At 31.4% G+C, this 144,179-nt stretch overlaps 5 protein-coding genes across 5 annotated transcripts; 2 read left to right on the top strand and 3 right to left on the bottom strand.

Moving 5' to 3' along the window:
* Window positions 1–47,068: 47,068 nt before the first annotated feature.
* Window positions 47,069–60,713, top strand: LOC134697620 (uncharacterized). Its single transcript, XM_063559904.1, has 5 exons — window positions 47,069–47,099; window positions 49,535–49,721; window positions 56,229–56,326; window positions 57,372–57,479; window positions 60,019–60,713. Exons 1-5 carry the CDS (start codon window positions 47,069–47,071, stop codon window positions 60,711–60,713), a joined length of 1,119 nt encoding a protein of 372 aa, XP_063415974.1.
* Window positions 60,714–71,734: 11,021 nt separating this feature from the next.
* On the bottom strand, window positions 71,735–72,691 carry LOC134697619 (alpha-(1,3)-fucosyltransferase fut-3-like). The gene has a single exon (XM_063559902.1). It carries the CDS (start codon window positions 72,689–72,691, stop codon window positions 71,735–71,737), a length of 957 nt encoding a protein of 318 aa, XP_063415972.1.
* A 16,895-nt stretch (window positions 72,692–89,586) lies between these two features.
* On the top strand, window positions 89,587–90,766 carry LOC134697116 (carboxypeptidase B-like). Its single transcript, XM_063559159.1, has one exon. The coding sequence runs from the start codon at window positions 89,869–89,871 to the stop codon at window positions 90,670–90,672; it is 804 nt and encodes a 267-aa protein (XP_063415229.1). The 5' UTR covers window positions 89,587–89,868; the 3' UTR covers window positions 90,673–90,766.
* A 23,652-nt stretch (window positions 90,767–114,418) lies between these two features.
* LOC134697618 (uncharacterized) lies at window positions 114,419–131,228 on the bottom strand. Its single transcript, XM_063559901.1, has 6 exons — window positions 131,189–131,228; window positions 129,588–129,747; window positions 126,472–126,710; window positions 119,671–119,937; window positions 118,839–119,114; window positions 114,419–114,717 (listed from the first exon to the last, which is right to left on the bottom strand). The coding sequence occupies exons 1-6, from the start codon at window positions 131,226–131,228 to the stop codon at window positions 114,419–114,421; spliced, it is 1,281 nt and encodes a 426-aa protein (XP_063415971.1).
* A 9,916-nt stretch (window positions 131,229–141,144) lies between these two features.
* Window positions 141,145–143,891, bottom strand: LOC134695701 (uncharacterized). The gene is made up of 4 exons (XM_063557067.1): window positions 143,686–143,891; window positions 143,063–143,329; window positions 141,813–142,142; window positions 141,145–141,437 (listed from the first exon to the last, which is right to left on the bottom strand). Exons 1-4 carry the CDS (start codon window positions 143,747–143,749, stop codon window positions 141,151–141,153), a joined length of 948 nt encoding a protein of 315 aa, XP_063413137.1. The 5' UTR covers window positions 143,750–143,891; the 3' UTR covers window positions 141,145–141,150.
* Window positions 143,892–144,179: the final 288 nt, after the last annotated feature.

Raw genomic sequence — 144,179 nt, 5'->3', positions numbered from 1 at the left:
CCTAGCTAGAAATGAATAACGCATGAAATGTCCGTGTGAATTTTTTTTAAAGGAAAATAATGTCAACATTGTTAGTAAAACAAATGTATATCATTTGATTGATTGATTCGATCCTCCAAAAATCATTCTCAAACAGGTGAATACGATGATAAACAAATAAATTGAAATTAAACAGGCCATGAAAAATTTAATTGCACAAGTTGCTTAATCTATTTATATCTATATACATGATTATATCGCTTATGTGGTCGGCAGAAGTTGTCGGGTGTTAATCATATAGTGTCTATACTAAAAAAGGGACGAAAGATACCAGAGGGACAGTCAAACTCATAGATAGAAAATAAACTGACAACGCCATGGCTAAAAATAAAAAAGAGAAACAGAAAAATAACAGTACAGAGGACACAGCATAGAAAACTAAACACTATGCAACACGAACCCCACAAAAAACTGAACGTGTTCTAAGGTGTTCTGGAAGGGTATGCAGATCAACTATACATGTGTCACCAGTCGTGTTGCCTATTTTATTACAAATCCGGTAAATAGTCTAATTCGGTAGGTCACATTCGTGAAAAGGGTAGGGAATTGAAGTTACGACATAATGAACATATCCAATATCATCTGTGAAACGGTTATTCCATAACGGTCAACCAACTCGTGTGATGGCGTCCGTAAAATTAACGAAGGGATGATTTCAACTTCACCATTTGAAACTCTTTATTTAATAGCTTCCTTGCGAGTAGCAATCCTCTATCAAGGAAATCGTGATAAGAAAAACATGCCCGTGGATATCGTACCAATTGGGACATATTTACTCCGTATGCAGGCACTTTTAAAATACACACAAAACAAAACTACCTTTTAGGGAGCCTATGACCTGTAAACTATTTATTCAAGACCTTCAATAGTTAAGATAAATATTATACATTGCTTTAAATCAAAAAGAGAATTTGAATCCAATCGATGAACATAAGCATGACAGCTAGTGTCCCTTTAGAGATCAATGCATTAGAAATATTATTATATAAAAATGTTCGTATATATAGCAATGTTGTACCGTTGATGAAAAATTGTTATACACTGGAATAGCCTCAAAAGTTAAGTGACAAAAATGCTTTATTTGCATCCAATACTTTGATAAAATACAGGATTGTGTGAATCAGGGTGGACAATGTATAGAACGCATTGCTACAAACGACTGCGACATGTCAATGATGGTGTAACTTTTCGTGAAGCAAGGACACTCTGTAGTAATGAAACTGCCGACGTCATGATGCCACAATCACAAAGTGACGCCGAGTATATTGTTAATCTTTTGGACTGTGGATCGTAAGTTCTTATCATGTTTGAAGCAGGAATAGAAAGTGAAGGAATTAAGTTATAAATTGTTATAAACCTTTATAAGTCAGGGGCATTACCTTTTCTTACTGTATTTTGTTTGTGACTTATAAAGGTAATTTTTGTTTTTAAAAATCATAAAATTACTCGAATGTAGTTTTTCTTGAATTTTGACTACATTTTATGTAATCAAATATAGAATTAATTATATTTTAGAGGAGTGCAGAGTTTAAAATGATGACAAAATTACAATTAATTAAATTATATTACTTCAATAAATTTTTGTTATACGTATTTGAAATAATTAGTAATACCATTTATACAAGGTACATTATATAAGCATTTTGGGTTACAAATTTTAAATAGCATCAAGTCAAAATTAATTCACAAGTTTCTATCTATGATCATATGTCTGTCTTCATTTTTTAGGAAAAGGACATTTTAATAGTCGTGACCAATCTTAGAGTCAAAAACATCGATATGAAAGATAAGTGCGTCAGAAAGGAAATTAGTGTTTCAGGAAGATAAGATTTTATATTTCATTTGGAAAATAACTAAATGACAATTTTTGTTTAAAGCTAATGAAATCTATATAACTGGACAATTATAAAAAAAAATATTCAGAAAAGTTACTTAAATAAGTAATATTAAGAATAGCCTCGCTTTCAATACTACTTGTAAAGGTAATTTCACATATTACTTGTTTAAGTAATGCCCCCGACTATTTATGGTAAACGTTTAGCTTATATTCTAAGTCTCATCACCTCGATGGAACATGTTGATTTAAGATAATAGAATCGGTATTATTTAGAGATTTGAATCTTAGTGACTTTTTGCGACAATAATCTTAACAGTTATCGTGTGACTGTTTCTTTGGTATCTTTCGTCCCTTTTTTTTTTTTTTTATCTTTGATGTTTATTAAATACTTTCAATTGTTTTACCATTATTCTATGTATTTAAGGATGTATTCGTCTGACATTTCAGTCTCGTTCATTCTCATTGAAATCTCGTTCTGGAATTATTTCCAAAACATGTGATATAAGTGAAAAATAGCAACGAATTTGATAATTATCATCATCAAACTTAACTCTGTGAAAGAATTGTGCATTTCCAATAAGTAGTTTTTGAGTAATGAAATTTTCAAATTTTATTACTAATCAAGTCAGTCTTTTTTAGTGAAATTTTGAGCATAATGGGTGAGGGTTACAAAAAATGATTTTTCCAGAAATATAAACATTCTATATAACTTTTTCTTATCAAATGTCATAGATATGTATTTTTTTCAATCATTTTTAACAAAGAAGTTATAATATGCATTTTGTTCTTTCAACAGAGAAAAATCACAAATTGACAAAATTGACAATATGGTAAATTTGACACGAAAAAGCATCAAAATATGATAAAACTTTCTTATATTAACACCTACCTATATTTTTTTATTTTTTTTTATTCAGATTGGTCCCTTTCATCTTTATTGAGAGAAAGAAAAAAGTTTAATTAAACTTTTTTTCTTAACCTGATTTTTGGGTTTATTTGACTGTAAAAATATAATTGGTGAAGAAATAGATAAAAAAAATGTGATTTTTTTCACTGTAACAGCCCAAAAATGGGTAAAAATTGATGAAAATTGAAAAAATCATCAAAATTGGGTACTTTCAGACGGCTGTAGCAAAAAAAGAAGCGCACCACCATATGAATTTTTCTTTACCAATTATTTTTTACAGACAAATAAACCCAAAAATCAGGTTAAGAAAAAAAGTTTAATTCTAGAAATTTTGAGCTCCTCAGAGGTGTACATCCTTAATTAAAGAAAAACATGTTACTCAAAGGAAACAGACCTTTTCCCCCAATTAAGAAAATATTTGTTTACTTTTTAAGTATTTGATTTACCTGTTTTCCTTTAGAATAGTCTTACTGTAGTAATTGTGGTTGACTGATACTTTATTCAAAAGATGTTTAACTATTGTCTGCACACTAAAATACGTCAATGGTCTAAATTATCTATTGCAAAAGCCTTTTTTTATTTTAATATATCAATCTTTTGAATTCTTTTTTATCAAGCAAGTGCTGGATAGGAGTAACTGATTTTGATGCTGATCATATATACACGTGGGAAGATGGCATTGACGAAAGTCAATCAAATCTGTATTTTTCCGGTAAGCCTTTTTTTAATCAAATAATTGAATTCTTTATTCATCATAAAAAAAATATTGAAAAAATCATATTTATAATTATAAGTATTATTATTATTATAATGAATCATGATTATTATTATTATTATTATAATTATTATTATTATTATTATTATTATTATTATTATTATTATTATTATTATTATTATTATTATTATTATTATTATTATTATTATTGTATTGTTTGTAAATTTTGTCGATTAAGTCGTATTTTATTGTTTGTTTGGTCATTATCAATCTCCAACCATTTTTGAAATCTTATGTATAGTAAACAAACTCATCATAGATACCAGGACTAAATTTAGTATATACGCCAGACGCGCGTTTCGTCTACGAAAGACTCATCAGTGACGCTCGAAACCAAAAAAAGTTGAAAAGGCCAAATAAAGTAAAAAGTTGTAGAGCATTTGGGACCAAAATTCCTAAAAGTTTTGCCAAATATTGCTAAGGTATTCTATGCCTGAAGTAAAGGATCCAATTAGTTGTTGCCTGGAGGGTTTGATAACACGACATTTTATTCATCCTTTTTACGGATTTCAAAAGAACATTTGTAAAATTTATACGAAGTTTAGAAAACTTCAACACATCAATTGGAACCATGGATTCTAAAAAACTCTGAAGAACTTTTAGATAATTTAAAATCTGGATCTATTTTTCAAATTAGTTCTTTAAATTTTTTTGAATTTTCAACCCTGTAGAACACAATTACCTATATGAAACTGAAAAATCGCGATAAGATATAATACCCAATGTTTTTCAACAGAAAATAGTAATATACCCTATCATTTTTTTACTTTGGGATACCATACGGGATATTTTTTCATTAGTGAACATAAAAGGCAAAACAAGCTACATAGAGGAACAAGTGATATGCATATACTCTAATTTCTAATTGACAATATATTTGGTTAACCTTTTTTTTTACAAATTGTCGGTATTCCTATTAGAACGAACGATTCGCCTCTCCTTGTCGACCTCTTCTTTTTTTATGAATCGGAGTTTGTGCAGACTCCTGTCAAAAACAATCAAAACAATTTATGATGCGTGTTCATTTCAATTCACATTCAGTAATTAGAATGATGCGCTTTCCATTAACAATCCTAACTTTTCTGATTGAGCTCCATTAATATATCCCCTGCACTATAAATTAAAGAAACAACGGACACGGCTTCTACTTCCTTATTTTCGACTATTACCGTGATTGTGGAAATCAGGGTCATATTAGTACAATAATCTATGACAAACGAGAGGGTTTTAATTTTGAAATTATAAATTTACCCTACCTTAGGGCCAATATACCAACTTCATTTGCATAAGGGATATATATATATCCAAATTTATTTTGCATTCAAGAACATGCAGCAACTACTCCGACTTTGTAAAACATCCCCAGTGTCTGAGCAGAAAGCTGTTTAGTCTGTAAATAATTTTGGCATTATTAATAATTATACTGTTTAGTTTGTTTTTGCTGGTATTCATTTGACGTGGCTCTGTACTTATACATCCCGTTATTGTGTTATAGTTCTATAATATTTTTTGCATTCTTGTATTTCATTTCTGCTAATATAATCTGTTTATATGCCTTGTTGTGTTTCTTTTTTTTCATATGACTTGGCTCTTGACTACTTATATATCCCTTTATTGAGTTATTAATCGATGATGGTTTTTGTATTCCTGTCTTTCATTTTTGCTAATAGGCTTTGTCGATATGCATTATATTTTTTTGGGGTTACATATGGAATGGCACTGTACTTATACATCACGTCATTGCTATTATACCATGGTGAATGTTTGTTTACATACTTAAAATTGAGAATGGAAATGGGGAATGTGTCAAAGAGACAACAACCCGACCAAAATAAAAAAACACAACAGCAGAAGGTCACCAACAGGTCTTCAATGTAGCGAGAAATTCCCGCACCCGGAGGCGTCCTTCAGCTGGCCCCTAAACAAATATATACTAGTTCAGTGATAATGAACGCCATACTAATTTCCAAATTGTACACAAGAAACTAAAATTTAAAAAATACAAGACTAACAAAGGCTAGAGGCTCCTGACTTGGGACAGGCGCAAAAATGCGGCGGGGTTAAACATGTTTGTGAGATCTCAACCCTCCCCCTATACCTCTAACCAGTGTAGAAAAGTAAAAGTTGTTTGTTCTTACAGTGATAGGAATAATAACACAAAGCTGACTAATGCACCCCTATTTTTGACATTTTGTACCATTATGACTGTTTGTTTTGTTCACACATCGTTGTCAATATAATGGAATTGTATGCGACTGTCATACAAGTGTCAAACCAGGTGTAATCAACTAATTTTCACATAAAAAATGCCTGTTCAAAGTCAGGAATATGACAGTAGTTATCCGTTAGTTTGATGTACTTGAGGTTTTGATTTTGCCATTTGATTAATAGGGACTTTCCTTTTCGAATTTTCTTTGTGATTCACTTTTTGCAACGGTTGTCTAAAATCATTATCGAGTATACACAATATGGTTTGCTATTAATGCGAAAAATATCCACGTGAAATTAAAATCAAAACATCGCTTAGCATCCGCCACAAGCTTTTATTTATGATTCCTGAAACATACTTTCACATTAAGCGTAAACATCAGATATGTTTTTAATTTTAAGTTCAATGACGGCACCTGGTTCGTACTTCGGTTGGTACGGTAGGTAACAAGGAAACCCCTTATAGATTACGCTTACCACGTACACGATCTCGCTACTTTTGAATATCATTAGACGGACTACCTTAACTTTTGTTAGTTATATTGATTTGTTACTTTGAAATCTATTTTTGTTATTTAAATAACAGTCGACTATATAATTCCTGCGGTCTAAATTTACATAAACAATGAAATGAAATCGCAAACAAGTCGACCCGTGAAATCCTCGATATACACGGACTAGACATGATCTGGTGAATCCTAAGTAGATCATTAACATTTCTGTTTGTTCATGTTCTGTTTTAATTTAATTCTTAGCTGATGAACCAAACCATCGGGATCGGGATTACATGTGTGCATATATCCTAGATAGTCTTCTTTATGACGGAGCATGTACAGCAACAGAAAGGGTTATTTGTGAGAAAAGCGGTAAGTAGTTTCCAATTTCGTTAATCATTAATCATTAAGGTATTTGTATAGACATGTATGTCCTAAATGTATCAATGTTACATCTTTGTGATAAATAACAATAACAGTCAGCATGTATGATTTTCCATTGACAATTTACAATCCATTGGCAGCTAAACTGGCAAAAACGACTGTGTGAGCGGTTGCCATTTATCCTACCTCCTATACATTTCTAGGAACATGATAGGTAAAAAACAATCGCGTGGAGACCGTGAATATTCTATATTGAGTAAGTAGGCGTGTTACGTCCCTTTACAAAAACAACACGGTGTTGAGGAAAATTTTACAGGTTTCAACTAATGAAGAAATTGATTGCTTTACGATTGATTAAAATAAATAAAAAAATAAACTATTTAAAGCTAAAAAACTGTTAATGATGGAATTTGTTTTATATAGACCAATGATCGTAGGTTTTTAATACTAACGGTATTGAAAACTATATCACTTTTATAGGTCACTAGTATAAATACCACATGTTGAGATAGTCGGTAAGATAAATTGATATATGATTCCATATGGGGTGAGAGCGAAACATGTCGTAAAACGTTTGTAATCGTGAACTTTGTAAGAAAAATTCTTCTCTGAAACTGCTGATCCAAAAGTTACCAGACTACGATGCATGTTACCTAAAGAATAAAGTTGAAAACTTGCATTCTGTTATTTGACTCATTGATTCATGACCAACAAGGCACATGTAGCTTAATATAGAAGATAGAAATAAACTGCAGTTTGTGTGTTCATGTGTTTCCCCAGGTTTTAGTTTATCATTGATTGGTTGTCTCTTAATCGATTTATGAATTTTAAACAGCTATATACTACAGTTGCCTTTATTTGCAGCAAAAGTTACACTGACACAATTTATCAGTAGGTCATACTTTATCTGTCCAAACATTTTCATGATAATCATCAACACCTTTTCGAGTTAAAAATGCTGAAAAGGTTCGTCTTAGAATTATCTTAAAAAACAATCATCGAGAGAAAAATACGATTTTTAAATAGTTTTATTAAAAATGGATCGGAACAAGAAAATCTACAATTTGTTTATTACTTAAAGGACTTGTTATTCTTAAATCCTTATAATTACTTACAGGACTAGTTATTATTAAATCCTTATAAGACTTATTACGTTCGAAAGACGCTTTTTACATATTTTTGTATACCTTTGTTAAATATCATGGTAAATACGGCCAAACTACAACAAACCTAAATAAATCGCCAAAACCAAACTTGACAGTCATTTGGTCTCTTGTGGTTAGTTGGCAATCATAACGTCTTGATTATATTGACATAGGTTATCTTTATTTCCCTATTTTTAAATTTGAAAAGCAATTTTATAATGCAATTTGGGAGTTGTCAGTGATTGACAACTCAGTGGTCTGTAAATAATCATGTCGCATGCGCAATATAGAAAAATAGCATGTATCATTCAATCATCGTTCGACCTTTTATGTTGTATTGTCGATAGAACTAATGAGACTTACGAAATGGCATAAGTTATACTCATTTACTTAAATACACATATTAATGTAAATATAAAAGGTTATTAATAGTAAATGACTAAGAATTATCCAGTTACAAGTTAACACCGTGGATCAACTTATCTGAGACGGTGTGGATAAGAATTGGGTTTGAAAAAACTCGTGCAGTTGCAAGCAAAATGAACAGAAGTAACCAAGCATAATTGATAAACGACGTGAAGTTAGCATTTTGAAGACCCGATTCATCATCATGCTGTTTCAAATTTGCTTTTATTCTTTTAGAATAACTAGTTGTATACATTTGATTTATGACAGATGAAACTTTTCATACACAATTTTTATGCGACAGATGCCCATATTTCTACACAGCTGTCACCCCTTTGCATTGTATATGTATATAAATGTCTAACTTTCATGTTAAGAAAGCGTCATCTCTTAATTTTACAGTTGTATACAACTCGCATTAGTACATTTTAGTAGTATGTGCAAGTTATGGAATTTGTTGGCAATTATGACCCTTATGACTCCTTATACCTGAATAAATATTGGTGAGGAAAAGTCTACGAAATGCACGAAAAAACATCGTTGTTTAGTAATTGTGATTTACTTCAAATTGCAGGAACACCAAATTTCCCTTCCAAAATCATGATGGAAACAACGACAAACATGTTGGAAACGTCAAAGATATATTCAGTTGAGACTTCTAATCAAAAGGACACTTCAACGAAACAAAAAACACCTACAACTGTTGCAACAAACTTGGACAAACAGAATTGTACAAGTACGTCTAGATCTAATGCTTGCCAATGTCAGAGAAGGATGTCGAATACAACAGAAAGCTTGAAAATAACTGATTATATTTGGCTCAGGAAATGCGAAGTGCAACCATTGATTGACTCTGGAGTGTTGAATGAAATAGATTGTCCGTATACTTGTAGGTGCTCACCGACAGATAACTCTGACACTAATTCAGCTGTATACGACATGTTCGCATGTTTAAGAAGACTCTAAAAGAAACTGAGATGACTACTGTCCATTGGCAAAAATAATGATTTCTTACTAAAATTAAACAGTTGTCAAGACTAATTTTAATGAATCTGATTATTTTTTGTCGTTTTTTTTCACTCATGTGGGTTCTAATTCACTAATCTGTTTCTGAATTTCACCCATTTGGCGTAGTGATATTTGTACTAGTCCAATATTTTGAGATAATGACTAGAGATCTGTTTATGATATATATGTATAACATGAATATTCGCATATCAAGTCGGTATTTTATTCTAGAATACCATTTTGTTTGGCATTGGATTTACTTTAAATCTTTACTTTTGAAATGAGATTCGATGAAACTTTTGCAAGACAGCACTCTAACATATAAACAAAATCCAATCTAGTGATATTTATTAGTAAATGCCAAGCTTAAAATATTTTTCCAAAGGAATTCAACTGTAAATTTGATATTCCCATTAGAAAATTTTAGTTTATTCTTGCAATTACATTTTTTAAAAGATATTTATAAACTTGACATATTGAATATTGTCTAATGTTAATCTTGAATGTTAAACGAATATTTGTTTTCGGCAAATGTATTTCGAATCTAGTTCTTATATATAATTAAAATCCTGGAAAAATCATTATCTATCTGAGAATAATTTAATGTTGGATGTTACGCGTCTTCTGATTGACTGTGTTGTTTTGTGTATCAGCTCATAGAGATAATTTTGTCATGTGACCGTGACTCCGGTTTGAAATGAAATTTAGAATTAAATTATAAGAAATGACTGTAAATTTTTTTTCTGTCTATTCGAAAAAAAACATCAAAAATGTGGTGCACACTTTGAAATACAAATGGGTTATTCAGTGTGCACTTCATTTTTGATGGTATTTGTCCATACCCATAAGATATATTACAGTCATTCCTTAATTAAAAAAAAAACACAGAAAAAATTATAATACATTATACTATGTAAAGCATTATCAGTTCTTACTTTCTGTATGATTAATGTTGTTTTTAAAGTGATGTAAATGAATATTGTTATCATTTGTTGGCATCTTAATGAACTTAAATATAGATTTGTTTTATCTTCAAGCCATTGTCCACTGCTATATTGTCTTGTTTACTTACTAGTACACTTGGTACAATAAAAAACCTGATAATAAATTGTTCAAATCAGGCCTTTGAAAATAGTAGAATTAGTTACTTTTGTTATTAAAATTTGCAGTTACAAAATGTTAGAAATTATTAGAAATTAAGGAATGTATCTCCCTCATGCAAAGCTCTGATTCCCTTAACGAATTTGGCTGTACTTTTTGAACCCTTTGGATTATAGCTCTTCATCTTTTTTTATATAAGCTTTGTATTTTCAAATATTTTGGCCACAAGCATCACTGAAGAGACATGTATTGTCGAAATGCGCATCTGGTGCAATAAAATTGCTACCGTTCATTTTATTTAGAGTGTCAAAAACACGTTGGAAGTATTTGATAAATTGCATGCATATATCGGTGATTTTGAATCTGTTCAAAGTTTTGATTTGTTTACCCTATATACCACTTTGCCATAAATTTTTATTCAGAAAAAAATCACATCCCTACGTAACTGGGCAAAACATTTACTAAATGTTATCACCGGTATAAGCAAATAAATCGTAAATATAACTCAACATGCAGACATCTTATATGTTCAGGTATTTCACATCCAATTTTTTATGGTATTATTCTTAAAAAAGCACAAATATTTCAGTATTCACATCAAAAGCTTACAAAATCTTTAAACAGACTTATTAAGAAGGGGTATAGTAACGATACTGTTGCCAGGTCATTAAAGGTTGCATATTTTGGCTTCAATATGGATTCACTTATAGGTTCTTTGCATCGGAACTAAACACATTTATTTAAAAAAAAAACAGTTGTTGGCATGACATGGGTTATGTTCTTTTCATATATTGTATGATAGTATGATACTAAACCCTTAACCGGAGGGATTGTGTCAGATATTCATATGATGAAGACATAATCTTTCAATCAGTTTAATTGATTTCTGGAGCTAACATGTCAGTTAACTGCTAGTAGTCTGTTGTAATTTATGTATTATTGTCATTTTATTATTTTTCTTTTGTAACATCTTTTGGCATCGGGCTCGGACTTCTCTTGAACCGATTTTAATGTGCATATTGTTATGCGTTTACTTTTCTACATTGGCTAGAGGTATAGGGGGAGGGTTGAGATATCATGAACATGTTTAACCCCGCCGCAAATTTGCGCCTGTCTCAAGTCAGGAGCCTCTGGCCTTTGTTCGTCTTGTATGATTTTTTATTTTAGTTTCTTGTGTATAATCCGGAGTTTAGCTGAAGGACACCTACGAGTGCGGGAATTCTCGCTACATTGAAGACCCTTTGATGGCCTTCGGCTGTTGTCTGCTCTATAATCGGGTTGTTGTCGCTTTGACACATTCCTCATTTTCTTTCTCAATTTTATTATCATAATAAGTCCCAAACACAGTTATTGAATAGTGTTATCTACATAATGTACGTCTAAAATGTTCCACGAGAAAATGATTGGTGGATTTAAAAAAAAATTAAATAAGCAATCAACTTTTTTCATACGATTAATAATCAATGCTGTTATTTGCAAATTGACTATACCACTTCCTTCTGCACTAAAACCATACACATAGCGGAGGCATCTACCAATACATATTCATCAAAGATACAAAGCTCATACTTAGGTATAACTGACCATCAAAAAGAAACAAACTAACAAATGTGTAGAATGTATATCATGTTGTGTTTTTGGTGATGTTGTACCCTTTTAGACTTGTTATACATTATATTTTGTAGTGTACTGACTCATTTTTATATTATCCATTGCCCCGTAAGATTTATCGTTGACTATTTTTTCAATCAGTTAATATCATAGAAAGTGTCTATATTAAAAAGTAATGATCATAATGCAAAATTTGTTTAGAGTTTATGACCATCAAAACACACAAACTTAACTCAAAATTGCGTTTACTTGAATATAAAGTCCACGTTTGAAATTTTTCATTTTTCATGTTTTTTTTGCAGTGTATTTCTATTTTTTTATTTTAAAATATAATCCTATATTAATAGATGTATTGTGTACTTTTTGTATTGTCTGTCTATTGATGTATGTTGAAATTGAAAGTATTAACGAACACCTCTCGGTGTGATGTTTCGTGTGATATCAATAAAAAAGAAATAAAAAAAAGGATTCATTTGCATTTCTTTTAAGTCCTTTTGTAATCCAAGATTGAACAAACAAAACGAAGATGTGGGATATGAGACAACACAAATCTATATACATGAAACACTACATCGTTTGTAAAACAAAACATTTTCGGAATTGGGTTAATTGTGTAGAATTTTTAAAGCAACCGCCAGGAGCTGAAATATGCTACATTTTATCACTCAACATTCCGTTTCCTTAATCAAACAGTATAAACAAAATACAAACCAAAACAAAAGTTTCATAATGATACCTTTTCAAAAGATGGTTGCAGTTACCAATATAAATGTTAACAGCTCAATTAATAGCCACTGTACTTTCAAGTGGTTCATATATAATTTTGCATCGCGTGGATCAATTGTCATGTTAGAACGTGTTAACACTGTCAATTGCAGAAAATACAAATAAAAAAGTTAAATCACAGAAAATCCAAAGAAAATTCAAAAGAAATCAAAGAGCAAAACAAAAGCTGAAACACATCAAACGAATGAATAATAGATTTTATATATCTGACTTAATACATGTATGTTTTTATATAGACAACGATGGATTAAACCTGATTTTATAGCTATCTAAACCTCTCACTTGTATGACAGTCGCATCACATTCCATTATATTGACAAAGATAAGTGAACAAAAAAGAACAGAAAAAATATGTAGCAATGTAAAAAATTAAGGGTAAAGCAGTCAACAAATATATATATAACAAAGAGGCAGAACAAGGTAATAGACAAAAACAGGTGGAAATATAAAGGGGTAATCGCAGTAACAATGACCATGAGCTAACATACAGACGCAAGGACAAAGAACAATAACAAAAACGAAACATAGAAAACACACATCAGAGGGTGATAACATAAAAGAGTGGCGAAAGATACTAGAGGGACAGTGATAATCATAGATCGAAAAAATCTGTCAACGCCATAACTAAAAAAGAAAAAGAAAAAGAAAATGAAAAAAATCTTTGGATGATTTCAGGTTCTCCTGAAAGGAAATATCCTGATTCGAATGTGGCACCCGTCGTGTTGCTCATATTTTAACAAACCTGATATACAGTCTTATTCGATAGGTCATATTAGTGAATAGGGAAGGGAAATATAGTTTCGACAAAAGGAACATATCAAATATCATCTTTGAAACGGCTATTTCATAACGGTCAACCAACTTGTGATGGCGTCCGTAAAATTTACAAAGGGATGATTTCATATTCACCTTTTGGAACTCTTGGTTTAATAGCTTTCTTGTGAGCAGTAACCCACTTTCCAGGAAAGCATGATTGAACATACAAGTTTAGTCTTTACCCGACCCTCATTGTCAATTTCTCGGTTTTTGGTAGTGGCCGATTTAACTGTAACGGTTGTGACATTGTATGCTTTATCTCTAGTTCTATGGAATAGATGCGTTTACTATTAAATTTTGAATTATTAAATGATAGATTATCATCTATATAGCGGAAAGTAAAGTTGGTATTCATTCACGTTTGTAGGGAAAGATTCTTTCAACATGGTCATCAAACATTGACTTGGGAAAGGGGACAAACATCTTTTGCATAGTGGAACGGAAAATTACAGGATAATGATATATATATAGCATCTATTCATCTATCAGAAGATTCCTTTGCAGATAGTCTGCCTCACGTGACTACAGAAATAGGACGCAAAGAATTATGTGTTGTCAATCATGAGATCAAGCATCTAGATGATTTCGGTAAAAGAAATAAAATTGTTGAATGAGGATTTAATTTTGTTTTCCATATTAACATCGTTTTTAGCACGCTTGCCAATATCTTCGGGAGAGATTTGTCTTGCAAGGAAAACAATAGTAACCGCGTAGAAAGCATCAACATGAAAGCGGGAGAAAATTAACTGTTATCAATATTCTTCTGGTATATACTATCGTTTAGTTTTGAAATATACGTTTTTGCGCTCAGTTTTTATAGTAATATATTATACCCGATATTGACACTATGGATGTATTTTGTTGTTCAGTTTGCATGAATTCGCAAATACGTCTGGTCAAATGAGATACGATAAGTCATATTTGCTCTGACGGAAAAACGCAACGGGTAGTGTACGTTAAAGATGTAAGGTATGCGTAAGTGATCTAATGTCATTTTTGATATTTTATATATTTACCAAACATATCCCTTTATCGCGGTTGTTCCATCTTAAAGAATGTTCTGATTGGAGTTGTGCGTTAATTTAATTTCACACTGAACATATGGTAGTTCTACATGTTCTGGTGTTGGTTTATGAAATATTTGTTTCAATTTCTAACATTCATGTTTCAATTGTTTTATCAGAACTACAAATTTAACATTATTTTGGTGTTTGAGAATATAATTGTGGACCAAAAATTAAGTCAAGAATCATATACCCAACTGAGATTGTTAGCCAAAGATATCAAGTATTTAACTGGACTTTCATGGCTTGAGTTGCACATGAGTATTTGAGGCCGAGTGCATATAAACAAATTTCTGATGCAATTATTTTGTAACAATTGTTCTGATTGGATAACAGCAAGCGTAAAATTCTCTATCTCCTTGTCTGTAACTAAGGAAGCCGACATTTTGAATTTCGGAATGTATTGACATGTTATTTCTACAATAATAAACAAAAAACTCACTTGTTGCGCCTAAAAATCTTCTTTTTTACCCAATTTTATTACATTCTGAAGCGGCACCGAAACCAGAAAACGCCCGGTGTTTATGTTTGACGCCGGCAGCATACCTATGACGTCACCTAGTATAGGGATCAAAGAACATAACATCTTTTCGCGGAATTTTCTTTAATGAACATTTTATACTGAAATAATGATTGAAATTTAATTATAAACTTGTTTTGCATTAGAATAGAGATAACTGTATTGTATTTGAAGCTTTGCGGACGTCCATCGGTAGTTTTACTGTCGCAAATACCTGTTTACCTGTCTCCGCTCCGAGTCGCCAGGTAAACTATATTTGCGACAGTAAAACTACCAATGGACGTCCTTAAAGCTTCAAATACAATACAGTTATCTCTTAAGTCTACTTTGTCATTTTATTATACTGGCAGAGTATTTCACGTCTGTAAGATAAAAAATCTGAATATATTAAAAGCTATAAACTTTGACTTAAGTGTATTTTATTGATTAATATATAACGGGAATAAATGTTGGTATACCAGTTTTTTAAAAAAAAATTGAGAGAGAAAAAGGGGTATTATCAAAGCGACAACAACCCGACCACACAGCAGACAACATCCGAAGGCCACCAATTGGTCCTCAATGTAGCGATAAACTCCCGCGGTCTTCAGCTGACCACTAAAAATATATGTATACTAGTACAGTGATAAAAGACGTCATACTAAACTCCGAATTAAGTCAGTTTTACTGTTATAATTTCTTCAACATTGATAAAATATCTTGCTACCGAATATTTTTTCAAATATCCCGTAAAACTTTATCGTCAGTTTAGTCTATAACACAATCTTTACTTCTAGAAAAACCTACCGCCGGAGTTCATTAATTAAGTTCCACATGCAAGATTTGAAAACTAATATATTAGCTAACAACAATGAATCAACCAACCAATTCACATATAGACGATTGTAAGCTATATGTGTAAAGAAAACAACACAATGATAAATTTCAGGAGTCCGTTTGCCTTTCTAAGATCAACCTTCATTAAAAAGTAACTCCCCATAAAGAATGAAACAACAGTTTTTGATTCTTATATATATATTCAGAGATTTAAAAAAAATCTAACTAAATGTGTTCACATCTTTAAACTAGTAGTAACACTTTTAAAATAAAGCATATAACACATCATAGAGCTGTTATTGGCATGAACTATTTATTAAATTTCTAATACAATTGTACACGTGCATCATAATAATTATAATAATTCTTAACGTGATATATTGTAAAAACAATAAAAGCACGAAATACGGAACTCCAATGACTATTCAAAATAACTAGCTAAACCTCTTAATTGTAAGACAGTCGCGTCAAATTCCATCAATTCCTTTCTTTTCAAATGAAAACAAATTTATAAAAGTACGATCGTTTGCACAAAATTCATGACCCAAATATAAATATGTATCAATAAGTAAAGGGTGATTAGTAGTGCTTTAATTCTGAGTTGCTTTTATACGGCTTGGTATCATATAAAATTTAGAATGAAAATGGAGAATGTGTCAAAGAGACAACAACCCGACCATAGAAAAAACAACAGCAGAAGGTCACCAACAGGTCTTCAACGTAGCGAGAAATTCCCGCACCCGGATGCGTCCTTCAGCTGGCCCCTACACAAAAATATACTAGTTCAGTGATTTTGAAAGCCGTACTAATTTCAAAATTGTACACAAGAAACTAACATTAAAATAATACAAGACTAACAAAGGCCAGAGGCTCTTGACTATGTATACGAATTATAAGAATATGACGGAATCATATGCTAGATGATGTATTGTGTTTGATTTAGGATACCACATATATTTAAAAACGGCTATAACCTGCCGTCATAGAAATAAAATTTAGACACACACTTATGAATTTCTTATTTGATATAAAGACAAGAATTCAAATATTTCTTACAAACAGACGGGATAATCTATATTGCGTTGTAAAACATGCATGTATTACAATAACGATTGACATTGTAATTTCATTCAAATTATATGTATTTTACAAGTAATTATAGCTTTGTATACACAACATAGATGACGTTTTTGGCTGTAAATCAACAACTGTAAGAACTAATAACCATCTTTATATTAATGACGGTATGATAACTCAGAGTAATTTGTTTTAAAAAATCGAATATAATCATAGTAAAAATTATTATTTTTAAAGTTAAATTGAATACATTCTATAAAAGGTTCAATCGATTCAATTACAAAAATGTGCATTCCAGTCTCAAGCCATGTTGTATATAACGCATCTTAGCATGTCAACTCAAGTTTCATATCAGAACAATATTCCATTGATTTTGACAGTTTTTTGGAAAGAAACCACTGATTCTAATTTAAAAAAAATATTTCTGAATCATTTGCGTATATATTAAGCATTTCAAAACACTATTCTTCTCTTCTCGATATTTGGAAAGCACATTTGCAAATTTAATGAGATCTAAATACTTACGCGTCTTTGCAAGAAATAAAAACGATTGAAAAAAATATAAACAGAGTATTGTCAAAGCTTGTTCAAATCATTTATTTTGTTTTAAAAATAGCTTAAATTTAAATGTATCAAAAGGACTTCTCAATTTCTAACCCACCAATAGACGCTTTTTGTTTTATAAAATATTTCAATTCGAACTCATATCAAAATTTAACATAAAAGTAAGAATATATACATGCGAAGTCTTGAAATACTGTCTATATTCGTGTAACTCAGTCATTAGTTTCTATGTAGTGTTTTGCATACTATTGTTTGGATTGTTATCTTTTTTGTCTTTTTTAGGCATGGCATTGTCCCTTTATACTCGGCGTATGAGTTTGAATGCCCCTTTATGTAGTTAACGTTGATAGTTTGTTTTATTGCTCGGTTATTTTATATGGAAAAAGGAAATACAGACATATAAGTGCAACAAAATAAGATAGGTAAAAGTAATTAAAACACTATGTTTTGAACCCTGTTATCCCTTCTTGTTATTTTGAAGTCTTTATTTTACAATAAAACAATATCATCCTACTTGTAGGAAACAATAATATCAATTAATTCGATTGAAAACAAAATGTTAATCTCTGAACCGTTGTTTATTCTCTCACAATTACAAAACCATGTAAAATGTCTAATATTTCAATAGAAAATGATAAACTATAATAATCTATTTAGTTACACAAGACGCGACAGCGGTATGTTCTGGTATGTAAACAAACAGAGTGCTTTACTAGTCAAATAGGAATTATATAAAGCATTCAAAGAAAGACATCGTAGTATTATGTCATATAGATAATAATTTAATAATTATATACCTGCCATAAAATTGACAAGTAACCACAATTGCAAGTATTGTTAAACTTGTGTTACTTTAGTATACATAGTCGCAAGGTGATTATCTTTTAATAATACACTACTTCTTATCAAGTATCGACTCTTGTTTAACCCATCGCTAGTAAAATGACTGTCTGTTTTATGTTTTGACAATAATATTATAAATATAATTTCGAATTTTGTCTTTTTTATTCTTTAATGATTATATTCACACGGTTTACATCTATAATTAGACATTTAAGAAGATATACAAAGCTTACATGAATCTTATATAACTTTAATTAAGTGTTATCTCCCATTTTGGTCCCCAAACTTCATATTGGTCATTAAACAAATACACTTTATTCAGATTTGTATAGCAAAGATGAACACGCATAATAAAATTGAGAATGGAAATGGGGAATGTGTCAAAGAGACAACAACCCAACCAATGAGAAAAACAACAGCAGAAGGTCACCAACAGGTCTTCAATGTAGCAAGAAATTCCCGCACCCGCAGGCGTCCTTCAGCTGGCCCCTAAACAAATGTATACTAGTTCAGTGATAATGAACGCCATACTAATTTCCGAATTGTACACAAGAAACCAAAATTAAGATAATACAAGACTAACAAAGGCCAGACGCTCCTGACTTGGGACAGGCGCAAAAATGCGGCGGGGTTAAACATGTTTGTGTGATCTCAACCCTCCCCCTATACCTCTAGCCAATGTAGAAAAGTAAACGCATAAAAATACACACGTTAAAATTCAGTTCAAGAGAAGTCTGAGTCTGATGTCAGAAGATGTAGTCAAAGAAAATAAACAAAATGACTATAATACATAAATAAAAACAGACTACTAGCAGTTTACTGACATGCCAGCTGCCCCAGACTTCAATAAAACTGACTGAAAGATTAGGATTTCATCATATGAACATCAGGCACAATAATTCCCGTTAGGGGTTTAGTATCATACCATCATAACATATATGAGTAGAACATAATCCGTGTCATGCGAACAACTGTTTTTTGAATAAATGTGTTTAGTTCCGATGCAAAGTCCCTATAAGTGAATCAATATTAACGCCAAAATATGCAATCTTTAATGACCTGACAACGGTATTGTAACTATATCCCTTCTAATTAAGTCTATTTAAAGGTTTGTTTGGTTTCTGAGGTGAATACTGACACCTTTGTGCTTTATAAAGTACATTTTCATAAACAATTGGATGTGAAATACCTGAACGTATAAGAAGTCTGCACGTTGAGCTATATTTACGGATGATGTCCTTATACCGATGATAAAATTTAGTAAATGTTTTGACAAGTTTGTGATATCTAGAACCTTAGTGTAATAATGTTTTAGTAATACATAAATTTCTCTCGTTAAAATCTAAAACCTATAAGATGTACATAGCATTTGAAAATAACAATTTAGATGAAACTTCTATACAATAAGCCTGTAAAAAATCACACATAAATTAAGTTACATATAACATTTTTTAAACATACAGGTAGACTCTGTAACATATTGTGTCCCCTTCATGAAATAAAAAGGTTGATACTTGACTAATCACTGCGAAGTCAAATAAGTTCATAATCAGCAAATGTATCATTTTGTCGTTTTAAAGAACTTTTAAAACTTGACGGTACCGCAAAATACTACTAAACAATAATCTTCTAAACGATGGTCAAAATGGTTTAAAAGCATCAAGTCTTTCAAATTAGCAAACCTAGATACATGTAGCATTTTTTTCTTTTTCCAATCCACGTATTCCTCCTTTAAACACCTTTGATGTACAAAAAACTAATTGCAGACTAGGAACATACAGAGTGTGTAAAACGAGTTTGAAGGCACAAATCCTTCACCAAACCTGAAACGGTACAACATAAGAACAAATTATACAAATCAGTAGAATATGCATAACTCTTCTGACGGATAAAAATAAAGAAATACATCTAACAAATCCCAAAGTGGTACTTATACTTTCCGTTAAAAAAAACCCACTAGGCACGGATCTGAAAGTGCTCACAGTTACTGACTGTTAGTTCAAAGCCAATAATAATTAATATAGAAAATCATGCATCTAAGATTATCCTATTGTTCAGTTGTTTAAAAGGTTCTCAAAAAATGTATGAATTGTTTTTCATAGAAGATGAAGAATAAAACGTTAAAATGTTTCCTTGTTTATTTGTAAATTATAATGTAAAAGCTGTATTTGTATTTAACAATGGTCAGTAGCATGTATACGTACACAGTGTGGTTATAAGAACCTCCTGGTCGGTGTTTAAGAAATGTTGTTAGGTCATCTCATTTAAATATTTTACAGTTATTTTTAGAAAATACGATAAAGCCGTGGATTACGTGATTATGGTCTTAATACACATGACTATGGAACAACTGTCTAAAGTTTTTATAATTTTTCAAACACTTTAAAACTACTTACTTACAGTTCAAACATAAATGTCCACCAATTCATGTCAAGATCAAACATCACATTATCAAATGTAAGAAATGTTTTACTCAACAGACAATTAGACTAAATAGACCAATCTCAAATTACATTCCGAGAAAGGCTTTTTCTTAACTAAAAAGTATATTAAAATAAAATCAAACTATTTATCTAAGTAGCAACATTCCAGCAGCACCTGTATACGGGGTATATATGGTCCGTGTAACACTTATCAATTCAAAGTTTTAAAAAGTTTTGAAATTTTAGATAGTTTAGATATTTGATCAAACTTTTAAAATACTAAACCTAACGTGCAATTTTGATTATTTCACTTTTTGAAAGTTTGATTTTTTAAATGTTTGCTTAAAATATCAAAATAGAAAAGGGGCAATAAGAGGGATACCTGTAAAAAGCGAAACGAAATAAAAGCGGAACGAAACGAAACAATATGAATTAAAAACATACTGATACTTAAAAGTTTATGTATGAAATAAAACGGACATTTGTAAGCGGTGAAAAATTGGATGACAAAATTAATATTTCTTAAAAGAAGATAATCTATTTAAAAACAGACGTACGGCTCTGATATTGACCATTTTACCTGCTGGTTTTATGATACTGAATGATGGTGTCCTAAATGTGGGAGGTTTTTAATATAATCTTATTTACGCTGAAATTAAGACGGTACTAAGATCCAATATCAGCAAATTGGAACCAAAATACTGTTACAAGGTATCTACAGAAACTCATCATAGATGGATACCAGAATATAAATTTTGCCGGGTTTTGCGCCAGACGCACGTTTCGTCTACAAAAGACTTATCATTGACACTCGAACCAAATGAAGTTAAAAAGGCAAATAAAGTCAAATAAAATTGAAAAGGCCATATAACATGTATAAAGTAAACTTTTAAATCCAAAGTATAGCTCTGGTTTTGTAAAAGTTGAAACCTTTCATATCATATATAAACGTATACCATAAACATTTTTTTCACGAGCATTCATATTTATGTAATAGATACCGCTGTACTACATTAAGCACCCAACTTGCATTCATGCTTATGTAATAGTTGCCGCTGTACTACATTAAGCACCCAGTTGTAGGTGCCGGCATTTTGAAAGTTGAAAATTGTGTTCAAAAGTTTCTATCAGCGATAAATGGTAATCTTCTGGGGAACCAATATTTAGATAGTCCCTGTTTTTTTACTTGATATTACCACTAGGGGTTACGATAATGGTACATTAAAATAGATTTTTTTGTATTAAAGGATATTATTGTCCCGTATTTGCATTTTGTTATTTTGGTATTTTTAAGTTATCGTACGACAATCGACTTTGAGCAAACTAAAAGTACACATGTACATCTAGTCAGAATGGGGCGTGCAAAGAGAAGCCACACTGTCAGCTGCATGATGGATTTTTTTCCATTTTTGGCCGTACACTTATGTTGCTCTCGAAAAACCAGTACAATGTAAAACGCTGAATTTTAAGTAAAGAATTCACCTACGGAACGCTGAAACTGAAATTTGAAATTCAAGAAAAATAAGAACGAAACAATTAAAGAGGTGTTTGACCAATGTGAAGTTAATACATATTTAAATCCATCTATAAGGGAAACTTTGTCCTCGGAAGTTGAATCTTACGTTTCTTCGTAATTTGTATGTAAACAACCTATTTTAAATTATCGATTTTTTTTGTTCCGGAACAAATTAGCAATAAATGCAACAGGGAGAGAGTGTGCATGATGAAGACATATAAAACCTTTCAATTAGTTTATAAGTTGAGGTTTGAAGCTGGCGTATGATAGTAACTGCTAGCCTTATATATATAGTAGTCCTTTGTTATTTTATTATCATTGTCATGTTGATTAGTTTCTTAGTTTGTTTCCTATTTTGACATAGGACTTGTATTTCCTATTAAAGTGTGTTTTACTGTTCGTATTACTGTGTGTTTTTCATTCTTTATTGGCTAGAGGTATAGAGGGGGGGTTGTGATCTCACGAAGCATGTTAAACCCCGCCGCATTTGTGCGCCTGTCCCAATCCAGGAGCCTCTGTCTGTCCTTCTAAGTCTTGTATGATTTTGATTTTAGTTCATTGTTATATTTCGGAGTTTAGTATTACGTCTATAATCACTGAACCAGTACATTTTTTTGTCTAGGGGCCAGCTGAAACACACCTAGCACAACTTTCATTGCAACGCTATATATTAAGTATTTCTTCCGTATCATTTCTTGGAACTGAAATAAATCATAAAAGGCAATAAATTATCATCATGGCTTTTGCAATCGACAAACAAGAAGGGAAAACGTTTTAAGTTGTATGCGACCGAAGCGCTTTTTCTGGATCTACCTTCATCAGGAACGTCAAAAGGCGAATAATACTACATGTATATGGTTTACTTCGAGTTGGTAATTTTTCACTGATACTTCTAAATGTTGGGCACTGGGAAAACAAAATAGCTTTGAATTATGTATCTCAAACGCTAAACCTTATATAAGAGATTTAAATCAACGTAGTTGATTCTGGTTTAAATAGGTTTAATTATATTTTTTTTTGAAAGATGCACAACCTTAAAATTTCAGGATACTGTTATCCCATGTGATGTCTAATATGTTTCATAAACCCGACTTCTTCTTTTCATTATTTATTTTGTTATTAAGAATGATTTGATATATTTCATGCTATTTATTTATAACTAAGAATAGTTCTTATCAGAGCCGTGTTTACATCAGTAATTACAGGTTCCCCTCTTGTCGCCCCTTTATATTTTTGATATTTTAAGCAAACATTTAAAATATTAAACTTTCAAAAAGTGAAATATTCAAAATTGCACGTTAGGTTTAGTATTTTAAAAGTTTGATCAAGTTTCTAAAATATCAAATTTATAAACGATATTTAGAGTTTTGATATTTTAATAATTTGGTTAAAATTTCAAAATTTCAAAACTTTAACACAATTTGAAATTTTGATATTTTAAAACTTTGATCAAAATTCCAAAAATCTAAAATTTCAAAACTTTTAAAAACTTTGAATTGATAAGTGTTACACGGACCATATATCTCCCAATTGATACGATATTCCGGTGCTTGCATTTCCTATCATGATTTTCTTGATAGAGTGTTGCTGCTTACAAGGAAGCTATTAAACCAAGAGTTCCAAATGGTGAAGTTGGAATCATCCCTTTGTAAATTTTACGGACGCCATCACGAGTTGGTTGACCGTTATGGAATAACCGTTTCACAAATGATATCGGATATGTCCCTTAGGTCGTAACTACAATCCATTTCCCTTTCATGAATGTGACCAGAATCTGCTTACCCTTTCCGGAGCACCTGAGATCACCCCTAGTTTTTCGTGGGGTTCATGTTGTTTATTCTTTAGTTTTCTATGTTGTGTCATGTGTACTATTGTTTTTCTGTTTGTCTTTTTTATTTTTAGCCATGGCGTTGTCAGTTTGTTTTAGATTTATGAGTTTGACTGTCCCTTTGATATACCGTATAGCGGGTTATTTTCGCGGGTGTAAAATTTCGCGATTTTCATTGAATAAGGTATATGAAAAATTTTGGCGGTTATTATTTTGGCGGATTCAACATTTTTAACATTACCTTTGCATGTACACTTTTAAATTGGCGGAATTTATTTTGGCGATTTTGTTCTATCCGCGAAAATAAGCGAAAATTAACACTCCGCGAAAATAACCCGCTATACGGTATTTTGTTCCTTCTTTTATCCAGTATTATTTTTTCTTCCTTAAAATGATACTATGATCGTATTGAATAATCGTGAAAAACCTATCAATGATTAAAAAGATTTTAATTTGAAATAGGTTTATACATGATGCACATAAATACACTTCTTTATTGCTATGATTTTATCATTCAAAAAGGGTTGTCGCAAATCATCGTTGAAAGCATTTCAAAATGATTACCTTCAGCTTTGGGCAAAAGGTGTTTTTTGTCTTTTGGCATAATCACAATCCGCTCAAACTGTGCACTAACTATTCAAAGTTTATTGACGTTGTTTACAACATTTAACCCATCGAACTTGAAATAAAGATACTCAATAAATATTAAATTAGGTCTGCACCGTAACTTGACTTTAACGTAAAAGTTCGTAATGAGGGTCACATATTATATACGATTGTTTAAATATAACAATTTTAAAGGCGATATGACGATAACGTCAATTTTGGGAACTACTGCCGAAGACAAAAAAAAGTGATTTCATTGTAACCATTGTTGCTTGTCATGCGAGTGTACAAAAAAATGCAAACAACAGCATAGATAGCATATAGAGAATATATGTCTTCACGTTGATACGATATTTTGGAGTTTTGAGTGTCCTATTATTATTTCCTTGTGAGGGGAACGAGAACGTATTACATAGAGGTTTCAAAGTGGTAAATAAAATTGGGAAAGGAAATTTGGAATGTGCAAAAAGAATAGTTTGTGTAGTTTTATTTACATCCTTCGATCATTTTCCAGAAAAGAATTTGGTTTGTTGATCGTAATCGTTATGTGTCAGACAGAACAACGAATATGATTTATCTGTCTTAATCATATTCCTATCATCTTGTCGTCGATTGTGACAAAATATGCCTTCACAGAAATCCACTAAAGGGGTTCAGGTTTCTTAGTCTTTAGTTTTCTCTGTTGGGATCTGTGGACTTGATAGTATATTTGTTGTCATTACGTTTTGACGTTTTGACATAGCGATTTTCATTTCAGTCTATACTTTTTTATTGTCGCCTCGGTTTCATCCACTAATCTTATCTCAGGCAGGACAAAACACAGTTTAAAAAATTGATATTCTCTGTTTGCTCCATTTGCAAGCATTTAATTTAAAAAAGTAGTAAAATGATTACATGTTTTGAATAAGACTCATCAACTGGCTATTTGACAAAAAGGTACATTGTTATCAATAATGATTTATTATGATTGGCAAGCTTACTCCGCCTTAACATAACGTTATATTCAAATGCACAGCTCATTTGACCGTAGAATAGCAAAGTGTAGTGAGTATGTTGCATCAATTTTTGCTTTGGAGTATCTTTGGACCCGGGCTGGTGAAAGGTATGGTATGCACTTATATATTTTACGTCTGAGAATATTCAAATGGTGCACCAAATACAATTTCTGACAAACTGTTTTATATTAAAAGATGAAGAAAATGTTATTTTTAGAGTATGTTTAGTATAATACCTACCCAGCAAGCTAAATTGAACGTTGGTATATAAGGAAATAAATAATAAAAAAACATTATAGCTGAACTGATAAATATATAAACAATAGATGAACTACATAAAATAGCTAGCAAAGTATTTTTTTTTTTATGTAAAACAGATATGTTAATGAGTTGAAAATCAAATCTAATTCTGTTTTTAATTACAAATAACGTGAAAATAATTGTTATCGTTGGGTTATGTATGATTTTAAAAATACTAAAATGAAAATGAATTAACTGCATAGAAAAATGATGGAGTTTTAAGGTTTTTATTATACCACGATCAAATAATACAACTGCTCAAAGAATTAAATTGTTAGTTTTATTCAGTTTCTTAATAGTATGCAACACAAACTTAAATTTAGAACTATAGCACTTAGTCAATTTCAAAACTATTGTTTTACATTCAACTGTTTCTCTAGCGTCCTTGCTAAGTTCGAAATTTCTAGCGATGATTGCATTTCTACATTTTTTTTGGTTATATTGAAGACATATATCATGTACATCATTTAGAAATGTTTATCATTTTCATCATGAGTTACCAAATCTAACTAACTTAAGCACCCAGATAAGTCAACGTTTGCATTTATGTTTACTTAAAGATGTATACATTACATATATGCGCATATGCCCTGTTATTATCTTAGATTCAAAGAATTTCGTAAAACTTGTTTAATATATAAACATTTATACCTTGATTAATTAACATATTCAAATCTTAGCAAGCTAGAAGAAAGAAAAAAAACCAACAACCGTTCTAATGTGTGGTTGATTTCATTGCAATCTACGGTATATAGCGTATAATAAGAATGACAAACTCACGTCGCATGATTTAAAGAACCCGTGTTAGTCAAATCTGTTAATATTCTTTCAAATCATCTTCACAACCAACAGAAAATCAATCAATCGTTTTCATAAAAGAAAATGTTTTGTGAACTATGATCTTTTATTAGAAAAACTTCATTATATATAAAATGCCCTTTCAGTCAATTTGTGGGTTGAGTATCAATATTTGAACATTGAATAAAATTAAAGTAATGAGGTAGGATATCATTTTGTACTTGCAAATATAGGGAATAATATCCCAGTTACAGGATCCAAGTCTAGTACCCACGAATGAAGTCCGATAATACATCTATCATCTTATAAATTGGCGAAAGTACCGAGATGAAAATTATGTGATTTTTTTTTTTTATTTTTCAAATATGTACAGACTGTTTTATTACACTATCAGTTTATCTAAATTTTAAGTGACTCTGAAATGTATAGGGTAGATGAATGTTAGAGTTAATGATCTACTATTTAATTTCGATTTAAAATAATCCTATTGATACTCAAACCAACATTTCTCTCTAAAATACAAGTCGTGCCCGCATCAAGAATTCCCTCAGAAACCATGAAGGAGGATACTAATATGAGAATGCAATTGCAATGTTGCAGTCTTAAATTAAGGGGGGGGGGGTAAAAAATGTGCCCCTCGTTTTAGATCAAATTGCATGGAAGATCATTAAAGTAATGGAGGAAATAAGTAGGCCAAGTTCCTTTCAAGGGTAAGTTATACCAATAGAGTGGATGATTGTCTGAGTAAAAGGTAAAATCTTTTGTTTTCGATTTTAAACAGGAAAAAAATAAAATTACGGTCTGGATAAACAAATTAGTTTTGTTTTCTATAATGTCGGTCTCGAACATCCAAGAATTCTCCAAGAAACAATGAAGATGGCTCATATTATGAAAACGCAATTGAATTTTTTTAGACTAATATTGGCGAAAATCTGCCTCTCAAATTTAGAAATAATTTGGTCCCCGTTCCATATGTTATATTAATCAAGTTTTGATCAATATGTTTTATGTATTCATGTGATTTACAAATGCATTGCAGTTATCTCGGAATAAATATTTTTTCGCAAATAAATTTACTTTTGGTTTAATTCTGATTAAAATAAAAAAAACCACTGCTGACGGTTATGCCCCTACTTTTGATATTTTAACCTATTATATTTCTCACGTTGTAATCAATATTTTGAAATTGTGTGCGACTGTCATACACATAACACGCTTAGCTAGCTATAACACCAAGTTTACTTATTATTTTCTACATACATAACATTTCTGTACCAAGTCAGGAATACACAGTTGTTCCCATTCGTTTGATGTGTTTAGCTTTTGATGAGCTATTTGATAAGAGACGTTACGTTTTGAATTTTCCTAGGAGTTTTATCTTTTTGTTATTTTACTTTTTTACGCTCTACTTTTTTGGGTATCAAAAAGTTTGGATGACAAATGCTTCTTTCGTTGGCTTATCTTCGATTGGTACAATAAGATGAGTGTAAAAAAAATGATTTGGGATTGTTATGTTAGACATACCAACTAAGTTAAATGAATCATAGTGATAACAAATCACATGCTTTTATTATCTTCTGTTGTCACTTTAATAGTAAGCGGAAGGTTTTCAACGTCGACCATATGTGTTCAGAGCTATATGTAAAACTCAAGGAACCATTGAGTTTAAATAGAGTAGCTGTATTATACGTTACTAATATCACTATAATAAATGTTATCTTTACTTAGTAATTACTTTCATAACGTTTCATGACATATTTGTATAGGTTCCTTGTTTATAAAATTATCGGACACATATTGGTTTTATCTGATTGGTACAGGTTTTTAAACATATAAAAATAGCGGTTCCTTGTGAGCAAAGGCTAGCATAATTTTGACTCGGGAGTCGACATTTGTTTGCAATACTTGTTATGTGTACTAAACGAAAAAACAGCCGATACAAAGTTTTGAATCTCGGGTCTAAGTAATACTTCGATTTTACACACAGCAGTTAGCGCTTACGGTTGAAATAAAATAGGGAAATTTGTTTGAGATACATCCAACACTTTGTATTGTCGTACTAGCGAATCCGCGTTATTTAAAATATGATTTACAAGGAATATCAAACTTGTATGGTTTTAACTGTTTTTAACAGCTGTAGCCAAAATAGTTTTGGAGATTTCTACCCTTGATCTGTTATAGAACGGTTTGATACATTTCTTTGGCAGACAATTAGGAGTAAAAACTTTATCCCAACTGCATAGTATATGCTCTGAGGAAATTTATACCATAATTGACATATATTATTGTCAAATTTATTATTAGAACTACTACTGTCAACTAAATATTTTAATACACAAAACGTATCAGGCTAGTACATATAGGGTCAATGAATCTGTTACAACATGTACAAGTTTCATGAACACTTTACATTACAAGCGTACTTTGACTTAAACTACCCATAGTTGTTTTCACGAAAATTTATATTACATAAATCTTCTTTTTGTAATATTCAGGTATCCTCCTCTGTCCAGGTGATGACTGGAAGTTAAATGGATCAAAATGTTATAAAGTCACTGATGAGGATGTTAGTTATGGAGAAGGACAAACAATATGCACGAATGAGACACTCAATTCAACATTGGTAATGCCCAAAACAAGACAAGAGGTAGAATTCATCAATTCAACGTAGTAAGTACAAACCTAAATCAGAATGAATATATATGACAATGATATATTTTATTTTATTTATCTATCAATGTAAACTTATTTTACCCGGACTAAGATCCAAGTTTCCGTAGCCAAAAGCAAAAGAAATATAGACCAAACACCGGCAATGTCACATATACCATCCCATAAATCTGAATAACACCTACGTTTCGTCAACTTCCATCTGCCTGCCAATTGTTTTGCCAAAAGGTAAAAAGTAGTAAGGATTGAAAGATATGTTTTGACGATTGTAGTATACACCTCTTCTATGTTTGCAATAAATCTCAATTCGCTAATTCTTAGTCGGAGACATAACTAAAATGTTTAAAATGGTTTTTGTTTTGTTTCATGTATTAGTACTGCATATTGATCAGACACTTTGTCTTTTATTGACGACTATATGGTGCTCTCTATGTCATTTGACTATTTATTTCTCTATGATGCTGTCTCGTCGACGGATATCCCAAGCTTAAGGGCATACATTTTTACGATACAGTTACAGGGGAATTAATTACGTTGCTAACGTAAAATATCATTTACGCGACCTCAAACTGTGACATATCGGGAAAAGATGCATTTTTCAAATGATTTTTATCATTCAAACTGATTTAATTTGAAAACGAGTTCATGGACCCATATTTTTTAAAACAGCAATTTGTTTCATTTTGCAGGGAGATTATGTGACCCAAATTTTATAGAACTGTAAATAGAGGATTTTTTTAAATTTTGAAAAACATGCAGCAAAAAATTACGTATTTTCCTCAATTCATGAACATTTGATAAATATGAGTTATTTCTGATTAGAAAATGCATAATTTTTATAGGATACATATAAAAAACAGAAATTACCGATTATCTAACAATAAACAATTTGTGTTTATCTTTCATAACAAAAAAGTTGTGCCTTTCTTTCGAAAAAGAAATTACGGCCACAAATCTGAATTTTGAGCAAATATACAAATTTTTTACCTCATTTTACTCAAAAAGTAGCACATGCAGGTATATTTTTTATTACATATTTGATTTAATCAGGTAAAAAATAGCCTATATGCAAATTTTCTCGAACTTGTATAAATGATTTTTGTTTTCTAATATAGGATTTCGCTATATTTTTTCATAAATGAACTTTATCATATACTTAAAAGAAAAATGAAATAAAAAAATGGGGTCACCGTTCATTTAAGCTAAAACCTGCATCTGGAAGAAGCATACATTTTTGTTTATGTCCTTTTTTTCTGTTGAACTAATAGGAGAAAAAGAGGAAATATCGAAATAAAAAAATAACCTAATATAAGAAATCGCTTTAATTTTACAATTATTTTAGTTTATGTACAGCTTATTTGAAAACAATAATAAAAAATATAGGTCACCGATGAATTAAAAAAGATATTTCAAATTTAAGGCCAAAAAATGGCATTTTTGCACCAAAGGGAGATAATTTGGAGCCTTTTTTAATTTTTAAAGTCATCTGGGGCCAGACCAAATCATTTTTTTGGGTTGTTTTTTGTACCATATCATAAAGTAACAACTAATAGTGTAACAAATAAAATTTGTAATAAAAAAAAAGGTTTAATTTTTTTGCTAAAATTTTTGTATCCACGAGCCACCTTAAGTCGCTTTTAATTTTTATTTCCTCGTGGCATATTAAAGCTTTGTAAATTTAAAGCCTTTATCAAGTTTATGTATACTTTTAATCCATCATAATCCTGTTCATGTTAACCATTAGAGGGTGCATACACTACAAATTTGTCAGATTCGTTATACTTTGTTCTTGACCTTATTGATAAAACCTGCAATAATAATAAATCAAACAACAAAAAAAACGTTATATTATGTAAGAGCAATATGGATATATACCTGAGATATCCATATAATTTTATAAAATTCCAAGTTTATTTGGAATAGTTGTAAAATAATTTAAAGGTAACTATCTTAATTTAGACCGAACTGAAAATTCTGATTTTGTATACATATAAATTAAGTTTTACAGCAATATATAAACAACCTTGCATTCTGAGAGATCAATATATAATTGAGATAGCTATAAAGTTTGAGAAAAACACAAGTTGGTTTGAAAAAGTGTTCAAAGTGACAACCTGACATCATTCCAAATAAAAAATTCAGGCCTTTTTAAATCTATTAACTAAATCCTTTAATTGATAGCTATTCTATTAACCAAACTACCAAACAATTTGACATATTGTAAGATCAATATATGATTGAGTTATATGAGCCGATTCAGACCAAAACATACAAAATTAAAGGTAAAGGCTGGTCGAGACAGTGCAATACTGCGTCACGACTGATCGATATAGGTCGCGAATGGGCAAGACTCAGACGGGACTAGTCGAGACAGGTCAAAACCAATCAGGCATTTGTCTAGATTATTTCCGACTATTCCAAGATTATCAACTTGTAAGTACAGAATCAGACTTATAAAAAAAAGTCTACTACAGATAAATACTAGTACAAACTATCCACATTATGTTAAATATTATCAAGTAACATATATGCTCGACCTTGCTGGTCGATCACACAATATGGTCTTTTCAGACTCTGAGCAATTTGTAGTTTATACAAAATAAAAATTAGATTGAATTAAAATTCTACCTGTAATCTTTCAAGGCAATGGGAGTGAATTCATCAGTAGCTATATATAGGACGTCACAGTCTTAGAGACCTCTTTGTTGAAGCTATGAACATTAATTGAAGTCAGATAGGTTATACATAGTACTTAAGTAAGCTAAAATTCTAAGTAACAACATATTTGTTGAATTTGTAAGTAGACTTGTTAAACAAATTGTCGGCACTACTATGGGAACAGTTTGTGTGCCCCTTCTTGTCAACTTCCTCTTATTCAAAAGAATCAGAGTTCTTTTGGTTACTTATCATACACAAGAAGATCAAAGAAATTAGATCAGTTAAATATATTGACAATGTTCTTTTGATTAACAATCAGAACTTATTTGACTTGATTCAATTAATATGTCATCAAAAACGTGAAATTAAAGATACAACAGAAACGGCTTCTTCTGCTTCAATTTGAGACTCGAAATTGATATAGCGGCAACCAAGTATCAGAATCTATGACAAATGAAACGGTTTTAATTTTGAAACTATCAATTTTCCCAACCATTGTAGCAATATATAAATTTCATCTTTATATAAAATAAACATTTCCCGACTCATTCGGTATTTTTCAGCTTGCAGCTGCTTCTCATATGAGGTTAAACTTAACACGTGTCTGAGCGAAAATTTTATGAACCTTTTTACGATAAAAGTTCATCGTTTTTTTTAAATTAAAACTATGTTGATAAATATTCCGTATTAATTTAACAAACAACATACAATGGTCTTAAAGTATGAATTATTGGTACTGACATTGGTTATTATCTTAATAATGTTGTAGCAATCTTTAATTTATCTTTGTATTACTTTAGAGTATGCTGTTTATAGATATAAGGAGATGTGTTCTGAGTGCCAATGAGACAACTCTCAAGTAACAATTTGTAAAAGTGAACCATTTAAGGTCAATGAACAATCTTCAACACGAAAATGTGGTCAAATAGAGCATAGAGCATGACATGAAGGAATTATTTCGATTCTAATAGGACAAATGCAGTATTTTTATAGGTCGAAACGTAAGAATATACCGTAAAAACGTTTGGCTTTTCCCGTTTCCTCCCCGAGGAGTCTGTGCATTACCATTCATATTTGATAAGTTTAAAGTCCACGTGCAGGGTAAGTATATTTTGTTTTATAAAATTATATAATAAAAGATTATGCTAGCTGCTTAAATGTATTCATTTTTAAGGATAACGATGGAAACAACGTTTATATACACAGTTAGTTCGTGCGCATGTGCCAAACATATTTTTTATGCTCATTAGAACACGGCTTTGTTTACAAAGCGTAATAAGGACGTCATATTAGAATTCATATTATTAATTTGTCGTGTACCGGTTTTTATACATATGGTTCTTTTTGTTATTGTGCTACTGTAAATTTGAGTATTCTTGTCTTTCTTTTTTGCGTTTTGTTCTTTTTTGTTGACCGATTTGTTTGTTTTACAGTGATTCAAATTATAACACGATACTGACAGCTGTACTCATATTTTTTTGACATTTTTACCTATTATGTCTGTGTGTTGCTTTCACACATTATTTTTAATATTATATAATTCTCTGTGACAGTAATAGAAATGAGAAGTTTATCTAGCTATAAAACCAGGTTTAATTTACACCTTTTTTATCAGAAAAAAACAAATCAGGAATATGACAGTGGTTTTTCGTTTGTTTGATGTGAGCTTTTGATTTTGCCATTTGCATAGGAACTGTCCTTTACTATTTTCCCTTAGTCCGGTAATTTAGTTACATTTGTATTTTACCTTTTTATTTTCGTATTCATAGAAAAAAAACCTACGGTAAATGTATCCCTCGGTTGGTGGCAGGTTTTCCATCATAATCATTATTTTCCTAAAAACAACGAAGAAATAAATGACCAAATTTTACCAGTGAATTTTTAGTTTTTCGCTACATACTTTATACATCCTAAATATAATAAAATTATATTTTTAGTTCAAATTTTAATATATGGCTAGGATTTCGGTTTCGTTTGGGTTCATTATGGATGTGGAATGACAACACTGAATACAACGCTTCCACGGAGGTATTATGGTCAGGTGAGTGATCGCTATATTTTATATTTAGTTTGGACAGTTTTTATTAATAAAACAATTACATGAATAAAATAATACAATACATTTCATGAAGTTCAAATATGGGATTCGGAAACAAGTTTGGAAAAACTTATATAAAACAGTCTCCCGAATGGACAGTCTTGTGAAAAATGTGTGTTATTCCAGACCTTCATCGTTTTAAGATGGTACATTTTGCGGAATTAAAAAGATACTGAAGAGATTCTGAAGAGAAACGAAATCGTAAAAACCTTCAGAATCTGCACAGTATGATATATAGGACATTGTTGCTATCCATGAGTCCTTATTCAAATAAAGAGGGAAGACACATGGTTTATTTTAACTCTGAAAATGTATGTTCATGTTTATATAATTCTATTTGCATTGATTTACAATTTCTCCTATTGTATAGCTATCATATGCATGTTTGAAAATTTGTTAAAACACATATTTCTTTTCACTGCATTCTCTCAAATCTGTTTAATCGAGTGTACAAAATGAAATAGGGGGTTGTATGAATACCAGTGAGACAACTGGCTCAAGACCATAATAAATGATCCCGCTTTTCGAATATAGTTCCTTTTAATTAAAGTGTATTTTTTCTTTATTTGTTTTCTTTTCTTTTCTCAATAATATCTTAGTTTTAAAGATTGTATGAAAGGTGAAATAAATTATTGAATGTTGTATTTTGATTAATATGATATTGAAAGAGTCCAAATTCCTAGGTGCAAATAGGTAATATTGACAGTTTTCGGAACATATATTGGCTTGATCGTAGGAGTTTGACTCTTTCAATATATCGACTGTGTATTTGCTAAATTGCAAGATACTGTAGAGCAATCTCTCTGAATGTTGGATATACCGGTATTGGGTGTATTTTTTTATGAGACAAAACGATATAAAGAACTAACAGAGGAATTGAATTTTGGTCCGTAGCCAACCGTTAGTTAAGACCCTGTGAGAATTATGTGAAAATTATAAGAGGTCAAAGTACAAACATCAACAAAAAGAAATAAAAATCAATACTGTAAGGTTTAAGTTCAGGCATTTGGTATTTGGTTATAAAATTTCTGACGAAAAATATTTTGACTTAAACCATTTCTTAATAAATGTTGGTTATTCAATGTCCAAAACCTATTACATATTGGATAACATAAAAACTGTAATTTTTTTCTCAATAGAAGAGTATGTTTGACAATTAAGAGCTATGTTTAAGCAAGCATAAGTAAACATACAAATAGTCATTATAAGTGAAAATAGGTATACTATAACAGTGCTTTGAACAAATTCCTTAACTTCTATTAAAGAACTTATCATAAACTTTAGGAGTAAAATATATGAACATAGTGGAATTAACGATTTTTGGAGTGTAAAGAATTGTTTTGATGTTTTAGATACATAACGTGCCTTGAATGGTCCTTTTGATTATGTTGAAAGTTTTGATTGTTCTTCTCTTTACAGTACAGTTCCACACTTTCTAAAATATTTTTTCACAAATATTTGCTGCAACTCATTTAAAGCCTTCTTCTCTAATGAGAAAGATATATACCTATAATTGTTAATGTTTGTGTCACTTTGGTCTTTAGTAGATAATTGTCTCATTGGCAATCATACCACATCTTCTTTTTTTATAGATAAACTCACTTGAGGTGTGATGAGATGATTGAAGCTGTTAGTTTTCTCCTTGATTATATTTATGTTCGTTTCGGCAACTTTGTCGACAGGTTGTATGTATCCATATGGTCACAAATTGCGCCCTTTTAATAGCAGTCTTGTTTTTGTACGGTAATGAATCACAATTTATGACTAAACTCCGATATGTTAATGATATTTTTTCGTTAAACAATATAGAATTTTCTCAATATACTGCTGCAATTAACTCCAATGAACTTACTTTAAATAATTCATATTTTAAATAATTGTCCTTTCCTAGATTAAGTTATTTGGTTCAAAACAGGAAACTCCACACTAAGATTTACGACAAAAAGGACGATTTTTCATTCCCTATTTTTAATTTTCATTTTTTAGATGATGATGTTCCTTTTGCACCTACTTATACAGTTAGGTCGGCCTGATATCTTGACTTACAACTAGAAATTGACAATGAGGGTCGATTGAAAACAAAACTTTACGACAAAAGAGATGATTTCAGCTTTTCTATTGAGAACTTTCAATTTCTAAGTAGCAACATTCCAGCAGAACCTGCATACGGTGTACATATCCCCCCATTGATGCGATATTCCCGTGCCTTCATTTCCTATCATTATGTAATGGAGGGTTGTTGCTAACACAGAAGCTATTAAATCAAGAGTTCCAAATGGTGAAGTTGAAATCGTCTCTTCGTAAATGTTACGAACGCCATCACGAATTTGTTGACCGTTATGGAATAACCGTTTCACAAATGAAATCAGATATGTTTTTTACGTCGTAACTACAATCTTCTTCTCTTTCATAAATGAGACCTATCGAATTAGACTATTTACCGGATTTGTTATCTCATAAGCAACACAACGGGTGCCTCATGTGAAGCAGGATATTCTCATATGTAATACTAGTAAATTATTCAGCCAGGGATTGTGTTACCATAAATTACTTAAAAACTTCACTAAATTTTTCCATAGATATAAATATTTGGTTTTGATATTTGGTTGTACCTGTAGAAACTTGTTTTCAAACGGGATAGCACATCATCATGTTTACGGAAATGTTGTTAATCGTGCCCGGAAATATATAGCTCTAAATAAACTTATTCTGAAATGTTGCCTATTCAACACTAATAAGATCAATCAATATTGCTTTTATTGGTATAAATATTGATTTTGTAACCAGTAAATTTAAAGCAAACTAAATATTACTAGTATGTTTTATATATACGGTTTTGGTCTTTTGGAAAATGTTGTTTGAGCTGTATTTAGACCCTTCTACAACAAAATTTGTAGTGATGGTGATACATCATGTACATGACTGTGTACATTATGTATATACAACTCATCTTAACATCAACCGAACAATGTTAGATCTGTAAATTTGCTTTCGCAAATTCTTTGTTCTTCCCTCGCCGGGATTCGAACCCATACTACTTAGATATCGTGACACCAAATCGCCTGCACTGTAGCCGTCCCGCTAGACCACACGACAACCTAGGCTTCATAAATATGAAGCTTTCGGTGGCCATGTGTTACCTTTCCACGTCAGTTTTAATCTAGCGTCGTACTACAGTACATGATATATAAGGCATGGAGATGTTATTTTTACAGATTAGCAAAATAATTTATAGTATAGGATCCTACACATAAATGTAAGATACAGTCACAGAAAATAGTTATATTTATAAGTACGTCTGAGCCACTGACAACTCTACAACAGATTTATCCATCGGATCACTAGCAGTGATGTTGGTACATGGCTCTGTACATTATGTTTATACAACTAGCCTTAAACACCAACCCAACAATGTTACATCTGTAAATTTGCTTTTGCAAATATTTTGTTCTTCCCTCGCCGGGATTGGAACCCATGCTACTGAGATATCTTGACACCACATCGCCTGCATTATAGCCGTCCAGCTAGACCACACGATATATGTGTATACACATTCATGGATCTACAATCTTTCGATACCTTATATTGGCATTGCACAAAGTCATGTTTTTCTCTGACTGTTTACGACGTTTTTACACGAAATCCATTGGATGTTTAATGTGTACAGATTGATAATTTAGTCTTAGATGCATCATTTTGTATTAATTGTTAGTGACGTTGATCTAGTTGTCAGTTATCAGAGAGTACTTTCAGATCTGTACCTAGTGCCTTTTTGTTGTTTGGATGTACTAGTTCCCGATCACGTCCATTTGTTTTTGTCCATCAGATGAGTTAAGCCTTTTTCAACTGATTTGTATAGTGCTTTCTTGTGTTGTTCTGTTATTCCACTGTGCAATGTTAGGGTGTTGAGATCCCGCTAACATGTTTAACCCCACCATATTATATATGTATGTGTCTATCCCAAGTCAGTAGCATGTAATTCATTGGTTGTCGTTTGTTGATGTGTTACATATTTGTTTTTCGTTAATTTTTGTACATACATAAGGTTGTTAGTTTTCTCGTTTGAATTGCTTTACATTGTCATTTTAAATTTGGCTTTGCTCACTGTTGAAGGCCTAATGGTGACCTATAATTGTTAGTTTCTGTGTCATTTTTGTCTTTTGTGGAGAGTTTTCTTATTTGCAATCATACCACATCTTATTTTTTATGCAATATATATTTGATGTAATGTCTAGTTACTTCCCTGATTTATTAATGGAATGTAACAGGAAACATTAAGAGGAGCTTGGACCCCTGAAAGAATTTGTTACAAGCTATAAATTGAAATAAATGGTTACTTAATATGTCGCTAACAAAACCAATAATAATTTTAAAAAAATTAAATAAATAATAGTAAAGATATAAATAAAACATTACAAAAAGAAACAGAGAATATTGAAAATAAGTTAGATACTCAGTAAAGATAAGACTAAAGGGCAAAAAAATAAGGTCAAGGGTAAAATGGGTTGAAGAATGTGAAAAAAGTGCATATTTCTTGGGGCTAGAAAAGAGTCGTCAAACTAAAAAAGTTGTTACTGAATTATATGATGAAAATGGTTTGGCTACTAAAATCAAAATAAAATTTTAGAGCTAGAAGTAAAATACTATACAAAAAACTTACAGAAAATTCAGAAATCAATTAATCCTAGTGATAATGAGGTTAAGATGTATATAACAAAAACATAAATATCAAAATAGCAAGATGAATCAGAAAGACACCAATGTGAAGGGGAAGTTACTGAGAAAGAATGTACAGAAGCAATCTTTAAAATGAAGTTAAACAAATCCCATGGCCTGGATGGTCTGACAGTTGCATTTTATTGGCCATATTGGAATAATTTAAAATATTAGGGTTAAAGAATTCAATAATAATTATGAGAAAAAAGAACTTAGTAATTCGCTAAAAAGGTGCAATTTCCCTAATCTGTAAAAAAGATGACCCGCTTCAATTAATCATTACCGTCCAATTACATTACTTAACATTTGTACAAAACTACTAGCTTATGTGTAAGAACAAAGACTAAAAACAGTTTTACCATCTATTTTGAGTCTAAACCAAACTGGATATGTAAAACATAGATATATTGGCTTTAATATAAGGCATATTCAAGACATAATTGATTATTCAGAGAAGTTTGATATAGAAGAAACAGGACTATTTCTAGATTTTAGCAAGGCTTTTGATTCTTTAGAAAGAATCTGTATGACAGAAACTCTTAAAAATTGAATTTATCAGATGGGTTGAAACTATGTATAATGATATTAAAGGGTGTATTTTGAATAATGGGTGGGTCTCAGGTCCATTGAAAATATACCGCGGTATACGACAAGGCTGTCCGATTTCTACTTTACTGTTTGTAGTAACTGTTGAATTAATGGCCATAAGATTAAGAAAAAATAAAGAACTTATAGGAATAACAATAAAATTTGACGGACAATCTTGTAATTGAAAAAATCTGTCAATTAACAGATGACAAAACATTATTTCGTCAGTCCGGTAAAGATATAAGTCTGGCTCTCAGTATAATAGAGACATTTGGAAGTCTTTCACGGCTAAAACTTTTAAATAGGAATACAACAGAAGGAATATGGTAAGGAAGATTAAAAAGCAGTAAAGATAAATATGAAAATATAAACTGGACACAGAAACCAGTCAAAAGTCTAGGTATTTTTTTGGGGGTATGATAATTAGGAATGTCAAGCATTGAACATAGAAAAAAAATTACAAAACTTGTATACAGGTGGTCGAAGAGAACATTTAACTATGCTTGGAAAAAAATAATTGTAAAAGCTCTTTTGCTACCTAATTTTACCTATTTTGCTACTTAAGGTATTATAACTCATTTACAATATAATTTATAGGTAAGCTTTGGAATGGACGAAAAGATAAAATAAAGAAGTCAATATTAACAAAAAAGTATGCTGAAGGGGGCTATGTAAGATTAATAAGGATAATTGTAAGGTTTACAATATAAAGGTCACAGACAGGTCACAGACTGTTAACAGGTAATAAAATTGGGGTCTAAATTGTAAATCAAAAGCTTATAAGAAAAAAACAAAAATCATATTTTACTTACCATTATTTAGTATTAATAAACACTTCCAAAGAATTGTATAAATCCAAAGGTTTGAATTATCAAAGATTAACAGAAACAGTAACCACGTTGTATCTCATCCAGATAAAATAAAGAGGTCAATATTAACAAAAAAGTATGCTGAAGGGGGCCATGTATGTATGTATAGTATAGTTTTTAGACAATGTTCAACATGTATCCTATCATATCTGTACAACAAAGATTCTGTACATTTTTTAAAATATGTTTAATGATGTTTTTCTTTTTTTATGTGAAACTATCAGAACATATTATATATAAGAATAATCAGGATAATTGTAATGTTTACAATATAAAGGTCACAGAAAGGTCACAGACTGTTAACAGGTAATAGAATTGGGGTCTAAATTGTAAATCAAAAGTCTTGAAAAAAGCTTATAAGAAAAAAAAACAAAAATCATATTTTACTTACCATTATTTAGTATTAATAAATACTTCCAAAGAATTGTATAAATCCAAAGGTTTGAATTATCAAAGATCAACAGAAACAGTAACCACGTTGTATCTCATTCATATTTTCGCATGTTTCAAAATTCCATTAAAAGAATCGATAACGGATTTTTCTCCGTACATTTCACGACATAGTGTATGTTACAAGTACTTCGATAAGATTTTATACGATCTTATGTTATTTACTAAGTAACTATAGAAAATAGAAATGTATTAAATGGCTATGTATAAAATAAGATAAGTTAGATCTCATAAACATGTTTAACCCCGCCGCCTTTTTGGGCCTGTCCCAAGTCAGGAGCCTCTGGCCTTAGTTAGTCTTGTATTATTTTAACTTTCTTTTGTACAATTTAGAAATTAGTGTTCATTATCGTTGAACTAGATTAAGTATATATTTGTTTAGGGGCCAGCTGAAGGACGCCTCCAGGTGCGGGAATTTCTCGCTACATTGACGACCTGTTTGTGACCTTCTGCTGTTGTTTTTTTCTATAGTCGGGTTGTTGTCTCTTTGACACATTCAACATTTCTATTCCCAATTTTATTATACTGTATATTTTCCCTGGATATCAGTAATAATTGTATGTAACAGGGATACTTGATGGAATGCTATACATTAAGTAATTTGTCAAACCAGCAAACAGTGTTATACAGAATTTATGAATGTTAAAAAAAAAAAAAAACTATTTTATACAAAAATAAATAAATAAGGAAACACGTTGAAATCTTTTGTTAAATAGAAAAGCCGACTTTTAATTTTGTATAATATTAAAAGGTTTTGCAGGAATCTGATGTACACTGGTTGTAGTCTGTTTATGTAGTTCATACGTGTTTCTTGTTTCTCGATTTATATAGCCAATGTTCCGTGTTGAAGATCGTACCTTGACCTATAATGTTTTTTTTTTAATAAATTGTTACTTGAATGATGAGTTGTCTCATAGGCACTCATACAACATCTTTTTATATCTATTTCACTTTTTTAAATAGACCATTGCGGAAAATTTATAAAATGCGTTTTTTTATTTATATTTCTAAAAAAAAAACGTAATCCATTTAAATAAGTAATATCACTAATTTTGTTTATATGTCATCATATACATATTTTGAAATTTAAAATCGACCATGAAAATTCTCCAAATAATCGAAATAACTGTCTGTTTGTCATTTTTTTTTTGTTACCACAGTTTGTTTGTTTTTGTAGTGATTAATATTATAACACAATATTGATTGCTGCGCCCCAACTTTGACATGTTTATCTTATTTTTTTGCTGTTTGTTTTTCTCTTTATAATGGAATTATTTGATCTTGACATTTGATAAGGAACTTTTTATTTTGTTTTTATCTTGGACTTCAGTATTTTTTCAATTTACTTTTTCTTATAATTCAGATGGAAGACCAAAAGATCAACCACAATTATGCGTAATCATTAAGAATACTGGATATATGTTCGATTGGTACTGCATGAAAACAAGCGGAGTAGTTTGCCAAAGAGACCAGGGTAAAGTTTAAATTAATTAATTATGATAGTTGACAACTCAAATTTGTATTTAGACATATACCTGAATAAAAGACTTTCCTGTGTAGTCTCTGAGAGACGATTGATATAATTAATTGTTCTTTTTTAATACGGGTACAAGTGAAAAAATTCGAATAATGTTTTGTAATCAATGTTTTCCAATATTGCTGACATTTGTATTATATATAATTCATCCTAAGTTAACTAGTTTTAAATATCATTTTCATACTAATGTGCAAATATTGTCAGTTTTTGGAAACGTGGTTAAACAAATATTTGTGTTAATCAGCCTGAGATATATAAACTAATTGTTTTTGTGACGAATCAATATTTGAATTGAAAGTAGACACACTGGTACTCTAAATTGATGTGGTCAAACTTTGATAATAATAATGTTCTAATAAGGTATCAAATAAGCTATATATCATGCGTTTAAAAAAAAATCAATAATAAAGTGCAAACATGACCAGTTGTGGTTGTTCCGGTAAATATATTTGTTATTGCTGCGATATGAGACCTAATAACTGTTTGTGACTGTTCAGTATACATATCTTTTTAAATTAAAACAAAACGACAAAAATTGATGCAGATAAAATTTTGTATGTTCAACTATTGCTGTCTTTTGCTCCAACTCATACTTTGTAAAACCTCACCAAAAACTGATCAGAAAGTTAATGATAGTTATTAAAGGTATCAGGATTATAATTAATTACGCCAGACGCGCGTTTCGTCTACATAAGACTTATCAGGGACTCTCATATCGAAATATTTATTAAGCCGTACAAGTACAAAGTTTACCAGTGTATGAACCAGTGTATCTCAAATAACGTCTCGTCCTTTTTTTTATAGAAGTTAATCGGAAGATATTATAAAATATTCCGTATCAACTTTATAAATGGTACACGATAGTATGAGTACCGATGTTGTTTATCAGCTTAATAATGTGATCTATAATATTTTTTGTTGTCTTTCATGTGTCTTTATAAACATAATATTTACTATTTACTCTGTGTTTGTAACATCCATTTCACGTGACTCTGTACTTTCAATCCCATCATTGTGTTATTGTTCCATGAAACATTTTGTATTCTTGTCATTCATTGTTTTGTTCACACATTGTTGTCAATATAATGGAACTCGATGCGACTGGCATGCAAGTGAGAGGTTTAGCTAGCTTTAAAACTAGGTTTAATCCACCATTTCCTTCAATGTCTGTACTAGGTAAGGAACATGACAGATGCTATACATTCTTCTGATGTGTTTGAGCTTTTGATTTACCATTTGAGTAGGTACTTTCCGTTTTGAATTTACCTCGGAGTTCAGTATTTTAAGTGATTTTACTTTTTTTTAATTATACAATCCATACAGAGTAAACAAATAAACTTATTTATGAAACGTGCACATTAATTGTCATCAGAAAGTTCAAATATGGTCAGCTTTGTTTGATGTGTGCAAATATGTTTCTTAGACAAACCTGCCTTAAATATGAAAACTAATGATTTTTGTTTGATGATTTATTATTTTGAAAGGAGGACATGCATTAACTTTAAATTGATGCAAGATAAGACATGTGGACACTGTAGATTTAATCTGACTATAAATGTTAGTAGCTGAACAACAATATTGCGTTCATTGTCATGATTATTTTAAACAATAAGGGTACTCATTGCCAATGTACATTTATTGATATATAATAAGCAAGTGTTTGCGCTAATGAAGAGTTGTAATCAGACCGTTACATTTTAAACAGATCAGAATTTCAATATTTTTTGTAAATCAAAGAGAACTAAAAAAATTTATATTTTGATATTTATGGAAATATACGATATACGTTGCAGGTGTAACAAATATCGTTTTCAATTGATGTAAAACCCATTTTACGGGGAAATTTGTGTAACTAACGCAGTTTATGAATAAACAAAACATATGGGATATCCATGTATGCCATAAAGTCAATATATGCACAGCACCAACAAACACACATGAGGTCTTTATTTCTAAAATTTATTTAAGTCGAAGTTCACTTATTGAAGGACTATTTTCGAAGTTAACATCAATAAAGGCAACAGTAGTATACCGCTGTTCAAAACTCATAAACACATGGACAAAAAACAAAATCGGGGTAACAAACTAAAACCGAGGGAAACGCATTAAATATAAGAGGAGAACAACGACATAACACCGAAACGTAACACACACAGAAACGGACCAAGCATCAGACCAAACACCACGAGAATGACAAATATAACATGAAAACTAAATACATGAATTTGAGATAGACAAGTACCGTGCAACGTCTTATCTCAATATCTCAAAAATAACAGAAAACACAAACGACTCAACGTTAAAATGCAACACACACTTAAACGAACAATAATATAACAATGGCCATCTTCCTGACTTGGTACAGGACACTTTTAAAGGGGAATAAAAGTGGTGGGTTGAACCTGGTTTTGTGGCATGCCAAACCTCGCACTTTAATGGCAAAGTTAAATATAACATTGAGATGACAACATAATATTACAGGACTACAATACAAATAAATAGGCAAAGAAAAACATGATTAATAGATAACAAAAAGCATCAGGTTTAAAATTCAAAACGCCAAAAACGCGCCTTGTCCACCCAAAAATCAACAGTGACGCCCAGATATAAAAGATCGAAAGTGAAAAAAGTACAAAGTTGTACAGCACTAAAGATCAAAAGTTGAAAAGGTTTCGCCAAATACGGCATTGTGTTTATGCCCGTGATAAGAACATTCTTATTATATAGAACAATTCATGCTATTGCAAACAGTAAATTTTATCAAATGTATATGAAAGAGTTAACATAAAGAAACTGAAGTACATGTATTAACTAATTACAGAAAACTAAACCCGAATACATAACGCCAAGATATAAAAGATCGAAAGTGAAAAAGGTACAAAGTTGTACAGCACTGAAGATCAAAAGTTGAAAAGATTTTGCCAAATACGGCATTGTTTTTATGCCCGGGATAAGAACATCCTTATTATATAGAACAATTCATGCTATTGCAAACAGTAAATTTTAACAAATGAATATGAAAGAGATATACATAATGAAACTGAAGTATTAATTAATCACAGAAAACTGAACCCGAATACATAATGCTATTAAAGTTTAACACAGAATAGACACACCCGAATCAGTCAAGGCGTCAACGTAATTAAAAAAATGTGACGTCACATACGATGGGGGAAACGGCACAAACGTTATGCCGCATTTGAATTTATGAAATTTAGAAACAGCATGACGTCACATATGAAAAACTATCAAAGTGAGATAGAATTAGGATTGATTTAAGATTATATTAGAACTAAATACTGATAATTCATTTAAACAAAATGCATATTGCAATACTTATCAATAGCAATTAACTGTAATATATATATATGCCCAGTTTGTTATGAATCCAACTTCAAACGTAAATAATCGTTCAAAATTTAATATAATTAATAAAGGCGGTGATTAATTTTTCTATCCGTAACACCTAAATATAATAAAAAGACGTCAACACATTTGACAAAATCCGATGAGAATTACAAATATAACATTAAACATGTAAACTAAATACATGAATTTGGGATAAACAAGTACAGAAACACGTCTTATAGTAATGCAAATTCACATTCAGCAAAACAGTCACAATCGGGAATAAGTCACGTTTGGTAATTAAAAGATTAGACGACATAATGACAAACCACCATCTACCATGTGGTTAAAATGTCCTTAGCTAGTTTGGTTAAAGAGACATCACATGGATCCACCAATTCGTGATGGTGTCCATAAAATTTACGGAGTGTCAATTTTAATCTGTCCTCCTCATAACTTTGTTGGAGCAGTTTCTGCGTAAGGAGCACACTCCTGTATATGAAGTCCGTATAGTGTGAACAAGCACGTGAATAACGTATCAATTGTGATATGTAAACACCATACGAAGGGGCAGAGGGTATGTTACTGCTGAGAAATGGGAAATTGATAATTGGGAAGTTGAAATCGTCCCGTTTATCATAGATTTTCGTGTGAATACGTCAATATTGAGGAAAAGATCAAGGTATGAAGCAGTCCTTCTAGTATCAGTAGTATCCTTAATTTCAAGTTCACTGGGAATAAACGTCTCATACGTTTTCGATATACTTTGATTGTGTTAAGGGATCGAGCGGAGCAGGCCTACAACCTAACGCAGGTTAACTTTGACCAGTCAAAATTAATGGTTAGCAAAGAGAGGGAAATATACCAAAAGGACATCCGAACTCACAAATTGAAAACAAACTGACAACGCAATGGCTACAACAACCCCCCCCCCCCCCAAAAAAAAAACACACCCCAACCCAACAACAGATAGACAAACAAAATAACACGAAATACAACATAGACATATAAGAATAAGCAACACGAACCCCATTCATGCTTCCGACCATGGTCAACATACTGATGATTACACAATATTGTATCACCATTCGTGCTATAAATGTTACACAAGTAGACAAAACTGCTGTTATTTTAGTGATGAATCAAGTTCTTGTTCGTCTGTAAAAGTATTTCAGGTCTTATATAGAAGGTCGTCAAATTTCTTACTAGAGTCGGTGAGAACAAGAAGGCCTCAATAAGATTTCTTGGCGAATCGATTGTTCAGCATCATGGTAGATAAACAGTTACTACTACATATGAGTAAGTTATTTATCTAGCTGACATTTCCATGCGTCCCCTCCATGTACCATCCGCATAAGCTATGGTTTCAAAACTAGAAATCAAAACGAAAAATGAAAACACTTTTGTTTTTCATTTTGGTTTTCGAGAAATCAAAAACGAAAAAGGAAAATACTTCCGTTTTTTGTTTTTATGTCACCCGATCGACAATGTCGGGTGACATATTGCTTTTCCTCTGTTTCTTTGTTATTATTATTATTCTTCCAACTATTTTGTCCGCCACTTTTCTCGGAAACGATATCGATGGAACCAATCTAAATGATAGTTGACTATAATGAAGAACAAAATATTTCGGGTTGCAGTAGGTCTCAAAAGCATAAAAAATGGCTGCCGTTACCATGGAAACCGAACAATTGTGAAAAATTCCATTTTTTGGAATTTCAAAAATGGCCACGGTTGCCATGGAAACTGCAAAAATGTTAAAAATTCTCAAAATGCTTTGAACTTGATGAAACTTGATGTTAATGTTGACTGGCAAGTAAAGATGAGACTTTTGACTTTGCAATTTTCAAAATGGCTGCCGTTGCCATGGAAACAGCAGAAATATGATTTTTTTAAATGCTATAAATGTACTTAAAATTAACACAAAGATATGCTGCAATTCATAGAAATGCATTCACTTATAAATTGTTTTGAAATGGCTGCAGCTTAGTGTCAATTGGGGGGAAGGGTGACATCCGCTATTGCTTGCAATGGCAATTCTAGTTTGTTTTTGATATTTCAAAATGAAAAACGAATGGACGCAAATATTCACGGCCCATGCACACATGATTTTCACCGCTGTATACCAGTCCACTATACAAGAATGTTTTTCAACAAAATAAAAATATCTTCTTAACTTTGAAATCATTGGAAATTTAATCTTTCTATCGGAGAAAGAAAACCTGCCATATGATCGCTGACCTTGACGTGGTTGTTGGGCCTTCAAACTTATAAGAGACAATAGATCGCGTAGCTTATACTAGCTTCGATCATCATTTTCTATTTGTATTTGTGCTTTCTTTCGTCGTTTTTTGCCGTGATGTTGTCAGCTTGTCTTTGATTTATAACTATTTAATGTACCATTGATATCTCAGGCCTTTTTTGTTTGCAATTGTATGTTTAATACATCAGTGCTGTACATAACCCTCTTTCCGACTATATTCTTTAAAAACTCGTTACATTTCAGCCAACTGTTGCGCATCTGATATCTGTACATGTAAAATTAGGTGTTTTACCTGTTTCTAACAGACGTTTTTATTTCAAAACTTAACATCCCCCTTTTTTTACCGTTTGTAGCAATCTTAACTTCTGTAAAGCAGAACTATACATAGAGCTTTTATTCAAACAAGTTTAACGTTGGTATACACAAATCAATAATATTTACGCTTTCACACTTAATAACAGAAATTTGATATTTACCTAGAAATACGTAGACGGACACCTTACTATCAAAAGACGTGAAAAACACATTTTGTTTCCGACAAATTATTAAAGTTAAGACATATAAAACATCTTAAAAGATTTTTATTGAAAAGAAAGGAATATGCATACAAAGAATATTTCAACAAAACTTTTTCTGAGCGGAGAGAGGCACTTTTGTTAATTTAGCAGAAACTTTTCATTTATTTTGCAGAATTCTTAAAAAAAGAATGGAAACAAAAAGATTTTACTTGTAACGATTTGAATATAAAAATTTAAAGTTTGAAAATGAAATGGTGGAGGTCACTGTTATTTAAATGATGTTTGAAAATTTCAAATTTGCACCTTATCAGTAAAAAACACTAAAAAGTAATGTTTTGTGATAAAAATATAAAATAAGTTCTAAATGTTATAACAAAAGATATTTTTCTATAAACAAATTGTGTGTATTTTGCTCCAAACACATATATGTAGGAAAAACAAACTATCTAATGTGATTCTGGTTTTTCCTGGAAATTTAGATTTGACATTTGACCCTAATTCAAAAAACAAAACATGACCACTTTAAACAACGACTATTTCGATGAGACTCTCCTCTTTCCAATGATATAAAATATAGCCGTATTTTATTCCGTTAACCCAAATCGATCAAATTATTTGATTGGGCACCCTACTGATAATAGAAATTCACCCATCTATTGTTAAGCAAACGGCTCAATATATTATCTTCAGCTGAATCAAAATTTCAATATTTCATGTAAAAAAGGGTAGAAGATCAACAGGCGGTAATCTAAAATGTCGAGTAAAATAACTTTGTTTACGAAGACGAATAGAAACCCAAAAGTGTAGAAAACACATAAAACAAACAGTTACATCAAAAACATATTTGAATCGAAATTTCCCAGGGTCAGAGGTTCCTGTCATAATTTCATATTAATCACTTGATGGCACAAAACGTAGAAAAAACCGCATCAACCTTTTTTTTTTTTTTTAAGAATATTGTCCCACAGACACAGTATGGGACGAACATGGCCTTCTGTGTTATATAGTGTTACTAGACTACACAAATGGTGTCACTTATGGTGAAGCCAAAGACAGGTGCAGTAAAATCAATGGAACAGTGATTATGCCAAAGACAAAGGAAGAAGAAGAATGGATTACAAGTAAAGTGATCTTTGGAAGGTAAGTATAAAAATACAATTGAATCTTCAAAGAACAAAATCAGTTAAAAAAATCCTGTTCAGTGTGTTTATTTAGTTAGTTTTGATATGTCGATTTAACTATACATCTTGAATCAATTGGATGTTCATACAGTGTCTTAAACACGGAACTCATGTTGGACAAAGCATCAACTGATCTTAGAATATCACGTTTTAATATATCGCATTTCAGTTTGACATTTTCATCTGTGGCTTTAAATTTTTTTTTAATATGATTGGTGTTAATTTAGTAGTGAAATATGTGAAAGAATAAGACACGTCAAGCCGTTCTAAAGCATTGTATATTTAAGTAAGAAGTAGAGCGAGGCCCTGTATAGGCGTTTTTTGAAACTTTAATTATCAATGTAAATTCTAATGTGTACTGTGTACAAATATATGAATTGCTTTTTGTAGGATGTTTGAAAGCATAATAAGAAAAAGTTGCATATCTGCTTCAGATTTATAGATGTTAGCCTAAAGTAGGAAAATATCAATTCACAATTTTCTACTTAAGATAATTCCTGTAACAAGTCAGGAATATGACAGTTTTTGTCCATTCGTTTCATGTGTTTGATTTTGCCGTTAACAGTTTCCTCTGAGTGTAGTGTTTTGTGATATAACTTTATTTTTCTCCATTTTCTTAGAAATATTTGACTTTTTCAAGTTTTTTTCATGACATCATTGTTGGTGCCACCCCTCGCGTATTAACAATTTTGTTGAAAAGAAAGGAATATGCATACAAATAATATTTCAACAAAACTGTTTATTAATTTAGCAGAAACCTGTCATTTATTTTTGAAGAATTATTAAAAAAAGAATAGAAAAAAATAGATTCACCTACATTGTGCCGTCCCAACACTTTACTATTGAGATACTTGTTGAAATAGTTTTTGTTGCAAAATTATCGGACATTTTAGCATATACTTCCATAATATTTTCAACAAATGTTTGAAATAAAACAAATCAGATTTAGGGCCAACATTATGAGTTAGTGTACCAATTCCTTAAATTGTAACAGAAATTCGATTTGTGTGCGTATACTGTTTTAAGTTGTATATATAATGCAGAATATGCCTACATGGGCAATGCAGCATATTCAAATAAAAAAAAAATTCCATCAGTCTGTTTTACAGGTAGGCGAAATATACCAATAATGTTCAGTCAAGTAAGATCTACAAATAAGTCAACATGACCGAAATTGTCTATTGACTCCTTAAAGTGTTATTGCCCTTCAAAGTAATTTTTTAACAAATACTAGTAATTCTTGTCCTCTGAAACAAATGTTTTACCAAACAAGGTCAAAATTATCATTAAGGTGTCTAGTCAAAAAAATATGTCCAATGAGCCCGCCTGCCGACCAACTTGGCCGACATCCATACTCGAATAAAACCTGATTTTATAGCTAGCTCAAATTCTTACTTCTATGACAGTCGAAAAAATTCATTTATGCTAACAATGATGTGTGTACAAAACAAACAGACATAATAGGTAAACATGTCCAGAATAGGAGTACAGCAGTCAACATTGTGTTAGTACCTTAATCAGTTTATAAACAAACAAATCAATAAACATACAGGTACCATGAAAAGCTAACACAATAACGGGATATAGATTTACAAAGCCATGTCATATGTAACAAAGAAACACAAAAAAGGCAAAAAGACAAAGCATATATGCAAAATGAAAGATGAGAATACACACATTATCAAAGACTAATTACACAATGACAGGATATATAGAGTCACGTCATATGTAAAAAAAGAAATACAAAATGGTTTATAGCCAAATCATAATTATTATCAAAAAATAAAAGATAAAATGTAAAAGTTATCATAGAACAAAAACACAATGGATGAATTTCATACAGAGCCGTGTGAAATGGATACCAAAAAAAACCCAACACTTAACAGTTAAAGTAATATCCATAAAGACCAATACAAGAATAATATAACACATTATTAAGATGATAAACAACGTCAGAATACAGAATCTATACGTCAAGACCATCGTGTATTATTTGTGAAGTACGGAATATTTATTATCAAGGTTATGGTACCTTCCAATGATAATTTTTTAGACAAAGGACGAGACCATCTCTGACATTTCCCTGGTTCATAAACTGTCTACTCAAACTCTTGTGACGTTTTACAAGGTCTGAGTAGTTGCTCCTGGATACCGAAAGAGTTTGAAAATGTATATCCCATATGCAGGCGAAGATTGTATATTGCTACTTAGGTGGGGAAAATTGATAATTTGAAAATTAAAATCGTCGTTTTAGTCATTTATGCTGATACCGAGATGACCATGTATGTCCAATTCGAGGTATTAGTCTTAAAATGAGGCGGAGAAAACTGTGTCTTATGTTCCTTCAAATTTTAGTTCTAAGGGATATATTATAGAATCACATCAGAAAAGGATAGGAATTAGTCTTAAAGAAGTTGAGCACCGCTGGCGCACATGGAAATGGTGATTTTTGTTGAAAAACAGGTCACCAATAGGTTTCAAATAGGAAACCAATCATCTTGATAATACAATTTGAAGCTATCTTGTTTTAAATAGAGTGGTTCTGTACAAGGTACGATACATCTACTTATACATACATTGGCAATTCTATCTATGAAACAAAGAAGGACCAACTATTTCAATTTGTGTAGAGTGGAAACGGAATACTTTTATCAGAGGAAAACCATTCAAATATTTTGTTTTAATTACAAAAGAAAAGAAACTTAGGATTCTTGAGCTCTTACAGATCTTTGGACAGATTAAGTTTCCTTATCTCATTCACGTGGTCTCTATGGTAGATTGTTTCAGAATAACTGTAACGCCCAGCTTGATTTGTTGATAAACAATATGTTAATTTGGAAAAAGGGATAAGAAGGTAATAACTTATTTTAGAATTAAGATACTTTTCAAGAATTAAAACCATACACCGGTAATATTTTCAACTGCTTTAAGAGATTTGCTACACGGGGACTAACTCCAATCATTGTTTCGTGTTTACATAAAAAAAGAAAAAGAGCACGAGAAAGATATGCAATATCATAATCACAACTCCTTATTTTACAAGTTACTAGAAAAAAATATTATACCTAAACCTTTGAGTCTGTGAACTGTTCTATGGATTTTTTTACGTGATGAGTTTTATGTAGACGAAACGCTAATCTGACGTATTAAATTATAATCCCTGAACCTTTGATAACTATTTACACAATTGGGTCGATCCCGGGAATAGATAACTTTAGCAGTATTTGGCAAAACCTTTTTGAATTTTGGGTCCTCAGCGCGCTTTTCAATTTTGTACTTGCATGGCTTAATAACTATTTGATCTGAGCGTCAATCATGAGTCTTATGTAGACGAAACGCGTGTCATGCGTATTAATTTATAATACTTGTACCTTTGATAACTATTAACACCACGGGTTCGATGACACTGCTGGTGGACGTTTCGACCCGAGGGTTTCGTCAGCCCAGTAGTCAGAACTTCAGTGTTGACATGAATTACAATTATATGGTCGTTTTTGTAAATTTCCTGTTTACAAAACTTTGAATTTTTCGAAAAAAATAAAGATTTTCTTATCCCAGAAAGAGAGTACATAAGCGGTATTTGGAACATCTTTTTGGAATTTTGAGTCCTCAGTGCTCTTCTTTGTACTTTATTAGGCTGTAGGAACTTTTTTGATCTGAGCGTCACTGATGAGTCTTATGTAGACAAAACGCGCGTCTGGTGTATTAAATTTTAATCCTGGTAGCTTTGATAACTATTCACGGATTTAAATGTAGTTTTTATGGACTACTTCATGTTGTTGGAACTCGAAGCTCACTGACTTGCTTGAAAGAATGAATCTATTTATGTCTGATTATAAAGATAACCAATTCAGGGTTTCTTTATTACCATTTTAATCAAGCAGGCCATGCTCCTTCTTCATCTATGAAAGTTTGTATCATCGAGAAAAATTAATCACCACAACAATGGCCCTATATTCAAAAGAATAGAGAAAGTTTTTGAATACAAAAACTAAGTGTTGTACTGAGATGCCATATGCTTTCAAAGATAACATTAAAGGTGTAGAAATGTAATATGTCCAGTCTGCAGTGATATCAATGTAATAAGCGTACTAAGAACTATAAAGTTGCTTAGCCCTTCTGTAACCATATGAATTAGGAAATTTTGAAACTGCAATAGTATCAAAACAGCAACGATAATGAATAAAAGAGCTCGAAAATTTTGTACATATACCAAGGGAAGTCTTGGTGCAAAGTATTATTATTTATTGGTTCATTGCATTTAATAGAAAAAGAAGGAATGTGTGGCAAATAAAACCAGCATATTTGTAGAAAATTCTCAGACTTTATTACATAGAATTGTGTTATACAATATAAAACATAGATTACTCACTTGTATTTTATGATGTGCTGGCGTTCTTATTTTACAAAAAAAAAAAAATACTCAACCTTAAAATTCCCCAAAAAATCGCGCTGTGTCACTTAAGTCTAAAAGATGTGATTGGATTGGTCGATATTTATGTTTGTTTTAAGTGATACCTAAATTCACCAACATGTCTTAAGGAAATCATTGCTAGCACTGCATATAATAATCCTCTATATATCAAGTACCGAACTAAAAAATATGAAAGTACAAAGGGAAAGGCTGTGGATTTTCAATAACATTTCGATATGTTTAGCATTGAATCAACACAAGGGCACATAATCCGTAAGACGCCAGCATAGTCATGGTTAGAAACAGTTACATAGGCTAATGTTAAAATAGTCTTTTAATTTAATATCGGCCTCTGGGAGTTTTAATGGCCTTTTTTAATATCTTCATCATTCGCTCGGGTAACATTTCATTTAAACAATTCTTTTTATCACTGCCTGTTATTTTCTAAAAGTGTTTAAGATATAACGAATTATCAAAGGCTGCAGATATATACTTCCTCAAATAAACCGACTGAATATTTTTTTTTGTTATCCTAAGTCGGTTTAATGAAAATTATATTACACAGTAAGTTGGAGCATTAATTTGTTTTGGATACCAAATCGTCACAAAATTCCCAACAAACAACAGTGTATTGCCAGCTCATCTGAATGTTCAACGAGCGAATTATCCATTATATTGACAACATTTTGTCGGCAGTGAAAGAGGGTCTCAAGAAATATTGTGAAACTTTTGCGCGTGTAAAGGTATTATCATATGTGGATTCTTAAAAAAACTCGAAAGAACTTCGGGATGATTTTAAACATTGATCCTTCTCTGAAATTAGTTCTATAAAACGTTTGTTTGTTAAAACAAGTACGAAATTGAATTATCGTCTAACAGAAATAATCAACAATGATTTATAACATAAAGTAGAAAAACCAGGGTTATGTTAAAAAAACCGTCTCGTCCTAGTTCTTAAAATATTCATCGGAAGACACTAAGACGGTGTTGATAAATATTTAATATCACTTCACAAATAATACACTGGTCTTAAAGTACATTTTCTAAGTTCTTGATTTATCTATAATCTAAAGTACGTGTTTTATGTGACTTTGCTAATTACTATTTCTACAGTTTAGTTGTAGTATCTTTTTTAAAATGGCTCGGTTCTTATACATTCCGTCATTGTGGTATTGTGCTATTGTAAATTATGTGTATGCATTTTTTTCTTTTCCGTGTTTGGTAGTAATTAAATAAAATAATCAGTGTTTCCAATTCATGGATTAACCCTAATTTTGATCTTTGGATTTAATCTGTCGTAGAGTAGTGTTATTTACAGTTTTCGAGTGGCCAGTGCTAACTTGTTCAGCTGGATTACATATGAATGGGGAGGCAGTACGTGTTCAACCATGAGATTGACAGGGGACGTTACTAATATTTAGTTTCAATTGGTTTTTAATAGTTTTTTAATATCTTTGATGATGGCTGTTAGTTTGTATTTGTTTCGATTGAGGGAACAAAAAAGAGTTTGCATAACATAAATTGTACAGAGAATGAAATTTATAATGCATTTGATGAATATCAAACGATTTCAGCATAGAGATAAAGACACCATGGATAGTAGGTGACGTGTAACTGTGACTGCGTTGTCGTCGAAAAGAAAATTAAGTGTATATGTTCACTTTGTGACAAGAATATATACTTTGTGACAAGAATATATATTGCTCAATAGACACTTTTGGCAAGTGCGTTTAACAATGTTTTGTCAGTAGTAACCGCCTGTTTATCCCGAAATCTACACAAAATTCAAATTCCCTACCTGTTTGATCAATCAGCAAAAAAGATAATGTATTAAAAACTAGTCTTGCTCACTCAATAACAGGCTTTGGATTGCTCTGATAAAAACTGATATTCTCTCGGGTAGTTTGTTACAGAACTTGTATATGATAACAAGTATATGATAAAACGTTTTTTTCTGTTCTAGAAAAGAGTAATATCCTACATTTAGTAAGTCTACTGCTTTTGATGATTATTCGAGAACCACATGTCTATATTCTTGTTTTTCTCTTTAAGATATAGCTGGGTTGGACTTACCGATTATGACGTAGACGATGTCTTCACTTGGGAAGATGGTACTAATGATTTTTTATCAACACTCTATTGGTATCCAGGTATGTATATATGACTCACGATATCTTTCAGAAATAGATTGAGTTAGGCATTTCCGGCATGAGCTCAGAATTATTGTTTCTTTTCTGTCGAATTGAACGGTTGTACAAGAACCTGACTTATATCATTTGATAATTAATCCAGTGTCGTTAAATCAATTTTATCATTCCATACTATTCTCTGTTTTATCATAAACACAAAAGCTTAAATGATTGAATAACAAAAGTACGAACAAACAGTTATTACTGTATTGCACGTGCTTCTATTGAAACGATAATCAATATTCGTGTAAGTACCTCTTTATGGTATAAAATTAACACTTTTGAAATACGAAAAGGTATTTTTTACGTACATGTATCCATAATATTGAATACACTTCACGCTATTGCAGGTGAGATGTTTATGTCGCTCATCACGAAGCTCCAGGCACGGGCGAGATAAGGAACACCTAATGATTTTTTGGTTGAAAATGTTTAACACATTTTTAAAATGAATAATACTGCATTGTCAAGAAAACTTTCTGACTATAAACACTATGAAATGAACTATATATAGATTTTGTGTCAATATATCTCAGTAGTATGGCCGGTTGTTACCTTTCCACGTCAGTTTTAATCTAGCGTCTTACTTCAGTACATGATATAAATATGGCATGAAGATTTTATTCTTACAGATCAGCTAGATTATCTGTTGTAAAAGATCCTACAAATTAATGTAAGATACAGTCACAGAAGATAATATGTATATATATATATATATATACAAAAAAAGTTTCTTTTCAAGCGGTGTACAGAATTATATATTAAAAATTAAATACACAAAAAGAGTTTTAAAAGCAGCATTGTCTAGCGCTTTCATCCATCCTGGGACTTTTCGAAAAAATACTATACGAAAAGGTTGGCCAGATTTTTGGACAGGAATTCAAAACTTATGTTATATATCATTCAGTTTCTGCATAAATGTCATGAGCAAACATTGAAAGAGTTTAATTGTAATCCTTTGTTTATCGATAACATTATGCATATATAATGATGAAATGTACTTTAGCTCAACCCAATGGACGAGATAACGCATGTGTATGTGCAGTTATGATTAATGGTGAATTGAATGACGTTGACTGTAGAACACCTAATAAGGTCGTATGTCAGGTAGATGGTAAGTAAACATTTTCAAATAAATAATAAGTTTCATTCAATGGTGACGAAACGAACCCCTCTGTTGTCATCTTATGCATTTCGTCAAATCGTTTAACGAAATAATGTATGAAATACCGTTGATTTTAAAACGTATTTTTATAACAAATTACCGTGAATTGAAAGTTAAAAATGCATACAAGTTTATATTTTGGTTTATAGGTTAAATTGAATCTAAATGCTGACGCCGTATATGATGTGATTCAATGCATGTATATGTTCCTTACGTCGTAACTACAATCCCCTTCCCTTTCATGAATGTGACCTAACGAATTATACTATTTACCGGATGTGTTATCACATAAGCAACATGACGGGTGCCACATGTAGAGCAGAATATGCTTACCCTTCCGGAGCACCTGAGATCACCCCTAGTTTTTGGTGGGGATCGTGTTGTTTATTCTTTAGTTTTCTATGTTATGTCATGTGTACTATCGTTTGTCTGTTTGTCTTTTCATTTTTAGCTATGGCGTTGTCAGTTTTTTTTTTAAATTTATGAGTTTGACTGTCCCTTTAGTATATTTCGTCCCCCTTTCCTTCTTTTAAAATATCTATAATACTAAAATAACGAGGTCCAATTTGTAAACCGTCATCAGGTAAAAACGATGAATAAAAAAATCAACTTTATATAAAACATGTATAACTAATATAGCCCAATGCTGTTGATTAAAAATTACACCACTCCAGACTCTTTTGTTTTCCACATAATTAATATTGCCAATAATTAAAAGTTCCGGGTCGAATTCGATACCGATACCAACAGTATATTCACCTGTTACCTATTACCTTATCTGTACGTTCCGCATCTGACAAGCGCACCACTAAACGCTGTATTTAAGATTTTGCTATATACACGGAACGTTTTCACTGGGTTGACACTACTAAATTGAATCATTGTCACATTGTTCCAGATTGTAGTATTTCAATCAGTATGCCTTTCTAAAATGACAATACGAATAGTAAAAATCTGGACTAAAAATAAGGCGTATAGGTACAACATGTACAGTTTTCAATTTGTTAGTTGGAATGACATAAAACAGCGAATCAAAGATTTCAACTTTATTTATAACTCCTAAAGGACAATGCTGTTGATTAAAAAAAATCCTTTCCAGGCCCTTTTTTCCTAAATAAAATTAATTATACCAATAATTGATAAGTTCCAGGTCAACGGGTGCAAACAGAAAGATGATGAAAGCCGAGAAAACTGTGTATCTCATAATCGGCATGACTTAATCAGATGACAATACCAATACTAAAATAAGGCTTACGCATAGTTAAATTCTTTAATTCAGTCACAGAACCGCCATATCACGGGTGTGTTCTAGTATAATATAATTGGCACTGTTCTTCATTTATATTTTTTAAAAATTCCGGATCCACAGAGTACTCCTTTAAAGTGCCTTTTTTCTAACCAAATGCTTGCGGTTTAAAATATATTTAACAAATTTATACACACCAAAAGCTGTTCATAATTTGTCACGTTCTTTTTCAATGAATATTTATGATGAATATTCAATAGTGAAAATACAGAATACGAAAAGATAACCATGTTACTTTTGTAAGTCTTCAACTTTGTACATTGTTTTGGCTTTCAAACAATTTTGATCTGAGCGTCACTGATGAATCTTATGAAGACAAAACGCGCGTCAGGTGTATTCAATTATAAGCTTGATTATTTTGATAAATATTGACATCATTTTAATCGTTAGGAATCCTTATGTTAATAAACATGATTATGATAGCAATAAAACAACGGAGAAGAGTGAAAAGTAAAATAAAAAAAGGAAACGGAAAAAAGGAAACGGAAACCCGGTATCGACCATGTACTTCTAGTCAGGAAAGGATTAAGGATCCAATATTTCAAAACGTTTTGTCAAATACGGCTAATGTAATTTATGCCTGGGGTAAGAAAATCCTTAGTTTTTCGAAAAATTAAGAGGTTTTGTAAACAGGTTATTTATAAAAAATGACCACATAATTGATATTCATGTCAACACCGAAGTGTTGACTACCGGGCTGGTGATACCCTCGGGAACGAAACGTCCACCAGCAGTGGCATCGACCCTGTGATGGAAATAGTTATCAAAGGTACCAGGAATAAAATTTAGTACGCCAGAAACGCGTTTCGTCTACATAAGCCTCATCAGTGACGGTCATTTCAAAATATTTATAAAGCCAAATAATTGCAAAGTTGAAGAGCATTTAGGATCCAATATTCTAAAAAATTGTGCCACACACGGCTAAGGTAATCTACATGTATGCCTGGGATAAAAGAAATTAAGGCAGAAGAAACCCGATCTACCTCGCATCAATTTTTTTTTGTCATTTGAATAACATACATATCACAGTTTTTTTTAAACCAAAATAAGATTTACATGTACGGCTTCAGCAGTATGTCTTAAAAATTATAAATAAAATTTGCAAAACATTTAATTAATTAGCATTGGTGTAACAGAAATTAATTAGAAGATAACTTATAGTTAATTTCATTATGTTTTTAGCCAAAACTAGATTACCAACGACAGTGTACGACCAATCAACAAACCGTTCCAATTTCCAAACAACAACCCTTCCTGCAGAAACCACTAGAATACCGGCGACATTCTACAACCAAACAACAAACTATATGTATGATAATTTAGAAACCACGATCCTTCCTACAAAAACCACTGGAATACCGGCCACATTCTACAACCAAAAAACAATGCATGTCGATTTAGAAACCACCGCTATTGTTACAGACACCACTGGCATACCGGCGACAGTCTACAACCAAACAACAAAGCATGTCGATTTAGAAACCACAACCCTTCGTGCAGAAACCACTAGCATACCGCCGACATTTTACAACCACACAACAAAGCATGTCGATTTAGAATCAACAAAGCATTCCAATTTAGAAACAACAACCGTTCCTGTTACAAATATGTCGCTAACCTTAACATCACTTGAGTGTGAAGATTTTTGGATGAATCAGTGTAAATGTAATTGTCAAGAACTGCCAGCTATCCCAGAAATACATAACGACATCATCACATACAGATTGGATAAGACAACGTTATCGTCGTATATTAGGAAAAGGAGCAGTGCTTCAGACCCAAGAAAGTCATCATTTTACATCGGATGTGTCGGTATCACTGTTCTTGTCTTGTCCATTCTCTTCATAGTTGTTCTAGACTTAATACCTAGGGGGTAATTTTCGACGGAAGACCTTGCATTTAAATTAAGTTTGTGACGAAATTTTTTTGAAATAGAAGAAATACAAGCTATTTCTGCATTATATAAGTTTATAAATTAAGTGTTCATGCAAATATAATTTTGATATAAATTTTAAAAGTTGAAAGATCTATAACTTACATTTGACAACGCATTAGTCTTCGACTTATATTATAATCAGCCCAAACACAAATGTATTCGTGAGGCATATAAAATGTTTTAATCAATCAAAAGGAACTGATCGAATGTATTATCAAATTTTCATTGTATTTTACAGTCACTGGCGATGAAGTATTTCAGCGTTATGTTCAATTTAATCATATTATACTTTCAATCTCCAAATTTTAAATTCATATGACTGCATAAAAATCCCACAATTGAATTAAATTCTTTCAACATTTGAACATATCTTTTGTTAGTGTGTAGTAAAAAACAACAACAGAAAAAACCTCAAGCTAAATAATAAACTAAACAACCGAAGATAAAGAACAATTTGAAAAAAAAACATTCATTGGCATTAACCAATGCTGGACGTTTTCATATATGATAGAATTCGTAATAAAAATAAGAATAAATAAATACAAGGGAAAATTAAGGGGAATAGTTGCTTACATCTAGAATTTTGACTTTAAAAGACTTACAGATCTTCAGATCTGGTTTAAAAACTAAATCATTATGTTTGGGTATTATGTTATGCATTTAGACCTTACATATGCCTGGAATGACGATTTTGAAGGAGAAATTGGCAATTAAAATCATATCAACATGAAGTAATGATATTTATTTATGCAAACGTATATTAAACAGCTGGTTAAAAAAAAAACGGTAATAAATCAAATGCCTTACTCATATGATTTATACCCAGTGATCATAGATAGACGATAGTAAAATAACACCATAAATATTAATCATGTATCAAACATTGCTTTAAGTAATTACTATCAAATTTGTGCTACACAAACATTAACAAGATTGTCATATTCTTATAATCAAACTTATACAAAAAAATGATTTTGAAAACAATATGAAAATTATTCCAGAAAATTGTTATTTTTTTTTCTTTCAAATTGTGATTTTAAGGGAGTGGCTACTTTGCCGGCAACCGCATTACAGCTTATTTTCTATTTTGCTGGCTCTACTTAAAATGTATTCATTCAAGCCGGCAAAATAGCCTATGAATAACTTTCCTGTTGACAAATTTTCAATTTTACGAAAAAAATAAGGATTTTCTTATCAATTAATAGATTACCTTAGCCATATTTGGACATTTGGTTCCTCAATACTCTTCAACATTGTATTTGTTTGGTTTTATAACTATTTTAATCTGAGCGATGAGTCTAGTGTAGACGAAACGCCGCGCGCGTATGTCTTAGCAAATTATAATCATTGTACCTTTGATAGCTATATATAGAAACGGCTATTTTACCGGCAACTTCGATAAAGTGAATGTGTTGCTGCTGTGTATGAAAATATAAAATATGTTATTTTGCTGTCATTAGGTAATCGGAAGACAAGTTAAAATCTATTTTGTGTACACATATGCAATCAATCTTTTGACTTTTATTTCAAAAGCAAGTTAGTGTAATTGTAACATTTTTGATTTTTGAAGCTATGTGATTGATTTTTTTATATTGTAAAATGATTTATAATTTTAAGATGTAGTTATATTTTACTTTTCTTTTTCTTTTAGAATACACAATTCTTATACATAAATGTAACTATCAATGGCTGATTCTAGAAATAATTTCAACTACGAAAAATTGAGAATAGAAAAAAAATTAAAATCACAAGAATACTGAACTCCGAGGAAAATTCAATTGGGAAGTCCCTAATCACATGGCAAAATCAAATAAAAAAGCACATCAAACGAATGGACAATAACAGTCATATTTCTGAAAGGTAAAATATGTCAAATTGTGATATTCTACAAATATTTGGGCGATATTAAAAAAGTGTAAGTGGAGATTAACAAAAACTAAAAAGAAGCAGCGTGAATATTTCAGATGACCAATTCGTTACACCATCTTAAAATTGTATTAACAGATTTAATCGGCTAAAAATTACACATAATTTAATACTATGAACTAGTCATAGATACAAATTTTGTATATTACATTGTAGTTTTTGTTAGCTTTCAACTAGATTTTATTAAGTGCGAGTACCCTCAGATCTCTACTTTGCGTTTGAAAGGTTTTTGTAAGTCTTTCTTGTCCTTTTAACGATTTATGATAATGTTAGAGTTTTTTTTTGTAATTTTTTTTAAATAAGTTCAATAGTTGTTAGACCACTGTTCGCACTTTGTCTTCTGGTGTTGTTGTTATGTGTGTATTGACGGTTAGTGTTGTATTTCATGTTGTAAATGGTTAAATTTTAAGAATTTAAGGAATATGAGATATATAAATATACCATATCCTTTTGTTTATTACTTTTAAATTAAAACATAGTATTTTGAGTTATTTTTTTAAAAGTAACTTGCCAAATCATTGAACAAAATTCAAAACAAAAATAACGAAATCTGTTTCAGTCGTTTAAAGATAAATACTATTTGATTTTTTTAATTGCATACCGCACGAACTTTGGCACTTCAAACATAAAGGCAGTGATACCCCATTCGATGATTGCTATTTGTAGAGTCTAGTTATTATTGACTATAACCCAATTTCTTTCCCTCAATTTTCACATTTCACAATTCTGTTAAAGGAATCTCGTCTAATTATAAACAACCACTGGAAAAAAGTAGATATTAAAAAAAATATTATTGTGTAGATATTTATGGAAAACAGTACTTCAAACCAATGTACATTTTCATTCTTTATATGGTACATCTCTAAGTAGCCTACGTTACTACCCATTGAGTTCTACAAATTATGTAAATGCTGAAAAAATATAAAATTAGTTTCCATAACTATATAACGTGTTGGTAGGTCAATTTATAGATTTATTTTTCGTGAGTTTTTCGATTTCTCGGAAATTGATTTGAAAGAAAAAGTTGATGAATACGTGGTTTTGTACATAAACAACCTAATTATGAGGTGATTTACCAGAAATATGTCAAAATCTTATTCGAATCATCTAGCCACTATACAAATTCTGAGATTTTATGAATGATTGTTTGAAATTTATTATTAACAAGGAGTTGTATATCAATAGGTATAGATATTTGAAAATGAGGAAGGAACGTATTAATAAAGTTTGCATTGAAGAAAACTCTCAATAAAGTTAACTGCATTTAATAATTTGTCTGTAAACAAAGTAAGGCAATAACTCTCAATTTCTGCTTAATATGCAATTTGTCTGTAATCAAAATATTTTTAATCTTTTCTTTCAATTATTCATTTAATTTAATCATGCAATTTTTTTTTATTAAACAATCATAATCTTTCAAAATGATTTAGTAGTTATTGAGTGAATATATGTTGTAATTGACATTACATGTAATGTACGAACTCCTTATTGGAACGATGTGTGTCTGTATGATTTTACAATAAAGTAGAGAATAAATGTATTGATGTATTTACTTATATTGTTTGAACTATTAATTCAGAATGATTTGCACTGAAAATACGTGAATCAAAGAACAATCATATTAAATCAACCTACTGTCATTAATGATTGATAACCATTGATGGCTTCTCACAGTTCATCTTCAAATAATGAACATATACCTTTCGAATGAACTTCAATGTTTTTAGTTCTACTCGATATCAAGAATGAAATACTTGCCACTAGACATTCACTTATAAAAGAAAATAATCTGTATCCTTAACTTTACCGAGGAACGTTTAAATCGCATTGATCTTGTTGATTCTAAGGGAATTATAATTGGACTCGTTTGATACTTACAATCCTATCCCATCGAAACCTTTAATTCCTTTAAAAGACAAATCACCAGGATGAGCAAAAAATAAACTGTCGGCATAGGCATACATTACGACAAAATGAAATCCTGATAACATTACCAAAGCCTTCTTTCTCAATTGAATGATTTAAAATACATAAATCTGTATGACAAAAGGAACCGCAAAAAGAACAAATCTTTTGTTTATACTGTATCACTATGACGAAACAAGAAGAACCAAAAAGCTGTTTATATTGTATCACTATGACGAAAATTGTCAGAACAAAACATTTGTTTAAACTGTATTACTATGACAAAAATAGAAAGAAACAAACAATTCTTATTACTGTATCACTATAACGAAAATAGAAAGAATAAGATATTGGGTTAATCTGTATCACAATAACGAAAAAAGAAACAACAAACTAATATAGTTTATAATGTATCACTATTTCGAAAATATAAAGAACAAAATAATTGTATATACTGTATCACTTTATCGAAAATTAAAGGTCTACGCCTTAAAAACTTGGACTTACATTTAGATATCGGCCGCTACCTTTGTTTGTATTGTCTTGAAAAATGATGTATGTAACAAAGCATTCGCTTATTGCTGGCTTACACCCGTTTGTATTCATGCTTCAGATGGTATAAAAGGCCTTAAAAATGAGAATCCAAACCTACGGATTGCTCATGTGCATTGTCAAAATACAAGTATAGTCAAGCTGGTTATTACTGGCGACATTTTCATTGTTACCAGTAAAAGACTAAGAGCGTTGTTAGCCAAGGTATCAAATTACAGAACTCACCAGCTCATCAAATAGAAAAAAAAACTCGAGGTTACTGAGAAAATGAGTAAAGCGCCAACCAGAACAGAACTGGAAACGTTTTCTAAATGGATCAAAACTATTCGATCATGCATTTAGATGCGCATTCTAGAACTACGATGTACTATGAGCACAAGGGTTTCTAACACATTTGATAACGTGAAGTTGCGAATGATATATCCTCCTTGCATGACAAATATGTCGTTGTTCGAGCAGATTCAGTCTCCAATAATATTTTCTTCGTATGTCAAAACCTTTATTTGCAGTGTCTTATAATTAACATTAACGGTACCAATTTTTCTGCACCAGATGAGCATTTCGACAATATATGTCTCTTCAGTGATGCTCGTGGCCAAAATATTTGAAATCCAAAGTTTATATAAAAAATCAAAAGAGTAAAAACACAAAAATACTGAACTCCGAGGAAATATTCAAATGAAAGAACCTTATTAAATCGCAAAATCAAACGATAATGCACATCAAACGAATGGACATCAACTGTCATATTTCTGACTTGATACAGGCGTTTTCAAATGAAGAAATATAATCAGGTTTTATAGCGCTAAACCTCTCACTTGTATGACAGTCTCATTAAATTCCATGATATTTACAACGATGTGTGAACAAAACATACGTTACATGTAAAATTGTCAAAATAGGGGTACAGCAGCCATCACTGTGTCACAATTCCAATCAGAAAATAAGCAAACAAATACTTAACAAAGAAGCACAAAAAGCATATCAATATTTAACAACCACGTTCATTGCTTACTTATTTTTGTTTTTGATATCAACCCATAAAGGATTGAAATTTTGAAGTCCTGTGACTGCATTGCTAGATTCATATCAACTAAAGAGCTTGAGAAGTCACTGTAATCAAACATATCATTAAATATCGTTCTCAAAGGATAACATTTTACAAAATCACAAATCTGTCATTCTTTCAGTTAGAATTAACATCAGAGAAAACGCATATAATCTATCGTTATTATCTCATAATTGGTACAAACCTTTCACAAAAGTTTTTTTTTAACTCCGTATAAAGAACCATACAAAGCTGGATCATGAAGATATTCGACTAAACATATTTCTAAAGGGTTGATTTCTATTCTTTCTACAGAATAAAGATGGCCTTCAAAAATAATATGTAATGGATATATTCAACTAGTGTTGTCAATCAGATGTGGATTTGAAAAAAAACAATAAAGACCTACTGCTGAATCTTAGATTGCTGTTATTATAGGAAAAAGATCGGAATCAATTCTTTGTTTAGGGGACTGTACTATACTAGCTCTCTGAGGTACTTAGTTATCGTTTGTTATTTCGCAATATCCCCTCCCCCATATTAAAAGAATTGCGTTTTAATTTTACCAATTTTACAGTTTAAGAATATTACAATATCACTACAGTAACAGTTATGTATTGTCTGATTTCGCTATGAATGTTCCCCATTTGACATTTTTATCGTTGAAAACGGTTTCGAAAATCATTCCTTTATCCTCGGTTGCTATAAGATTATTTTCCTGTACAGTTGTTGCTAGGGTGCTCTCTTTGATGTCCGCTTTCCTAGTATAATTAATAGGTAGCTTCTCGGTAATATAAATTCCAAGCTTCGGGTTAGGTTGATATGTGTTGAAATTCATATTATATGGTAGTATAGCGTAAACTGTTTGTCACTCGAAGTTTTGGATTGCTCTTCAAATCCCAGGAAACAGTTACTAACCCGAGGAAGGACAAAAATTATTAAAACGCCCCCGCATGCTTACACTAAAAAGAATAAGAAGATGTGGCCTGATTGCCATTGAGACAACTCTTCTCCAGAGACTAACTGACATAGAAATTAAAATAAACAACTACAGTTCGCAGTACAAGCATCAACAATCAGCAAAAACTCATACCCCATAGCCAGCTATAAAAGGCACCGAAAAGACAAATGCAAAACAATTCAAACAAAAAAACTAACAGCCTGATTGATGTACATGTGCAAAACAATGAACGCAAAACAAATATGATACATACAACATCCAACGACAACAACTGAATTATAGGCTCCTGACTTGAGACAGGCACGCCCTCTTTCGTGGCCCTCATACCGATTCAGGTTGATTTTTTATTCTTCCAAAAGTTGTATGGAGGCGGGATCGATGATATACCGTTATTTAAACATCAGACAAACGTATCGTACAGGTTACCGCAACTTTGGATACACCAAACCAGGTACGTCATATCTGAGAAAAAGGCAAAATATGCACTCTTGATCAATTTTAGAATTCATTCATACATTTATGTGTCATTCAGAATTGTCAGTTCTACAAGCACCCGCAGTCGTCCACCTTTCATTTGATACCTTAATAACTAAATCACATTCTACATAGTTCTATAGTAAAACCCATCCGTAGGAACTATTTTGTTTTAACTATATACCACTTTCTTATACGTTCTTTTTGTCAGCAGGTCCGAATTTTCGGTGTGGTTCTGTACCTTCTGCTAGTCCAGACTGCAGTTAAGCGCATACTAAAAGAATCTACACACAAACCTTTTTGGGAAAAAAGCACAGGCATCAATACCCGCTCCATGTAAATCTTTCTCCTTTTTTGGAGACATTCAAATAAAAGAAAACGAAATGAAGAGAAAAATTAAAGAAGAGAAAAACACTCCTTCTTTATTGATTTTGTGGTTGTTTTTTTTTATATATCAACAACAGTCAGACTCTTTTTGAAAGATTGCTTGGCTCTAAAAAAAAAGCTGTTTTCCATGTTCAATTTTTGTTTGTTCTATCCGGTGCAAATGAGTTCGTATTCAAACCCAATAAATTGTTTTACTATTTATGCAGATGTAGATAGTTCGTCTGTTCTGCAATATTCATTCTGTATTTCTATGATAAGTTTATATTGAACACCAAACGATCCCATCTTCGCTTGATCATACTAGATATCTGAAAAAATACAACGGCCTAAGTCAAATTTTAGTCATATCGTGTGAACATACCCGAAAGTGTCATACAGACAGAATGATTTTTGTTTATGTAATATAGAGGTTAGTGATACGACAGTGTGGTACACATGTTAACTTGATGTACATACATGTATGATGGTCTTGGTTGATTTTTCAGAATATATTCAAAAGGGCCAATACTACAGAAAAAATACCAGAAAAATAAAGAATAGAGGGAAATAGACCAAACTGACACACCCTTCATTAATTTACAGTGAGTATAGAAGTGATATCATTACTAAGGACTGTGCAGCTCATTATCAAACAATAACTAACAAATACTGAATTAGGACGGTACATGTAAGATCCGTAGTTTGACCAAGACAAACTGAATTAAAGTTTTTGATAACTATATATTTAAAATTTGCACCCACGGTTTATAGCAATGCATACTACCAAAAAAATCGACATTTATCATACATACTAGTACAGTGTTGTCTGTTCCAAAGCATTTGTTAGGCACAGGACTGCACGTACATATACCTGTATTAGAATTCTTTAAATGATGCTACTAGCAATATGTCGCTATTAAACAATTACCAAGGTTAGAAATTTACAACGTCATATGAACATTTTGCCAGAACATTAAAATGAGTGTCGTAAACCGTGTCTGGACACCCATTGGGAAATCTAAAACCACAGGAACACTTTAATTGGATAGCTATTTACTTGCTCCGCCACAAGAAACAAATTGTTACAAAATATGGGTTCGTTTTCTCTCTCCTTTTTACATGTAAACGAAACATCTGACCAATTCAATAAAGAACAATACAGAACTATTTTCGTGTGAGATGGTAAGGAGCCTAGCTGTTATTATAGGAAAAAGATCGGAATCAATTCTTTGTTTAGGGGACTGTACTATACTAGCTCTCTGACTCATAGTCACAAAAGTGGCAGATTTGTTACACACTTTTTTATGTTTATAGGTTGTTGGATTCTACAAAAAAAATCGCAAATTTTAATATTCAAATATATGACCTTTTGGTCGTTGAGATCTTCATATATATTCAATACAGTACATGATATATAAGGCATAAATACTCCCAAATCGTATTTTCTTATTAATTCGACCTGTTGGTAATGTTTATAATGTCTTTTTGTTATTTCATATTGATATGGATCTTGTCTGTATACCAGCTTTGATTATTTGATTATCAGGAGCCTGTAATTCAGTGGTTGTCGTTAATTTGTTTATGTGTTACATATTTGTTTTTCTTTAATTTTTTTTTACATATTAAATAAGGCCGTTAGTTTTCTTGTTTGAATTGTTTTACATTGTCTTATCGGGGCCTTTTATAACTGACTATATGCGGTATGGGCTTTGCTCATTGTTGAAGGCCGTACGGTGACCTATAATTGTTAATGTTTGTGTCATTTTGGTCTTTTGTGGATACATTTGTAGTTGTCTCATTGGCAATCATACCACATCTTCTTTTTTATATTGATTATTTGGAATATCTGCTTATTTTCACTTTGTACTACATTTGTATGAACATCAAGATTATTCTCCTAAACCTGTACAGGGAAGTTTAAGCTAGCTCTAATTGTACAATTTATTCGTTCATAGTGTGTGTATTTAAGTTTTTTGATTGAGTTAAGCCTTCCAATTGATATTTTATCGTGTGTTTTTTTTTTATGTTTTGATGTTATGCTATTGTTTCAGAAAAAGGGAGAAGGTTTGGTACCATTAAAACGTTTAATCCCGCTGCAAATGTTTGCACCTGACATAAGTCAGGAATCTGGTGTACAGTAGTTGTATTTTGTTTATGTTATTAATACGTGTTTCTCTATTTCTTTTTTTATATAGATTAGACCGTTGGTTTTCCCGTTTGAATGGTTTTACACTAGTACTTTTGATACCCTTTAAAGCTTGTTGTTCGGTGTGAACCAAGGTTTCGTGTTGAAGGCCGTACATTAACCTATAATGGTTTACTTTTATAAATTGTTATTTGGATAGAGTTGTTTCATTGGCACTCACATCTTCCTTTATCCATGATGATGGAATAGTTTCATGTACAGATCACGCCTCATATATCATGTACTCTATTACAACGCTAGATTAAAACTGACGACGAAAGGAAACACCCGGGCACCGAAAGCTTTATTTTTGTGTGGTCTAACGCGTCGGAGACAGTGCAGGTGATTTGATGTCACGATATTTCAGTAGCATGAGTTCGAATCCCTGCGAAGGAAGAACAAACAATTTGCGAAAGCAAATTTACAGATCTAACATTGTTTGGTTGATGTTTAGACGAGTTGTATTTATCGAATCGAGATAGTTTATGTAAATTATCGATTTTAAAACGTGTAATTTAACTATCGAGATTGGATAAATCCGATAATCCACGCGTTACTATATGTAATAATCTGTTTCTCTAATGATTAAAAGAATTATTTTTTTTCTTAACCAAAATCCCCTTCGAGTGCCTTCCGTTTGCCATTAAGTTGACAATTTCATTTTAAAACACCTGTTAGAAAATTTTACTCATTTCATGGAGCTGAGAAAGGTTATGAATCATCTTCTGAGATCACCGGCAACCACACGTTTTTATACAATGGGTTCGGAAAGGGATATATTTACATAGAATTACAATAACAGAATGTACACATCCATGTATCATCATCACGGCTGGTGATCCGATTGATAAATCTGTTGTAGAGTTGTCACTGGTTCAAACGTACTTATTATATATATAGCTGATCTCGATTTAACATGTTAAATAACAACCAACACAAATTTATAGATGTTAATAAGATGAAATGATTGGTCTATATGAATTGGTTATAAATCTCTTAAGATTGTTATACTAATCGATCAATTCATACAAGTCTCATATGATTGGTCTTTTCAAATCGATTACTTTATACATTGTCTAGTTTGATTGGTCTACAATACTAATTGATTGCAAGTCTCTTTAGATTGGTCCAAAGTAATCGATCACGTTATACAAGTCTCTTTTCATTGGTCTATTCTTATCGATTTATTTATACAAGTCTCTTTTGATTAGTCTATTTAAATCATTTTCTTTATACAAGTCTAGTTTGATTGGTTTAAAATACTAATCGATTGCAAGTCTAGTTTGATTGGTTTAAAATACTTATCGATTGCAAGTCTCTTTAGATTGATCCAAAGTAACCGATCACTTTATACATGTCTCTTTTCACTGGGCTAGTCCTGTCGATTACTTTATACAAGTCTCTTTTGATTGGTATATTCTAATCGATTACTTTACACGAGTCTCGTTAGATAGGTCTTCAATACTTATCGATTGCAAGGCTCTTTGTATTGGTCCAAAGTAATCGATCACTTTATACAAGTCTAGTTTGATTGGTATATACTAATCAATCGCTTAAGACAAGTCTCGTTTTGCAGGTACGTATTTCATATTGTATACTTACCGACCACATTGAACATGTATCATCTTGGACCCAATCCCAGACATTTTCTACAACTTTCGATTGGAATCCTTTCGGTGACTTCACCTTCTTACATAAGGAGCTAAAATATGACCATAACCCAGAATAATTTATCCGGAATTTGCCCTTCCATTTAAAATATGAGTAGTATAAAGTTTTATTCTCACTAACTTTGATTAAATACTCTGCAGCATCTTTCATTGTTTTGAAATCATACACATTTATGTAAGAATTAGAAGGAGCCCGTATTACTTGATTTCGTCGCCAGGCAACGACCGGAATCAAGTTTGTGTTTAGAGAACTCCAAAATTTCTCAGACACATAGTCCCGACAATGACTGTTTTCAAATGCGATTTTAAATTTATACTGACTCAAAATCTGTACACAAGTATCATTGTAGGGACACGACAAATATCCACAGTCACCGTATTGATCAATGGACACAATTTTCTGTAGTTCTTTTATCTCCTTATATCTTCTGGCATCGTCATAACAGTTGCCAATAACAGAAGCAATGAGTTTCGTTTTCTTCTCAAAAATAGGTGTGTTCGATGTGAAATTTGATTGAAGGCTTTCAGGTAGTTCTATTGCATCCCCATATGGAACGACTACATCAGAATCCTGCCTGTAGGACATAGTCCAATTAAATGACATATTTGGTACTACTAAACCTAGGGAAAATATATGAGGTGGTGGTTCTGCGACAAATATTACCCATAGTTGATGTTCTTCCCTGTAACGTGGAAGAGATTTGAAAAACCATAAGTCTAAAAGATGAAATATAACAACATCGGCGGACTCGATTTGCTTTTTATCGCCTGTCACAATACAGCTACAGTTACATTTCGTAAGTTCGTTTCGTATTTTGTTTTCCCATCCCATTTTTCCGAAAAATTCTGTCCATAACAAAAATTTTATATTTTGGTTTTCTTTGTTAAATATTTTTTCAAATTTTATAACATAATTTTGAGAAGACATTATGCTTGCATGATTCTGAAAAAAGTTGCTTTGTCCCAATGAAATGTTATACATGAATATGAACAACACAGAAACAATCACTAGTGAAACAAGAGTGGATGACCTTGTCAGATGCAGACATTGAGTTCTCAGCATTTCTACAATTGAAACGAATAAATAAATTAATTAAAGAAAACGGCATTAATAAATCATAATAATTTCATTAGATGTATGTTTCATTATAATACGTTTTTCTGATTGGCTAAATGCACATCACGTGTTATTCCTTAAGTTATTGCATTACACAATTAAACTTATCAGTCAGGATCCTTCTTCGTCAAAATTATCTCCCCATTACGCCAGTTCATTTTCACAATCTTAGAAAAGGAAGCCAATGTAGGGATGACGCGCTACCTATTTTGCTCTTGGAAACCGATAAATTTATCCACATTGCACCATTACGATCCTTATATGTCAGTTCTATTTTTAAAGACAAATGTATCAACTAGCTAATGAGCATCGGTTAATAATCTTGTCTGCATTGATTCAACTTAAAACTATTGTCTGATCGGTTGTCAGGTGGAATTTTCAAAAATTCAAAAACATTTAAAAAAATTCTAATTAAATATTTCGTGGAAGGGCAGACTAGATTTTTTTTAGTGTATGAAGACTTTAAACTCTAGTTATCGCACACAGAAAATTAGAATTTTTCGAAGATATGCATTTTTATCATCCAACTTGAAAGACTGTCGTCAAGTACTTTCAGTAAAAAAAATAGCTATTCGAACACACCTCTGTTTTTTTGACTCATTAGATAGGTATTTCACTTGACCCATATATTTCATCTTTTAGTACTGTGATTGTTTTGTGTTATAACGTCAACCTGTAGCTTTAATATATAAAATCGATAGAATATGAAGCGAGGCGATGTATGAAATATTCTTACTTTGTACGATATCAAGACAAAATACTCAACCCAAACACGCCCTAACATAAAAAGGTGCACTGGATTTTCTCTTTTCGATACAATTGTTACCCTTTTTTTGGAATTTTGTCTTCATTCACATAATGGTAGAGCAGACACGAAAATTACTGAACTAATAGATTAATATGTTTTCCGTCCGTGGTAATTTTTTCAAAAAGATCGGAGGTTATGCATTTTTGTCATCCAATTTGAAAGATACCCATGTCGTCGACTTGATATCTAATTGTTCTGCTTAACTATGAACTAGATAAATTGAAAACTTATGCCAATGGTGTTTTCAAAATAAAACAGCTCGTAATTGTGAAGAAAATTGCAATTTTGTTTGTTTCTATTAACTTTAAAAATTTTTGTCACTATAGTAAACAATACAGTAAACATTTATCGCCTTCTCTAAAAAAGAGCTTCGATTCTTTTGTTCTATTTCAACCTGGTTTCCGACTGTTATCATTCATGACAACACGAGGTCCGACAATAAAGTGAACAAGTAGATTAAATAAAAAAATGATAAAATTCGTGTTTTCATGATCCAAGCTAAAAAACATAATTATAAGTATTGAATGCTTCTTTTTGTAACTTCATAGGGTTGTAAAAGCGTTAACCGTGCGCACATTTTTAGAATAAAGCGCAGAATACAAAATGTACTTCGGTCAACGCTTTACACCCCAATGAAGTTACATAAAGAAGCATTCAATTCTTAAATATCCGATACAAGTAAGTAGAAGAATATACTGATCAGCGTGTTAATCCGATACCATACACAGTCTATTTAGGGTTACGTTCAATATAGTCCTACGTTAATATGTGCTATAGTGCTACGACAATTGAACGAGCAGCTAGCCTAGCTTCTATTAATATCTATGTAGCAGCTAGGCAAGCTTCACGTTCAATAGTCATAAATCACTCTACGTAGCCCTATGCAGCCGCTACGAAACGAACGCAACCCTGATAAATATATAAGGTTGACGTGTAGACGAATCTTTGTGTAAAACCGATACCATATACAGCCGATATAATTTAAAGACCGTTTGCGTGTTAGGTCCAATTGTAGACGTATCTGTATGAGAAGCCGATATCTTATAAAGACCGTTTGCGTGTTTGGCCTTAGTGCAGACGTATTTGGGTGAGAAGCCTATATAATATAAAGACCGTTTGCGTGTTAAGCCCAAGATTAGTGTAGACGTAAAACTATCTGGGTGGGAAGCCGATATCATGTTAAGGCTATTCAGGTAAATATATAAAGATGACGTGTTGACTTATCATTGTGTAAAACTGAAACCATACAAAGACTGTCCGTGTGTTAGGTAACAGTTATGACGTATCTAGGTGGCAAGCCGATACCATATAAAGGCTATTCATGTAAATATATAAGGTTGACAGGTAGACTTATGTTTGTGTAAAACCGATACCATTTAAAGACCGTTCGCGTGTTAGGCCCAAGTGAAGATGTATCTGGTGAAAGCCGATACCATTTAAAGGCTGTAAGGTTCTACTAAGACTACATAATAATATAAGGTTGAGATGTAGATTTATCCTTGTGCAAAACCAATACCTTTTAAAGACCGTTCACTGTTATAAAAAGACCGATCACGTGTAAGGTCGAAGTGTAGAGCTATCCGCGGGTAAAGCCGATACCATACAAACACCGTTTACTTGTTAAGTCGAAGTGTACATGTAGGATTAAATAGTGTCCCCCATGACATGGTGTCCCTTGGACACAATTTCATGGATATGACCACTGAGACAGAATTTTATTATAAAATATTGTTCTTTTCTGTGTCAAAGTGTCCTTGGAAAAGATATTCTATTTTGATCTTTGTTGGATATTTTTTCATACTGAAATCATGTTTGCTTTTAAAGAAGAAGAAGAAGAAGAAGAAGAAGAAGAAGAAGAAGAAGAAGAAGAAGAAGAAGAAGAAGAAGAAGAAGAAGAAGAAGAAGAAGAAGAAGAAGAAGAAGAAGAAGAAGAAGAAGAAGAAGAAGAAGAAGAAGAAGAAGAAGAAGAAGAAGAAGAAGAAGAAGAAGAAGAAGAAGAAGAAGAAGAAGAAGAAGAAGAAGAAGAAGAAGAAGAAGAAGAAGAAGAAGAAGAAGAAGAAGAAGAAGAAGAAGAAGAAGAGGAAGAGGAAGAAGAAGAAGAAGAAGAAGAAGAAGAAGAAATACTGTGAGTAAGCTGAACTGCAAAGGCACCAAGAGACGGTGCTATATAGAAAGGTTGGTGCATATTAAAATGTGTATCGGGGCATTAATGATATAGTAAGCTATGGCAAGAAGTAGCACATAACTGGTATGTCATCCTCGTGCCTGGTGCAGAGGAGTCAGTACTATTTAAAGTGACACAACTGCAAGAGGCACAAAGGGACAATGATAATTGACATGCCAAAGTGCACAAATTACGAAAAAGATAAATATCAGTAGTTTTATTATCAGTTTAATATAAAATATCTTGTACAAATGTAAATAAAACATTCCATTGTTTTTAATTTCAAATTGCTTGGCCTTGCTTCTAAATGATCTTGTCTCATTATTATTAAACTCGGGAGGTTATTGACTATCACACAAAAAGTCATATATCTGTTTATATTCACCACTTTCCATTTTTGTTTACATCTGTGTTGTCTTGATTGAAACTTCAAGTATGATTTAACTAATTGATTAAAGCATTTCAATGATTGCTAAATTATTTCCCTTCTTTAGGGACAGAAAAAAATAGCTTCACTAATAAGAATAAGAATAAGAATCAATTACACAGTTCATATATTGACAGTTTAATTATTGTTTCTCTCATGATTTTAATTTTCCTATAATCAACATTCCATTTTCGCAAAGCAAAATCCTAACAGCACCAGCATACTGAGTATACGTGTCTCAATTGAAACGTTACTATAGAGCTAGCTCAAAGTACGTTGATTTTGTTAAACGAGGAATACTGCTTTTTCAAAAGTTGCTAAGACATGGCTATGAATCAATCAAATTAAGGTCATCACTCAAGAACTTTTACGGTCGCCATCATGAGCTGATTGGTCACTATGAAAATAGTGAGTCAGAAATCATATCTGATACTCTTCCTCAGTCTTAATAACCTTTCATCATTAACGAACTGAACACAAGAATATCACAACGGGTTCTGTATACGGTACAGGAAATGCTTACCTTTCCGGAGCAACTGGTTTCACTACCGGTTTTAGTTGAATTTTTGTTGTTTCTTATTTATTAATTATAACTGTTGATGTAAATAAACTCATCATAGATACCAGGAACAAACTAAGCATATACGCCAGACGCCCGTTTCGTCTTCAAAAGACTCATCAGCGACGCTCAAATCCAAAAAGTTAAAAAGGCAAAATAAAGTACGAAGTTGGAGAGCATTGAGAACTTAAATTCCGAAACGTTTTGCCAAATACAGCTAAGGTTATCTATGCCTGAGGAAGAAAAGCCGTAGTTTTCAAAAAATTCAAATGTTTGTGAACAGTAAATGTCTTTTGATTTTATGAGTCTTTGTTTTCTCCTTTGTTTTTATTGTTATTGTCCACTTTCTATGTGGATATATTTAGAGTAATTAAGAAGAGCTGGTATAACTCTATGAAAGATACCTATATTTTCTTGTGGAATACATTTTTCATAGTTCATACTTTCATGCTTGTAGTATAATACTTATGTGTGTATTTTCAGAAAAGAAATTCATATCTGGTATGTGTTTGTAATACTAATAAGAGGTGTTTCGGTGTCCCTGTGGTCATGTAGACCTAGGCCTATCCTCATCAGGTATCCCCTATATTTTACCTTTCTTGTAATATTTTAGAGTGGTTCAAATTTAATTTCACTTATCATCCTTATGGGGAAACATGTGCGTGTATTGTTGAAAGTTCAAAACAGGGTTAGAAAACACTGATGATTAAACGATGCATTTGTTTCTTCTTTTGTAGCGTGTAGTAAACGATAACAAACGCCCCACAACTTTTACAAAATTTTGGTTAGAAAGAAATGCACTATTGGTTCATGTATCTGGTTGTTTTGGCTCAAGTCCCAACAAATTCGTCCCAACTCCGATTCGTCCCAACAAATTCGTCCTAACTCTGATTCGTCCCAACAAATTCGTCCTAACTCCGATTCGTCCCAGCAAATTCATCCCAAGTTGCTTGGTCAGTTTGTTCCAACGTTTTAAAAAAACTGGTCAGTTCGAACCAACTTGTTCAAGAACAGTATTAAACAATATTAACCATTTAATATAAGCCATGCATATCAGATAATCTTGTAAACCTTAAACTTATTATTTTTATTGCGTAAGACATTCAGATTATCTTGAAATATGATACAAAGTGACCGGAAAAATATTTGTTAAAATCGATACATAAAAGCCTTCAAAATAATTATTGAAAAACGATCTTTAGATATGCATCTCAAAAGTTTTGGCCATAGATTTTTGTTACTATTAATTGCAATCTTCGCTTAAAATCCTTTTTAATCACAGTTGCGCCAGAAAGTAAACATCAGTATGTTGATTGTTTTCTGAAACTAAAGAAGAAGAAGTACGGGGACAACGTGATCGCCTATATAATTACTATATAGCGGGTTACACACTTCGTCTAGTAATGGACTTCTAGATATATACATTGTACATACACAAGAATGTGTCCATAGTACACGAATGTCCTACTCGCACTTTCATCTTACATGTTCAGTGAACCGTGAAATTGGGGTCAATATTTTAATTTGGCATTAAAATTAGAAAATCATATCATAGGGAACATGTTTTCTAAGTTACAAGTTGATTGGACTTCAACTTCATCAAAAACTACCTTGACCGAAACCTTTAACCTGAAGCGAGACGAACGGACGCACATACCAGAAAACATAATGCCCATCTACTATCGTAGGTTGGGCATAACCATTGACAAGGAATTGCCGATTTTTGCCGTGCACTGTAGGTTGATTTACACAAAAACTAAGTGTTAAGTCTGATTAATAATGAACTAAATAAGTTCGAACACAGTCAATATTAAGTCTACTAAGTAATGGAACGAATCGGACTTGAAATACAATATTTGCAGATTACGATAGCTTTTTTAAGGGTGTAACACCAGTCCTATATATATGATAACCGATCCTATATATATGATAATGTTCTCTATGATATGATAACGTACACGTGATAGATTGAAGTGGCGACGTATCTTGGTGTAAAACCGGTTCTATATAACGTAAACGTTGTTATAGTAGGTGATATTTAAAGTGTCGGTAAATAAATGGATATTGACATGTCTGCGTTTTGACTTTGAGCAAGTTGGTACACGTTCTTTTTTGCTATAGATCAGCATGTATACGTAGCTACGTAGCTGCTATCAATATATTTGTAGCAACTAGTATATAGCTACACGTTCAATAGTCAAAATCTACGTAGCACTAAGTAGCTGCTACGATATTGAACTCAACTCTGGTCAGCTCGATACAAATATATTAATGTTGGGGTTGACTTGAGTATGATTGCCATACAACTATAGTCTAAGAAATAATTATCACAATTTAAAATACTAAACGTTAAATAACTTTATTACCCGATTCTTCTAAAAAAAACGTCACGTTTCAATTAGTGTTCAAAATATCAAAGCTTTGTGTCTTTATCTCAGATAATCGTTACCCTTGGCAAGAGTATTTCTTTTGTTTCAGTTATTTGCCTTTAAAAGCAAATTCAAATAGCTGTAACCGCTCATCGGAAAATACCTTGTTTGAGACATGTCTGAAAAATGCCCAATCATTTGAAAGGGAAGAATATATTGATTTTGTGCATTTATATCGCGTAATTTGAAAAGCGGAGAGGAACAACATCCTTAGAATAAACCGTACATTTATCATGATGATAGTTCACTGTTAGTAGTTTATATTTTTCATTTCAGTATAATTTATCTTTCTTATCGTGTTTCGCTCTATTTGTCAAGCATAATAAGCTACAAAAACAGTTTACTACGTTTCAAAAATGCGCATTGGACCGGGTCTATTTTAATGTATCTCCATTTTAACTCCATGCACTTTGAAATGCTATACACGAATGACTTTTCATTGAAGATTAATAATGAAAGTGAACTCATAATTACAAAAAAAGAAGTGTAGAATCCTCTAAGGCATTTTTCTTGGTATAAAAATAGCCTACTGACAAAATTACTGATAACAGATGAAATAAAAAAGATTTTTTTGTATACATTTTGTAAAGCTAAACGTATATGAAATACTAGTAAAAAAAAATGAAATAGGGGTAAAGATGTAATTAAATACCATTTATTTAGTTGTTTATACACCTGACATTTGAGTGAATCGTGATTTTTTTATGTCCAAAAAAAATTTGCCAGACTGCTTATATATAAGGCATATAGTAATTTTTTTTTCTCGAAAAACACACTTCATGTACATTTATCAATAAAAAGTAAGCAACTAATGTTGGATGGTCTGAATTAAAATATTAACATAGTGAGTTTTATAATTGTAACAAAAAAAAACATTAAATTTAAAAAAAACGGATTTATATAAATTTGTGTGCTTTTTAAAATCAAAACAATTTAAGATATACAAGTATTAAATTTTACCTGCGGCAGAAGAAAAACTAAACTTATTTAATTTGTTCGTTTGGTCCTCACAAACGATGTCAATGCTTTGTTCATTCCATCCATTTAAATGATTATTTTCTATGTTTTACATTCACTTCATTACAAAAAGTGAACAGCACCTCTTATTTTAGCTTGAATGTGAATATGTTCTAAATTGGTCAGACAATATTTGGTAATGTTTTATGAAAATTTAAAGCCCTCGGCTTCGCTTCGGGCTTCAATCTTCATAAAACATGACCAAATATTGTATAACATATTCGTGTTGGTTATTCTTTAGTTTTCTATGTTGTGTCATGTGTACTATTGTTTGTCTTTTTTCATTTTTAACCATGGCGTTCCTAACCCAGGTCAAAAGGGGGGGGATTCCAACTACATGTCCCCATTCAAATGCATTGATCGTCCAGCAAAAGGAGGGGTTCCAATCCCCGGAATCCCCCTCCTTTATCCACGCCTGGGTATGATTTTCGCTCATTGATAAATAGGGTCACCTTTAGTTGTTTGGTTACATCCTCTTCATTTGGGTAGGATGGTCGAACAGATAGCAGAAGGAGATCTTGAAATTGATGTATTCATTCAGATTCAATCAAACTGTTGCAAACTGACTGTATAATGATTATGTTAGATCATTGGGATGGTTTTTGTTATCCAATATAAAAAAACAAATTTGCATGAGTTGGATAGATAGAAATTATCCTACACAGTGGAGTTTTACAAAATAAACATTATTTAAAGATATATTTTATATAATTTAATGAACGATAATATATATATAAAATATAATTTAAAATAAAAAAAACTTACCAGCTTGATAGAAAAATCCTCATCACATGCAATTGGCATTAAAATGCGTTTGTTTATTTCACTATAAAAAAAAGTATGTTCTGTAACTTGATTCGATTTATAATTAACATATTTTATATAACTAGAACTTTAACCTTTTCTTCGATCGTTTATACCGGATTCGTTGAATGCGCATTGGATCGCATCCTATTTAATTTCTATTATCAGTTGACTTGAATGAATATGTCATACAACATTCAGTTTAACGAAAAAAAATTATTTTAAAGATAAAATTTAATCAATAAAAAAACCACCTGGTAATATCCATCGTTCAAACCAAATATCTTTAATGGAATCGTCTCATAATTAAAAAAAAATCTTTTAGTTTGTGTAGAAATAGTTGACTTTGCACTTGAACATAGCTGATGGTTGACAGTTGTAGTCATCACAGAACTTTGAATATCGATAAATATTATTTTATCACAAGATAATTTTTATGATATCTGACAAGATAAGTTTGAAGTAAGTTATACAGCTGTAAGCGTAGACCACTCTAGATTGTCAAGGTTTCAATTGTGTTTTTTTAAGATATTATAAACTGAAGTTAGATATACATAAAGGAGATGTGTGTTTTACGTCAATAAAACAGCAACACTACTGCGATGCTAGCTTTATACAACATCCACCATTAATATTCATAAAGTCGGCATCCAATAATATTCATGAGCCGTCAATAGTATTCATCAAATGACTTGCGTTTGCTGAACCGTTATAAGAGACAATTATAATAATTTCGTTTTTGTTAATATTAAATATATTATTTCAAACAGGCAACGGAAATGCCATAACCTTTGTTTTTCCATAAAGCTAATGGACATCTTAACTTAATCAATTATATAAAGGAACTATCGGTCTTCAGCCAGGTCTGTGTCTTTTAATATTTAAAATGAAAAAAAAGGAAATGCTTCCATAAACATAGAACCAAAAACCGATACAAAGTATAAAAATGAATCAACAATAAATAAAAATATGATTAACATAGATGCTCTGTAACCACGACCTAAGTTGCAGCACGCATAATCTCAGATTTATTTGAAATTTGGTTTCTTGGTATATATGCGGCTATTGACAAACATATAAGAAATAAATTGACAAACACATTTTTAAAGTTTCGTGTCCTCTCGAATTTTGGATCAAAATTGCAATTTTGAGGTGGAAAACTTACCATTTTTGTATCATGGATGCATTTCAATTTTAATAAGTATTGTTACATTTGTTCATTCCAATATAACATTTAAAAAAAGTTAGATGAAAGATTATGAAAAGAATAGGGGTCGAAACACTTATTAAAACCAGTGAGTTTTCATTGTATAACAAACATTTTGCATGGACTAATATGATTTCTACTGACCGATTTATTTTTGTAGCAGAATTCATTATAATCCTTGCACAAGACAAAAAATTAATAGCACCTTGCGAAATTCTTAAATTAGACTCCCAGATATATTTATGATTTCCTATCACTGAATAATCCATATTTCAGACAGTACTTGTATTTCATATATCCAATTGAACTTGAACTTAGCGAGACTACTGATACTAGAAGGACTGATTCATACCTTGATGTTTCATTCAGTATTGACACAGATGGACGAATTACACAAAAATCAATTTCTTATTTCTCAGCAGTATAGAAGAGGGGGCGAAAGATATCAGAGGGACAGTCAAAGTAATAGATTGAAAATAAAACTGAAAAACGCAATGGCTAAAAAATATAAAGACTAACAGACAAATAATAGTACACAAAACCCAAAAGGGAAAACTAAAGATTATTAAGCAACACGAACCCCACCGAAAGGTGCTCCGGAAGGGTAAGCAAATCCTGCTCCGTATGTGGCAACCGTCGTGTTGCTAATGTTATGACAAACCCGGTTAATAGTCTAATTCGGTATGTCACATGTGTGGTGAAAAGGGAAATGAATTGTAGTTATGACATAAGGAACATATCCGATATTATCTGTGAAACGGTTATTCCATATAACGGTCAAATAATCGAGATGGTGTCCGTACAATTTATGAAGAGATGATTTCAACTTCACCATTTAAAACTCTTGGTTTAATAGCTTCCTTGTGAGCAGCAACCCTTTGTCAAGGAAGGTTTCAAGTTCAACTTTGTACTTGTTTGGCTTTATAAATATTTTGATATGAGCGTCACTGATGAGTCTTATGTAGACGAAACGCGCGTCTGGCGTACTAAATTATAATCCTGGTACCTTTGATAACTATAGTACATTATACTCTATTGCAATTGAATATGAATAAAGACAATAATAGTATACCACTGTTCAAAAGTCATAAATCGATTAAGAGAAAACATATCCGGGTCACAAATCAAAACTGGGGGAAACAGGTCAACTATAAGAGAAAAACAATAGATTAACATATACACTGAACTGCATCAAAAACAAATGCTTAAATAAAAAAAATTGAAAGATTATACATTGGTTAATTGTATTAACTTATATGTATAAAGTAATTATATCGTAACTTTTGATGAAACAATTATTGTAACATGAACTTAGTCACATAATATCAGCAAAGGATATTTTTTTGGAACTTATCTTGGAGCTTCCATATATCGCATTTTAAGTGTTACTTTCAACATTTATCTTAAACTTACAGTGAGAGTTGTATAATCGACATAAATTAAACCACATCTTCTTATATCAATTTTCTATTTAAAATTTTAATTAGGCTATTTGTTTGAGCCTTTTAAGGTAAATGCAATATATTGTCAAAATTGATACTGCAATTGTTGAAAACTCTCATCATTTTTCTAGTTGTTAGAATATTACGGCTTGCTTTGTTCCTTCGATGATATATAATAACATTTTAGAAAAAGTATGATACAAATTTGATATCTGATATTGGCAATAGTATATATATATATATAGGTAAAGTATCACAGACAGAATTAAGAAAATTCAGAAAATATTGTATAAGTACAGGAACAAACACATTTTTTTAGATGACCTTAGCTATATTTGTTAAAATCGCGTTTATATTTTTGTTTATCATGCTGTTCAACTTTGTAATTTTATTTGTCACTTTAACCTTTTTATTTCACGGATAAATTTTGGGAATACGAAACGTTTGTCTGGCATACAAAGTCATGCTTTTTTAATGATGTACACTTTTTGTGGGAATGACAATATTCTGTTCGTTGAAAAAGCCAGCAGAAACTTGTTGTTCTTTTAGATACAGAAGTGTATTAGGACAATCCTTTTATTTTTGATATTCGACTTTATTCTTTGAATTATCAATTTGAATTTTAGAATTATCAACATTATCACAGAAATTAAACTTCAATTTTCCGACCATTGTTATTCTGACACTAATTTTCTGGCTTTTATTTACCTAGTTAATCACTAAACTTAGAACCTCATGAATTCTGGCTCACGGCACTCTCACTTCTGTCAAAGTATACCTATTACTTTTTGTTGCTGATTATCACTTATATGTTGTACCTAAATCTATATATAATTATATACAAAGAATTACCTTAAAAAAGTTAACTTTTATACATTATTGTATTTTAAATGCATAGTTGCAGGTTCAAGATTGATTTAAATACCCCAATTGGCCATGTATATACGATTTATTATATTTCATGTATATAAGATATTTAAAGCATACTCCAAATCAAGATAAAAATATGTAATAACAATGGCTATACATATAGAATACCATTAACAAATTAAAAAGTAGTGTCATATATATCAACCCACGCAAAATTATGACCCATATTTTTTACATATCCATATATACCCATTACTAGGTAATGTACTGCTTGTGAATATAAGGCTACGTCAAGCTAAAGAAGATTTTACATACATATATATAAGAAGATGTGGTTGGAGTGCTAATGAGACAGTTCTCCGTCCAAACATATTTTCTTTTACATTTTACCAAATATTTTGCCGCAAATTAAAAGTAGATTAAGTATATATTCATATATACACTAAACTGTGAGCAAGAAATAAAATATCAGTCATTTTAAAATTAGAATTGGTAATTTCTAGATAAAAGTTGCTAATTCCAAGATTAAAAGATGGACATTCGAAGTTAAAAGTTGATTATTTTAAGATCAAAACTGATTATTTCAAGATCAAAAAAGGAAAATCCATGATTAAAGTTGACTATTAGAAGAAAAAAATGAAAATCGATGATTAGAGTTGACTATTAAAAGAAAACAAATGATGGCCCTATTACACCTCCGTTGTTAAACGATGTCGAACATATACATTTCACATATGCGAATACAGTACACGACTTCACTGTACGTTTTTTTGGCATTATACATGGCTCTCACTATAGTCAGACTTTAAAAGCCCCCCCCCCTCCAAAAAAAAAAAGAAAAGAAAAAAAAGCCACTTCTTGGTGGACCAAATTAATGCATACACAACAATTAATATATGCACATATTTTTATGTGATGTATAAGAAGTTTGAAAACTGTTTATTTTTCATTGATCGTTAACTTTTATTCAAGATGTTGCATCTGTAATTTCAATAAATTAACCTTGAATAAAGTATACAGTCATGTCAAAGAACTTAATTACCCGAAAAAGGAGAGATTGTTGATAACTATTCCGTATCATCTTCACAAATAATACATGATGGTATTAAAGTATAAATTATAGGTACTAACTTTGGTTATCATCTTAATAACGTGTGATGGTATACTTTTTATTTATATTTGTGGATTTTTTACCTTTAATGCTGTTTTTTCATGTTTTTTACATTTTCTTTTAATTTTTGTCTTAAATTGTTTACATACAATTTTTTTTTCTTTTGTGGCTAAAGTTTTTTTTTTCTTTATACACTTTAGGATTACACATTATTGTTTGTTCTGACACATTTTATTTACATTTTTACCCGTTACGTCTCTGAGTTTTGTTCACACATTCAAGACAATACAATGAACTTATACGCAACTGCCATACAAGTGAGAGATTAAGCTAAACAAAAATAAATTTTGATCCACAGTTTTATATATAAAGAAACCTCTGTAATAAGTAAGAAATATGACAGTTGTTTTTCATTCGGTCACATTCTTTAAGCATGATAAGGGACTTTCCGTTCTGAGTTTTCCTTTGGGTTAAGAATTTTTGTTATGTTACTTTATACTGATTTCATTAAAAATCAAAACAATGTTGATTTTTGTAATATTGACTGACACCTTAACAAAACATATGGATGTAAACAAATCCAACAGTAGTATACAGCTATTTATAAGTCATAAATTGGTTTTAAAAAAAATCCGGTTAAAAACTAAAACCGAGGGACACACATCAACTAAACATTTGCTAAATGTATAAAAAGAAACAAAGAATCATTCTTTATTCTTTATTAAGATACTGCAGTGTAGATAAAATCGATTATATTTATCAAAAGAGACTTGCAAAAAAATACTTGAAGCAGAAGAAAAATACCAGTTTGATTTTCAGGGGAGATGATAAGATAAAACAAGACCATCTATCTGTTGTTTTCTCTTAATTTTGATAAGATATTTAGAAAACACAATTTAAACCTATCTGTCGTTATTGTGGCAAATTTCTTTCCACATGTTTTGCATGGGTTAATTGTTCATTTCTTGCAATAAAGAAATTGTAATCTTTTGGTTCCCAAATTTAGAAAGCATTGTATTATCCGATGTTATAAATTTCTAGAATTATAAGAGTCCATATGTTATAAAATAAACCAATACACTGTGTTCAAGCACATGGATAAAGTAAAATCTAAGATGCATTTGTGGTAACATTACTACATAAATTGATTCTATTTTATTCATTGTGAAACAGTAGAAAATTTATAATCTTTAGCACTTTTGTCATGTTGCAAAATTTACCTTATGTTTTACTTTTGACAATATGCACAACTTTGTCATGATATAAAAAAGAAGATGTGGTATGATTGCCAATGAGACAACTATCCACAAAAGACCAAAATGACACAAACATTAACAATTATAGGTCACCGTACGGCCTTCAACAATGAGCAAAGCCCATACGCATATGTATGTTCATTTCTTGTTCGTAAACATGGCTATCACAAAATATAACAACACATTGATGTTACAATATTCTTTTTGCTTAGTAAGTTGTTTATTGACATATAATGTACATGTAGTTTGAAATTTGCTTCGTATTTCATTGATTTTATTATTTTTCAAGATGTTGTAAATGTCATTTGGTAACATTCGCTGATTAAATTTGTAAAGTAAAAACATGATGACGTTGAACAATCATCATCTGTTGCTTATTGATTAGTTTTATGAAAAAATGAGACGCAGAACATGTATATCCGCATATGAGACTCATCATATAACGGAAACGGAGTAACAATTTGTTGCGGTAAGTCGTATATAGCAAAACTGTTAATGATATTGAACATCAAGCTTTGCTTTGTTCTTTAAAACAGAGCTGTTTTCGTTTTATTCAGGTTTAAAAAAGTCAGCTGCGTTATTTATATCTCAATTCACGCTGGCTTTTGAAATTTGTTGTTGTTTTCTTCTAATAGTTCAAGTGTTTTTCCTCGGTTTTAATTTAAAAATCGTATTTGTTTTTATCTCAATTAATGAATGATTTTCTTAACAGCGTAATATAATTGTTGCTTTATCAAGCTTTATTAAGTTTATTTAAAAAAAGACGGTAATATTGTTTCTGTCTATGAAGACATGCCATACAAATTGTGGTGTGCACTGAAAAACCTGCAAAGTGGGTTATTTTAAAGTGTGCTCCACATTTTTGTTTTATGTTATTTCGAATAAACAGACAAAATATAACAGTAATTTCTTATAATTTAATTCTAAATTCCATTTTAAAACGTAGTAAACCATGAAAAATGTTTGATGACGTCATGGTCACATGACAAGATTATGCCTATGAGCTGATAAACAAAAGGACGTCAGGTAACACGAAGACGCGTTACATCCAAAATCAAATTATTCAAATTTGAAACTTGTTTCTTATACGCTTTGTATGCAGAAATTAACAGCAAGAGTGAATTTTTATCTATTTAAAATATTGTGTCATCACTTCCATGCATATTCTAAACTACTATTGCATTATTTACGGAAGGGTTTATTTTTGATTTTATGTACGTTAAGTAAACGCTGAGCCTACGTTGAACACGGATCGATCACATTGACTTATAACATGCACTTCCACGAAAGCACATTATACGTTTCGAGTAAACCAATAACCATCAATTAACTACATATTCTTGTTTCATTTTTTTTTAGTTTTACAATTTGCATATTAAATTTTAATATTATCCGAGCTTTTTTTTCAATAGCTCATTCACATGTTTTTATTAGAAAAATATAAAAGTAATACTGATTCAAAATTTCATAGAATTCAAATTACACTAGTTCAAATACATGTATGTAGGTAAAATAGTAACTGCTTTTACGAGGTAAAATTGAAAATGGGAATAGGGAATACTTTAAAGCACAGATAACTTATAAATGATAAAAGAATTGAAGTAAAATACACGACTAACTATACATGCTATAGTCTCTTCAACAAGGTTTAATAAACTACAGTATTTCGTTTATGTTCGCAATAGCAAAATGCAAGTCGTGTATGACATTAAACATCTGTTAATGTATAGAAATAAGCAAACAATAAAAATGCAAGTATCGATTTTTCAAATTTCCCAAACGTGTTCATAACTGCAGAGGACATCAAATTTTTTTGGGTAAAATTTACAATGTTTGGTCATGTTTCGTTTTTTTCTTCTTTCTTTTTTGTCATGAGATTCTCATTTTGTTATCCACTTAACCTTTATGTGACAATTGCTATTGTATCTTTCGGATTTTTTTTTTTTAGTTTTAGACCCTAACGATCATTCAAATGAAACATTACATTTTTTGAAATTACAAAATTTGCCTTTTCAGTGAACATGATTTATATTTGGATCCTCAATGTTCTTCAACTTTGTACTTTTTTGGCCTCATAATTATTTTGATATGAGCGTCCCTGATGAGTCTTATGAAGACGAAACGCACGTCTTGCGTACTAAATTATAATCCTAGTACCTGCGATAGCTTTTCTATTCAGTTGACGGATAGAAAGGTGAATATAACTCACGAAGAGCTGTTACCACAGTAAATTCATTTATCAAAGAAAAATAATTTAAATTGTTAAAAATTTACATAACTTAAATGTCCTACAGAATATTTTTTAATATGATGTGTTTCAATTTCAGAAAAGTTCTCCGAAATTTGGCAAAATGATAAAGATAATACAAATCGTTTTGTTATTCTTCCTTATTACCAATGTTACAACAAAACGTGTAGATTATACAAATTTTGAAGTATTAAGGATCGCTGCAAATGCAAAAAACCCTAAGCTTAAAAGTATAATGGCAAACAATCGATATATTCCTCTGAGAGAATCACCCGCAGACATTACAGAATTGGCTATTCCTCCTGAAGAACTAATCGTCACTAAGAAAAAACTCAAGAAAGCGGGAATAGATTATACAATACTAACAGGAAACCTTCAAAAATCTATCGATACTGAGAAGGCTGCGATATCCGCCAATGTATTTCAATTTAACAGATATAATACCTACGATAAAATAGAGGAGTATCTAAATAACCTCGATGGATGTGGACCAATTGCTTGTTCACAGACAATAACAATAGGCGAGACAGACGAAAAAAGACCAATATATATGGTTAAAATATGGAAAAATGGTATGCAACTGAGTAATCGTCCAACCATACTCGTAGACGGTGGAATCCATGCTCGGGAATGGATATCGCCAGCAGTCGTATTGAATTTTATTAACTTTCTAAAAACAAACCCAGCTGCTGTGAATTTGGTAGATGAATTTCAGTGGTTTGTTATTCCTGTACTAAATCCTGATGGGTATGTCTATACACATACTACTGACCGTCTTTGGAGGAAAAATAGAAAACAATCTCAAGTCAACTCAAACTGCTTTGGTACAGATTTGAACCGTAATTTTGGTTACCAGTGGGATCCTTTACAAACTGCATCTAATGATCCATGCAGCCTCGTTTATCGCGGTCCTACACCATTTAGTGAAAAAGAAAGTATAGCTCTAAGAGACGTTATGCTTCAACAAGGTCAAACTTACACCTCCTACATAAGCTTCCACTCATATGGCCAATATTATTTATACCCTTGGCTCCACGCAGATCAGCTAACAGCTGATTGGATAGACTTAGATGATTGTGCAAAAGCAGCAACTGCAGCTATCTTTGGCTATAAACGGAAAAGATATCAAGCAGGAGCAGGCGGGAGCTTATTATACCAAGCTAGTGGTACCTCTGGAGATTATGCAAAGGCGGAAGCTAACATAAAATATGCCTACACCATTGAACTACGAGATACAGGAAGAAAGGGGTTTTTATTGTCCCACAGACAAATTATACCAACTTGGGAGGAAAACAGAGATGGCATCATTGCACTTGTAGATTGTTTAGTTCAGAAAAATGATCTGATAAAGTAATGATAGACAGATTAAGTTGAAACGAAAAAAGAAACCATTTTGTTTGTGCATAAAGAAAGAATATCTAATATATAGAAAATGAGCCTTAAATATATATTCTGTACTGAATTATTCTAGTGTTTTTGTTATTTGTTGTTAATTTTTAAGTTATGATTCGCTAAACAAAATGAAATCTTGTAGCTGGTATATCTTTTTAGTAATTGTTGTTGATGCTTTTTTTATTTTTTGTGATCGATTATGACATACGATGAAAATGTGACAAAATAATTTAACAATGTTGTTTTCTAAAACTGGATTTTTTGTTTTGTTTTGTCATTTCAATTTCGAATTTGGTATATATTATCGATTCGGACAGGGTGTCTCAGCTAGATTCAAATGATTTGGAGAAAGCCCAGGTTACCACAGTTCCTGTTTAAACGCTATCAACCTAAACAAATGAAAGCATTCTTCCTTTTCAATGATCAAGTAACTACGAGGAATTGGATATGACTATGGCCGATTTTTGTGCACACATGACAGATCGACGATAAAAAAAATACCTGAGTAGTTAAATTACATACAGATAGAGTGTACGATATATTTCATATGAGAAAGAATGTATCTGTTCAGGCAATTATGTGTGCAAGTAGTATCAACAGTTTATCCTATCCTTATTATCTTGATCATTGAAAAACGGTAAATAAAGTAAAAAAAAGTCAAGAAACACTTGTTTAATTTGTATTGTTATAACAGACGGAAAAAGAAACACATCTCTAGTAAAACACTGAAATATCACTTATACTCCTGTATCAATTATGAGATACCGATGATTTTGATTATTAACAAACAAGCTCAAGGCATAAAGTTACAATTAATCAAAACTTAACACCCTATTTTGGCCGAAGAATAATTCAATAGTAGAAACTTTTAGGTTTTATTAAGTAATCATCACGTTCCACGTGCAATATAGAACTGAGCAACTGTATACGGAATATATATCCTCCAATTAATACGATATTCCCGTGTTTGTCTTTCCTATCCGGATTTTCTTGATAAAAGGATTGCTGCTCACAAGGAAGCTATGTAACTAAGAGTTCCAAATGCTGGAATTGAAATTATCCCCTGGTAAATTTTTAAGGACGCCATCACGAGTTGGTTGACCGTTATGAAATAACTATTTTCACTGATGTTGTCGGATATGTTCCCGATGTCGTAACTACAATCCCTTTCCATTTTCATTAATTTGACCTACCAAATAAGACTACTTACCGCGTTTGTAATAACATAAGCAATACAACGGGTGCCACATGTAGACCAGGATCTGCTTGCCTTTCTGGAGCAATTGAAAGTTTTTAGTCGGATTCATGTTGATTAGTCTTTTTGTCTATGTTGTGTCATCAGTACTGGTTTTTTTTGTTTTGTCTTTCTCCTTTTTAGCCATAGCGTTGTCAGTTTATATAAGATCTATTTTTTTGACTGTCCCTCTAATACATTTCGCCCTCCATGGTACATATACTGATTTATAGGAACTAATTCCATTTCACAATGGCGTGTCTAATGTTTCAAATTATCATATCAATACCTGAGCTTGTACGTTAATTGTTTAATACATCGTTACTCTTACTATTTGGTTGACAATCAGAGATGAACTAAAGTACCCCGGATGAATACTTAGCTATGTATTGCATGTGGGACAAAGATATAAAGAAATAAATTATACCTTAAAATTTCTGGTACATTGCACTGTTTGTATTTGTCACTTACACTATTTTTTAGTATTTTGTTAAGAAATGATGTACTCACCGTTCCAAAAATACTGAACGGAAATTTCATTCAAATGTACGAGGTGCAATGAATCAATACTGATACACTTGGAATGCAGTACCCCTGTTAAACGCATAACTTCATAACGTAGATGCTTAGCAGGACGTTGAAACTGTTTATGTTTAAAAAAATGCTAAATTGTTTACAAAACTTTGTTTCTTGTTTTGCTTTATAAATATTTTGACATGAGCGTCATTGAGTCTTATGTTGACGAAATGCGCGTCTCGCGTACTAAATCATAGTCATGGTACCTTTGATAACTGCTATATTCATAGAATAAAAGGTAAAAATTACAAAAAAGAGCAAACACAAAATAAAAAAAAAAGTTTGCAATCGAGCATAACAGGTTGTTTACATGCATATATAAAGACTAATGGCTTTAGTATCAAAGAATACATATACTACAAACCCACATCTAGATCTTATTGCTTGCATTCTGATCATCATCGGTATTCTACATTCGGCGTATTCCATATGACAAGTTAAATTTAAATTTTTGTATCATTAGGTGAAGAATAATGATTGAGTAAAAAGATTGTGAGTACTGCATATTGAATTCCATTTTTGAACATATATATTTCGTAACAGTCAGATCTTGACTCTTTAGATAAACGAGTTTTAAAATGCAACTGCTTGTCAGAAGTAGCATATATTTTCCCTTGTGTAATAAAGGAATAGGCAATGATAGGAATGAAGTTGAACACATGTAGCTTTTTTTGTAATCAAACTCTTTCGTATGTCTCTTTTTTTCTTTGGTTTTAATGATACTTGCTCCTCTTGTTTTTGAATATTAGCCAGATATTCAGAATCCTCTGGTTTTGTTCATATAGTGCCCGTAAACATTAACCCACTAAACCCTACTTTTTTACAATATTTGATTGCATTTAGTTCAAAATGTCATCTTTTAAAATCTTATAATTCTTCTATGAAATGAATATTATACACAGTTATAGAATACGTTGATATAATTGATCAATATAACTTCCGATAGTTGCTTTTACGTACTGAATTGTTCGATTAACGCGTTGACCGATTTTTTTTTGTAACCAGAGGTTACACGATGGCGGTGATAATATCACAATTTGGTTCGACGTTAACTGATAAATATTTCACTTCGCGTTGATCGTTAAATTAAAAAATAAACACAAACCATTTGAATGATAATAAGACTTTTTGTATTTATTTTTTTATAAGATTACAATTTTGAAGGAGTACATATTTTTGCGTTAACCAACAAATATATTCATGCTCCGGGTCAATTCAATGACACAAACATATAATTTACGTGTGAAAGAGGTAGTGACTGTAGAAACAATAATACCTCATCTCCAATTTTAAAGACTAATGAAAATCAAACGCCTTTTAAATGATTTTATTGGTGTATAAACCGGAAAAAGTCATTCACTAACATATCGTAAATGTTCTTCGGATTTTTATTTGTTTGTGAGTGAATTAGTCGAGTTATACACAAGTAAGTTCATTAAAAAAAAAATGAAAATGTGTAATCTTATAATAACATTCTATTTATTTTTTTCGTAATTTTTGAAAGGAAAAAAAGGTTGCAAATGTTAAAAGTATAAAAAAAATCTAGAGGCGGTTATTTCCCGCCAAGTTTCAATGGCTTATTTCTCATTAACTAGCACACGGATCTTCATTTTTACAGCTTTTTATGATTTTTTTAAAATAAACTATCAATTAAAAACAGTCTTTGAAAACCAGTTATTTAAAAAAAAGGGTAGCGATTGTACATAATATTGTTATAGATATTTATACAAAAAAGTAAAACTACAAAAATATTGATCTCCAAGGTAAATTCAATCGTAAAGACCCTAATTAAATGACGAAATCAAATGACAAAACACATGTTACAAATGGACAACAAATGTCATGTTCCTGACTTGATGCAGGCATTTTCAAATATAGGATTAAACATAGCGCCAAACCTCTCACTTAGATGACAGTCGCATCAATTTCTGGTATATCTACATTAATGCATGAACAAAACAAACCTAATAAATAAGAGTCAAAATAGGGGAACAGCAGTAATCACTGTGTTAGTAACTCAAAACAAACCATCATTTACAGAAAAAGCACAAAAGCATCTATAAAATTAACAAAAACACAGTCATAGTCATAGCTTCGCGTGTCTGACGTCAGATAATGTAAATGTCACATAAAAAGACATTTTGTCGTTCAATGTTTATTCAAAATTTCACATTAGGAATGGTGGTATACAGGGTTAAAAAATCAAGTATGTTTTATAAGTTTCAGAAATATATCGTGATTTAAAATTGTCCAAAAGTTCTTAGAATTTTTAAGAATCCAAATATGGTTAATACCATTACGCGAGTAAATTAATTTTGTCGTTTGTCGTTCAAAGTCTTTTCAAAATTTATAATAGAGCAATAACATTATGACATTTAAAAAACAATAACATAATGACGGAATCTTTTAAAGTACAGAATAACATTATACATTATAAGAACCAAAGAAACACAAAAAGTCGCATATTCAAAACACAACAGCAAAAATGAAAGATAATACAAACACATTGACGGGATGTATAAGTACCGAGCCACGTCAAATGGATATCACAGAAAACAAATTAAATAGTATAAGCAATATTAATAAAAGAACAAAGACAAATGAAAAAAACAATTTAACACGTTGTTAAGGTGATAAACAAATTCAGTAAGCAGAATCTTTACATCAAGACCATCGGGTATTATTTGTGAATTTCATACGGAGTATTTATCAACAAGGTCTAGCTACCTTCCGATGAACTTTTTTTTAGAAAAAGGACTATACGTTCTTTGACATTACCCCTAGTTCAACTACTTTCTGCTCAGACACTGGTAACGTTATACAAAATCTGAGTAAACGCTGCAAGCTCTTGAATATCGAATAACTGTGAAGGGGAAGTAACATGAATTGAATGCACTGATGCAATTTTTAAAATGAAGCTTACTAAATCTCCTGGTCTTGATGGGCTGACAGTTGAATTTTATAGGCAATTTTGGACGAGTCTAAAAAATATTGTTGTCGAAGTATTTAATTGTAATTATGAAAAAAAAGAACTTAGAAACTCACAAAAGAAAGGTGCAATTTCACTAATTTTTGAAAAGAATGATCCTCTTTAATTAGATAATTATCGTCCAATAACTTTATTGAATATTGACACTAAACTATTAGCTTATGTGTTAGCTCAGAAACTTAAAAAAGTACTACCATCTATTATTAGTCTAGATCAAACAGGATATTATTGGTTTTAACATCAGACAAATTCCAGATATAATAGATTATTCTGAGAAATTTGATATAGAAGGAGCAATCCTTTTCTGAGATTTTAGTAAAGCTTTTGACTCACTAGAATGGACATTAATGACAGAAACACTGAAACGGTTTGGATTTAAAAGTAGCTTTATCAGATGGATGAGAAATATGTATAACGACATTAAGGGATTTATCTTAAATAATGGGTGAGAACGTTCAAATTAGATCGAGGAACATGACAAGGGTGTGCAATTTCAGCGTTACTTTTTGTTATTACAGTAGAATTAATGGCTATAAGACTTAGAAGTAATAAAGATTTTAAAGGTATAAAAATAAAATTAGATGGAAAATCTTGTAATTTAAAAAAATGTCAATAAGCTGACGATTCAACACTTTTTCTTCAGTCAAGAAAAGAAATAAGTTTAGCTTTCAGTATAACTGAAACATTTAGAAGTTTTTCAGGACTTAAGCTTAATAGAAATAAAACAGAAGGGGTATGGAAAGAAAGATTAATAAGTTCAAAAGATAAATATGAAAATATAAATTGAACCTACAAACCAATCAAAAGCCTAGGAATATATTTTGGGTATGATAAAAAAGAGTGTCAAACATTAAATATTGATAAGATGTTGAACAAATTAACGAAACTTGTAGAAAGATTGACAAAAAGAAAGTTTACACTACTGAACATACATTGCTACTAACAGTATCATTACTTAAGAAAATCTACAAAATATAAATAAAATCTTATATAATTTTATTTGGAATGGAGGAAAAGATAAAATAAAGAGTATGGTACAGTATTCGACAATCGATTGATTCGACAATATTTTTTTGATAGTATAATTATCTTGTCAACTGTATTCGATCGTGTCAATGTGTCGATTCAATCAATTGTTGTACCAAATTTACAAACTTTCTTAGTGTCTGGATTAATCAACTCAGTCAACTGTACGATCAATATAATCAACTCAGTCAACTGTATATTCCTATTTTAAACGTTGCACGATCGTATCGATCGTATTCAATCGTTACGATTGTGCCACAGTTGATCAATTTAATCAACTCAGTCAACTCTATTTTTTTTATATTTTAAACGTTGCACGATCGTATCGATCGTATTCAATCGTTACGATTGTGCCACAGTTGATCTATTGAATCAACTCAGTCAACTTTATTTTGTTTATATTTTAAACGTTGCACGATCGTATCGATCGTATTCAATCGTTACGATTGTGCCACAGTTGATCAATTTAATCAACTCAGTCAACTCTTATTTTTTTATATTTTAAACGTTGCACGATCGTATCGATCGTATTCAATCGTTACGATTGTGTCACAGTTGATCAATTCAATCAACTAAGTCAACTCTATTTTTTTTTAACGTTGCACGATCGTATCGATCGTATTCAATCGTTACGATTGTGCCACAGTTGATCAATTTAATCAACTCAGTCAACTCTATTTTTTCTTATATTTTAAACGTTGCACGATCGTATCGATCGTATTCAATCGTTACAATTGTGCCACAGTTGAACAGTTTATTCAACTCAGTCAACTCTATTTTTTTTTATATTTTAAACGTTGCACGATCATATCGATCGTATTCAATCGTTACGATTGTGCCACAGTTGAACAATTTATTCAACTCAGTCAACTCTATTTTTTTATATTTTAAACGTTGCAGGATCGTATCGATCGTATTCAATCATTACGATTGTGCCACAGTTGATCAATTGAATCGACTCAGTCAACTCTATTTTTTTTTAAACGTTGCACGATCGTATCGATCGTATTCAATCGTTACGATTGTGCCACAGTTGATCAATCTAATCAACTCAGTCAACTCTAATTTTTATATATTTAAAACGTTGCACGATCGTATCGATCGTATTCAATCATTACGATTGTGCCACAGTTGAACAATTTATTCAACTCAGTCAACTCTATTTTGTTTATATTTTAAACGTTGCACGATCGTATCGATCGTATTGAATCGTTACGATTGTTCCACAGTTGATAAATTTAATCAACTCAGTCAACTCTTCATTCAAATTACAAACTCATTATGAATGTTGATAAATATGGTCAACTAAGTCAACTCTGTATTTTAATAGATATTCTTATAACCTTAGTCTAATACAATAACATACGCATGAGGCGCTAGGCGGCGTATATTGACACAGCATACGGCGCTATAAGGCATATGGACACAGCTTTCTGCGCTAGAAGGCATATTTAATACAGTCTTATTATTACTCTGACCTAAACCCTAACCTAAGTCTGATACAATAACATAGCCTATGGTGCCGCTCGGCGACATATATACATAGCCTACGGCACTAGAAGGCATATAACCCTAACATAAGTATGACACAATAAAAAAAGTCTATGGCACTATATATATATATCTTCCCGGCGAGGGAAGAACCAAAAACTTGCGAAAGCAAATTTACAGATCTAACATTGTTGGGTTGATGTTTAGACGAGTTGTATATATATATATATATATAAACGAGTCTAAATTGAAAACTACGTTCAAACCTATGACTGCGTTGGATAAAAACCGCAATTTTTATACGTGTGCATGTCAAACAAATTTCGTTGTAGAAGGGTCTAAAAACAGCACAAACAACATTTTCCAAAAGACCAAAAGAGTGAAAAAGTATATTTAAACAAAACGCATTTGACTAACAGGTCGAACAACTGATGTTCTTTAACCCTGCTGACTGCCATTGGCGATTGCCAAATAAAATTGATCACATGTTGTAACAAAATGGATCTTATTATAAATTTAATACTTGAATCCACGAAAATTGATACCCATGAAAATAAAGGCATACACTACAATGCATAAGAACATACACTAGAACACATAAGGGCATATATGTTATAGCACATAATCTGTAAATCACATAATCTAGAAAAATAGGACATACACTAGAACAAATCATTGTATTCACCAAAACACATCAGTGTATTCACCAAAACACATCAGTGTATTATAGCTAGGTGTGATATTGTGTAATTTTCAATTCTCAGTGTGTGTTTTTCATTTTTGTAATCTCAGTGCGTCTTTAGGAAATCTCAGTGTGTAATTTTTTGTTCTCAGTGTGTAATTTTCAATTCTCAGTGTGTAATTTTTAATTCTCAGTGTGTAATTTTTAATTCTCAGTGTGTTTTTTTTTTTAAATTTAAATCTTTAAGTGTGCTTTGTTGTAATTCTCAGTATGTGAATTTTCGAAAAAAAGTTTAAACATAGTTTTGACGAGGACGGATTGTCATAAACATACGCATACGGCGCTGGCGGCGTATTGACACAGCCTACGGCGTTAGAATGCATATTCAATCCAGTCTTACTATTACTCTAACTTTAACAGTTTAACCCTAACCTAAGTCTGATACAATAACATAGCCTACGGTATATCATATTGACACAACCTTCGGCTCTAGAATCCGTATATATTACAGTCTTACTGTCACCCTTACTCTAACCCTTAACTTAGTCTGACACAATAACATAGACTTCGGTGCTGGGCGATACATTGACACAGCCTACGTTGCTACAATTAAGGCACATCAACACAGTCTACGACGCTAGATGGCTTATATTTGATACATTCTTACTATTACACCAACTCTAACCCTAACCTAAGTATGATACAATAAAATAGTATACGCTCCTAAGTGTTTTATTTACACAGCCTACGTCGCTAGAAGGCATACTCATTACAGTCTTAATATAACCCTAAATCTAACCCTAACCTATGTATAACACAATAAAATAGCTTACGGTAGCACTCGGTGACATATAGACACAGTCTATGGCGGAAGAAGTATATTTAATACAGTCTTACTATTACTCTAACTTTAACCATAACCTACGTCTGATACAATAACATAGCCTACGGCGCTAATAGGCATATTGACACAGCCTACGGCGCTAGTAGTCGTATGCAGTCTTACTGTCACCCGAACTTCAACCTGGGAACAGTATACAGTAATATATATGTTCTTGCTCCAACCCTAACCGGAGTCTGACACAACAACATAGACTTCGGTGCTAAGCGATAAATTGACACAGCCTACTGCGCTAAAAGGCTTATATTTAATACAGCTATAAAAAAAAAATTGTATATGCGCAATTAAGCCAGCATATATTTACATACTACAGCACAAGCAGGCACATTGAACGATCTTTCCTCTAATATTCATTTGATAATAATTTTCATGTTTGTTTACTCACTTCAGTTTCTTCATTTTAATGATCTATATATACCACTCTCATAAACTGGCTACTACAATACACATTTTTGTGACATTCGTATTTTTCTCTCCTGAAACTGTTGCTATGAACCTTCTTCAAACTTGAATTAATGTTAAAAATGTTTTATCAGTGTAAAAAGTCTTTGAAACAGCAAATTCCTATGCTTCAACTTTTGTATCTGTTTCAATTGTGTGTACATTTTATGTTCACTATACTAATATCTCCGTACCCAATCTGACATATATTGTTTTCATAGAGTTTATCTCCATCAGTGCTGAAGTGGGAAATACAGTAATACAACTTATTTGGTTAAATCTTTATTAATAAAATTTATTAAGTAGTTTATACCATCAACAAATTAAGTCGATTGATTCCATATATGGCGTTCAGTCGAGTCTTCATGAAACACATTGAGTTGATTGATTCGACATATAACGTTCAATCGATATCGATCGTATCAATCGTTACGATCGAGTGACGTCTTCATCAAAATACATTGAGTTGATTGATTCGACATATAACGTTCAATCGATATCGATCGTATCAATCGTTACGATCGAGTGACGTCTTCATCAAAATACATTGAGTTGATTGATTCGACATTTGACGTTCAATCGATATCGATCGTATCGATCGTTACGATCGAGTGACGTCTTCATCAAAATACATTGAGTTGATTGATTCGACATATGACGTTCAATCGTTATCGATCGTATCGATCGTTACGATCGAGTCTTCGTCATAACACGTATGCATTGAGTTGATTGAATCGACAAACTATGTTCAATCGTTATCAATCGTATCAATCGTTACAATCGAGTATCCATCATCAATACATTGAGTTGATTGAATCGACAAACAAAGTTCAATCGTTATCGATCGTATCTATCATTAAAGTTTTGTTGAATAAATCGATCGTTAATGTGTCTATTCAATTCATTCTTTTTAATTGAATTGAATTAAAACCTGAAGGAAAAATCAACTCTTGTCGAATCAATCGATTGTCGAATACTGTACCTTAATGTATGGTACAGTATTCGACAATCGATTGATTCGACAATATTTTTTTGATAGTATAATTATCTTGTCAACTGTATTCGATCGTGTCAATGTGTCGATTCAATCAATTGTTGTACCAAATTTACAAACTTTCTTAGTGTCTGGATTAATCAACTCAGTCAACTGTACGATCAATATAATCAACTCAGTCAACTGTATATTCCTATTTTAAACGTTGCACGATCGTATCGATCGTATTCAATCGTTACGATTGTGCCACAGTTGATCAATTTAATCAACTCAGTCAACTCTATTTTTTTTATATTTTAAACGTTGCACGATCGTATCGATCGTATTCAATCGTTACGATTGTGCCACAGTTGATCTATTGAATCAACTCAGTCAACTCTATTTTGTTTATATTTTAAACGTTGCACGATCGTATCGATCGTATTCAATCGTTACGATTGTGCCACAGTTGATCAATTTAATCAACTCAGTCAACTCTTATTTTTTTATATTTTAAACGTTGCACGATCGTATCGATCGTATTCAATCGTTACGATTGTGTCACAGTTGATCAATTCAATCAACTAAGTCAACTCTATTTTTTTTTAACGTTGCACGATCGTATCGATCGTATTCAATCGTTACGATTGTGCCACAGTTGATCAATTTAATCAACTCAGTCAACTCTATTTTTTCTTATATTTTAAACGTTGCACGATCGTATCGATCGTATTCAATCGTTACGATTGTGCCACAGTTGAACAGTTTATTCAACTCAGTCAACTCTATTTTTTTTTATATTTTAAACGTTGCACGATCATATCGATCGTATTCAATCGTTACGATTGTGCCACAGTTGAACAATTTATTCAACTCAGTCAACTCTATTTTTTTATATTTTAAACGTTGCAGGATCGTATCGATCGTATTCAATCATTACGATTGTGCCACAGTTGATCAATTGAATCGACTCAGTCAACTCTATTTTTTTTTAAACGTTGCACGATCGTATCGATCGTATTCAATCGTTACGATTGTGCCACAGTTGATCAATCTAATCAACTCAGTCAACTCTAATTTTTATATATTTAAAACGTTGCACGATCGTATCGATCGTATTCAATCATTACGATTGTGCCACAGTTGAACAATTTATTCAACTCAGTCAACTCTATTTTGTTTATATTTTAAACGTTGCACGATCGTATCGATCGTATTGAATCGTTACGATTGTTCCACAGTTGATAAATTTAATCAACTCAGTCAACTCTTCATTCAAATTACAAACTCATTATGAATGTTGATAAATATGGTCAACTAAGTCAACTCTGTATTTTAATAGATATTCTTATAACCTTAGTCTAATACAATAACATACGCATGAGGCGCTAGGCGGCGTATATTGACACAGCATACGGCGCTATAAGGCATATGGACACAGCTTTCTGCGCTAGAAGGCATATTTAATACAGTCTTATTATTACTCTGACCTAAACCCTAACCTAAGTCTGATACAATAACATAGCCTATGGTGCCGCTCGGCGACATATATACATAGCCTACGGCACTAGAAGGCATATAACCCTAACATAAGTATGACACAATAAAAAAAGTCTATGGCACTATATATATATATCTTCCCGGCGAGGGAAGAACCAAAAACTTGCGAAAGCAAATTTACAGATCTAACATTGTTGGGTTGATGTTTAGACGAGTTGTATATATATATATATATAAACGAGTCTAAATTGAAAACTACGTTCAAACCTATGACTGCGTTGGATAAAAACCGCAATTTTTATACGTGTGCATGTCAAACAAATTTCGTTGTAGAAGGGTCTAAAAACAGCACAAACAACATTTTCCAAAAGACCAAAAGAGTGAAAAAGTATATTTAAACAAAACGCATTTGACTAACAGGTCGAACAACTGATGTTCTTTAACCCTGCTGACTGCCATTGGCGATTGCCAAATAAAATTGATCACATGTTGTAACAAAATGGATCTTATTATAAATTTAATACTTGAATCCACGAAAATTGATACCCATGAAAATAAAGGCATACACTACAATGCATAAGAACATACACTAGAACACATAAGGGCATATATGTTATAGCACATAATCTGTAAATCACATAATCTAGAAAAATAGGACATACACTAGAACAAATCATTGTATTCACCAAAACACATCAGTGTATTCACCAAAACACATCAGTGTATTATAGCTAGGTGTGATATTGTGTAATTTTCAATTCTCAGTGTGTGTTTTTCATTTTTGTAATCTCAGTGCGTCTTTAGGAAATCTCAGTGTGTAATTTTTTGTTCTCAGTGTGTAATTTTCAATTCTCAGTGTGTAATTTTTAATTCTCAGTGTGTAATTTTTAATTCTCAGTGTGTTTTTTTTTTTAAATTTAAATCTTTAAGTGTGCTTTGTTGTAATTCTCAGTATGTGAATTTTCGAAAAAAAGTTTAAACATAGTTTTGACGAGGACGGATTGTCATAAACATACGCATACGGCGCTGGCGGCGTATTGACACAGCCTACGGCGTTAGAATGCATATTCAATCCAGTCTTACTATTACTCTAACTTTAACAGTTTAACCCTAACCTAAGTCTGATACAATAACATAGCCTACGGTATATCATATTGACACAACCTTCGGCTCTAGAATCCGTATATATTACAGTCTTACTGTCACCCTTACTCTAACCCTTAACTTAGTCTGACACAATAACATAGACTTCGGTGCTGGGCGATACATTGACACAGCCTACGTTGCTACAATTAAGGCACATCAACACAGTCTACGACGCTAGATGGCTTATATTTGATACATTCTTACTATTACACCAACTCTAACCCTAACCTAAGTATGATACAATAAAATAGTATACGCTCCTAAGTGTTTTATTTACACAGCCTACGTCGCTAGAAGGCATACTCATTACAGTCTTAATATAACCCTAAATCTAACCCTAACCTATGTATAACACAATAAAATAGCTTACGGTAGCACTCGGTGACATATAGACACAGTCTATGGCGGAAGAAGTATATTTAATACAGTCTTACTATTACTCTAACTTTAACCATAACCTACGTCTGATACAATAACATAGCCTACGGCGCTAATAGGCATATTGACACAGCCTACGGCGCTAGTAGTCGTATGCAGTCTTACTGTCACCCGAACTTCAACCTGGGAACAGTATACAGTAATATATATGTTCTTGCTCCAACCCTAACCGGAGTCTGACACAACAACATAGACTTCGGTGCTAAGCGATAAATTGACACAGCCTACTGCGCTAAAAGGCTTATATTTAATACAGCTATAAAAAAAAAATTGTATATGCGCAATTAAGCCAGCATATATTTACATACTACAGCACAAGCAGGCACATTGAACGATCTTTCCTCTAATATTCATTTGATAATAATTTTCATGTTTGTTTACTCACTTCAGTTTCTTCATTTTAATGATCTATATATACCACTCTCATAAACTGGCTACTACAATACACATTTTTGTGACATTCGTATTTTTCTCTCCTGAAACTGTTGCTATGAACCTTCTTCAAACTTGAATTAATGTTAAAAATGTTTTATCAGTGTAAAAAGTCTTTGAAACAGCAAATTCCTATGCTTCAACTTTTGTATCTGTTTCAATTGTGTGTACATTTTATGTTCACTATACTAATATCTCCGTACCCAATCTGACATATATTGTTTTCATAGAGTTTATCTCCATCAGTGCTGAAGTGGGAAATACAGTAATACAACTTATTTGGTTAAATCTTTATTAATAAAATTTATTAAGTAGTTTATACCATCAACAAATTAAGTCGATTGATTCCATATATGGCGTTCAGTCGAGTCTTCATGAAACACATTGAGTTGATTGATTCGACATATAACGTTCAATCGATATCGATCGTATCAATCGTTACGATCGAGTGACGTCTTCATCAAAATACATTGAGTTGATTGATTCGACATATAACGTTCAATCGATATCGATCGTATCAATCGTTACGATCGAGTGACGTCTTCATCAAAATACATTGAGTTGATTGATTCGACATTTGACGTTCAATCGATATCGATCGTATCGATCGTTACGATCGAGTGACGTCTTCATCAAAATACATTGAGTTGATTGATTCGACATATGACGTTCAATCGTTATCGATCGTATCGATCGTTACGATCGAGTCTTCGTCATAACACGTATGCATTGAGTTGATTGAATCGACAAACTATGTTCAATCGTTATCAATCGTATCAATCGTTACAATCGAGTATCCATCATCAATACATTGAGTTGATTGAATCGACAAACAAAGTTCAATCGTTATCGATCGTATCTATCATTAAAGTTTTGTTGAATAAATCGATCGTTAATGTGTCTATTCAATTCATTCTTTTTAATTGAATTGAATTAAAACCTGAAGGAAAAATCAACTCTTGTCGAATCAATCGATTGTCGAATACTGTACCTTAATGAAAATAAAAAGGTCAATAATAACAAAAAACTTCGAAGAAGGGGGGTTAAAAAGGATCGATGTAGTATCCTATATAAATCTTTACATTTAGAATAAATTATAAAAATATTAGAATCAGAAAATGCGATTGGGCTGTATTATCAAAACTAAACTTTAATAAATTCGGAAAAAATCCTCTTATTTTCAAGATGAATGTAATTAACACAAAATTACTAGATAAAAACATATGGAACAATACAACGACTTTCTATCAAAAGATGATTAAAACATGGATAAATGTATATAATTGTGAAAACAATCATCATGATCAAATCGATAATTATTTAGAAATCAGAAAACAAGTTATATTGGGAAATAAATTCATAAAATTTCAAGGAAATGTTTGTTCTTTGATAACTGTATTGATAGTAACATACTAGATATAAATGACATACTAGATAAAAGAGGAAATATATCAGAAGAAATGATTACTGCAAAATTTAGAAATAAAAGGAATTGGATTTCTCAATACTAACACTAAATGTTGTTATTCCAAAGCAATGGACAGACAAATTAATATCAGAAGAATCATTCGAAACAAAAGTCCATATCAACCGAACACAAATTAAACTTAGAGATTGTAATGATGTTCTTACTATTAATGCTAAAAACATATACACATTAGTGTTAATTGTGTCAAACACAGAAATATCAGTAGGATTTTTGAAAAGAGAAAGAGCCTTAAACAAAAGGGGACTAATAAATAAATTTAAAGACTCTATTAAAATTAATTTTGAAGATCTTAAAGACGATAAAATAAAAATGTTTTGTTAGAAATTAATGCACTTTATTTTGCCAAATGAGGCTGCTTTTAAAGTGTAAAATTTCACAACACTAATTGTGTTCATATTGCAATGAAATAGATAATTATAATCATTTTTTCATTACATGTACATATCATAAAACATTCTGGAAATCAATGAAAGTTTTACTTTAAAAAGTCTTCATAGTCGAACATGTAATAAGTGTTCATTCGTTGGTTATAAGAAAAAATGCATGAAGGGGCAAATTATGCGTCAAATCATCTGCTTAGCTTAATATTCTGTTCAGTCTATAAAACATATTATGGTTCTAATAAGAAAACAAAAGCAGTAGTCACATAAAGAATTTTTAAATATGAGGTAGAACAAATTGTAGAATTATATGGTATGACCAATATAGAGATCAGCAGTTTATTAACAAAGGTGTTGAATATTTGAAGAATAATAATGAAGTCATTTTATATAAACTACATGTAGTAATTAAAACCAGATACTATCTAGACTTAAAAGTTTGTGTGATTGTATGTGATTTGTTTCCTTTATTATAAATGTACTATTCAAGTAATTATCTGTAAGTGCTATGCCTATGGTATGAGTATGTGTGAAAGTTATGGAAAGAAATTTGCTTGTAAAATGGATCATGTGACACTGAGCAAGTATGACTGTATATGCAGAGGTTTTTTTGTACAATAATTATTACTATTAATGTTAATGTTGGTAATTCAGATATATTAGTATATGTAGGTGTGTGTGTGTTTGACAATATATAGGTACTTAGACTCTTGTACGCTATAATTGTGTACATTCTTTACAAACTTTGGCAGGTAAATGTCATGACACGGAACTTACCTAGGTCAAATCAATAACAAAGTTAATAACGATTGAAAGTGCAACTTTGAAAAATATATTCATACTCTAACTTAACTTTTCGCAATAGTACTCCAAGCTGTCTAACCCACACCGAAATTAATAATCCAAATTCTCGAAACACTTCAAAATATATTGTCCAGACACGAGGAACAGAAACGTCGTGCGAGGTCACTTGACCGCAATTAGTTTCCGGTAAGTTAATAAAAAAAAAAAAAAAGTCATTCCGGATGAATTATCAATTTCCGTAAAAAAAATATTATGTAGATATTTTTTATGAATATATCTGAAAATACTTTTTGTGAAGTAGCAATGACTATTTGTAACAACTATAATAATAGTTTAATGTGTTGATATAAACCATTGTAATTTATTAGTTAATTTTACTGAATATTATCCCTGGGTATTCAGTGGCAATTTAAATGTAATAGGGAAACTTGATGAAATGCTGTACACCAAGTTTAACTGTTTTAAAAACAGCAAGATAGACAATAAAGAATCAATTAGAGAGTGATACAAAAAAAAGATTTAACCATTTGATTAGGGACTTTCCGTTTTTTATTATTCCTGAAGTTCATTTTTTTTGTGATTTTACTTTTTACACCTTTTTAACAAAAAAAAGTATATAGATTAGAGTAAAATTGACATTATAACCACAAAACATCATAAAAAAATCAAAAAAAAAACACTGAACCGATCTTACATCTCTCAAAGTCATAGATGAACAATGCTTCTACAGACTCAGACTAAACTGTCAATCATTTTACATTAATGACATGCCTATTTACTTTTGATTTGTAAACACAGATATAAGATATTGAAGTACCGATAACGACAACAATATCCCCGAGGTCGGGTATTTCCAACCCTGTAGTCAACACTTCGGTGTTGACATGAATATTAAACATATGGTCATTTTTATAAATTTTTCTGTTTACAAACATTTTTCGCAAAACTAAAGAATTTACTATCCCAGGAATAGTTAAGCTTAGTCGTAATTGGCACAACTTATTTGGAATTTTGGGTCCCCAATGCTCTTAAACTTTGGTAGGTTTGGCTTTATAACTATTTTCTATATCAGAGATTCGAAAGTAAAAACTATCCGAATAAATGAAAAGGCCGTCGAACAAATGTAAATTATCTCCATTATCATGAGGTTTTTTTACAACACATAATTAATTTCAATATATTCAAACGCTTTATTGCCAAAATTTATGATAAGAGCGATTGTCATAGTCAAGGAACTGTATTTAAGAATATAAATACTTTCAGGTTGGATGCGGTATTGCTACGATCGTCTACAATGTGTATCTTTGTGGAGGTCTCAGATTTGAAAGAATTAAAATGTGTAATTTCATACTAAAAACTAAATTTGCAGTATATATGTCATACCGGTACAACCTTTACATTATTTCATGGTGTAGGCTGCTTTTTTTCAACTAGTACGAACAAAAGCTTTGGCAAATTTGTGAATTAATTGTATTTTTGAAAATTAACAAATTACAACCCTTTTACTTGTATGAAAATAGTTTGTATTATGTAATGTGCGAATATCCACAATATTCTAAAAATATATAGATAGAAATAATTGAGTTTTATAAAGAAAATGAATTTTTCAAAAATGGTAAAAAGAATATTATTTTAAATGAGGAAGATAGTTTTGTCATTATATTAGAAAGTTAAATGCTGCTTGATTATGAATGATGTAATAACACGGCAGTAAATGTCATATTTTGAGTTTACAATTTTATGCTGGCCTGAATTAACTTCATACATAACGTATAATGGATGAGGCAAAACCTTAAACGTATTTGATATAAGTGCAGAAGTGGCCAATTCTAACAATATAGGTGGTTATAAAGTCTTTATATAATTAAAAAAGACAAAACCAGCATTGAAGCTCCTAATGTATTTTATTCTTAGCATTTACTAACATCAATCGTTTTAGCACAGTTGAAATGGATGCTAATTTTTACATTTCCCAAAACTAAAATTAAACCAGATCAGGCAATTTCCTACTTTTGTCCTGTTAACTCAACTTGTTAGAATAAACCTTCTTACATCCTGTCATTGCTTTCTCGCATGTACTTAAAAAGGAAGACAAAGGATACTAATTGATGCATTTTGAAAAAAATGCTGAAAAAACAAATTCGAGACAATCAGAAATGAAAGATAAGCAATGAACGACCAAGAATTACCTGTCGCAGGCACAAAGAATCTGAAATAAAGCAGAAGGATACAACTCGAACACTTCGAAAAAGCTGGCGCTAAATCGAGTTAGATGGAGGGAGTATCGATTATAATTAAGAAACCATGAAGGGGTTGCTAGTATGACAAGGTAATTGACAGTTTACTGTCTAATATATATCGTTGTCCCATGTCTTGGATATTTAAAGTACAGATAACATGTTTGAGGAATTATAGTTTGCAGTAAATGAAAAGTGATAATATACCTTAGCTTATTTTCTCATGCATTAAATAAATCTTATAATGGCGTCGATTTAATTATCCTGTTCACGTGATTTTCAGTTAAACAAATTAATATAGTTTACAACGTCCAGGACGCCACGACATCAAATTGTAACATTTTTATTTCTTTACAATATTAAATGATAAAATTATAAGGCAATTTAAATGAAAATATTAGCAATCGATGTTAGTGTCGCAAAACATTCATAAAGTGCAGTTTTTGTACTCTAATTACATTATCACTCGGTCGAAACATTGTGGTTCTGACGGAAGACTATATATAATGCTATTCTAAATAAAAATTGGTACTAGTATATCTAAAATTTGTGAACCAATACACTTGCATTTATTTTGTTAAAATGTAGTCAAAAACGCATTCACGACAGTCAAGCCAATGAATCATTTTACATGCTGAGTTTTTATACGTTATTCTAAGGTTTAACTTAAACCCAACAACGACACATTTTTGCCTTTCGTTGTGTGGCAACAAAGACTGCCACTTCAAGTCAAACCCATACTTCATCATTAACAGAAATATTTTTGATAATAGCATCCTTGTACAATGTACTTACGTCATTAGATATAGGAAGATGTGGTGTGAGTGCCATTGAGACAACTCTCCATCCAAATAACATTTTTTTTTAAAAGTAAACCATTATAGATCAATGTACGGCCTTTAACACGGAGCCTTGGATCACACCGATCAACAAGATATAAAGGGCCCCAAAATTACTAGTGTAAAACCATTCAAACGGGAAAACCAACGGTCTAATAAATGTTTAATCAATTATCAATAAGATAAACTACTTCGGCTATATTTGACAAGCAGTGAGTCAGCTGTACCCCTTTCTTTGACATTCCTACCTATTATGTGTGTCTGTTTTGTTCACACATCGATGTCAATTTGATGGAACTTAAGTGACTGTCATACAAGTCAGAGGTTAAGCTAGCTATACTAGGTTTATATTTCATTTTCTATATAAGAAAATACGTGTACCAAGTTCGTAATTACAATTAATTATAATTTGTTTTTGATGTGTTTGAACGTTTGATTTTGTCATCGCATTACAGACTTTCCGTGTTACATAATTCTCAGAGATTGTTTTTTTTGTTAATTTACATTTCAGTTTAACCAAACCATCTGGTTCATTGCGATACACGAGGTCGTTGTCCTGAACATGAAAATCTGGAATCGAGTGAAACTGTTTTGATGAACGTTTCCTTCATTTCCAAAAGAAATACAAGTATAAAGCGTATGTCTTGTTTTTAATAAAATACATTGTTGCGTGAGTTTCCCATAGCTTATTGAATGACGAAAAATAACGTACAATATCTTGCTTTTATATTTAACCAGTCAACGAGAAGGTATTTGAATCTTTTGACAGCTATTGAATATATTCGATATTGATTAGCTCTTGTGTACAATTAGTAAACTTCATGTCTTAAGGCAAAGATAAGAACCACATATTTTTTTTATCAATAATTCATCTATATATTTGGTGTTTCGAAATAATTCTCAACAAGATATCTAACGACGTAAAAGCTGGCTTCTTTGTGTTTTTGTACGGTTTTAATACCCCAACCACTTTTTTATAATTCATTTCAAAAACTATATGTTTATACAGACGAGAAAATACAAGAATATATATATATATAATGAGGAAACTTTCCAAAATAGAATACATTAACGTTGATGTTGAATATTACATGGAATGTTTGTGTTGGTTAATTGGTTTAAGAATTTCTCATTTGTTTTAACATGGGATGGTCTTTAATTTGATCTATACAATATAACATAACAATATTCATCATTGTATTGCTTAATATCTTTAAAATTTAAATAAGATATGAAACATGTGAATCTATTGTTCATGACAAATGTTGAAAATGAAGAATGTCTATCCTTAATATCCTAAATGTTGTTGACTGAATATGATTAATGATTTTTTTTATGGGTCTGTAAACTGTGACATGTACATGAACATGTAAATAAAATTGTATTTCTAAAATGCTAACGTATAACCATATAAGCTGATAATAACATTAAAGGTACCGATTTTCCTGCACCCGATGCGCATTTCGACACTACATGTCTCTTCAGTGATGCTCGTGATAAAAATATTTGAAATCCAAAGCTTATATAAAAGATGAAGAGCTTTAATCCATCAGCTCCAAAAGGTATGGCAAATACATGAAAGGAATCAGAGCTTTGCATGAGGGAGATACATTTATTAATTTATAATAATATCTAACATTTTGTAACGGCAAATTTGATAATAGAAAAAAATCCGTATTTTCATGCCAGTACCGAAGTATTGGCTACTGGGCTTGGGATATCCTCGGGGACTTACAGTCCTCAATCAGAGGTATCGACTCAGTGGTAGAAATAACATTAACGGTACCAATTTCCTGCTAATATCAAAGAACGCATTAAACGTTTAAATCAAAAGTTGGCGTGTTTTTTTTAATTGTATTTGAGTTATACTGTGTACTGTTTTGTCATTAATTGAAGCGTTTGGCAACTTTCTGTTTCGTGTCATTTCCTTCAAAGCTATTATACGAAATAGAATGAATTAAATGTTTTATGTTTAACTGTTAATTTTTGTTATGATTACGCAGTAATGCTGTTGACTAAATATGATGCATTTTTTGGTGGGTCTTAAAATGGTAACAAGTTCATGTACATTTTATTTATTTCCTTAAATGTTAACGTATAACTTGTTTAGTGGATAACATTAAGGAACGTATTAAGCGTTCAAATCAGTTGTTGGCGTTTATAATATTTGTTTTAAATATATTTGTGTTATATAAAAAAGAAGATGTGGTATGATTGCCAATGAGACAACTATCCACAAATGACCAAAATGACACAAACATTAACAATTATAGGTCACCGTACGGCCTTCAACAAAGAGCAAAGCCCATACCGCATATAGTCAGCTATAAAAGGCCCCGATAAGACAATGTAAAACATTTCAAGCGAGAAAACTAACGGGCTTGTTTATGTAAAAAAATGTTTTGTACTGTTTTGCCATTAATTGAAGCATTTGACAACTTTCTATTTAGTTTCATTTCCCTCAAAGCTAAATCATCTAGTTATTGGTGACACGTGAAGTCGTTTTCCTGTACATGAACATTTGAAATCGAATAAAGCCGTTTTGCGAAAGATTTCCTTCTTTTCAAAACAAAAGTAAAGCCTAATAGCGTATTGAGTTGTTTTTCAAAATAAATAAATATGTTGAATGATTTGTTTTGTCTTTAAACTGTGACATGTAGTTGTAAATAACATTTATTTCGTAAAATGTATACCTAAAACTTTATAAGTGATAACATTACGAGACGTGCTAAGCGTTTAAATCAGTGGTTGGCGTTTAATATGCTTTTAATTGTTTTTGAGTTATGCATTATACTGTTTTGTCATTAATTGAAGCATTGCGCAACTTTCTATTTCGTTGCCTTTTCGTCAAAAGCTAAATTATCCAATTTATGGTGACACATGAGGTCCTGTTCATGCACATTTGGAATCAAGTTAAGCCTTAGTGGGAAAACGTTTCCTTCTTTTCAAAACGAAAGAATTATCTAATAGTGTATGGAGTTGTTTTTTAAACGAGATAAAATGAATTCTGAACATTGTAGCGTAAGTTTCATATAGTTTATTGAACGACAAAAATTAACTTCCAATATTATGCTATTATAAACGACTAGTCAACAAGTAGACAAGTGATCATACATAGAATACATTCATGTTTGATGTTGAATTATTATTTTTTTATGGTTTAAAGGTTAAAGAATTTCTCATCTGTATTATTGTGAGTTGGTTTCTGATTTGATCTATACAATGTAACAAAAAAATATTCATCATTGTACATGTACTTCCAATTTTTTTTTTTAATATAAGATTTCGCTGTTAAATGATATTTATTAAATACTAAATAAAGAAACACAATTATATAAATGGGGTTCTTTTTTTTCATTTAGGCTATAAGGTACTTTTTTTCTGTAGAACTAATAGAGATTTACAATAACTGTCTAACTCCGACCCGAGTCTGACTTCGAGTCAAAGCAAGACAGTTTGAACGACGAGGGCTATCTCAAAACAATAACAGTATTTTAACCATTTTGTGGTTATTGTTATAATACTAATTGAATATTCACAAACTTCAACAATGGCTTTAAGGTGGTGACGAGAATGCCATCAAAGATTTCCAATGACTTTAAAGCATTTCAAAAATGCATTAACATGTTCAACTGAAATTTAGTATTTTGTTATAAGTATGCTTAAAATCTTAGATTCATCTGAAAGTGATTAAACTTTTATGGTTCAATTTTGTCGTTGAGAAAAGAAGAAACAAAAACAACAAAAAGTCAAAGTCTTACAGTCATAAAACAAAGAATAATTAAAAAATAATATTTGGTATAATTCCCAATAAGCTTTCCATCAGATACCAAATGATTAAGAGGTTTAAAACTAAAAAATGTAAAGTTCAGCGTACAGACTTCAACAAAGATAAAACAAAAAAAAAAACAAAAACAAAAAACAAACATGCCGCTTAGTAAGCTATCCAGGGTTCCAAAAATTGTCAAAATTAGGTTACAGCAGTAAACAATGTATTGTAACGGGAATTTCTCAACATTACGACCGACAGCGGTGTTAGAAACGAACGTCAGACCTAAAGATATTTAGAACCATATTTTAATTGTGTTTCGTTTGGTAACTATACCAGATTAACTACTGTTTCATCACTCTTAACCTATGGGGTCTGATTTTGTGGTCAGCGTCTTGAGCTGAGAAGTAATTTTGTAGATAAATGGAGAACTGTCTAGGCATATTAGGAGCGACACAATCAATACTAGTATCACAATGCCAACATATCCAATACTTTCTGATGATTTCCTAGAATCCCATGCACAGGTACGCTGTCTTGTATAAGTAGAAGTTTGTGTTTTATCAACTTTAATAGCATTTACTATTTCGGTGATGCTTTCTTCCAATGACATCTCTTTGGTGACATTACTACAAGTGCAAACACAATATGGATTTTTACCTGAAAGAGATAACAAAAATTCGACTGAAAGGTTCTCTGTTAACATTTCGATATAAATTCACTTATTTCAAATCATCTGGTTATCATGTATGTTATGTCACGGTTTTCCACCGATTAAAACAATACACATTTGAAATGAAATTATCAAAAACTAGTGCGTATTATGTTCATAGTACTAGCACAACAATAATATATTTCGTTTTACAAATCAAACGATTAAATATGTTATTTCTGATATAACTGTATATAATTTAATTTTGGATGTTACGCGTCTTCTGATTGGCTGACGTTATTTTGTTGTCAGCCCAAAGACATAATTTAGTCATGTGACCGTGACGTCATCAACGTTTTTCCATGTTTTTCTACGATTTGAAATAATATTTTGAATTAAATTATAAGAAATGACTGTAACATTTGTTCTTTCTTTTCGAAATAACATAAAAATGTGGTGCACGCGCGTTATTCAGGGTGCATCAAGTTATTTATTTACTTTCTTCATAGACAGAAAAAAATATTACAGTCATTCCTTAAATAGGAAAGTCAATGCACATGTTTATTCGTATTGATGTTATTGTCCTTAGTCAGGAGCCTGTGGGTTTATTTTCAGTCTAGTATCTTTATTTAAATTATGGTTCATTCAAATGATTCGAAAATTAGTGTGATGTTCAACTAGTTCACATTGTTGTGTATGGTCCTGTAAAAACTAGTCTGCGAATCCGGTTTTTTTTTTATTGGGTTGAAGACCCTTTGGTATCTTGTTTTTTTGTATGCTCTTTGGCCGAGTAGTCCTCTCTTTTGGCATATTTTCCTTTCCCGATTTTATATGATGAGAAATATAACTAGAGGCTCTAAAGAGCCTGTGTCGCTCACCTTGGTATATGTGAATATTAACAAAAAAGCAGATGGATCCATGACAAAATTTTGTTTTGGTGATGGTGATTTGTTTGTACATCCTACTTTACTGAACATTCTTGCTGCTTACAATTATCTCTATCTATAATTAACTTGGCCCAGTAGTTTCAGTAGAAAATGTTAGTAAAAATTTACAAATTTTATGAAAATTGTTAAAAATTGACTATAAAGGACAATAACTCCTTAGGTGTCAATTGACCATTTTGGTCATGTTGACTTATTTGTTAATCTTACTTTGCTGAACATTATTGCTGTTTACAGATTATCTCTATCTATAATAGTATTCAAATTTATAACCAATAACAGCAAAATTTCCTTAAAACTACCAATTTAGGGGCAGCACCACAACAACGGGTTGTCCAATTCATCTGACAATTTTAGGGCAGATAGATCATGACCTGATAAACAATTTTACCTTGTTAGATTTGCTCTAAATGCTTTGGTTATTGAGTTATAAGCCAAAAACTGAATTCTACAACTATGTTCTATTTTGAGCCGTGGCAGCCATATTAGTTGGATGGCCGGGTTACCGGAAACATTTTTTACACTGAATACCCCAAAAATGGTTGTGGTCAAGTTTGGGTTATTTTGGCCAAGTAGTTTCCGAGAAGATGATTTTTGTAAAAGATTACTTAGATTTATGTAAAATGGTTTAAAATTGACTATAAAAGGCAATAACTCCTAAAGGGGTAAACTGACCATTTCGTTCATGTTGACTTATTTGTAAATCTTACTATGCGGAACATTATTGTTGTGACAGTTTATCTATATCTATAATAATTTTCAAGATAATTACCAAAAACAGTAAAATTTCCATAAAATTACCAATTCAGGGGCTGAAACCCAACAACGGGTTGTCCGATTCATCTGAAAATTTCAGGGCAGATATATCCTGACCTGATTAACACTTAAACCCCCATGTCAGATTTGCTCTAAATGTTTTGTTTTTTGAGTAATAAGCCAAAAACCGCATTTTACCCCTATGTTCTATTTTTAGCCATGGCAGCCATCTTAGTTGGTTGACCGGGTCATCGGACACATTTTTAAACTAGATATCCAATGATGATTGTGGCCAAGTTTGGTAAAATTTGGCCTTGTAGTTTCAGAGGAGAAGTTTTTGTAAAAGTAAACGACGACGGACGACGACAGACGACGCCGGATGACAACGGACGCCGGACGCCAAGTGATGGGAAAAGCTCAGTTGGCCCTGTGGGCCAGGTGAGCTAAAAATAAATCTTGTGAAAATTTTTACAAATGGATTACTCAAATGTTTTGATGCCATATAGAAAAGCTACTATTTGTCGAAGAGTAATTATTAAAACAAGAGTGTACATACATAAATGTCTCGCCTTCTTTACTAATAATTGATATTATGTTGATAGACCTAAATATAAAGCTTTATTACAACTGTCACATAAATTCAACATTAAACAAATATACAAAACATTGATCAATGAACCGTAAAAATGAGGTCAAGGTCAGATGAACCATGCCAGGAAGACTTGTACAGCTAACAGTTCTTCAATACAGCAGATATAGTTGACTTATTGCTAATAAATTAAGAAACACAGACCAAAATACAAACACTTAACACTTAGCAATGGACCGTGAAAATGAGGTCACGGTCAAATAAAACCTGTGTAACAGACATATAGATCATAAAATATTTCAATACACCAAACATAGTTGACTAATGCATAGAGTATTAGAAGAATAGACAAACATTCAAAAAACTTAACTTTGACCTCTGAACCATGAAATAGAGGTCAAGGTCATATGACACCTGTCAGCAAGACATGTACACCGTACAATCATTCTATACACCAAATATAGTAGATCTATTGCATATAGTATGAGAAAAATAGACCAAAACACAAAAACTTAACTATTCCCACTGAACCATGAGGTCCAGGTCAGACGACATCTGCCAGTTGGACATGTACACCTTACAGTCCTTCCATACACCGAATATACTAGAGCTATTGCTTAAAGTATCTGAGATATGGACTTGACCACCAAAACTTAACCTTGTTCACTGATCAATGAAATGAGGTCGAGGTCGAGTGAAAACTGTCTGACAGACATGAGGACCTTGCAAGGTACGCACATACCTAATATATAGTTATCTGATTACTTATAATAAGAGAGAATTTAACATTACAAAAAATCTGAACTTTTTTTTTCAAGTAGTCACTGAACCATGAAAATGAGGTCAAGGACATTGGACATGTGACTGACGGAAAGTTCGTATCATGAGGCATTTTTATTCAAAGTATGAAGCATCCAAGTCTTCTTCGTTCTAAAATATAAAGCTTTTAAGAAGTTAGCTTACGCCGCCGCCGTAGCCGCCTCCGCCGCCGGATCACTATCCCTATGTCGATCTTTCTACAACGAAAGTTGCAGGCTCGACAAAAAAATACGATAGAGGAAAATTGTGTGAGGAAAATTTGCACAAATGTATAGAATCTATGTGTTCATAATAAGTAAACCTTGTTTACGCTGAATAAATTTAGGTACGCCAATCACGTTTTATATAAATTTAACATATAAACAGAAGGCGAACAAAAGGATCAAATATTAAAAGAAATGTAAACGTTCAACATTTCAAAAAAGAAATAACAATTGAAATATTTTTAAATGTCGAGCAACCACATTTAACTGATAAAATACTACAGAAAACAAACATTTTGTTTAAACATTTCACCATTGTAAAGTCAATTTGCAGCAAATCTAAGAAAGCAAATGTATTCATATTTTATAGTCATTAAAGTGAGAGGGTTGGCGCTATAGAACCAGGTTTAATCCACCATTTTCTGCATTTGAAAATGCCTGTACTAAGTCAGGAATATGGCAGTTCTTGTCCATTCGTTTTTGATGCGTTTTGTTTTTTGATTTTGCCATGTGATTATGGACTTTCCGAATTGATTTTCCTCTAAGTTCATAATTTTTGTGATTTTCCTTTTTCCTTTATCTAATAAGCTAAAAACGTTCGCTAGCATCACACTGTAAGTGCTATTGAGAGTCAGTCGTTTAGTGTTATGGTAATTATAATTCGTCTTTAAATTGTGAATCAGATACATGGTTAGACTAAATGTAATTGGATAGTTCCTTTATTTTATGAATCTATTCAATCAATCACTCTATAATTTAATCAATAATCAATTGGTTTATGTATTGACCTGATTCAATGCGATTTAGATTTGATTTACCTGTGCTATATGTTGAGACTTTTTGGATTGTTGTTGGATTTATCAAATTCTTTTCCGTCGACGTGGTTTCTGGCTTTGATGCTGTCACGTGATAATTCGATGATGTCAAATGATTTGCATTTGTTGATAGTATCATTATTGCTGCTGTTGTCTGATCTTTAGTTGTTTGTTGTCTTGTTGTCGTTATTTCGTTTGTTGTTGTCATACATTCACTAACAGCACTAGATCCAGACGAAGCATATGGTGGTATACTCAAGACATTAGTGTCTTCATCTACTGTTGAATAAAAAAAAAAAATAGTTAATTGTGACTTTGATGGAGAGCTGTCTCATTGGCACTCATACCACATCTTCCTATATCTATATAGATATAAAAAGAAAGTGGAATGAGTTTCATTGAGACTACTACCAGTCACAATTTGTAAAAGTTAACAATTATAGGTGAAAGAACGGTCTTCAGTTAGAATAGTTGTAAAACGTTACAATATAAAGTAACCAATTTATTATAGTTAGTGGTGATTACAGGGAATATCATACATGTATCATATTGAATAAAATTGAGAATGGAAATGGGGAATGTGTCAAAGAGACAACAACCCGACCAATGAAGTATGCTAATTCTTAAAATTTATACAGACTAATTTGTCAATTTGATAAACAAATAAATTCTCGAATATAATAAAGGGTCAACCTTTTTGTTGTTGTCTAGTTATTCATTATTTTGTTTTATCTATTTTGTAATCTGTTTAAATACATATTTTTGGTATTTATTGAAATCAATATTTCAATTATTTATTCGTTCTTGCTTCTAAGATGAAACGATGTATTAATACCTTCAAAATGACACCTCTTCATGTACAGACCATGATTATGAGCATGCACTTGGTTGTTTTCAATGAAAAGAGGGTCATCATTAAGGTCAAAAAGTGCACATTTAGGTACAGCAGGGATAAACACAAAACCCCAACACATAGGTGAGGGATTGCAAGCATTTTTACATTGTTGTACAGTAACGGAACTCATCGTGGTTAATCCACCAATCCCAGTAGCTACACTCGTATGACTTTCAGCATCGTAGAAGTATCCAGAATCACAGATACCTGTAAAAAACGTACACATTTATAAACCTAATGTCTGTAACGATGCTTTAAATTCTAAATAATATACAAGGATGTTCTTGTCCCATGTGGATAACCCTGTCCGTATTGGTCACAACTTTTTGGAACTTTTGATCCTTTCATCTGGGCGTCCCTAATTAGTCTTGTGTGGACTTGGCGTGCGTCTAGCGTTTTAAAATTTTAAACCAAGTACCTTTTGTTGGCTGTTAATCGTGTGTTTCTCTGTCGTATATTTTCTTCCATTTTTTGTATTGCAGTCCTGTCATATAATGTTGTCATTTTAATGATATAATTAACATTGCCATTAAAGCGGGAGGTTTGGTATGCCTAAAAACCAGGTTCAACCCACCATGTTTATCTTACCCAAATGCCCTGTACCAAGTCAGTGAAATGACCATTTTTCTGTTATAAAATTGAGAATGGAAATGGGGAATGTGTCAAAGAGACAACAACCCGACCAAATTAAAAAACAACAGCAGAAGGTCACCAATAGGTCTTCAATGTAGCGAGAAATTCCCGCACCCGGAGGCGTCCTTCAGCTGGCCCCTAAACAAATATATACCAGTTCAGTGATAATGAACGCCATTCGTATTTCCAAAGGGTACACAATAAACTTACTTTGGATTCATTAATATTCGTTGGATACCAAGTTTCGTGGATTTCGTGGGTATAGGAGAACCACGAATTAAAATGTTCAACGAATAACAAATTTCCTAAAGGATTGAGTGTAGACTTTGCCAAAACCACGAAAGTAAATATCCACGAATACGTAAATTTTCCTCAAACCACGAACATTGATGCCCAAGAAAATAACTACACAAGAAATTAAAATTAAACTAATACAAGACTAACAAAGGCCACAGCCTCCTGACTTGAGACATGCGCAAAAATGCAGCGGGGTTAAACATGTTTGTGAGATCTCAACCTTCCCCCTATTACTTTAACCAATGTAGAAAAGTAAACGCATAACAATACGCACATTAAAATTCAGTTCAAGAGAAGTCCGAGTCTGATGTCAGAAGATGTAACCAAAGAAAATTAACAAAATGACAATAATACATAAATAACAACAGACTACTAGCAGTTAACTGACATGCCAGCTCCAGACAAAATTAAACTGACTGAAAGATTATGATTTCATCATATGAACATCAGGCACAATCCTTCCTGTTAGGGGTTTAGTATCATACCATCATAACATATATGAGAAGAACATAACCCGTGTCATGCCAACAACTGTTTTTAGAATAAATGTGTTTAGTTCCGACGCAAAGAGCTTATCAATGACTCAATATTAACGCCAAAATATGCAATCTTTAATGACTTGACAACAGTATCGTAATTATATCCCTTCTTAATAAGTCTATTCAAAGGTTTTGTAAGTTTCTGAGGTGAATACTGACACCTTTGTGCTTTATAAAGAATATTTCCATAAAAAAATGGATGTGAAATACCTGAACATATAAGAAGTCTGCATGTTAAGCTATATTTACGAATGATGTCTTTATACCGATGATAAAATTAAGTAAATGTTTTGACTAGTTTGTGATATCGAAAACCCTGGTGTTATAATTTTTCAGTAATACATAAATTTATCTCGTTAAAATCTAAAACATTGTTACATACACGAGCGAATCGTACAAGTTGAGATATATAAACACCGTAAGATGGTGAAAAGAGAACGTCACCATCTAAAAACGGATAATTAACGATAGGAAATGGCATATATAGTATCAAAGCATGTCCTATTAACATAGGTTTTTTTGTTTATTGCTACTAAAAAATGACCTAAAAGAGTTTGAACATGTATATTCACATTCTGATTTTTTGAATGCCCATTTAATTAGGTGTGTGAATTTTTTCTTAATGAGAATGTAAGGCAATGTGGTAGATTGTATACAGGGTAGAAAAATCAAAACTTTGAACAGATTCAAAATCACCAATATAAGCATGCAATTTATCAAGTACTTCCAACGAGTTCTTGACACTCCAAAAGTAATTTATCCCACTATTTTCGAAGGCCTTATTTGAACAATTTATTTAAAGGTTTTAAGTTGTACCAAGTGTGCTGGTAAGAAGAATAGACAATTTAGCAGTTGAACAATGGCTTGAAGACGAAATAAATCTATATTTGTAAGGGGTTTTGTGTAGCTTCGGAAGCCAATACATAGTTGGGACTTTCATTGTATTTGGCTCTGCTTGTAAAGCGGTTGCTAAAAGTTTATGTTTGTTACAGATTTCGTTTTCTGAAAATGAAGTCAGTTGGAAAATATAAATTTCTTGATACAATTTACTGTTTGCAATAGCCTGAATTGTTCTATATAATAAGAATGTTCTTATCCCGGGCATACAAACAATGCCGTATTCGGCAAAACCTTTCCAACTTTGATCTTCAGTGCTGTACAACTTTGTACTTTTTTTCACTTTCGATCGTTTATATATAGGCGTCACTGGTGAGTCTTGTGTGGACAAGGTTCAAGACGTGAATTTTAAACCTGATGCTTTTTGTTATCTATTGATCATGCTTTTATTTTGTCTAATATGTTCTCCTTTTTATTTGTATTGTAGTCCTGTAATATCATGTTGTCATTTCAATGTTATATTAAACTTTGACATTAAAGTGCGAGGTTTGGCATGCCATAAAACCAGGTTCAACCCACCACTTTTTTTTCCCTTTAAGAGTGTCCTGTACCAAGTCAGGAAGATGGCCATTGTTATAATATTGTTCGTTTCTGTGTGTGTTGCATTTTAACGTTGAGTCGTTTGTGTTTTCTCTTATTTTTGAGATATTGAGATAAGACGTGGCACGGTACTTGTCTATCCCAAATTCATGTATTTAGTTTTGATGTTATATTTGTTATTCTCGTGGTGTTTTGTCTGTTGCTTGGTCCGTTTCTGTGTGTGTTGCGTTTCGGTGTTGTGTCGTTGTTCTCCTCTTATATTTAATGCGTTTCTCTTGGTTATAGTTTGTTACCCCGATTTTGTTTTTTGTCCATGGATTTATGAGTTTTGAACAGCGGTATACTACTGTTGCCTTTATTTGGAATGTTGGTGAATTGGTGATTTCCTTTTTCAGAACCTCAATGTAAAATTAACGTCAAACAATAATATTATTAGCAGCTTTATCGGCTGGGACAAAAACCAATTCCTTGGCTAGTTCTCTTTGTTTATGTTTGATACGAGAAATAGGTTTATTGTGGTTATTGTTAATAGTAAAATGTTCCTTAAAACGTTGAATACGTATATCAACTATCTTCATTACTGAATTAAAAAAAGAGTCCAACGACTTTTTGTCAGCTTTTTTCCGTTTTATCCATTTCATACAGAAAGTATGGAGTGAGTCGTGGATGATTTTACGACACTCATTCTAATTAATAATTGACGGGGACGATACTTAAGTCCTTTACTGAGGAATGATTTTAACTCTCGGTCTTGAACGATGTTAATATCTCCTGTTATAACATGGGAAATGGGTCCATAAATATATTCGGAATTACTGCAATTACATGAAGTAGGTATATTTTTACTGATATTAACATCTTTACACAATTGACTATAATTAAACACAAATTTCCGGGTAGATATCTTGTAAATATAACAAATAAGAGGTAGCTCAGTATTGTCAAAATATTCAGGAATTTGTTCTTTAACAGAATGGTCGTTAAATATACCGGCAATATTTACAAAATCAAAGCCTTTATTGACATACTTAATTTTAATAAAATGTTTTTATGATCTTCAGGGCGATCAATTTTGGGAAATAATTTAGAATAACAATATGCCATAATAATTTGAACAATTTCATACTTAGGATTACTATATGAAATTGTGTTGCAATCCTCCAAAATTTTATTTAACTTATTAACCGGTAACGAACAGAGTTTTGTTAACAGATAATGTCTGCCGTTGTTTTTTTGAAATAGAAATTAGGTCCGAAATATTGGTATGATTGGCCCGAAATTTTCATTGATTGCGATTTGTTCTACAACCGTGAGAACAGTTTTTACAAACAGTTTTAGAAACTATATCCAAAATGTTAACGGAATTGGTTCTAGATATATTACCAATTCCCATAATATTATCATTTAGACCGAGAGGGTAAACTGTCTGTAATTTTTTAATTCCAATTTAATTCAATTATTTTCCGTGATCGTACAATCTTTGAATGCGATTCACCAGGCGTTATAGTTCGTTTATGTGTGTGTTACATTTTAATGTTGTGTTTCTTTTGAATCGTAGTTGTCTTATATTTGATGTGTTTCCCTCAGTTTTAGTTTTTAACTCGGTTTTTCTTTTTCTCTATCGATTTATTAATTTCGAACAGAGGTATACTCCTATTGCCTTTATACTATATCTATCAACATAAAAAAACATAAAACAATATAGAATAAATGTTTTCAAAGTTCAAAGAGATAATGACATTCTTCTGTTTTTTTATTATTTTAAACACTTACACTGCGATGAATACTTGTCACATGATTGTTGGTTACAAAACCAAGCATTCGTTATGTCTTAGTGGAAAATATTACATTGTACCAAGAAAAATCGAAGGAATTTTACAAATCATGATACAAGCATAAAAATTAGTAAAATACAATCATTATTACATATTTTTATGAAAAACAACTGCTGGCCATTAAAACAATTTAAGATTGACACGGGGTCTTTGTAGAAAGAAAATAGCTGTTATTTCTAGTTTGAACATACTTATTGTTCTTGAAAACTAATTTTCTTTTACCTTCTTTTTGGCGAATAAGCATCAGGTTCAAGTTCTTTCAATAAATCAAAAAAGGACATTTCAGTTTGATACATATCAATTTTAAAATATTATATAAAGTTCTGAGTAGATCTTTGTATTTTTCAATTTATTCTATGATTTTCTATTACAATGTACGTAATAATAGACGCAATGTCACGAAACACATATAGAATTGACTACACTATATAGATCTAAAAGCTATCTTCACGTCATGTACCAATTACAGCATACATGTAACTAACTTACACCACAGTTCAGGTAGATTGTATCTTATCCTCCCGTCAACAGTGGGAATGGGCACCGTGCGAAAAAAATGTCCAGCTTGTCTACTCTGCCCATCCATGAGTCGGAATACATATTTTTTTTATGAATCAAAAGAGTTACAAGTACAATAATTCAACATAAGCAGATAAGCATTTTAATCAATATTTTAACAACAAAAAAGAGATAATATCTTAAGTAGGCACGGGTGGGCTACCCACTGTGGTCAGGTGGAAAAAGCAAAATCAACATGGGATTTTGTGTACTCATGTAGGATTAAACTTGATACAGCGTTCTTGTATCTTATTTTATTTGAAAGTTCAGGATCATGTAAGTATCTTAATATTTAATGATAGGATAGAAATATTTTTGTCTTTTACCCAAATATAGAGTTAACTTTACTGTGCGTTTTTCCTTGTGTTTTTAATACCACGTTGGCTAGAGTTGAGGTGTAAGGGTTGATATCTCACAAAACATGTTTAACATAGACGCAGTTTTGTATCAATTCATGTTTGCTTGGTTTTTTTCAAGTTTGGGTACGTGAATGCTTCGAGGTTTTGCTAAACTCTTATTTGTTATTTTATAGGGTCAGCTAATAGTCAACCTTCAGTATTGAGTATCTATTGCTGCGTTGATTTCTAAGTTTTAGCTTTTGACTGTTTACTGCGCTTTGGTTTCAATTTTCTATGTATTCCTTTAAGAAAGGAACCAACTAGATTCTTAGTACCGAAAAAGATACGCGGAGCAGACATGAACACAAAAAAATCTTTCTTGAGCAAAATAAGATGAAAAACAACTATTTCCTTTTGGCAAATATACAGTTTTCCTTTTACAAAATGTTTTAAGTTATCTGTTTATCGGAAGAATATTCTCCGTGCAACTAACCTGATGTACTTTTTTAAATAATGAAACCTGAAGTATAATGAATTTGTGAGTATAATTTAAATTTCGGAAGTTAAATCCGCAATAAATCGATATATATATACAGTTAAACAAACGAACGCCTTGTAGCACAAAAGATTAAAAGATTTTGTTTATGTCCATTGAGTCTAAATACGTAGATCATCTAAATGTTAAGCATTCAAATATTCCAAATAACAATGTACATCTGTATACAAATTGTAAATAAAATGAAAACACGTTCCATTTATAACATAACAGTTATTCATATAAATGTTTGAAGACCTAATTATAAATCTCTTATAGAAGCAGTTTAAAGCCTTTGTATTTTCCAAATCGATTAGGGACATTCCGTTTTGAATTTAAGTTAAGTTTTTTGGGTTTTTTTTAGGAGGAAGGGGGGTACTTTGTTTAGACAGAATTATTATTACAATCGTCCCTTAAAATTCCATTTGTAAAAAGATGGGTTTTTTAAAAACAACATTGGTGACATCACAGTCACATGACAAAGTTTTGTCTACAAGCTGACAGTCAAAACACTTTTATCAAATCAAAAGACGTGTAACATCTAAATCACATTATTATCTATATCATACCTGCTTTAGATTCACATAAAAATGATCTCTTCGTTTTCTCACATTCATCTAAAAACCAATACATGCTTCCCAATTCTACCTCAATATACGCACATAAATCGTTTGGACCACTTTTCAATCCAGGTTCCCAGTTTGAATACAATAACGGTCTAGAGCAGTTGTTCGTCCATACAAGGTTTGTTCGTTGATTTGGATCCGGAGCATGTAATCCAATCCAAATGTCTACTTTTGAAGGACTTCTAAAATATGGTGAAAAATGTTTCTATACATTTATAGCTTTTACCTTGGCTAAGCATATGTTTGGCAAAGTGTCAATAGTATAATGATAGGCACATTAAACAAAGCAACTATAAAAAAGGGACGAAAGATACCAAAGGGACAGTCAAATCCATAAATCTAAAGCAAACTGACAATGCCATGGCTAAAAATGAAAAAGAAAAACAGACAAACAATAGTACACATGACACAACATAGAAAAGCAAAGAATAAACAACACGAACCCCACCAAAAACTAGGGTTGTAAATGTAACATGTTTAAGGTATCAATAACTTATCTCTAGCATATATGGAAAGCCCTACGTCGAGTTTAGATAAAGTTTAGATAAGTTAATTGATCTAGATATTGATATCTTCGCCAATTTTGTTTAAATGAGTATATAAATACATAAAATAAATAATATAAGTAAATGTTCGGAACAAAAGAATCTATGATTGTCTTTACTTTTATGTTATATAGAAACAGATATATAAAATATGTATCATATTTTCCCTCCGGTTTATATGATCCGTTCATCCTATTGACTCTTACAATTCAATAGACTATCTAAAAATGAGGGTAAATTATATATGGCCTTCCAAATACCGTTTAGAGATCCCTAACATCACTGAAGATACATTTATTGTCGAAATCAGGATCTGGTGTACACAAAAATATTGACACCTTATGTTTGTGGCGTTACATCTTGGCCACTAGTTAATTGTTTTCTGTTTAGTTGTCAAGTTATATATTAAGATCCATTGTTTATATCTTGTGATCAATTTTGTTTGGCAGTCAGCAGAGTTAAAGAACATCAGTTGTTCGACCTGTTTGACAAATGCTTTTTGTTAAAATATACTTTTTCACTTTTTTGGTCTTTTGGAAAATGTGGTTTGTGCTGTATTTAGACCCTCCTTCAACGAAATTTGTTTAACATGCACAAGTAAAAAAAAATGCGTTTATTATCCAACGCAATCATATGTTTGAACGTAGTTTACAATTTAGACTTGTTTATATATTATTTGAACATATACTTCCTTTTCAAAAATCGAACTTAGGAAGATAGATAACATGAACGATAAAGTGATATTGTCATTTCGATACATTTATTTATAGGCTTTGTAGAAAGTCGATAACTTAAATAATTGTTTTTTTACCCAAAGGAAAGAAATACTATACGATACTCCAACAGCTTGTATGTAGACTGTGTATCTTAAAAATTGCTTTAGCTTATAATTCCCACATTCAGAACGTTTTAAACCAATCACAATGTTTTTGAAAATATTACCCAGAATGCATAAGATATTGAAACGGCGAAATTGATGAAGACTAAAGTACAATATAAAGCCATATTATTCTGTATATCATTCTAACTTTGTAATCAAAACTGTTGTAGAATTGGAACTAGGTTCATTCTGTTAAACCTTCGTTTTATTTTCAAAGATGTTTGCTGCTCTTGTTTTTAATTTTGGCCAAATATTCAGAATCTTCTGATTTTATCAATAGTGTCCCATTGCAAAAATATTTCCCACTAACCCATACTTTTCTTTTAATGACTTAATAACATATAGCTTAAACAGCCACATTCGAAAATCGAAAATTTTGCGTAATGTGTCTTAAAGAAACAAGGTGCCCATGTTTGAATGAAGGAGAAATTTTCGATGGCTTATTACTCGCGATCGACAACAAGCACACAAGATCCTTCATTACTTTGCAACACTTAGGGACATTATGTTTTTTTTGGTCATCCATTTGTTTAGGTTAAAATTTGTAATCACGGTAGTTTTTTCTCAGGTTGAAGTCTTACATAAAAGTTAGTACACATGTTTCTTATGACATGATCTTTTTAATTATAATGCCGAATTAGAGTTTGACCAAAATTTCGAGGTCCACTGAAAAACAAAATATAATGCGAGTCATCCGTGTACTATGGACACATTCTTCTTTTTAACTTTTTTCCCTTTATTTTAACTTTATAAATTGAAAAAAATATTTTAATCAAAACGCTTGTTATTTTGAAACAAAGTAGCAAAAATCCTTTTATTATTTTGGAATTCGACTTCAGAATTTACACATAATCATTCATGATTATTTTATAAGTTAATTGAAATCGTTTGGTAATTATTTGATCTTTAATTATCGCTAAGACAGTGTACACAAATAATAGATAATAACAAATAAAGGGGTGTTCGTTTGTTTTTGTCTTTTTGTCTTTTTGTCAATTTAAACTAACGGCATAAAAGTTAAAACATTTTAGATTGACTATTCGACAATGTGTAAGATTTCAAGTTCTGATGAATCTGAGTACGTGTTTACTTACTAGTAAAACTACAAGTACACGACTTTTTTTAATTTTCAGCCGACACAAACATTACTTTGCGGTATGGTCTTTGCTCATTGTTGAAGGCATATGGTTGTTAATTTCTGTGTCACTTTGGTCTCTTGTGGAGAGTTGTCTCGTTGGCGATCATACCACAACTTCTTTTTTATATGATATATAAAACGAATGATGAATTTTCAAGTATTTAACATATTTAAAGAGCAAAATACAAGATTGGTGTAAAATTATGAGGTTGATACATGTAGGGAGTAGAACAAATCAACGTGGAATAATATTTGCCTGTAGCTTATGTAATGACATTATCTGTACATGAATCAATTCATCTAACATACTAACTTTGTACTTTTATTAAGATATATTTGACTTCAGTTTTAATTTGTTTTGTTTTGTAATATTTTATATTGAAGTTCATGACAACTGATCTACCATGGTATCGAACGTACCAAATATGTACGTTTTATCTTCTGTACATAGAAAAGATTTCTGTTTTAATATGTACGTGTATATACTTATATTTACATGTTAAGTGAAACTAAATTTTCATGTAAGTAATGTTCCTTCGCCTGTCGACCTATTTTGACTAAATGTTGTCCTATGCTACGACAGTATTGGTTAGCCTCATTCCAAGTCAATTCATCAACGAATAAGGTTACAGAAGCTGAAACTTTGGCATAATTATCTGAAAAAAAAGTAACAGAAAATATGTCCTGTAACTCTTCTATACGGCGTAATGTTAAAAAGTAAAAAATTAGTATACTGTTTTCACTGACCTGAAGTTAAAAATGAATTTCAACGCAATTGTGTCTTGATAGTCAAATGACTCATGCCATAAACAGTCAATAATAGAATTTTGATCAAACCTTCAAAACCTGGTTACATGTATTAATGTAAATTTACAGTAGTGAAATGTCGTATGCGGCTTAAATTAAAACATCCTCTGTTAAATCATTTTGATTGCTGATTAACAAACATAACTACTTCTCCAATTTCGATCATTGCTCTTGGTGTGAAAAGTATATCTGAATTTAATTACCATTTGGTCTTATGTTTCATTGCGAAATATTCCTCATCTTCTTATTTTAATACTTAGTACTCGATAGGAATTCAGAAATCCTATGAATTAAAGGAAAACGATTTCAATTTGAACACAAATGAAATATATTTATTAAAGTTATGTACACCGGTATGTTAACATTACCACGTGTATTTGTTTATAAAATTACACGTGTTTGAAAGTATATAATAGGTTAAATGTTTTTCATTGGTCGAGTTAGAACTGAATAAGGTCATTTCAAATATTTCGTGCTATACTTTTGGCGGTTTTGTATATTAAAGATATTGTCATTCGAGGTTCGCTTTTGGTGCAGTAAAGTTTCCCAACCTCCCACCCGACTTAGTGTATTTTATTTGTGTTATTTTTTATTAATGTGAATAATAATGTGTGTAAGACCAGATTCTTTATTTGATTCATAAAATGTATTTTCGTACATAATGAAAATTGTTTTTATTTTTGTAGATTGGTTTTTGTGTTTGTTACCTGCAGCGGCCTAGGCAGACAGTTACACTGATGAACATTTTTTACGTTGCATTTGTCTTTAATAAAATTAAAGCTTTGCTGCACACTGTCAGGCGAGCTGATCCCATACAAAGGTGTTGAGTTTATTTTGTAAATAATTTATGTTCGCTTGAAGTTATGAATTAGAACGTAATGTACTTACATATTGGTTCCTTTCTGTACTGTCTGTAATACTGTTAACCAACTTATTTTCGCGGATACTTTATTTCGCGTTTTACCCTTTCTCGTCTTCTTTGAGGCTATAAAATTTAGCGATTTTCTAATTTTCCGGTGTAGTTTGATGTTGAAAAATCTAAGTTTTACATATTCACGATGATTATTTTGTCGTTATTTTTCTTGAAAATTACTCGCGAAAATAAGTTAGTTTACAGTATCAGGAATATCATCGAACAAAAATATTTTGTTGTATTTGATATCGATTGTCTATATTTAATTACACCAATGGCCAGCTTTGATACTTTCAGCAACATAATAATTTCATGAGGTTTGTTTTTATTAATGTAGTATACATGTATATGGGATTATTTTACACATTCATACTCACCTCTCATTGGTAACATAATTGCCACTGCCACTATCTCCATTACAGTGACTGCAAAAAAAATGCAAGTCCTTAAACATAATTTGTTATTTTATTTACAATGTGTACTTCTGAAGAAACATTTTGACTGTTATGTTAGTGATAATGATCTTACACGCCATACATTTTGTTATTTGTTTTTGCATCTACATGTACATTATTGCGGAATCATTTGTATACGTGGTATACCAATTTTCGTAGATTTTGAGGGTGTATGTGAATTAACAATTGACAAACCATTAGAAGGTCACCTTATATATTGGCTTGTATGCAGACTTTGCCAAATACCAGGAAATCAAATATCTACAAAAAAAAAATTTTTAATCCAGTAAATTCGTACCACCGCCAATTATTGAATCCACAACATCTCGAATCTTGTCAGTTGTTGAATTAAACAATTAATGTATCTTGAGGTACTTTCTCTTTTCTTTTATTAAAGCCATGTTAACATGATTCACACAACCCCACACTATATAAATGCAATTTAAACCTTCATATTTGCTCTTGAACTTGAATGTCCTTATATCTTACATATCTAGTGATAATTATAGATTATTGTTGATAATTCCAACGATATTGCTTTTCTCTCCTGAACCGTTACGGTGAAAACGAAAAAAGCCTTCGGGTTGAGATGACCAAGGATAATCTGTTTATCGCTATTTAACCTATGACGACGTTGTCAATTTCATGTCAATTTCATTAGAAAAGCCACGTGCCGCCCTAGTTTTTAATAATAATTGTTCATCACAAGCAAGTAGCATGGTATAAATAATTATCACAAAAAAACATCTAAAGAAAAATGCAAAAAATATCGATAATTCAAATTATCTAGCAAACTTATATAATAACTTGGTTTTAAAACTTTTGTAGTCAATAACTATGAAGAGTAGGAGACGTCTGTGCTCTCGATGCACATGTTTTCAGTTTTTTTAATTTATAGTTCGTGTAATTTCCTTCTTTTTTTTTTAACCTTTCTATGTATCAATTCAATAGATAAACTATTTTTAAAAAGTCAGTAAACTAATGCTTCCTTACCTTTACCGACTTGTATGTTTTAATTTTCACTTGGAACTCAAACAAGAGGAGCACTACTTTCGTATCTGAGTATTGAGTTCATTTCCGGTTCTTCATGCAAACCATGCGTGCAAATACAGACGAGTTTTTCTTCTATGGTGTAAAGTGAATAACTGATTTTTTAAATTATTTTTTTTGAATATTGGAATCATATTACCATATTTGAAGATTTGTAATATGATATTTGAGATTTTTCGGTTGCTGATGTAAATATACTGGCCACGCTAGATAATGAATGCGTCCTTTTGTATTGACGTCACGTTAATCTACCATTTTCTACATTGGGAAATGCCTGTACCAAGTCAGAAATATGACAGTTGTTGTTCATTTGTTTGATGCGCTTTATCATTTGATTTTGTCATAAGATTAGGTACTTTCCGTTTTGAATATTCCTTGGAGTCCAGTATTTTTGTGATTTTAATATACAAGAAACAACACATAAAGAAAATTCAAAAATAGATAAATGAATTTAAAAATCAGCGATGAACTTTGTAATAATTTACAAGTATCATTGTATATAAACCTGTTTGTTATTCGAAATATATATTTAATCTATATTCATTATTAAATTTTAACTGTTCTACATTTTTTTGTACGTGGTATAACATTTCGAATAACATACAGATTAAAATATTAAACAAAATGTCAATAATACACATTATCATATATTTTAAATATATTATTATCTAAATATTTTTTCTTTTTTTTTCAAATTGAAGTAAGTTCTATTTCCAATATATCTTTATATGTATGCAAAGTATGTTTATGTTTGTTGGTGTTGTAAACAGATTTTGTTTTTTAGTTAATCACTTCACGATGTGTAAGCATGACAATTTGTAAAACTAATGCATGGAACGTACGATCACTTACCCAACGGTAACATTTTTATTCTTCTGCAATTTGGCAATACAAAAAGAATAGTATCTTGTTATTTGTAATTCCTGGACCTAGCTTCATAGATTATCGTTGATTTGTCAGCATGGTTTGTAAATACTGGACCTAGCTTCATAGATTATTGTTGATTTATCAGCATGGTTTCCCTCTATATTGAATTGTAAATATAAAATTAAATATTACAAAATCTCAATCAATAAACTTAAGACATAAGTGTGAAAATTTGAGTACTTGTGTTATCAAAATTTAATAAATATAAAAGTTTTAAAGTTAAAACAAATGTGGATGTGTATTAATTCTGTAAACAATGAAATGTAATAAGATTATTAATATTCATTGAATAAACTACATGTACATTAAATAGATTCAGATTAATTAAAAGCTTCAAAATATTATTGACTTTTCTCGGCAATAAAAAAAAAGAAATTTAGGATAAAAGAATTTAAATATCAAATATACTGATCGAAAAAAGAAAAACATGAAATCATTAACATGTTAACCAAGTAGCTAAATTAAACACTCAAATGGAATACAAAAAAACTTAACAAAACGCCTAAAGCATCTGAAGATATTTATAGTATCTGGAAACATATCAACTACGGATTTCCATCGAAAATTTAAAAGTGATAAGCCACATATTTTTAAATACCATTATATTCCACTCATCCTATATTTTCACCTCAATGATATATTATACGTCATGCCTTCCCATATTGGTTTTTCATATTAGTATATACAAATTATGTCAGCATGCTCGTTCAAGCAATTTATTCAAAAATCTATTTGTTGGGAAATATTGAATGTCATTTTGGCGTAAACATGATAAAACATTCTTTAATTCAGATCCAAAAGGAAAAATCAATGTGGGGAAATAGGTCAATTACTTATCTAGCAACAGAAACATAAATGTAGCTTTTCTTCTGTAATAGTATGGAAACTCCTGTATACCTCAAAACCAGATTGAGATTTATTTTATTTAATAAACAACGTTTCAATGTAAGCTCAATACCAAATAGATTTTGTTTAAACAGATTGGCTTTTTGGTACACAATATTTTGGTACACAATATTTTCCTGTGCTTTTACCATAAGTCATCGCGTCGACACTGTAAAACTCAGAATATGTCTATTATATTTCTAAAAAACAAATGCGATAAACTTTTTACTTAAAATAATACTCATCTTAAACATGTTAAACAAACGTCACTTATAAATTATGATTTTACAGACAACGGAATTACATTAACAAAACATAAAAAAGCAGTAAACGAAACACAAAGTATTACGCATAACAGGAACACATGGTACAGGTAATAAAGGAGCTCATTTGCTACGATATTTCAATCGGCAGTTCTCGGTGACTCCTCTACTCTTCTTGTAAGATGGGCATGCGACGAATGACGATATTTAAGGCAACTCTTGTTCCGCGAGTTCCGTCCATCTGCCTGTTCATAGCGAGACTTAATTTCAAATCGTCACTACTGACGACGTAATAACTCTATGTTTCACTTAAACCTGTTACTAATGTTTTTAAAACCTCAAACTTTAACATAATAACATTTTGTTTGAAGGATACTTCTTGATAAAAAAAATTCTGGGAATGTTACGCGAATTTCGAAAAATTTCTTATCCAAGTATTTTAGATAAGTTTATTTACAAATACAGATATATACTCAGTTATTTAGTGTAACAATGTTAAACAAGTAAAATAAAATAGGTAGAGATATCAACTGAAACAAAATCTCTATCTCTAACAAATAATTCCTTTTACTTCAATTATTCCTTTACCGAATAAGTTTCAGTATCAAATACATTCTAACATGTTTTCTCTGCCATGTTCTGTTGGGTATGCCTGTCTGTTATTCAGGGACATGTAATTCAGTGGTTGTCATTTGTTGGTGTGTTACATATTTGTTTACGTTCATTTTTATGTCCCATTTATGGGGATTATGTTTTCTGGGATGTTGGTCCGTTCGTTCGTTCGTTCATCCGTCCCTCCCGCTTCAGGTTTAAGTTTTTGATCGAGGTAGTTTTTGATGAAGTTGAAGTCAATTCAAATTGTTACACATGTTCCTCATGATGTCATCTTTCTAATTTTAATGCCAAATCAGACATTGTCCCCCATTTTCACGGTGCATTGAACATAGAAAATGATAGTGCGGATGGGACATCCGTGAACTAGGGACACATTCTTGTTTGTTCATAAGTTAGGCTGCTAGTTTTCTTGTTTGAATTGTTTTACATTTGTATTGCCGGGGCCTTTTAAAGCTGGCTATGCGGAACTGGCTTTACTCTTTGTTGCAGGTCGTACGTACGGTGAATTGTAGTTGTTAATTTCTGTATCATATGTTCTCTTATGGAGAGTTGGCTCACTGGCAGTCATACCACATCTTCTTTCTTATATGTAAAATTTTCTCAAAACTTCAACGTGATTAGTTTGTAACGTAACAAACAATTAAACTAATTTTGGATTACATTCAAACTTATTACCCATACTCCTTTGGATTTTGTAATGGTCAATTGTTATTTTTTTTAACAATCGAAATGGATTTTATCTTATGTTATTAATGAAAAAGTTTTATAAGATTTTTAGTACTGCTTCGATGGTTTCAATGACATGTTTCACGGCTAAACCATTGTACCATCCAGCCTCTGATACTGTGTGTCTCGAGCTTGCTACTTATGAGAATATATGTATCTTATACCGTGTTCGTAATATCAAGTGATCCTAACCGTGCAATTAATTCTGACAAATGAACCTTCTTATTGATAAATGATATTTACTGAAGGAAAGAAGGTAAATGAACTGTTATAATTTTGAAAATAAATATATTAGTTGATATTTACAATTTTGATTCCCTAGTACATGATGTTGTTATATAAACTTGTTATATTCAAAGTATGGTTTGTTTATGCGCGATTAAATATTTACGATATGAGCTTGTATATGTAACCGACAAACTGTTTGCTTATTTGTGTAAATTAAAGCCACAGAAGTTTACCGAAGTTCAATTCTCGTTTATCGATTAGTAATGATTATCAATAAGTAAATTGATTATTAATAAGATAATTAAATTAGTTATAACAAGTGAAATATTTAATAATCTTCGAATTGATGAAAAACGCTAGATCATGTGACGTAACAGACAGTTTTATTGATGTGCTATTTCTATTAACTTTGTTAGATTAAAACAAGAAAAAAGACTTCATCCTACTCATTTTACACTTATTCCTCGAGTAAGCGGTCATCTTAGTATCATAATCTATTTTAAACGAGACGATTTCAATTTTGAAGTTATTAATTCCCTCCGCCTTAGTCGGGTAAGTAGCAATGTACCAACTTCATCTGCATAAGATATACATTTCACGCATCATTTCGTATTCAAGAGCTTGCAGCTGCTACTTATTCTTTTTAAACTAGCATTTATCGGAGTAGAAAGTTTATGAACCAGCGTCTTTATTAACAAAAAAAATTACGAGTAAAATTGATCGTAAGTTATAATATGCTGTATTTTAACTCATACAAAATTTTGTGAAAAAAGCTGCACTGTAAAATAACTTCACGTCCTTTTTCTGAAAATGATCATCGGAAGATACCAAGACTTTATTGAAAAATATTCAATATCAACTTAAAAAGAAACTTTTCTTGGTCCCGAAGTGTAGATTTCAATGCAGACGTTGTTTGTAAGCCTACTTACGTATTATTAAATGGTCTTTTATTTGTCTTTATAAATTATTAGCTTTCCGATTTTTTCCATTTTTGGCTAGATCCCTTTGGTGTGGCTCAGTAATTATACATTCCGGCATTGTATTATGATGCTATAACCAATTGTCGTGTTCTATTCTTTCATTTTTGCTGATGAGCTTTTCCTAAATTACATGTTTTCGTTGTTGACATTTTTGCTTGTTTTTTTAGTGATCAAAATTATAACACAAATTTGATTGCTCTTCCCATATATTTGACAGTTAACCTATTATGTCTGTTTGTTTTGTTCACACATTGTTGTGAAAATATTGGACTGGCATGCTACTTTCATACAAGTGAGAGGTTTACATATCTGTAAAGTCAGGTCTTTCTCATCAGTTTTAACATTAGAAAAAAAGAGTACCAAGTCTTGAATTTGACATTTGTTTTCCATTAGTCTAATGTGTTCAATTTCTTGATTTTTTCAATTGCATAGAGACTTAGGGACATAGGGATTTTTATATACGATGTACACCCGAATACGAAAATTGTAAGTTCGTACGAATTTGGTCCCGATCTCGTTAAAATACCAAATAGTGACTGAAGCAAGTACGATGAATAACGAAGTCTATACGATGGTGCCAAAACTATATACGATAGCAAAAGATGGACATACAAAGGTAAACCGAAGACGGGTATTTAAGCTTCATATATCAACCGAAGCCTACACGATGGATTACGAAGGCAACACGATGGATTACGATGATGGCGGGATAGCCATACGATGTCTAAAAGACGTCGTGTACAGCTTACGATACAAGGTCACAGTGGCAGTTGTAATACAAGGCAATATCACCCTTGTGGACACTCTAAAACCAATATGCTTTAAAAGATTTAACCTCATTTGGTATATTGTTCCTCCTTGTAATGATCTGACATTTCTTACGTTCAAGGCCAAAGGTCAAGGTCATGCAGATGAACTTGTTATTGCTCCTTGAAAAAGCATAATACACAGGAAATTGGTTGCTCATGTTTTACCTGCTGGTTCTAAAGACAATATTAAAGGTATTTCCAGTTACTGAATGTTTTGCTTAATTTTCTTAAAAAAATAGTTTATGTATCAAATATGCATACTCAATTTACCATTTTCTGCATGTTTCATATAGAAATATAGTGTCCATATTTGTCCCCAATATGATACATACGAGGGGATGCCACGCTCGGCATTGCCTAAGCCTTTGTTTCAACTGTAAAATATGTGCACAAGTCTGAATAATCACCCATAATTATGCCCATGTTTACTGATCTATCTTAAAGGTAAGGTTATGGGTTCCTTGATCCCTTTTATTCAAAAAGAGCTCTTTCCAGGAAAATATCATAATAATAAAGACAAAAGGAGGGATGTGGGGAAAGCAACAAATGCGGCAAAATATGACATATAGAAAACAAAATGGTTATGGAGTAAACATTCGTGTGACAACAACTCAGACGATACATACAGTATCAGAATAATGAAGAAAAAATTGGTTTCCCTATAAACGTGTACCTGCAGTGTTGGTGTACGAGGCGCGTATATGATTATCATTATATTACCTGATATGAAAAATTGACAAAAAAAACCATTTTACTTGTAAAAGTAAATCCTGAGCCTGTAATAGCTGCTTTTCTTGTTCCATTTGAATTAATAGAAACAACGCTGTCGTCATTCTTGTTCTCATAGAATCATATGATATGAGCTCCATGTTTTGTGAACGTCTTTCTTAACTGTCGTATTAGACTGACCAGTGCATATTGCGCATGGCACTTTAAATGTATTTTAGCGCGAAAATTAACTTACATTTAGCTGAATTTATTGCCGTCGTAGTTCCATCTTGTCGCCTTCGTACTTTTATTTGATGGCAACACGACGGGATTACGAGGTCTTCACGAAGTCGTGTTGCCATCGTAAGACCTTAGGGTAGCTTCGTGATTCATTCGTGTAGACATCGTTATGTCAAAACTGCCCGATAGAAACGATGGAAACACGAATGCAATACGATGTTCAAAGATGCAATACCGGTGACATAACAATGGTGAGGATGGTGATACGAACTCAATACGAACCCTCAACATCGGACGCACCTTTGGGATTTTTTAACATGTTAAAAATTTTAGAACCCTTCCCGAAGTTGTCCCGAAGGCTAGACAAAGTGGCCGATGGTTAAAGATGGTTAAAGATGGCACTACGAATAGCCCGATCTGGATACGATCAGCCCCGATTTAGAAATTTCCATAATCGTTTTGCCATCGGCATATAAATCGGGACAGTGTCTCTTTCTATTTGTTAAAAAGTTCATTGTAAAGCCATATAGACAACTATAAGGTGTCTACTTCACAAATAATACTATTAGCCTTCATTTGCAAAAGCTATGTGTTGGAGTAATGTACCTTTTTCTGTATTATATATTTTTCTCTTATTTGTCTTCGTGCTATTGTGTTTATCTATCCTGTGACTTTTGAGTTGACTGTGTATTTATGCATGTCCTTGTCGTTTCTTCGTTTTTTTTTTACCTTTGACGTTTATGGTGCAGATGGTCCTTATATGTAATTCAGAAGAAGGAGATTGTTTACAGTGTTATTCAATTTTGTTTATAACTTGTACTTATACATGTTATATATAATTTACTTAATTTATACTAAATCGAGACAGTATGTTCTATATACGGTATGTACTTACAACTACAGAAGCTTTGCACCGGCGTTTTTGTCAAAACAATATATATCAAAACTGTTTGTATGGCGTCTTTAATAAAATTTAACAGCAGTTGAGAAATTTACTATCAACTTCTTTTGTTGACTGTTATTGGTTTGTTGATATGTTTGTACCTGATTGACATTTGGTGTACTTGTTAATTAGTTATACTATATTATGTATGTTCTGCACAGGTTTTTGCTAATGATCCCAAGTAATGTTATATAAATGTTGAGTGTCTGTAAGTGTTGCTCACCCAAATGTTGTCAATATAAAGCACCCATAATCAACGTTCAAACCACTTGAAGTGTTAGCTAGCTAAAACAAATGTACAACCCACCATATATTTGGAATATGCCTGTATTAAGTTTCGATGTTTGATTTTACGTTTGATTTTGTCAGTTTGAATGGACTTACCTTGGTTTTTTTACTTACAATATAGATGCTGGGATGCAAACAGAAATAATGAGTGTTTACTAAACTTGACCTTGTACTATTTACCGACTAGAAATCCTTTGATATTTTACAATAACTCATGATGCTTTCTATAAAAATATCAAAAAACTATTGAAAATTTTTCAAAATTCAACATTAGAGACACTTTAATTAGATGAGAACCTTCTGCTCATGATCAATACACGTGGTATTCTTTAATCATCCGATCATCTCAACTTTCACGTGAACTTATATTGATCATAGTTAAAGTCAACGATTTAATTTATAAACAATATCGGACAATAGAAAGTACAAATTGACGAAATGGTAAAAAACAAATTGTCAAAATCAATGTATTTATATTTTAATATATATTGTACAACTAATAATATTTAATAGATATATATTTTAACTGTATGATCTCCCTGGTTAAACAGTAACTCATTTACAGGTGTACCCGACTGAATGCTGTGAGTCGAGTAAGTTGTAAACAGCAGAGAAATGTGCAATAAAAGATCTATTTAAAAAAAAGATATGAATGTTCTAAAACATTTACCCATCACTTTTGTTCTTAAAACGTTCTATACCCAGTCAGGGAAATAGTCATTTTCATATTATAGTTCGTGTCTGTGTGTGTTACAATTTGGTTTTTGTGTTTCTGTTGTGTCGTAGTTCTCCTCTTATATTCGATGTGTTTTTCTTAATTTTAGTTTGTAAACAGGATTTGTTTTTTTCTCTCAATCGATTTATGAATTTCGAACAGCGGTATACTACGGTTGCCTTTATTTGTTAAATCAGATTTTCGATTTAATAATTTAAAAATTAATAACAAACGATCAGGTGACTTCATACGTTAAATATGAGTTTCGTCGTATATATAAACATAGAAGTAATGGTAAGACTTGTCATTTTCCAAACGACTTGATGATCACGAATATCAAACATTTATTGTTAAACTCTTCGAGTCAATGTAAAGCAAAGATTGAACATGACGAAAGAGTGTCTCATTCGCAGACAAAATGACGAAGAAATTAAGTGTATTGTCGGCAAAATATTTTATTTTGTTTTCGGCAAAAGTCTTCTTCGTGTCTGTTAGTTTGTGTAATATTTATTTTCTGGTACTCGATTTCTTGAGGTTTGCAAAAACTTTGTAGATAATGGAAGAGCTGTCTAGACACAATAACAAGAAAGCAATCGAAATCAATATTGCAATGCCTACATATCCAATACTAGCAGACGATTTTCGTGAATCCCAAGCAGAAGTGTGTTTTCTCGTAAACGAAGATGTTTTTGATCTGTCAACTTTAATCTCATTTACTATTTCGTTTATACGTTCTTCCAATGACATTTGGTTTGTTACATTATTACATGTGCAGACACAGTATGGTGTTTTACCTACAAGAAATTAAAATAATAAAAGTTAACTACTAAAATGGTTAGTGTACATTTTTGTAAGACTTATATTTGATAAAACAATTAAATATTTTGAAAGATAGTGAGCAATTATATCACATACAAATATTTCAAGGCTCATAATAAAAGAAAATGTATTCAAAGTATTTTCTTGACTTCAGACATTAACATGAAAGTAATAATCAATATACTAGTATGTGAATTCAGTTGGCTTAAAAAAAAGCTTACTTATCGTTATCACAGCACTGTGTGTAACATTATTCTATTACTGTAATTATTTGTTAATTCCCTTGATCATTTATTGATAGAATGAGGCAGTCTTTCACATTTTTTTTTTTAATTTATATCATAATATACCTGCGCTAAGTGTTGTAAATTCCTTCTGTGTTGTTAGATCAATGTTAGTTTTCGCTACTGATATGGTTTCGGACTGAATTGTTGTTGAGTGCAGATCAGACGTTGATTTGTCTACAGTAGATGTCATGTAGTGTTCAGTTGTTGTTGGTAATGTTGTTTCTGTTGTCTTATCTGCAGTTGAAACTTTCACAGAAGTTGTTTCTTTTTCTGATGTTTGATATTTTGTTGTTGATTCCTCCGTTGTAGGCACACATACCACACAATCACTTATAACAACAGATCCACAACCATCATACGTTGGCACACTCAAGTCATTAGTATCTTCATTTACTGGAAAAAATACAAGTAGAATATTTGGTGATTTTATAATTTATGTTTTTTTGTATACCATTTGTAGTAATTACTAAATACGAAGTATGTCAACGTTAATTCAGGTTTTAAGGTTTTTCCTGTCTAGTCCTTTTCAAAATGTTGTCATGATTGTCAAATGAAAAATAGACCATAACTTTTTCTTTGGGAAATCCTGACACGACTTGGTGTGTAATATGACTAGAAAGTCCTTACAATATGCATAATCAGAATGATATACTGTCAAAACATAAAATGTTGGCCGAATTTGTTGAAGAATTGTATCCTTTCCTTCTTTATCATATTAAATATAATATACTTTTCCTAAGAGTTATAATTAAGGTATAAACACGACCTATGACTATTTTTAATGTGAAATTAAAACTAACGTATCTATCCAAATATAAACGTTAGAATAAACTCATCATAGATACAAATATTGACATTTTGTGAAATTTTATATCTAGACTATTCCAAAAACAAAATCCACTGTTCAATAAAAATATAAATATAGCTGAAAAACACGAAGAAGCTAATGAGGTATTTAGATTTACAGATTGATTACAAATTCAAGTCACCTTATAAGAAATTTGTCGTATAAGGTATATAACGGGTACATTGTGTTTTATTTTGTGTACCGACAATTCTTTGTCTTGAATTGGAGTAGCAGATTATTTTTTAATATACATGTATATATTTATTTTCTTTATGTTTGTTAGAATTCTTTTCTCTCGTATCGCTGGAAATGGAAATACAATATCTTTCTACAAAAACAAAGATTCAAATTATATTATTTCCAACACGACCTTGACTACTCTTGCACGGTTTCAAATTATTACAAATATGTTATACCGTATTTAATATTATTTGTCTTCTTCATAAAACGAGAGGGGAAATCTTACAATCAAAATCACACCGCTTCATATACAGGTCTTCACCGGATACATCAATCTGGTCATTATCTGTTCTAAAAGGATCGTCATACTGATCATACATCACACACTTAGGTACAGTGGGGTTAAATAGAAAACCCCAGCAGATAGGTTTCCCATTGCAATGATCCATGCACTCTTGTTCAGTTCCGGGGTTTTTCTGCATTATTCCACTCATTCCAGTAGGTGCCCGTTTATCGCCTTCAATATCATATGAAATTCCAGAATCACAGATAGCTAAAAGAGAACCTGATATTATTTAATACAAACATAATGGCTAGCGCTTGTTCAAACATATCATCGTAGGTAAATATGTTATTTTTATGAGACAACTCCTATTTCTTATAATTTGATTAAAATTCTCGTAAACAGATTTAGTAAAAGTAGTTTACTTATGTTATTCTCTTATAAATAATCAAAACTTTACACATTTTAAAAGATAATTGTTTATTCAAAGATTCTTAACAGACACATGAACAAGGTTAACTGTAACGAAGTGTTGAACATTGACTGCATTTCAAAATATTGTCTTCAAATAAATCCAATGATAATACACGAATGAAGCAAAGAACATTTTTTTTAGTAAACCTTACCTGTGTTTGATTCACATATAAATGGTTTTGTATCTGTTCCACATTCAGCTAAAAACCAATACATGCTTCCACTTTCTACTTTCACATAAGTGCATAAATCATCATCCCCAATATTCAAAGAAGGTGACCAATTTTGAAACCAATATGGCGGAAAACAGTTATTCGTCCATACACGATAATTTGGTTGCTTTGTATCAGGAACATGTAATCCGATCCAAATTTCGTTTAGACTTGGATTTCTAAAAATATGGAAGTATTGCATATGGATTATTACAATCACAGGTTTTGAAGGTTTTTTTTATGTATCTAAGACTTGTTTCTATTTTTAAGTAAATTGATCCGGTTATAAGATGTTACGGTCCAAAATTAAGTCATGACGTCAAACATAACAATCAAGGAAAAAGCGCTCCATCAGACAAAAAATACATAATTTGAATATATTTGTTCTAAACAGTAAATTTTTTTTGTTAACCATAAAACTAGTTTATTTTCAA

This window comes from Mytilus trossulus, chromosome 14, assembly GCF_036588685.1.
Source record: "Mytilus trossulus isolate FHL-02 chromosome 14, PNRI_Mtr1.1.1.hap1, whole genome shotgun sequence".
Lineage (NCBI taxonomy): Eukaryota > Metazoa > Mollusca > Bivalvia > Mytilida > Mytilidae > Mytilus > Mytilus trossulus.
This window is presented reverse-complemented; position numbering and strand designations above follow the sequence as displayed.

Excerpts from the sequence above, each read along its gene's own strand:
- LOC134697619 (XM_063559902.1), bottom strand. The coding sequence starts at position 72,691 with ATGGGATGGGAAAACAAAATACGAAACGAACTTACGAAATGTAACTGT.
- LOC134697116 (XM_063559159.1), top strand. The coding sequence starts at position 89,869 with ATGGTTAAAATATGGAAAAATGGTATGCAACTGAGTAATCGTCCAACC.
- LOC134695701 (XM_063557067.1), bottom strand. The coding sequence starts at position 143,749 with ATGTATTGGTTTTTAGCTGAATGTGGAACAGATACAAAACCATTTATA. Across the intron at positions 142,143-143,062 it reads GAAGCGGTGTGATTTTGATT|TAAATGAAGATACTAATGAC; the intron begins GTAAGATTTCCC and ends TATTTTTTCCAG. Across the intron at positions 141,438-141,812 it reads ATTTACAACACTTAGCGCAG|GTAAAACACCATACTGTGTC; the intron begins GTATATTATGAT and ends AATTTCTTGTAG.
- LOC134697618 (XM_063559901.1), bottom strand. The coding sequence starts at position 131,228 with ATGGAGATAGTGGCAGTGGCAATTATGTTACCAATGAGAG. Across the intron at positions 119,115-119,670 it reads GAAGAGGTGTCATTTTGAAG|TAGATGAAGACACTAATGTC; the intron begins GTATTAATACAT and ends TTTATTCAACAG. Across the intron at positions 114,718-118,838 it reads AGTCTCAACATATAGCACAG|GTAAAAATCCATATTGTGTT; the intron begins GTAAATCAAATC and ends TATCTCTTTCAG.
- LOC134697620 (XM_063559904.1), top strand. The coding sequence starts at position 47,069 with ATGGTAGATAAACAGTTACTACTACATATGA. Across the intron at positions 49,722-56,228 it reads AGTAAAGTGATCTTTGGAAG|ATATAGCTGGGTTGGACTTA; the intron begins GTAAGTATAAAA and ends TTTCTCTTTAAG. Across the intron at positions 57,480-60,018 it reads GGTCGTATGTCAGGTAGATG|CCAAAACTAGATTACCAACG; the intron begins GTAAGTAAACAT and ends TTATGTTTTTAG.